The 144,179-nt window shown below is 39.3% G+C and overlaps 8 protein-coding genes and 1 long non-coding RNA gene across 14 annotated transcripts in view; 5 read left to right on the top strand and 4 right to left on the bottom strand.

Moving 5' to 3' along the window:
- LOC115169404 (NXPE family member 3-like) overlaps positions 1 to 7,610 on the top strand; it is a 33,228-nt gene extending 25,618 nt beyond the window's left edge. For both annotated transcript variants that reach the window (XM_029724991.1, XM_029724983.1), the window contains exons 4-6: positions 1,584 to 1,651; positions 6,407 to 6,613; positions 6,876 to 7,610. In XM_029724991.1, coding sequence (XP_029580851.1) covers positions 1,584 to 1,651; positions 6,407 to 6,613; positions 6,876 to 7,408 — 808 coding nt within the window. In that variant the 3' untranslated portion in view covers positions 7,409 to 7,610. The remainder of the gene's footprint in view (positions 1 to 1,583; positions 1,652 to 6,406; positions 6,614 to 6,875) is intronic.
- Positions 7,611 to 18,801: 11,191 nt separating this feature from the next.
- Positions 18,802 to 20,866, top strand: LOC115169437 (uncharacterized; the record flags this gene model as incomplete). Its single annotated transcript, XM_029725052.1, has 8 exons — positions 18,802 to 18,809; positions 18,889 to 19,031; positions 19,125 to 19,261; positions 19,347 to 19,440; positions 19,580 to 19,918; positions 20,015 to 20,198; positions 20,438 to 20,550; positions 20,768 to 20,866. Coding segments are annotated over exons 3-8 (870 nt in total), but the record flags the coding sequence as incomplete, so codon positions are not given.
- A 45,542-nt stretch (positions 20,867 to 66,408) lies between these two features.
- Positions 66,409 to 70,433, bottom strand: LOC115169431 (integrin alpha-6-like). 2 transcript variants are annotated; one of them, XM_029725028.1, is made up of 7 exons: positions 70,300 to 70,433; positions 69,869 to 70,197; positions 69,241 to 69,362; positions 69,020 to 69,099; positions 68,482 to 68,749; positions 67,945 to 68,064; positions 66,409 to 67,462 (listed from the first exon to the last, which is right to left on the bottom strand). In XM_029725028.1, exons 4-7 carry the CDS (start codon positions 69,062 to 69,064, stop codon positions 67,260 to 67,262), a joined length of 636 nt encoding a protein of 211 aa, XP_029580888.1. In that variant the 5' UTR covers positions 69,065 to 69,099; positions 69,241 to 69,362; positions 69,869 to 70,197; positions 70,300 to 70,433; the 3' UTR covers positions 66,409 to 67,259. The 2 variants fall into 2 exon arrangements, with proteins under 2 accessions (XP_029580888.1, XP_029580899.1); XM_029725039.1 differs by lacking the exons at positions 69,869 to 70,197; positions 70,300 to 70,433 and adding an exon at positions 69,512 to 69,833.
- A 9,592-nt stretch (positions 70,434 to 80,025) lies between these two features.
- Positions 80,026 to 82,623, bottom strand: LOC115169414 (uncharacterized). Its single transcript, XM_029725002.1, has 6 exons — positions 82,558 to 82,623; positions 82,012 to 82,374; positions 81,475 to 81,858; positions 80,944 to 81,060; positions 80,641 to 80,690; positions 80,026 to 80,324 (listed from the first exon to the last, which is right to left on the bottom strand). The coding sequence occupies exons 1-6, from the start codon at positions 82,598 to 82,600 to the stop codon at positions 80,193 to 80,195; spliced, it is 1,089 nt and encodes a 362-aa protein (XP_029580862.1). The 5' UTR covers positions 82,601 to 82,623; the 3' UTR covers positions 80,026 to 80,192.
- A 6,761-nt stretch (positions 82,624 to 89,384) lies between these two features.
- On the bottom strand, positions 89,385 to 93,761 carry LOC115169387 (uncharacterized). Of its 3 annotated transcripts, none has more exons than XM_029724959.1 (6): positions 93,537 to 93,761; positions 92,787 to 93,137; positions 90,566 to 90,922; positions 90,282 to 90,398; positions 90,118 to 90,173; positions 89,385 to 89,975 (listed from the first exon to the last, which is right to left on the bottom strand). In XM_029724959.1, exons 1-6 carry the CDS (start codon positions 93,577 to 93,579, stop codon positions 89,844 to 89,846), a joined length of 1,056 nt encoding a protein of 351 aa, XP_029580819.1. In that variant the 5' UTR covers positions 93,580 to 93,761; the 3' UTR covers positions 89,385 to 89,843. The 3 variants fall into 3 exon arrangements, with proteins under 3 accessions (XP_029580819.1, XP_029580832.1, XP_029580824.1); XM_029724972.1 differs by having other exon boundaries at positions 92,787 to 92,916; XM_029724964.1 differs by lacking the exon at positions 90,282 to 90,398.
- A 4,121-nt stretch (positions 93,762 to 97,882) lies between these two features.
- Positions 97,883 to 100,901, top strand: LOC115164113 (uncharacterized). The gene is made up of 5 exons (XM_029716290.1): positions 97,883 to 97,979; positions 98,388 to 98,670; positions 100,216 to 100,293; positions 100,432 to 100,480; positions 100,617 to 100,901. The coding sequence occupies exons 1-5, from the start codon at positions 97,883 to 97,885 to the stop codon at positions 100,746 to 100,748; spliced, it is 639 nt and encodes a 212-aa protein (XP_029572150.1). The 3' UTR covers positions 100,749 to 100,901.
- Positions 100,902 to 106,926: 6,025 nt separating this feature from the next.
- On the bottom strand, positions 106,927 to 111,334 carry LOC115169373 (uncharacterized). Of its 2 annotated transcripts, XM_029724938.1 has the most exons (6): positions 111,025 to 111,334; positions 110,291 to 110,641; positions 109,695 to 110,054; positions 109,340 to 109,450; positions 107,723 to 107,781; positions 106,927 to 107,473 (listed from the first exon to the last, which is right to left on the bottom strand). In XM_029724938.1, the coding sequence occupies exons 1-6, from the start codon at positions 111,065 to 111,067 to the stop codon at positions 107,396 to 107,398; spliced, it is 1,002 nt and encodes a 333-aa protein (XP_029580798.1). In that variant the 5' UTR covers positions 111,068 to 111,334; the 3' UTR covers positions 106,927 to 107,395. The 2 variants fall into 2 exon arrangements, with proteins under 2 accessions (XP_029580798.1, XP_029580806.1); XM_029724946.1 differs by lacking the exon at positions 107,723 to 107,781.
- Positions 111,335 to 122,470: 11,136 nt separating this feature from the next.
- LOC115169369 (uncharacterized) lies at positions 122,471 to 124,252 on the top strand. The gene is made up of 3 exons (XR_003870855.1): positions 122,471 to 122,746; positions 123,037 to 123,150; positions 123,626 to 124,252. It is a non-coding gene; the product is annotated as an uncharacterized LOC115169369 (long non-coding RNA).
- Positions 124,253 to 130,352: 6,100 nt separating this feature from the next.
- LOC115169340 (signal-regulatory protein beta-2-like) lies at positions 130,353 to 137,494 on the top strand. Its single transcript, XM_029724866.1, has 6 exons — positions 130,353 to 130,551; positions 130,815 to 131,159; positions 131,684 to 132,025; positions 136,847 to 136,963; positions 137,101 to 137,153; positions 137,288 to 137,494. Exons 1-6 carry the CDS (start codon positions 130,509 to 130,511, stop codon positions 137,417 to 137,419), a joined length of 1,032 nt encoding a protein of 343 aa, XP_029580726.1. The 5' UTR covers positions 130,353 to 130,508; the 3' UTR covers positions 137,420 to 137,494.
- The last annotated feature ends 6,685 nt before the right edge of the window (positions 137,495 to 144,179 follow it).

Raw genomic sequence — 144,179 nt, 5'->3', positions numbered from 1 at the left:
ATCTCTCTGGTCACCCCCAAAGCCAATTCCTCCTTTGGCCGTCTCTCCTTCCAGTTCTCTGCTGCCAATGACTGGAACGAACTACAAAAATCTCTGAAACTGGAAACACTTATCTCCCTCACTAGCTTTAAGCACCAGCTGTCAGAGCAGTTCACAGATCACTGCAACTGTACATAGCCCATCTATAATTTTGCCCAAACAACTACCACTTCCCCTACTGTATTTATTTATTTATTTTGCTCCTTTGCACACCATTATTTATTTTTCTACTTTGCACTTGTGATAAGAGAATTATCTAATAAAGGTAAATTAATCAATAAACCATTATGAATTATAAGTCATGTAGCATGGTTAATGAATAATCAATGTAATGATTGATTATTCCCAGAAAGTCTAGTAGAGGCTGGAGAGGGAGAGAAATGTGTGTGTGTATTTAGTGTGCCCAAGAGGGCAGGGACCAGATGGTAAATGGAGTAGAAACTTCAAGGGGTTCCTAACCTTGAGGGAAAGGAACAGTCTGAACTGGTTAGTGATAAACAGTGTGGGAAGTCAAAGGGGGATGCAGTTCACCAACAGTTTGTGTGTAAATGCATGTGCGTAGGTAAGCAAGAAACTATATAATGACTGTTTTGTTATCTTGACCTCAGAACGTTCTCTGAATAAAGCTACATGAACCTTTTGCAGAAAGCTGAGTCCTTGCCTAATTATTTAACCCATTGTCTTACAAACCTTGGGCATTAGTCAAGGCGTATTGATTATTGATTATTATCATCAAGATATAAAATTCTTTTAACAACTTTCTTCCACTACAAATCTACCAGTTCAGTGTTTAATTGCTATATTGTATTTACTTTGCCACCATGGCCTTTTTTGCCTTTACCTCCCTTATCTCACCTCATTTGCTCACATTCTATATAGACTTAAATTATTGACTGTATTATTGTATTATTGACTGTATGTTTGTTTTACTCCATGTGTAACTCTGTGTTGTTGTATGGGTTGAACTGCTTTGCTTTATCTTGGTCACAATTGTAAATGAGAACTTGTTCTCAACTTGGCTACCTGATTAAATAAATGTGAAATATATATATTTTTTTAATAAATCCTTTAGAGGTTAATGCTCATTTGTAATGTGTAATGTATTACAGTTTGATTTGCTTGGAAGGTTTCCCATTTGATGCTGAAAATGACTGTGTAGAATTCACTTTTAGTCATCTAAAGAATACAATTTATTATGTCATTAAATTGTACGTTCCATTATACAGTCAGATAAGCATGACATAAAATGGGAATGTGCAGGAAATACCTAAATATTTATAGTAACAACACAAAATGTAAATTATGGGGGAAATTTCCCTTATTGGAATTAGGTCAGACCAGCCCACATTCAACCGTTAGTGATTGAAACCATTATAATATATATATTTCTGGTGTGAAACATGAAAGTTTCTTGCAGCAAAGATGTTGAAACACACGGCACAGCAGCCAAGTAGTAAACAGTACTAAGAACAAAATCTCAAGAAATCACTTTTGGTTACAAGGTTTGAAATAATTGTGAACTAACAGTTCCTTCTTCTCTGTAGTTCCACAAACATTATTGTACCAGGTGACAATTCAGCTATCGATGTCCAGCAACAGGACACTGAAATCCGTAAGTTGTTCCAAACTACTTATCCTTTGCTTAACTTATGAACCAATAACCAAGTCGGACATAGGCCTAGTGTCACGTCCTGGCCAGTATAAGGGTTAATTGTTATTGTAGTTTGGTCAGGACGTGGCAGAGGGTATTTGTTTTATGTGGTTCAGGGTGGTGTTTTTGTAGTAAGGGCATTTGATTTAGTATTCCGGGGTTTTTTGGGCACTGTTTGAGATTCATGCATTCTATGTTTAGTCTAGGTAGTCTGTTTCTATGTTGAGTTAATTGGGGTGGACTTCCAATTGAAGGCAGCTGTGTGGTGTTGCCTTTGATTGGAAGTCCTATATTAGTTGGGTGTGTTTGTCTGTGTGTTTGTGGGAGATTGTTCTGTGTTTAGCCTTGTGCCTTGCCAGACTGTTTGTTGATCGTTCGTTCTCTTGTTTGTTATTTTTGTACCTTCATTCTGAGTTAATAAACGTCAAGATGAGCTTACACATACCTGCTGCGTTTTGGTCCTCCTTAACCAACGACAACCGTGACACCTAGCTAATTGATTGTAACTCACAAGACTTTTGCAGAGACATTCGTATGTGTTTCTCACAGCTTTGACTTTCAGATTTTTTTAAAATAAAAACATAACCACAATGATGGCACATAATGGTTGCTTCAAGGTGATGCAAGTCCTTTGCCAGTACAATTTATTTTGACGACATTACTTCAAGGTGAAAGCTTGTTTAACCTGTCTGGGCTAGGGGGCAGTATTTTCACGGCTGGATAAAAAACATACCTGATTTAAACTGGTTACTACTCTTTCCCAGAAATGAGAATATGCATATTAGTAGATTTGGATAGAAAACACTCTGAAGTTTCTAAAACTGTTTGAATGGTGTCTGTGAGTATAACAGAACTCATATGGCAGGCAAAAACCTGAGAAAATTACAAGCAGGAAGTGGCCTGTCTGCGATTTTGTAGTTCTCCCTTCTCTATCAAAACTACAGTGCCCGTGGGGTTATGTAGCACTTTCTAAGGCTTCCATTGGCTCTCTAACGCATTCAGAAAGCAGATTGACGCATCTCCTGTCTCCGGGCAGATAACAGGAGCACAGTTTGTCAGTGGACTGCCTGGTGGCTAAGACATGGGAAATGCGCTTTCACAAGACCTCGCCATTTTTTCTCTTCCATTTTGAATGGATACAGCATTGTCCGGATAGAATATTATCGCTATTTTACGAGAAAAATACCATAAAAATTGATTTTAAATAGCGTTTGACATGCTTCTAAGTACGGTAAAGGAACATTTTGAATTTTTTTGTCTCGAAATGCGCTCGCGCGTTACCCTTTGGATAGTGACCTGAACGCACAAACAAAACGGGGATATTTGCACATAGCTATGGATTATTTGGAACAAAACAACATTTGTTGTGGAAGTAGCAGTCCTGGGAGTGCATTATGACGAAGAACAGCAAAGGTAATACAATTTTTCTAATAGTAAATCTGAGTTTAGGTTGCCCCAAACTTGGCGGGTGTCAAATTAGCTAGCCGTGATGGCTGAGCTATGTACTCAGAATATTGCAAAATGTGCTTTCACCGAAAAGCTATTTTAAAATCTGACATAGCGATTGCATAAAGGAGTTCTGTATCTATAATTCTTAAAATAATTGTTATGTATTTTGTCAATGTTTATCATGAGTAATTTAGTAAATTCACCGGAAGTTTTGGGTGGGAATGCTAGTTCTGAACATCACATGCTAATGTAAAACGCTGTTTTTTGATATAAATATGAACTTGATTGAACAAAACATGCATGTATTGTATAACACAATGTCCTAGGAGTGTCATCTGATGGGTATTTGTGACATATATGCTTGCTTGAAAAATGGCTGTGTGGTTATTTGTGGCTATGTAATCTCCTAACATAATCTGATGTTTTGCTTTCGCTGTAAAGCCTTTTTGAAATCGGACAATGTGGTTAGATTAATGAGAGTCTTATCTTTCAAATGGTGTAAAATAGTCGTATGTTTGAAATATTTAAATTATTGCATTGTTGAGGTATTTGTATTTCGCGCCACGTGATTCCACTGGCTGTTGAATAGAGTGGGACGCATCTAGCCCATAGAGGTTAACAATCATTTGAATTATTTATGTTAATAGATGATACTAAAAACATTTAAATTAATCACATGATTAGTTGTGGGATTATCACATTGAATGTCAAAATGAGGATATATAAAAACATTTCAAATAAGTCACATGCTTTAGCCCAGTGCTTCTCAATTATTTTCTGTTACGCCCCCCCTAGGAAGAAGTAAACATTTCGCGCCCCCCCAACTCTCCGCCGCGACTGTAAATTGTATCATTTGTCTATAAAATTGTTATAAGTACACCTCTGCATAACATTGTATGCTTATTAACATTAAATAAAAATAAAAAAGAAAGAAATATAGATCAACTTACAACAAAGAATAACTTTATTAACATTGTTTTTTTTTGTTTGTAACAGAAAAGACTTCAAGTGCATCAATTTGCCTGAAATTTAAAACAAAATTAAACCCTTATTTAAACTGTAAACATTTTTTGACCATTTGATACTGAAAAATAAAATTAAATATAATCAATAAATAATAATAAATTCAAATTGATCAGCAACATTAACTCAGGAGCACAATATATGAAACATTTTGACCTATAAAACAAAAATGAATAAAACAATTTGTGCTGATTTTTTTTTTATCAAAATGAGGAAGTCAGGATTAATGGCTACAATGAGCACGTTTTGCAGAGCACAGCTTTTCCAAGCGGGGTTTGAAGCATCATACTGCAACTCTCAGCTCCTGCTCAATGTTTAGCTGGGACCTGTACTTGGTCTTCAGTGCAGCAACAGCAGAGAAGCCAGTCTCACAAAGATAAGATGTTGCAAAAGGAAGAAGAATGCCCATGGCCCTCTGCCCTAAGAGTGGATACTGCCTCTCTACACTCAGAATTCAGAATTCACTCAGTGTCTGTGATGTGAACCTCAGTCTCAATGTGGAGTCAGACGTCATATCAATGAACTGGTCCTCCTCTGCAGAGCTGAAACCAGTTGGAGCTGGTGCATTGAAAGGATCTCTCACCCAGTCATATTGGGAACTGTTTTCAGGGAAGTACTTTTTAAAGAATCCCATCAGTGATGAAATATGCTCCTTAATATATGGAATCACTGAGGTGGCATCATAGTCAGTAGTGTCAACAAATTCATGCAGGTTCTGGAATGAATCAGTATTTCCTTCATCAAGTCGCCTGCCCCACATTGCAAGCTTTCGAGTGAAAGAGCTGATCTTGTCTGTGACCTGAGGGAGGTGTTTATCTTTCCCTTGAAGCTGTAGATTTAGTTAATTTAGCTTTCCAAATATGTCACTCAGGTAGGCCAGTTTTGCCAGGAAGTTCTCATCACTAAATTTTTCTGTGATGTCATACTTGTGCTCCTGCTCCAATAACATTCTTATCTGCTCTCTGAGCTCAAAAACTCGGGACAAGACTTTTCCTCGTGACAGCCACCTTGCTTCACTGTGAAACAGCACAGCTTGATGTTCAGCTCCCATCTCCTCACAAATAGCAGAGAAGACTCTTGTTTTTAGTGGTCTGGTCTTTATAAAATTGACTACACCTACAATGTCAGTCATAACCTTACTTAATTCAGACAGTACTTCTGTGTATAACACAGTGTGTCCACTCAGCATTAGGTGAGGCCTTCTTGATGAGTGCCCAAAGTCCTTTTCTCATCCCTGCCATGGTCTGTGCACCATCACTGCAAACACCAATGCAGTTCTCCCACTTTAGCCAATTCTCAGTCAGGAAGCAGTCATGTCAAAACGTACATAAGCGATAAACAAACAGTCTTTGTTGCTGTCAGTTGCTTCATCGAACTGTAAGGCAAAACGTTTGTCTTTGAGTTTATCTACCAGCTGTTCTTTAATATCGTTAGCAATGTCATTTATACGTCTGGCGACAGTGTCATTGGACAGAGGGATAGTTTTTATTTTTGCAGCACTTGCGTCATCCAGCATGACAGAGACCATGTCTAATGCTGCAGGCAGTATCAGCTCCTCTGCTATGGAGTGGGGTTTTTTGCACTGAGCAATTTGGTACGCCACCTTATATGATGCTAACAGTGCTCGCTGGTTTACTGAAGTAGCATTCACAAAGCGGGACGATTGTTGACAATATTCGGCACGTTTTCGCTGAAAAAACTCAAGCGGCTTATCAGCGTGATTGGGGTGTAATGTCTTTAAGTGACGCCTTAATTTATTTGGCTTCACGCTGTCTGCTGCCAACATTTTTAGACACAGTAAACATACCGGTCTTTCCTCGTCTCCCACCGTAGTCACAGTGAAGCCAAGCGCTACATACGCTACGTCATATTTCCTCGTCTTAGCTTTCGGGAGACTTACGTTTGTCTCATTATCTCCGTCTCTCTCCGCCTTTCTTTTCATCCCTGTTAAATATTTTTCCATGGTGTCTCTTAAGGGTTTGTTATCTGCACTTCATATCTCCTGCTCTGTGCTGTGTGCTCTTGTTCGGTTAAAAAAAAAACTACTACGCGGCAAAAAAAAGCGTGTTCCCCGGGGTCACGCGCCCCCCCTGGCATCGCTCCGAGCCCCCCCAGGGGGGCGCGCCCCACTATTTGAGAAGGACTGCTTTAGCCTAACGCATATGATTAATTATTAACCCACTGTTATCTATTAACCCCATGTTGTTCTAACATAGGCCTGAAAGTATTTTTTTCTCTCTCTAGGATCACAAACAAAATGTCGTCCTGGTTTGCACACCTCAGTACCAGCTGGATTCTACCTCTTGGATCACTGGACGTCCCTGGTGTGTGACTCAAAATACTTTCCCTCAGCTAAACTGATATCTGGATGCCTGAAGGACAAACAGATCCTTATGATGGGTGACTCCACTCTCCGTCAGTGGTTCGACTACCTGGAGAAAACTGTTCCAAGTATGATATAGTTGGTAATCAGTTTATTATGTCAATATGTTTGTAGTCAAGTCCATGTGTTCAAATGGGTTTACATGGGTTAACAAAGCTTTGGCCAGGCAATTATGCAACTGGTATTGTTGAATGCAAAGACACCCATGTAAGTCATGGTATATGGCAAAAGTGTAATAATAACTTTTATAACTTATTTCTTTAATGCACATCCCAGTGCATTCTTTGTCTGAATTCATATATTTCCATTAAACGTATGATCCTTCTGCAGCATTGAAACGCCTGAACCTTCACACATCAAGCAAATCGGGCCCCTTTGAGGCAGTCGACACCCAGTCCAACACCCGCATCATCTGGCGGGCCCATGGGATACCTATACGGACAAGCAAGACCCCCTGGGCTGACCTCCACTACATCGCCAGTGAGGTGGAGGGTCTGGCAGGGGGTGCACACTCTGTAGTTGTCTTCACCATCTGGGCTCATTTCACCACGTACCCACTGGCTATGTACGCACACCGTCTGGTCATCATCCGTAGGGCTGTGGCGTCGCTCCTAAGACGATCTCCCACTACTCTGGTAGTGATCAAGTCAGCCAACACGGGCTACAAGGATGTGTACGGCAGTGACTGGCTCTCCTGGCAGCTCGACATGGCACTCAGGGAAATATTCAGGGACCTGCCTGTGGTCCTCATCGACGTTTGGCAGATGACCTCCTGCCACTATTCTCCGGACAACATTCACCCGTCCTCTGTGGTGATCCAAAATGAAGTGGATCTCTTCCTGTCCTTTGTTTGTCCTCAGTGAAAAATGTTGAAGTCATGCTTGTAATAACATTGTGCCTTACTGTGTGCAAAATGCTGTCTCCGAAAGGAATCTACAGTGTATGGGAAAAGGGATTTTAATGTTAGGAAGATAATTCCTTTAAAAACTGTTTGCCTTAATCAAAATGAATTTAAAGCTTTTCTAAGTGGCCTTATTTTAAAATAAAAACAACTTTAACTATGAACACTTTTCAAAACTATGGCAAACCACAGAGCTCAATGTTTCCTTTGCAACCAAAATCCCCTCAACCTTAATAATTTCTGTTTCTCACACATTTCTGAGAATAGCATAACTATTAATATCCACAGAGAATCGATTCAAGAGAAGCGCCAATACCCAGTGCTCCTGGTTTGATGTTAACCTGTCTGGGCTAGGGGGCAGTATTTTCAAATCCAAGCAGTAAGTGAAAAGTCTGAGAATTGTAGTTCTTCTTTTGATTCTCTATCGAAGCTCCAGTGTCTATGGAGTGACGTTGCACTTCCTAAGGCTTCCATTGGCTGTCAAAAGCCTTCAGAATGTGGTTTGAGCATTTTCCTGTCACTGGGCAGATAATAGGAGCTCAGTTACTGAGTGGTCTGCCTGGCAACAAAGGGATTGGATATGCGTGGTCACGCGAGCACGCCGTTCCTTCTTTTTCTTCTTGAATATGCTATTGTCCGGTTGGAATATTATTGCAATTTTACGTTAAAAATACCATAAAGATTGATTTTAAACAGCATTTGACATGCTTCTAAGTATGGTAATGGAACATTTTGACTTGTCGTCTCTCGTTTGGATAAGTGATCTGTACGCACGAACAAAACGGAGGTATTTATACATAAATATGGATTATTTCGAACAAAAACAACATTTCTTGTGGAGGTAGCAGTCCTGGGAGTGCATTCTGACGAAGATAAGCAAAGGTAAGAGAATATTTGTAATACTAATTCTGAGTTTAGGTTGCCCCAAACTTCGCGGGTGTCTGAATAGCTCACCGTGATGGCTGAGCTATGTACTCAGAATATTGAAAAATGTGCTTTCTCCGTAAAGCTATTTTAAAATCTGACACAGCGGTTGCATCCAGGGGTAGTCTATCTATAATTCTTTAAATAATTGTTGTATATTTTGTCAATGTTTATGATGAGTATTTTTGTAAATTGATGTGCACATTCACCGGCATTTTGGTGGGAATACATTTTCTGAACATCACGTGCCAATGTAAAATGCTGATTTTGGATATAAATATGAACTTTATCGAACAAAACATACATGTATTGTGTAACATAATGTCCTAGGAGTGTCATCTGATGAAGATCGTCAAAGGTTAGTGCTTCATTTAGCTGTGTTTTTGGTTTTATTGACACATGTCCTTGCTTGGAAAATGGCTGTGTGATTATTTATTTTTGTCTATGTACTCTCCTAACATAATCTAATGTTTTGCTTTCGCTGTAAAGCCTTTTTCAAATCGGACAATGTGGTTACATCAAGGAGAAGTGTATCTTTAAAATGGTGTAAAATAGTTGTATGTTTGAGAAAGTTCAATTATGGCATTTTGTTGTTTTTGAATTTGCCGCCCTGATATTTCACTGGCTGTGTCCCACCTTGCCCATAGAAGTTAAGCACTTCATGAGATTTTCATTTAAATAGAATTTCATAGATTATTATGGACACTTAATACAGATTATGTGAATTTGCTGTTAGATACATTATGTGCGATTGAGAAGGACACATGAGATTTGCGGTTAGAAACTCGTTGTAGGTTTTTTAATCCTACCCTGTGTTGTCACAGAGACTTTTATTCTTATATTTTTATTCACAGATTATAGAAAAGCAAGTGACACAATCTATTGTTAGATTGTTGTTTACTCAGTACTTTGTTGAAGCACCTTTGGCAGCGATTACAGCCTTGAGTGTTCTTGGGTATGACGCTACAAGCTTGGCACACCTGTATTTGGGGAGTTTCCCATTCTTCTCTGCAGTCCCTCAACTTAAGCATGACAATGGTTTGTCGAGATCGGTGTGGAATAACTTTTCTGGCCTGCACAGAGCCCTGACCTCAACCCCATTGAACACCTTTGGGATGAATTGGAATGCCGACTGAGAGCCAGGCGTAATCGCCCAACATCAGTGCCCGACCTCACGAATGCTCTTGTGGCTGAATGGAAGCAAGTCCCCGCAGCAATGTTCCAACATCTAGTGGAAAGCCTTCCCAGAAGAGTAGAGGCTGTTATACTAGCAAAGGGTGCTCCAACTCCATTTTAATGCCCAATATTTTGGAATGAGATGTTTGACGAGCAGGTGTCCACATACTTTTGGTCATGTAGTGTACATGGTATCCACAAAGCACAAATTATTTCTCTACTTTAAATGAGCTATGACTAGAAATAGGGTATCAGAAAGGTATGGAATCATAGCACAAACCATTAAAAAGTACAAGAGATCATAGATACAGGATATAAAGACAATTGGTCGGCCATCACACAGAAGTTTTAAATTGAATTTGAGTTTTAATAATAACGGTAGAAACCACTCACATAGAGATTAATGGTAAGTACACACAGATTGTGAGAAGAAGCATAATAACAACGATAGTTATTGGATAACCATGGATGGCAAATCCTCAAAGGAGGTGCAGGAATTAACGGGAGATGAGCGATACATGGAGTTAAATGTTATAAAATAAATATTTATTTCGGTCCAATGTGGAGAAGGAAGTATGAATTTGATGGAAGTTTGGACGTAGAAAATTTGGGACTAATGATAAGAAAGATACATAAGGTATGTGGGGACGAGACAGGGAAACAGCAGGTTGAGGGTTAGACATAGCCAGGGTATGGCTGAAGAAGAAGGCAAGAAGGCAAGTGTAGCGAAAGAGAGAGAGAGAAGGTTTGAAGAAGGATATCAGCAGGGGAAAAATAAATAAATAATTATGTGCGTGTGAGAAAGGGTTGTTGACCAGTTAATAAAAGTCATAAGTTCGGTAACTAGTATATGTGTGAGACCTAATAACTTATCAAAAGTCACAATAGTAATTATTCCTAAATTCTGAGAAGGAGAAAAAGAGAGAGGCAGAGTCAACGGGAGCAAGGTTAAGGAGAGTAATTGCAGGAGAAAGGCTTAGACATTTACATTAGGGTTATGTTCTGGAAATTGTATCGGTAGTACATGCCTAGTTTTACGACTACAGACATTTAGAAATAGCGTTGTTTGCGAGCAGTCTCCATCATTTCAATAGCGCGTTGGTGGTTCAGTGGTAGAATTCTCGACTGCCAGGCAGGAGGCTAGGGTTCGTTTCTCAGCCTGTGGATTGAAATTTGAGGTGCTGATTGTTATTCAACTGTTGGTATGTTTTGCCTGGAAAGATACGGTTGTTTAAGATATAAACTGAACGTTTTGATAGCTTGTTTAGTTTAAATTTAAGAGACAGTTACCTAAATCTAATCAATTATAATGAGCGGATAGGTGATTGCGATAGAATAGTACCGACTGAAATGTGTTTTTATTGGAAAGGAGTTGTATTAAGTATTTTGTGAAATGGGGCGATTTACATGGTACATTTAAAGTCGTAGACATTTCAAAAATGTGAAGCCGAAAGAGAGAAGAAAGTTGTAACATATGTTTTGATCTTATGATGGAGGTAAAGCAGAACATTGTTTGCGCGCTCGCTGGGCTATATATATATATATATATATATATATATATATATATATTGGCTGTAAAGCGGTTCAGGTTTGGATAGTTGAATCGTAAAAGCTCTGTGATAGTTTCTGGTTATTGATTCTTGGTTTGATTGGTTAGTAACACCAGTGAATTGAACAAGAAGTGAATGTATTCTAACATTATAATCTGTTTCCATTACTTGGAACAATGTTAAGTTGAGAAAAGTGGATAGAGAGTCAAAAGAAAGGGGGAAATTGGGTACCAGGACATGGTGATTTAGTAGTAGTGCCCTGGGCGATAGATGGACAATATGTCGAGAAAATCACACAGCTGCGTAATAATCTGAGGGACCACTATCAATGATATGCAGATTTCTCTAAGGTCCATGAGTGTAAACAAGAAGACAGTGAGACTATAAACCAATACCTAGAGAGATTAAAGGATGTGTTCAACGCAAATAGTGGGTTAATAGAACCCCAGTTAGTGGATGGATTTAATGCCCCGTATTATCAGCAGTTAAAAATTACTTTCCTCAGTGGAATGCGTCCCGAGATAAGTCATGCCATCAAACAGAACCTCGTAGGGTGGGGGCTAGCAGAGCTGAGAGAAGTGAAGAGATATGCAGTTCACTATGAGCACCATGGGAAAAGTGAGAAAGAAAAGAAGGAACGGAAGGGAGCGGATTATTTGATGGCCACTCTAGGATAGATTGCAGGGAAGGGTAGAGGTGACAGAAAAGAATGGAAAAGCAGGGTAGGAGAGAGAGAGGGATTCAAATGTGAGCCCCAAACTTGGTGGGTGTCAAATTAGCTAGCCTGTGATGGCCAAGCTATGCACTCAGAATATTGCAAACTGTGCTTTCGCCGAAAAGCTATTTTAAAATCTGACATAGCGTTTGCATAAAAGAGTTCTGTATCTATAATTCTTAAAATAATTGTTCGGTATTTTGTCAACATTTATCATGAGTAATTTAGTAAATTCACCGGAAGTTTGCGGTGGGTATGCATGTTCTGAACATCACATGCTAATGTAAAAAGCTGTTTTTTGATATAAATATGAACTTGATTGAACAAAACATGCATGTATTGTATAACATGATGTCCTAGGAGTGTCATCTAATGAAGATCATCAAAGGTTAGTGCTGCATTTAGCTGTGGTTTTGGTTTTTGTGACATATATGCTTGCTTTGAAAACGGCTGTGTGATTATTTTTGGCAGGGTACTCTCCTGACATAATCTAATGTTTTGCTTTCGCTGTAAAGCCTTTTTGAAATCGGACAATGTGGTTAGATTAACGAGAGTCTTGTCTTTAAAATGGTGTAAAATAGTCGTATGTTTGAGAAATTGAAGTTATAGCATTTTTTAGGTATTTGTATTTCGCGCCACGTGATTCCACTGGCTGTTGACTAGGGTGGGACGTTTAGAAGTTAACACACACACACCCAAATGAACTCGCATCAATAGAGAACTCCACCCCGCTTTAGGCGGCGGTATTTTTCCACTGTACACATACATTCATTATCAAACCTTGCAACCTGTCTTCTAATCTCCTGCCAGCTAAGCCGTTCTCAGGCCGTTGTTTCTCTCCCTAACTTTGGGAGGCCTCTTCTCCTGTTCCTTTCCCAAGGTCATCTTATCAACTCTGCCCTGCTCATTTTGAAGTAGTAACAGTGTCCTAGTCTTAAAAATCTACTCACAAACAGCATTGGATTATAGTCTTTAACCTCTCTAGGGTACGTGGGACGAAATCGTCACACACTATTCAACAGCCAGTGACAAATCAGAGCGACAAATTTAAAACCACAAAATGTCAAAATTCAAAGTTCTCAAACATATGACTGTTTTACACCATTTTAAAGACAAGACTCTCGTTAATCTAACCACACTGTCCGATTTCAAAAAGGCTTTACAACGAAGCAAAACATTAGATTATGTCAGCAGAGTACCCAGCCAGAAAAAATCAGATACCCATATTCAAAGCTAGCATATAACGTCACATAAACTCAAACCACAGTTAAATGCAGCACTGACCTTTGATGATCTTCATCAGATGACACTCCTAGGACATTATGTTATACAATACATGCATGTTTTGTTCAATCAAGTTCATATTTATATCAAAAACCAGCATGTGACGTTCAGAACTAGCATACCCACCGCAAACTTCCTGTGAATTTAATAAATTACTCACGATAAACGTTCACAAAAAACATAACAATTATTATAAGAATTATAGATACAGAACTCCTTTATGCAATCGCCATGTCCGATTTTAAAATAGCTTTTCGGCAAAAGCACATTTTGCAATATTCTGAGCAGATAGCTCGCCATCACAGGCTAGCTATTTTGACACCCACCAAGTTTGGCACTCACCAAACTCAGATTTACTATAAGAAAAATTGGATTACCTTTGCTGTTCTTCGTCAGAATGCACTCCCAGGACTTCTACTTCAATAACAAATGTTGGTTTGGTTCCAAATAATCCATAGTTATGTTCAAATATCCTCTGTTTTGTTCGTGCGTTCAAGACACTATCCGAAGGGTAACGAAGGGTGACGCGCCCGGCGCTTATCGTGACTAAATATTTCTAAATATTCCATTACCGTACTTCAAAGCATGTCAACCGCTGTTTAAAATCAATTTTTATGCGATTTTTCTCGTAAAAAAGCGATAATATTCCAACCGGGAAACACTGTTTTCGTTCAAAGACTCAAAATCTAAAATGGACTCTTCACATGCACGCGCGCCCCCGTCTCATTGTTCTCAGATCGACCACTTACCAAATGCGCTACTGTTTTTCAGCCATGGCCTGCAAAGTCATCATTCAACGTTCTGGCGCCCTCTGAGAGCCTATGGGAGCCGTAGGAAGTGTCACGTTACAGCAGAGATCCTCAGTTTTCAATAAAGAGAGTGTAGAAGGCCAAGAAATGGTCAGAGAGGGCACTTCCTGTATAGAATCTTCTCAGGTTTTGCCTGCCATATGAGTTCTGTTATACTCACAGACACCATTCAAACAGTTTTAGAAACTTTAGGGTGTTTTCTATCAAAATCATACAATTATATGCATATTCTAGTTTCTGGGCAGTAGTAATAACCAGATTAAATCGGGTACGTTTAAAAACCATTTTAAAAATGTGCTCCTGGTAACCCATTCCTATCACCAGGTGCACAGCTGTCCATTTGCAATGTCTTAAAATGGGCATTTACCATCACGAATTTGACATGTTCTAATATACTGCAGAAATGCCCAATTGACTGGCCCGTTGAACTCGGGATGGCCAGGCAGTGATAGTGGTTCCTCTCCATCGCTCGTTGGTGTTGATTTCAGCATGTCAATTTGGTGATGGTTCATCACTGTTTAAACGTATTGCAAATGGACAAAAGTCAGCCATCAAGTAGGCGTCCATCAGTCAATAAGATATCATTTTGACACCAAACCCACTTTGTCCAACACGTTTAGAAGCCAACTATTACATATTTCAGAGCAGGCCCAAAATTCACAGCGCCTTCTATTTAAACCATAATAAAAACATAAAACATGTAGTTACATTCAAGCTGTGGGTCCAGTTATGACATTATGTGTAGGCCTAACTGAGGCGACCCCGAATACCGAGTTTTGGCTCGGTAGGTCATTCGGAACCCGAGCTGTGACCTTAATTATTGCTAAAAATCCACTTTTCCAGGGCATTGCTACGTGGTCCCTGAATGAGCTATGATACAGAAACTTTAGGGTTCTTCTCTATGGGCCGAGGCAATTTCAATGCACCTAGTCTTGTGACTCTGGGACTTTCTAAATGTTGTCATTTTCGCGATGGTCAAAATGAATTGAAGTCATTGCAAATGTACGAGGCTGTTTCTCGGCCTGAGAACCTTCTAGAGCCACATAACTCACCGTGCACTATCACTCTAGAACATGTATATACAGTTTCAGAGCTCTAGGTCTGACGGTTCTTTGATAGTTCGAACATACAATATTATACACCATTTTAAAGATTCTCCTTAGTCCAACCACAGTGTCCGATTTCAAAAAGGCTTTATGGCGAAAGCATAACATTAGATTATGTTAGGACAGCGCCGAGACAAGAAAAACCAAACAGCCATTTTCCAAGCAAGGAGAGGCGTCACAAAAAACAGAAATACAGCTCAAATTAATTACTAACCTTTGATGATCTTCATCAGATGACACTCCCAGGACTCAATTTTATACAATACATGTATGTTTTGCTTGATAAAGTTCATATTTATATCCATAAACCCCATTTTACATTGGCACGTGATTTTCAGAAAATGTATTCCCTCCAAAACTACCGGTGAATGAGCACATCAATTTACAAAAATACTCATCATAAACGTTGATAAAATTTACAACAGTTATTGAAAGAAGTATAGATACACTTCTCCTTAATGCAACCGCTGTGTCAGATTTTAAAATAGCTTTACGGCGAAAGCACATTTTTCAATATTCTGAGTACAGAGCTCAGCCATCAAAACAAGCTATACAGTTACCCGCCAAGTTCTGGAGTCAACTAAACTCAGAATTAGTATTATAAATCTTCACTTACCTTTGCTGATCTTTGTCGGAATGCACTCCCAGGACTCCCACTTCCACAAGAAATGTGTGTTTTGTTCGATAAACTCCATATTTATGTCCAAATACCTCAGTTTTGTTCGCGCGTTCAGATCACTAATCCAAAGGCATAACGAAAAGTCAAATAGTTCCATTACCGCTCGTAGAAATATGTCAAACGATGTTTACAATCAAGCCTTAGGGTCTTTTTAACATAAATCTTCGATAATATTCCAAACGGACAATAGCGTATTCATTACAGAGGAAAAAGAAGGAGCGGCGCGCTTGCGTGCTTGCGCAGTAAACAACTCGTTGGTCCCAGGCTTGAGTCAGCTCCTATTCTCTGCCCAGCAAGAGTAGAAGCATAAAACAAGGTTCTAAAGACTGTTGACATCTAGTGGACGCCGTAGGAAGTGCAAAATGACCCCACAGACACTGTAGTTTGAATAGGGATTAGATTAGTCACTTCCTGGTTGGATTTTTTCTCAGGTTATTGCCTGCCATATGAGTTCTGTTATACTCACAGACATCATTCAAACAGTTTTAGAAATGTCAGAGTGTTTTCTATCCAAATCTACTAATACTATGCATATCCTACCGTGGCACTTTCAATACTGATTTGGCACTTTCAATACTTATGTATGGCATGTGGACATTTCTTATGCCATTTGGATATGGTTCACTGACTTTTGACTTCCTATGGTCATATAATGCAAATGGACAAAACATAGGCCTTATGGACAAACTCAATAAAATAAGACAAAATTATGTTCATATGGTTGTTATATATGTATTATTGACCCAAAATATTTTTTACATTTTTTTTTCTAAATTTGACCCTTGGGTCTTGACTTTATGTCCATTTGCAATATGAAAATGTACGGTGGAGCGTGTTCACCATCTTTGGGATATATGAGTTATGACACTTGGCATTTGCCATATGCCACTTGCAATAAGGTTTGAATGAACTGCTGTCCATTTGAGGGGTATTTGTGATCGTGTATGTATCGCCCAATGGCAATATGTTGCCATTCATTTTTGTCCATTTCATGGGGTCTTCCCTTACCTGTTTTAGGTCAGTTAAGATCACCACTTTATTTTAAGAATGTGAAATGTCAGAATAATAGTAGAGAGATTGATTTATTTTTCTTTTATTTCTTTCATCACATTCCCAGTGGGTCAGAAGTTAACATACACTCAATTAGTATTTGGTAGCATTGCCTTTAAATTGTTTAATTTGGGTCAAACATTTTGGGTAGCCTTCCACAAGCTTCTCACAATAATTTGGGTGAATTTTGGCCCATTCCGCCTGACAGAGCTGGTGAAACTGAGTCAGGTTTGTAGGCCTCCTTGCTCGCACACACTTTTTCAGTTCTGCCCACAAATGTTCTATAGGATTGAGGTCAGGGCTTTGTGATGGCCACTCCAATACCTTGACTTTGTTATCCTTAAGCCATTTTGCCACAACTTTAGAAGTATACTTCACAGCAAAAATTGGAGTGTTGAAATTTCAGGGTTAAACATTTCCGAGTTGATTTTCACTCCCAGAGTGTAATTTTAACACATTCTGATTTAAATGGTGTTCAGTGTTGGAGTTATTTGACAGAGTTGATCCGGTCAGTGTTAACCCAACTCCGCAGAGATGTAATTAAGCTCCGCCCATGCTTTTCACTTATTCGGTTGGAGACAGAGGAGACAAGTCTGCGCCATTTTCTCCCTCCCATGCAGTACTATACCGTAAGTGCAATTAACTCAAACTTACTGAAACAATTATAAATTGATGCTGAGAATTTCAGTATGAACAATGAAACATCTACAGAGAATATATGCCTCACAAAACCGTGTTTGTTGCCAGGTCTGAGCAGTAAACTTGTCCTGGTGATTAGCTAGCTAGAAGTGTATGGTAAGCTAGCTAACAGTTTGTTACTTAAACCGTCTCCAACTTTATCAATGATGATTTAATAAAGGAAAAACAAAGTGTTATGTTTTTTTACTGTATAAAATCTTGTTTGAGGCTGGAGCTAACGTCTTTTTTCCCCCCTTCACTTTGAACATCAAAGGGGCCGCAAACAACATGTCCCAACATGCAGACGGTGTTTCATGTGTTTCGTTGTCTGTGTGACCAGCGTACCACTGTATTTGGTGACCCATCAGATTCTATGACCAGCAGTGTTGGAAAAAATACTCAGATCATTTACTTAAGTAAAAGTATATAAGTATTATCAGTTAATTGTACTGAAATTACTAAGTTAAAGCTAAAGTACAAAATTAGCAGAAAATCGGGCTGTGACTGATATATTAAACATTTATTAAACATTTAAGTGCATCATTAAATACTGATGAGTCAATGCATAAGCAACATTTTAATATCTCAGTCACAGCGCAATTTTCTGAAAATTAGTACTTTTTCCAACAGTGCAGGTCACAGAATCTTATGGGTCACCAAAAATGGTGTAACACTGTCGACTTAGCTTTAATCTTAACCGTTCTTCCTTTAAATGTTTATTTACTTTGTCAAACTTCCTTGCATGTCTCAGTCAAAATGCTGGTCCAGGTGAAGTACAGCCAACAGCAGAAATATGTGAAGCTGGATGAGGATGAAAGACGGTTTGACTTTATGCAATTCCATGAAAACGGTTAGCATGGCTTAGGAAAAAGGTTTTAAACCACACCCATGTTCATTTAAAAGCTCATTGTGCAAGCTCCTTAATGTTGTCGATTCTGATTTCTTTACATGCCTTTATCAGACTCTTTTATACGGTAAATGGGGTTAAATTGCTAATCATTTTCAGTTCTGTAATGTGTGCTTCATAGAGTGTAAAGTATTAATATACACCAAAACAGTCAATAAAAAAAGCCAATCATCAATTTTTCAATTTGGACTTAAGAGGGAATGGGTTATGTGAGGGAAAATGCTCTAGGTCTATTTAAGGATTATACAGTGGTGGATGTATGTATCTAACGTGAACAGTTATTCGCTGTGAGGCAAGAAACAGTGCTGACTTCAAAGGCACATTCAGTTTGACCTTACTATCTTTTCCAGTCATCGAGAGATTTTGCCTGCCACCTGATGCAAAAGTTATATACAAGGATGCAACAGGGACAGAAGTTGATGCAGAAATATTCAGTAACCTCGTTGGACAAGGCAATGTGGTGCTGACAGTATTCTCAGATCAGGGTGAGATATCAAGGCAGGTATAATAAAGCACTTTACACCTTACATAATATAATTATTTGCATTTTTTCTATTCCTTTAGAATTCTCTGATTTCTCCTTGTCTTCTGCTTCTGAGACGTCTGACTCAAGCTTCAGCTCAAGTGCATCAACAATAATCCTAGATGATGTCCCTAGCAAGAGACAAAGAATTGAGGATACACGTGATGCTGTGTCTGCTGAACAGGTTTCTTAATCCTTTCACATTTTTTCACTCTGAGTCTCTAGAAAAGCTATTTATCACCATGTTTTGTATTCTAATGTTTTTGTTTTTTATTAGTTGATTGAAGCTGTGCTAAGAGGCAAGACTGGGGGTGAAGAAGTACTACAGGAGTACCAAACAACAGAAACCCTAACAGATGCTGCAAGAAGAAAAATGGTTAACATCCTGGTGACTCACATGATTGACAATCATGGGTATGTTTGTTTCACATTGTTTTTATTTGTGCCAAATAACTGCATGGCCATTGCATAAATGTACTAATTTAATATCTCCTCTCAGGCACCGCCCCACTAAAGCAATCAGAGAAGATTATGCACGTGGGATAGTGATGTTGTTCCCTTCCCTCAAGGATCCATACTCCAAGAAGGGCTATGTAATAGGCATTATTATTGTTAACTATTTCATGTCATGTTGTGACACAAAACTGTGTGGACGACATTGATATTTGAATTCCGTGAGATATCTCATGAGCCTGGTATGACAACGCATTTCTTTTCTTTTTTTCATTTCAGGAACACTTCTATGATGCTGCAAGCAGCACAGGATACATTTCTTGGCGTCTGAAAACAGTCCAGAGGAAGATTCGTCGAGGATCTGCACTGCCACCAAATAGCCCAATTGACTTTTCTCCAGGGGGCCCAAATTTCCAAAGGACTGTTAATGTTGAAAGGCAGCTTGATGGTGATGCTTGCCAAGAGGCCATGCCTTTGCTCAACCATACCACAGACAATTCCCTGATTTTCCAGAAGATGAGAGAGACCTTTCAGCACCGTCAGAAGCTCGTTAATGACCCAGGCAGAAGTGTTGATATCCTCTCCAGCTTCCCAAGATTCCTGGATACAAAAGGATTGGTAAATTTGGGATGAGATGTTTAGAATGGCTTGAATTTTGAAAGTATTTCCTGAAGTAGTAGTAGTAGTAGTAGTTTAATATCTTCTTTCTTAAAGGTGGACCAAGACTTCACTCTCCTATTTGATGGGGACACATCCTCCAGGCTTCTTCAGAAATGGGATTTGTTCTTCAAGCCAAATGTCATAAAAGAGGCTAAGCGGCTCACCTCAACACCAGAGTTGCATCGCTTGGTGCAGTCAGCAGAAAGTCCCCCAGGAAGTGATCTTGATGAGGCAACAAGTGAGTTGTTTTTATTTTTTTTATTTGAATAAATTTGCTATAATTGCAGTTAAACTATAACTGCAATAATATTTAATTTGTTTATTCTGTGTATCTCTGAACGTTGATCTGATTTTTGGGATAAATGTGACTAATAGATGGATGACGGTTTAAAATGTTGCCTCCCTGTTCTCATTCAAACTTTAAAAGTATTACATTTGAAGAGTTTTCAGTTCATTCTTGTGACTCTTTGTCCTCAGCCTACGACCAAGAAATGGCTTCCCTGTTGTTGCTGTTACATCTCATTCCACCACCTCCAGGGGGACTGAAGTCTCTATGTGATGCAGTTGAGAAACTTGTTGTCTTTCATAAGGTAATTATATTATTAAGGTGATTATAATAATTTGTCACGTCACCTTCTTAGCCACATATGTAAATGAGGGTTGTTAAAAAGTGGATGGAATTGTAATTAAGTCTTCATTTCCATCTTGCACTAGCCAATGAAAAGATGTTTGAATAATCACTTCTATAATGTAGTTTTCTCTGTGGCTGCAGATTATTCTTGTCTAATTTTCTGATCTCAACCCTAGTCATGCTGCAGTTTGGAGGAGCATCTCCGCAACCAGCACCCTGGACGTAAACTGGGGACCCCGATCAGATACGATGTCCTCGGGCACCCCGTAGTGCCGGAAGATGTGGGTGAATAGGGCCTCCGCAGTCTGTAGGGCCGTAGGAAGACCGGGCAACGGAAGCAGACGGCAGGACTTCGAGAACCGATCCACAACAACCAGGATCGTAGTAATTCCCTGAGATGGCGGGAGATCCGTAAGGAAATCCACCGAGAGGTGAGACCAAGGTCGCTGTGGAACAGGGAGGGGCTGTAATTTCCCTCGAGGCAGGTGCCTAGGAGCCTTGCACTGGGCGCACACCGAACAGGAAGAGACATAGTGTCTTACATCCTCTACCAAGGTGGGCCACCAGTACTTCCCCTGCAGGCCGTCGCACTGTCCGTTCCACCCCTGGGTGACCCGAGCAGGGTAGAGTGTGGGCCCATCAGATCAAGTGATCGCAAACACCCAGCTGAACGTACTTCAGACCCGCGGGACATTGAGGTGGAGTGGGTTCTGACCGACCCGCCCGCTCGATGTCCGCATCCACCTCCCACACCAGCGGTGCCACCAGACAGGAAGCAGGGAGTATGGGAGTGGGATCGATGGTCCGCTCCTCGGTGTCGTAGAGACGTGACAGTGCGTCGGCCTTCCGGTTCCGAGAACCCGGAATGTACGAAAGGGTGAACTGAAACCTCATAAAGAACATGGCCCACCTGGCTTGACGAGGATTAAGTCTCCTCGCTGCCCGGATGTACTCCAGGTTACGGTGGTCGGTCCAGATGAGAAAAGGGTGACGTGCCCCCTCAAGCCAATGTCTCCACACTGTCAAAGCCTTGACCACGGCTAACAACTCCCTGTCCCCCACATCATAGTTGCGCTCCGCCGGGCTCAGTTTCTTAGAAAATAATGCGCAGGGGCGGAGCTTCGGAGGAGCGCCCGAACGCTGCGAAAGAACAGCTCCCACCCCAGCCTCGGACGCGTCCACCTCCACTATGAATGGCAAAGAGGGATCCGGATGCGCCAGCACCGGAGCGTCGGTAAACAGAACCTTCAGACGACGGAAGGCTCTGTCCGCCTCTGCCGATCACCGCAATCGTACCGGACCCCCCTTCATCAGTGAGGTAATGGGAGCTGCCACCTGACCAAAACCCCGGATAAACCTCCGGTAATAATTGGCGAACCCCAAGAACCGCTGCACCTCCTTCACCGTGGTAGGGGTCGGCCAATTACGCACAGCCGTAACGCGGTCATCTTCCATCACCACCCCTGTGGTGGAAATGCAATATCCCAGAAAAGAGACGGCTTGTTTGGAGAACTCACATTTCTAAGCCTTGACGTATATGTTATGCTCCAGCAGTCGCCCAAGCACTTTATGCACCAGAGCCACATGCGCGGCGCGTGTGGCGGAGTAGATCAAAATGTCATCGATGTACACCACCACACCCTGTCCGAGTATGTCCCTGAGAACCTCGTCCACAAAGGATTGGAAGACGGCGGGAGCATTCTTTAACCCATATGGCATGACGAGGTACTCATAATGGCCAGATGTGGTACTAAATGCGGTTTTCCAGTCGTCTCCATCTCGGATACGCACCAGGTTATACGCGCTCCTGAGATCTAGTTTGGTGAAAAAGCGCGCCCCGTGAAATGACTCCACGGCCGTGGCAATGAGAGGTAGTGGGTAACTGAACTCCACTGTGATAGAATTTAGACCTCTATAGTCAATGCACGGGCGCAGGCCTCCCTCCTTCTTCTTCACAAAAAAGAAACTCGAGGAGACGGGTGATTTAGATGGCCGAATGTATCCCTGTCTCAAGGACTCAGTGACGTATGTCTCCATAGCCACTGTCTCCTCCTGCGACAGAGGATAAACGTGACTTTTAGGAAGGGCTGCGCCAGCCTGGAGGTTTATCACACAATCCCCCTGTCGATGGGGTGGTAATTGAGTCGCCTTCGTTTTACTGAAGGCGATAGCCAAATCGGCATATTCAGAGGGAATGTGTACAGTGGAGACTTGGTCTGGACTCTCCACCGTGGTTGCACCGATGGAAACTCCTATACAGCTACCTGAGCACTCCCTCAACCACCCCTTAAGAGCCCTCTGCCCCCATGAAATCTGAGGGTTGTGAGAGACTAGCCAGGGAAGTCCCAGCACCACCGGAAATGCCGGGGAATCAATTAGGAACAGGCTGATACGTTCCTCATGACACCACTGCGTCACCATGACCAGTGGCACTGTTACCTCCCTCACTTGGCCAGACCCTAGTGGTCGACTATCTAAAGCGTGCACGGGGAAGGGTTGGTCCAGTTTAACCAGGGGAATCCCTAACTTATCAGCAACCTTCCGGTCCATAAAACTCCCAGCTGCGCCTGAATTGACTAGTGCCTTATACTGGGAGTGAGGGGAAAACTCAGGGAAGAAAACAGAGACGTACATGTGGTCGACAGGGGGCTCTGGGTGTGGCTGGTGCTGATTCACCTGGGGGGTCGATGTGGTGCTCTGCCTGCCATCTGAATTCCCGGGAGAACCTCTCCAGCACCGGTCCGCAGTGTGTCCTCTACGGCCACAGTGGGTGCAGGAGAGGCCCCCCCTCCGGTCCTCCTAGCAGCAGTCCCTTCTAGCTCCATGGGCGTTGGAGCAGGAGGGATGGGAGGTGGAATGAATAGGCCCCGATCAGAACGTCCCCGGGCAGCCAGCAGGTTGTCCAGCCTGATGAACAAATCAATCAACTGGTCCAGGGTGGTGGTATGGTCCAGGCAAGCCAGCTCCCGGCAGACGTCCTCACGTAGACTACACCTGTAGTGGTCAATCAGGGCCCGCTCATTCCACCCCGATCCGGCGGCTAGAGTCCGGAACTCCAGGGCAAAGTCCTGAGCGCTCCTCGTCTCCTGCCTCAGATGAAATAATCGGTCGCCCGCTGCCTTGCCCTCCGGGGGATGATCGAATACCACCCGGAAGCGGCGAGCGAACTCTGGGTAGTTGTCCTTAGCTGAGTCTGGGCCCTCCCAGACGGCGTTGGCCCATTCCAGGGCTCTACCCGTGAGGCACGAGACGAGGACGCTCACCCTCTCTTCATCGGAGGGAGAGGGCCGAACGGTTGCCAGGTACAGGTCCAACTGGAGCAAAAACCCCTTGCACCCAGCGGCCGTCCCATCGAACTCCCTGGCAGCCATGATCCGGATCCCGCCTGTATTGTGTTCGGTGGGTGTCGGTAGGGGCGCAGGGTGATGACTTGGTCCTGGTGGGGGTGAAGGAGCGACTCGCTCCCAGCTCTCCAAACGGGCCAGCACCTGGTCCATGGCCGTGCCCAGTCGGTGGAGGAGGCTGGCATGTTGGGAGACTTGTTCCTCCATTGATGGTGTTTCTGTCCCTGCTGACTCCATAATGAGGTGCAGGATTATGTCACGGGCGGATAGAACAGTTTTAAGAGTGAGTCAAGCGCAGGAGACTGAGGTCCGTTGGAACAAACGTGATTTAATAAATCCAAGGGCAAAATCCATATACGGCTGGGAGCACAACAGTCAAAAAGATTAAAAGAAGCTCCGCTCAAAAAGGCAGACGGGGCGCAGCCCGGCAACCCTAATGCCTATACAATAAGTAGTAAACCAAACTACATAACACCACTTCCACCACACGTAACAAAGAACAATCCCGCACGAATCCTAACTAAACACAGACAGACTAAATACACCCCCACTAATGACAAACACGAAACAGGTGCAATCAAAAAACAGACATAACTAACAGACACTGAAACACAGATTGGTGGCAGCTAGTAGGCCGGCGACGACGACCGCCGAGCGCCGCCCGACCGAGGAGAGGCGCCACCTTCTGTGGACGTTGTGACAATAACATTGATGTGGGGAAAATGAAGGAGTCACCCAGAGTTAAAGACTTGACAGCGAGACTGCTTAACCAGCCAGTAGCACTCTCGCTCTGTGAGTAAGCAGCTATAACAATGTTGACCTGTTTCATGTGTCAGAAATATTATCCCAGCAGTCAATAGTTGATTTCACATTTAAGAGTTGAACATGGTTACTATCCTGGACCCAAGTTCAAATTGTTTTGTTCTCAGCAAGGCTGTAGGCATCAGTTCCTAACATATACAGGTTTTCGGAAGCACCTTAAGTGTTCATAGTAATGTTCAGCAAATTGCTCAAACTTCAACTGTTGCATGTTCATCTAGTGAGCCAGTTGCACCTTCATCTCAGGCACATGCTTTGGAGGACACATTTAATCCACAAAATCAATGTAGCTCTTCCAGTGTTTATTCTGAGAGCAATGATTCAGGACTTACTAAAGATCCAACTAAAGAAATGTGTGCATCCATCGTGGCCAAATTACAGGGGAGTGGGATTTCCAACAGTTTGGTATCCTCAATTGTAGGAGATTTGGAGAACTAACAAGTGAGATTCGCTCACAGGCAAAGCATACAGCTATTTCTGCTTTACCTATAACTGACCCCAACATATCTGTGATAAATGAATCTTTTGAAGATTATGAAAACCCGTTCACAAATCTAAATACAGAATGGAAACGAAATAAATACTACCACCAAAAATTGGGAGTTGTTGAGCCAGTAGAAATAACACTGGGAGTGAGATATGACAACAGGCAAAATCAGAAATCCGGTACTTATGATCAAGTACCTGTGAAGGATACTTTTATATATGTGCCGATTTTAGAAACATTGAAGTTCATGTGCAGAAATCCAGACATTTGGGTTTTGCTAAAGAAAGAGTGTAGATCAGAGCCTGACACTTATACTGACTTTTTTGATGGAAGTTATTTTAAAACCCACCCTTTGTTTACAGCTAATAGACATGCATTACAAATCCAACTATACTATGATGATTTTGAAACAGCCAATCCCCTTGGCTCCAAACGTGGAATTCACAAAATTGGCTCTCTTTATTTTGTTGTAAGAAACTTTCCCCCAAAATGTAATTCAGTTTTGATGAACATTCATTTGGTAACACTTTTTCACACACAAGATCTGCACAAGTATGGTTTTGATGTTATACTGGAACCGTTGATAAATGATTTGAAAAAACTAGAAAGCCAAGGGCTAAGTCTTCCATTTTCAGATGAGCAGGTATATGGTACAATCTGTCAGATCACTGGAGATAATCTAGGGATGCACACAATTCTTGGTTTTAATGAGTCATTCAGTAGCCGTCATTTCTGTCGCCTTTGTTTGATTGAGAAGAATGATTGTCAAACGGTATATAGTGAGGATGATCCTAAGGTGATCCTTCGTGGAAAAGATATGTTTGAAATGCATTGCCAGTCTCTCCAGGTAAACCAACAATTGAAGTAACTTTATGGTTTGAAAAAAAGATCTACACTTAATTCATTGAAGTATTTCCATGTTTGTAATAACTATTCATTTGATATCATGCATGATCTTCTTGAGGGTGTGGTTCAGTTTGAGATCAAATTGCTTTTTGGATATCTTACACAACACTTTATGTCAGAATAGGACTTGCTTTCCAGGATTTATGGTTTTGATTATGGATTTTTAGAACGAAAAAATCGTCCTACAAAGATTATTTTGGAGAGTGTTGGCAATGGCATTGGTTTGAATTCTATTCAGACATTGTGTCTTGTGAAAAACATCCCACTGTTGTTTGGTGACATTATTCCTGCAGGAAACAAAACTGGAATTTGTTACTGTTGTTACTTCAAATAATGAACATAGTTTTTTCACCTTCTCTCACTCTAGGTATGACAATATATTTAAAGCATTTGATTGTTGACCACCACAAACTATTTAAGCACTTGTATCCACATAGAAACTTGATACCTAAGCATCATTTTATGATCCATTACCCATCTTCTATAAGGAAAATTGGCCCCTTATTATATACGTAGTGTATGAGGTTTGAGGCCAAACACAAGCTGTTTAAAGATGTTTTAAAATTTTCAAAAACATAACCAAATCGCTTGCTAAAAAGCATCAGATGGCCATTGCTTATCACTGGGAAACCTTCACCCTCAAACAAAATGAGTATGGGCCAATTAAATATTTTCTCTTCAGAGATGAGAATGTTGTTAACAATGAAATGATTGAAACGATCTTGTCAAAAGATGTTTTCTCAACTAGTTGGGTTAAACTTGATGGTGTAGAGTATAAAGCTGGACTAGTTATTTGCAGTGCAATGGAAAAAGACATGGCAGTCTTTTGCCAAATAAGTGATGTACTTTTGGTTGAAGATCAGTTTTTTTTTTTTTACAAACAAGCTATTTACAGAGAATTTTGATGACCATCATCATGCATTCAGAGTATTACGAAGTGTGGAAAGATGTCTACTAAAAATGTCTGAGCTTAAATTTCATAAACCGTTTGATATTCAAAGCTTATACAATGTTTCAGATGAAAGTATGTACATTATACCTTCATTCACAATGTTTTAATTCAACTGACTGCAAGGGAGAAAAGGCACAAATAAATGTTTTTAACAATGATTGTTTATTGTGATTAATTCTTATTAATATAAGTATATATTAAATTAATTAATAAATAATATTGAATAAATTAACAATTCATTTTAACATTTTTTCAGTGTAGATAATTGACACTTTAGGGAGTGAAATTAACACTACACAAATAGTTTTAAAACATTTACTCGGAGCAGTGTTGGTTGTCTAATCCCTTAGTGTTACTTTAACTCTGTTTTGCGAGTTAAAAAAGGAACTCTGGCAGAGTGTTAAATGTTTAACTATTTTGAAAGTGTTAATTTAACTCTGGAGACTGTGGACCTATATAAACCCTCAAAAAGTGTTGAAATCAACTCTGTGGGAGTAAATTCAACACTGGACTTTTTGCTGTGTTGGAGTCATTGTCCATTTGGAAGACCCATTTGCGACCAAGCTTTAACTTCCTGACTGATGTCTTGAGATGTTGCTTCAATATATCCACATAACTTTCCTTCCTAATGATGCCATTTATTTTGTGAAGTGCACCAGTCCCTCCTGCAGCAAAGCACCCCCACAACATGATGATGCCACCCCGTGCTTCACAGTTGGGATGGTGTTCTTCGGCTTGCAAGCCTCCCCCTTTTTCCTCCAAACATAACGATGGTCATTATGGCCAAACAGTTCTATTTTTGTTTCATCAGACCAGAGGACATTTCTCCAAAAAGTATGATCTTTGTCCCCATGTGCAGTTGCAAACCGTAGTCTGGCTTTTTGTTGGTGGTTTTGGAGCAGTGGCTTCGTAAGTGTATGTAAACTTCCGACTTCAACTGTACATAGACTTGAAGTCCCTGGCCACTTTAATAATGGAACACTAGTCACTTTAATAATGTTTACATATTTTTGCTTTACTCATCTCATATGTAATTACTGTATTCTATTCTTCTGTATTTAGTCTATGCCACTCCGACATTGCTCATCCTAATATTATTTTACTTTTACGTTGTGTGTATTGTTGTGAATTGTTAGATATTGCTGCACTGTGGGAGCTACAAACACAAGAATTTAGCTACACCCACAATAACATCTGCTGAATGTGTGACAAATAACATTTGATTTGATTTGATGGACAAAGATTGTATGTTTATCTAGCCACGGCCACCATCTGCTATTTTTTTTTAAACACACCCACATATTCAATAAAGTTTCGAATGATCCAATTTGAAATGTGTTTTATAGCAGTTATATAACAAAGGGCATTCAGATGTTTAGTTAATATCTAATTGACAGATATTACACTTTGTCCTTCACGTAACACTGCGTGTCTTATCAACGTTTCTTGTGTTTTCACGGACGATAAGTAAAGTACATTCACACATTGGGTCATACAGCTGCACAGACAAAGACATGGTTCCACCAGTGGTAGTGTAAATCTATATATATATACACCCCAATTTGGATGATGTCCTCCTTCTCTCTAAACATTACATCTTTATTGCTAGGCAGGAAATTAAGTGATGCGGGCCATATACTGTTCCTCCTCAATGTGACCTGACCTGACCTCGACTCCCTTCCTCACTAAACCACATCTCTCCACCCTTATCAGTGCCTGTGATTGCTCTTCCATTACTCAATACATTCCTCCTACATATAACCATTAACTTCTGGTATAGAAACTTGACTATGGTACTCAATATTCCAATAGGATACCTGATAATTAACAATATTTCAAGTTTATAACTCATCACTGGGTATGTTAAATGCTTTATAAGGATTTATTCATGTTTTATCTACTTTGTCAATGTCATTGGATCTGTGGTGAGGGATTTAAAAAACATGTTTTTACTGTATGTTGAAAGTTTGTAAGAAAGGATCTATGGTTGGTTTGCCATCTGTGCTTACAGTAGATGCGCGGTCACACATTGTATGTTGTACCACCCTATTTTGCTGCATTTTTATGAGCTCCTGTTACATTTTTTGTGAAAAGTTTAGTGAGCAACAGTACTCACGTCTGGTACAGTGTAATTCATGTTTATATGTCATATAGTGTGGTCCAATAATAACATTATTGTAATTCTAGAACAGGAGATCAATTGTATGAAGTGGTAGTGTAACATGGTGAAAAGTGACAGGTTCTAGGTCTGGGTTGAGCAGGCAGCGTGAAGCAGACAACGGACAGTTTAACATTTTATTTCATAAGGCATAGTTCCCTTTAAGTCTGTCATCCGGTGTAACATACTATGAGCAGTTAACGACTTGAAGACTAAAAACACGCCCAACGGGCCAATGAACACAGAGCCTGCTCTCGGAAGTCCAGCATGAACGTGCAATATGACCTTCAAGCTGGGAAAATGCACATCCAGCTCTTGATTATGACTAGGTGACTCAGGTATGATCTCTGGACTCCAATCTTTTTCATATTCGGGGCTTCGATGTCATGCACCACTGAGAAGGACAAGCAGGGCCATTTTAAGCTGTCACTGTTGGCATTGTGCATTTACATTTGTCACTTGGTGGACCCTGTTATCCAGAGCAACTTAGTAGTAGAGTGCAGTGCTTCTACCAAAGGGTCTATGGTGTCCAAGGGTATCGAAAGTATGGTATCACCCATACAGTGCATTCGGAAAGTATTCAGACACCTTGACTTTTTCCACATTTTGTTACGTTACAGCCTTATTCTAAAATTGATTAAATTATATATTTGTCTCATCAATCTACACATAATACCCCATAATGACAAAGCGAGAAAAGGTTTATAGACAATTTTGCAAATGTATGATTAAATAAGTATTCAAACCCCTCAACTTGAAATTGAGCTCTGGTGCATGCTGTTTCTATTGTTCATTCTTGAGATGTTTCTAAAACTTGATTGGAGTCCACCTGTTGTAAGTTCAATTGATTGGACATGATTTGGAAAGGCACACACACTTGTCTATATAAGGTCCCACAGTTGACAGTGCTTGGCAGAACAAAAACCAAGCCACAAGAAGGAATTGTCTGTAGAGTTCCGAGACAGGATTGTGTCGAGACACAGATCTGGGGAAGGGCACCAATACATTTCTGCAGCATTGAAGGTCCCCAAGAACACCATGGTCTCCATCATTCTTAAATGGAAGTTTGGAATCACCAAGGTTCTTCCTAGAGCTGGCCACCTGGCCAAACTGAGCAATTGGGGAAGAAGGGCCTTGGTCAATACACATATAGAATCACATAGTAACAAAAAAAGTGTTAAACAAATCAAAATATATTTTATGTTTGAAATTCTTCAAATAGCCACCATTTTCCTTGATGACAGCTTTGCACACTCTTGGCATTCTCTCAACCAGTTTCATGAGGTAGTCACCGGGAATGCATTTCAATTAACTAGTGTGCCTTGTTAAACGTTAATTTGTGGAATTTCTTTCCTTCTTAATGTGTTTGAGCCAGTCAGTTGTGACAAGGGGTGGTATACAGAAGATAGCCCTATTTGGTAAAAGATCAAGTCCATATTACGGCAAGAACAGCTCAAATAAGCAAAGAGAAACAACAGTCCATCATTACTTTAAGACATGAAAGTCAATATGGAACAAAGTTTCTTCAAGTGCAGTCGCAAAAACCATCAAGTGCTGTGAGGAAACTGATTCTCATGAGGACTGCCACAGGAATGGAAGACCCAGAGTTACCTCTGCTGCAGAGGATAAGTTCATTGGAGTTACCAGCCTCAAAAATTGCAGCCCAAATATTGGTTTCACAGCGTTCAAGTAACAGACATCTCAACATCAACTGTTCATGGTCAAATTGCTGCAAAGTAACCACTACTAAAGGACACCAAAAAGAAGAAGAGACATGCGTGGGCCAATAAACACGAGCAATGGACATTAGACCAGTGGAAATTTGTCCTTTGGTCTGTAGTCCAAATTGGAGAATTTTGGTCCCAACTGCCATGTCTTTGTGAGAAGCGGTGTGGGTGAACAGATGATCTTCGCATGTGTATGTCCCACCGTAAAGCATGGAGGAGGAGGTGAGATGGTGTTTTGCTGGTGACACTGTCTGTGATTTATTTAGAATTCAAGGCACACTTAACCAGCATGGCTACCACAGCATTCTGCAGCGATACGTCATCCCCATCTGGTTTGTGCTTAGTGGGACTATCATTTGTTTTTCAACAGTACAATGACCCAACACAACTCCAGGCTGTGTAAGGGCAATTTTACAAAGAGTTAGAGTGACGGTGTGCTGCACCAGATGACCTGGCCTCCACAATCTCCCGACCTCAACCAAATTGAGATGGTTTGGGATGAGTTGGACCACAGATTGAAAGAAAAGCAGCCAACAAGTGCTCAGCATATGTGGGAACTCCTTCAAGAGTGTGGGAAAACCATTCCACATGAAGCTGGTTGAGAGAATGCCAAGAGTGTGCAAAGCTGTCATCAAGGGTGGCTACTTTGAAGAATCTCAAATCTATTTTGATTTGTTTGACACTTTTTTGGTTACTACATGATTCCATATGTGTTATTTCATAGCTTTGATGTCTTCACTATTATTCTACAATGTAGAAATAGTACAAATAAAGAAAACCCTTGAATGAGTAAGTGTGTCCAAACTTTTAACTGGTACTGTATATCACATGCTCAAATGTCCTCTTGTGGACGAAATACCACCACTGCTAAATTGCCTCCCGGCATATAATTTCATCATGGAGAAACATTGAATGTAGCAGTGTAAAGCTGGGGACCAGGTTGTCAAGTCAACAAGTAACTATTTCAATGATAAATAACTAACAATTCCATAAATCATTAATCTGACTGAACAAATGCAAATTAAAATGCCATTTTAAATTAGATTATACCTTAAGCTTTTAAATGATTTCAAGCATCTTACAGTACTTGTATTTATATATATTTTTATCTTTTATAAGATCAAGAATATAAAAAGAGCTTTAGAACGTACTGATAAAAAAAAATGGTGATCATTAAAACCATCACCAATATCTGTAGGTGCAGTCTTCCCATTCACAATCTGTTGGAAAATCAGAAGGTAAAAGAATATCCAAGTTCGAACAAACAAGAAAGACAGCGCACAAAATCTTGAATATGATGGACAGGAAAATGTCGAAATTAGAGCCATAAACAGTGCCTTTGGAAAGTATTCAGACCACTTGACTTCTTCCACATTTTGTTACGTTACAGCCTTTTTCTAAAATGGATTAAATAAATAAAAAATCCTCAGCAATCGACACACAATAGCCCATAATGACAAAGTGAAAACAGGTTTAGACATTTTTGCTAATTTATTTACATAGGCATTCAGACCCTTTGCTATGAGACTCGAAATTGAGCTCAGGTGCATCCTGTTTCCATTGATCATCCTTGCGATGTATCTACAACTTAATTGGAGTCCACCTGTGGTAAATTCAATTGATTGGATATGATATGGAAAGGACAGACACACACCTGTCTATATTAGGTCCCACAGTTGATAGTGCATACCAGAGTAAAAATCAAGCCATGAAGTCGAAGGAATAGTTTGTAGAGCTCCGAGACTGGATTGTGTCGAGGCAAAGATCTGGGGAAGGGTACCAACAAATTTCTGCAGCATTGAAGGTCCCCAAAAACACAGTGGCCTCCATCATTCTTAATTAAATGGAAAAAGTTTGGAACCACCAAGGCTCTTCCTAGAGCTGGCCGATCAGCCTAACTGAGCAATCGGGGGAGAAGGGTCTTGATCAGGGAGGTGACCAATAACCTTATGGTCACTCTGACAGAGCCCTAGAGTGCCTCTGTGGAGATGGGAGCACCTTCCAGAAGGACAACCATCTCTGCAGCACTCCACCAATCAGGCCATTATGGTAGAGGGGCCTAACGGAAGCCATTTCTCAGTAAAAGGCACATGACAGCCTGCTTAGAGTTTGCCAAAAGGCACCTAAAGACTCTCGCTTTTTTACGAGAATGGCATAAAAATTAATTTTAAACAGCGGTTGACATGCTTCGAAGTACGGTAATGGAATATTTAGACATTTTTTGTCACGAAATGCGTCGTGCTCGTAACCCTTCTTTACCATTCGGATAGTGTCTTGAACGCACGAACAAAACGCCGCTGTTTGGATATAACAATGGATTATTTGGGACCAAACCAACATTTGTTATTGAAGTAGAAGTCCTGGGAGTGCATTCTGACGAAGAACACCAAAGGTAATAACATTTTTCTTATAGTAAATATGGTTTTGGTGAGTGCTAAATTTGCTGGGTGTCTAAATAGCTAGCCGTGATGGCTGGGCTATCTACTGAGAATATTGAAAAATGTGCTTTCACCGAAAAGCTATTTTAAAATCGGACATATCGAGTGCATAGAGGAGTTCTGTATCTATAATTCTTAAAATAATTGTTATGTTTTTTGTGAACGTTTATCGTGAGTAATTTAGTAAATTCACCGGAAGTTTGCGGGGGGTATGCTAGTTCTGAACGTCACATGCTAATGTAAAAAAGCTGTTTTTTGATATAAATATGAACTTGATTGAACAAAACATGCATGCATTGTATAACATAATGTCCTAGGGTTGTCATCTGATGAAGATCATCAAAGGTTAGTGCTGCATTTAGCTGTGGTTTTGTTTTTTGTGACATTATATGCTAACTTGAAAAATGGGTGTCTGATTATTTCTGGCTGGGTACTCTGCTGACATAATCTAATGTTTTGCTTTCGCTGTAAAGCCTTTTTGAAATCGGACAGTGTGGTTAGATTAACGAGAGTCTTGTCTTTAAAATGGTGTAAAATAGTCATATGTTTGAAAAATTTAAGTTTTCGGATTTTAGAGGAGTTTGTATTTCGCGCCACGCCCATCATTGGATATTGGAGCAGGTGTTCCGCTAGCGGAACGTCTAGATGTAAGAGGTTAATCTGTAGTCTAGGACCCTTTAAATGTAGTGGGGGAGGGGTCTTATAACCCTTCCCCTTCTATTAATACAACATATGCATAATCAATTATTATAATACATCAAACATTTGGTGCAGCCCCTATCATGACCCCAATTTGACCCCATCAATAGAGGGCTAAAAAGATACCTGGTTTTCCTGTATTCACAGTAGTATTCACAGTAGTATTTCTAGTAGTTGTCTAATGTTGTATGTTTAATTTTTAAGAATCCCGTCTGATCATGATGAATAATGTCCAGTAGGACCTTTTTAATTCTATGAGCAATAAATGTTGCCAATATTTTTGCGTTGAAACAATGAAGGGTGAAAGGCCTCCAATTTCTTAGAGATACTGAGTTTTTGTACTGTCCCAGTGACTCCTGCTTCAGTAGGAGAAAGATCAGTCCCTCTTTTTGTGTCCGATAGTTGGCGCCATTTAGACGGAACAAAAATATAAACGCAACATGCAACAATTTCAAGGATGGTACAATTCATATAAGAAAATCAGTCAATTTAAATAAATTCATTAGGCCCTAATCTATGGATTTCACATGACTGGGAATATAGATATGCATCCGTTGGTCACAGATAATAAAAAACAAAGGTAGGGGCGTGGATCCGAAAACCAGTCAGTGTGACCACCATTTGCCTCATGCAGTGCGACACATCTCCTTTACATAGAGTTGATCAGGCTGTTGATTGTGGCCTGTGGAATATTGTCCCACTCCTATTCAATGTTGGTGCGAAGTTTATTTATATTGATGGGAGCTGGAAAACGCTGTCGTACACGACAACCCAGAGCATCCCAAACATGCTCAATGGGTTGGAGGCTCCTTATGGTAGAGAAATCAACAAAAAATTCTCTGGCAACAGTTCAGCTGGACATTCCTGCAATCAGCATGCCAATTGCACGCTCCCTCAAAACTTGACATCTGTGGCATTGTGTTGTGTGACAACACTGCCCATTTTAGAGTGGCCTTATATTGTCCCCAATACAAGGTGCACCTGTATAATGATCATGCCGTTTAATCAGCTTCTTGATATGCCACACCTGTCAGGTGGATGGATTATCTTGTCAAAGGAGAAATGGTAACTTACAGGGATGCAAACAACATTTGAGACAATGTATAATTTCTGGGATTTTTTATTTCAGCTCATGAAACATGGGAAATACATGTTGCGTTTATGTTTTTGTTCAGTATATATACACACAAGTAATTAAAACATCATAGTAGTGGATCCTTCAGTAGTTCATTAAAAGTGATGTAGAGTATCTCTATTGGAACGAGGCCAGAGGTTTTCTCTGTCTGAAATTAATCAATTGCTAACTGTAGTTCGTCCTGCGTAATTAGGCCATCACAATATTTTTTGTTTCGCAGATTTTTTAGAAGGAAATCACAAAAGCTATTGTCAAGTGAGTTTGGAAGATCTTGACGAGAGAACATTTGTTAAAAATATTTTATTTCTTCATTCAAAATCTCTTTTGGTGAGATAAGGATTTCTCCATCTTAAATATTTTCTTTTTTTTCTTTTTTATTGCGTTTCTAATGTTGAAAAGTTTAAGAAAGAATTGGTGAATTTTTGGCCATTCTCCATCCAATTTGCTTTACTCATCTCATATGTAATTACTGTATTCTATTCTTCTGTATTTAGTCTATGCCACTCCGACATTGCTCATCCTAATATTATTTTACTTTTACGTTGTGTGTATTGTTGTGAATTGTTAGATATTGCTGTACTGTGGGAGCTACAAACACAAGAATTTAGCTACACCCACAATAACATCTGCTGAATGTGTAACAAATAACATTTGATTTGATTTGATGGACAAAGATTGTATGTTTATCTAGCCACGGCCACCATCTGCTATTTTTTTTTAAACACACCCACATATTCAATAAAGTTTCGAATGATCCAATTTGAAATGTGTTTTATAGCAGTTATATAACAAAGGGCATTCAGATGTTTAGTTAATATCTAATTGACAGATATTACACTTTGTCCTTCACGTAACACTGCGTGTCTTATCAACGTTTCTTGTGTTTTCACGGACAATAAGTAAAGTACATTCACACATTGGGTCATACAGCTGCACAGACAAAGACATGGTTCCACCAGTGGTAGTGTAAATCTATATATATATACACCCCAATTTGGATGATGTCCTCCTTCTCTCTAAACATTACATCTTTATTGCTAGGCAGGAAATTAAGTGATGCGGGCCATATACTGTTCCTCCTCAATGTGACCTGACCTGACCTCGACTCCCTTCCTCACTAAACCACATCTCTCCACCCTTATCAGTGCCTGTGATTGCTCTTCCATTACTCAATACATTCCTCCTACATATAACCATTAACTTCTGGTATAGAAACTTGACTATGGTACTCAATATTCCAATAGGATACCTGATAATTAACAATATTTCAAGTTTATAACTCATCACTGGGTATGTTAAATGTTTTATAAGGATTTATTCATGTTTTATCTACTTTGTCAATGTCATTGGATCTGTGGTGAGGGATTTAAAAAACATGTTTTTACTGTATGTTGAAAGTTTGTAAGAAAGGATCTATGGTTGGTTTGCCATCTGTGCTTACAGTAGATGCGCGGTCACACATTGTATGTTGTACCACCCTATTTTGCTGCATTTTTATGAGCTCCTGTTACATTTTTTGTGAAAAGTTTAGTGAGCAACAGTACTCACGTCTGGTACAGTGTAATTCATGTTTATATGTCATATAGTGTGGTCCAATAATAACATTATTGTAATTCTAGAACAGGAGATCAATTGTATGAAGTGGTAGTGTAACATGGTGAAAAGTGACAGGTTCTAGGTCTGGGTTGAGCAGGCAGCGTGAAGCAGACAACGGACAGTTTAACATTTTATTTCATAAGGCATAGTTCCCTTTAAGTCTGTCATCCGGTGTAACATACTATGAGCAGTTAACGACTTGAAGACTAAAAACACGCCCAACGGGCCAATGAACACAGAGCCTGCTCTCGGAAGTCCAGCATGAACGTGCAATATGACCTTCAAGCTGGGAAAATGCACATCCAGCTCTTGATTATGACTATGTGACTCAGGTATGATCTCTGGACTCCAATCTTTTTCATATTCGGGGCTTCGATGTCATGCACCACTGAGAAGGACAAGCAGGGCCATTTTAAGCTGTCACTGTTGGCATTGTGCATTTACATTTGTCACTTGGTGGACCCTGTTATCCAGAGCAACTTAGTAGTAGAGTGCAGTGCTTCTACCAAAGGGTCTATGGTGTCCAAGGTTATCGAAAGTATGGTATCACCCATACAGTGCATTCGGAAAGTATTCAGACACCTTGACTTTTTCCACATTTTGTTACGTTACAGCCTTATTCTAAAATTGATTAAATTATATATTTGTCTCATCAATCTACACATAATACCCCATAATGACAAAGCGAGAAAAGGTTTATAGACAATTTTGCAAATGTATGATTAAATAAGTATTCAAACCCCTCAACTTGAAATTGAGCTCTGGTGCATGCTGTTTCTATTGTTCATTCTTGAGATGTTTCTAAAACTTGATTGGAGTCCACCTGTTGTAAGTTCAATTGATTGGACATGATTTGGAAAGGCACACACACTTGTCTATATAAGGTCCCACAGTTGACAGTGCTTGGCAGAACAAAAACCAAGCCACAAGAAGGAATTGTCTGTAGAGTTCCGAGACAGGATTGTGTCGAGACACAGATCTGGGGAAGGGCACCAATACATTTCTGCAGCATTGAAGGTCCCCAAGAACACCATGGTCTCCATCATTCTTAAATGGAAGTTTGGAATCACCAAGGTTCTTCCTAGAGCTGGCCACCTGGCCAAACTGAGCAATTGGGGAAGAAGGGCCTTGGTCAATACACATATAGAATCACATAGTAACAAAAAAAGTGTTAAACAAATCAAAATATATTTTATGTTTGAAATTCTTCAAATAGCCACCATTTTCCTTGATGACAGCTTTGCACACTCTTGGCATTCTCTCAACCAGTTTCATGAGGTAGTCACCGGGAATGCATTTCAATTAACTAGTGTGCCTTGTTAAACGTTAATTTGTGGAATTTCTTTCCTTCTTAATGTGTTTGAGCCAGTCAGTTGTGACAAGGGGTGGTATACAGAAGATAGCCCTATTTGGTAAAAGATCAAGTCCATATTACGGCAAGAACAGCTCAAATAAGCAAAGAGAAACAACAGTCCATCATTACTTTAAGACATGAAAGTCAATATGGAACAAAGTTTCTTCAAGTGCAGTCGCAAAAACCATCAAGTGCTGTGAGGAAACTGATTCTCATGAGGACTGCCACAGGAATGGAAGACCCAGAGTTACCTCTGCTGCAGAGGATAAGTTCATTGGAGTTACCAGCCTCAAAAATTGCAGCCCAAATATTGGTTTCACAGAGTTCAAGTAACAGACATCTCAACATCAACTGTTCATGGTCAAATTGCTGCAAAGTAACCACTACTAAAGGACACCAAAAAGAAGAAGAGACATGCGTGGGCCAATAAACACGAGCAATGGACATTAGACCAGTGGAAATTTGTCCTTTGGTCTGTAGTCCAAATTGGAGAATTTTGGTCCCAACTGCCATGTCTTTGTGAGAAGCGGTGTGGGTGAACAGATGATCTTCGCATGTGTATGTCCCACCGTAAAGCATGGAGGAGGAGGTGAGATGGTGTTTTGCTGGTGACACTGTCTGTGATTTATTTAGAATTCAAGGCACACTTAACCAGCATGGCTACCACAGCATTCTGCAGCGATACGTCATCCCCATCTGGTTTGTGCTTAGTGGGACTATCATTTGTTTTTCAACAGTACAATGACCCAACACAACTCCAGGCTGTGTAAGGGCAATTTTACAAAGAGTTAGAGTGACGGTGTGCTGCACCAGATGACCTGGCCTCCACAATCTCCCGACCTCAACCAAATTGAGATGGTTTGGGATGAGTTGGACCACAGATTGAAGGAAAAGCAGCCAACAAGTGCTCAGCATATGTGGGAACTCCTTCAAGAGTGTGGGAAAACCATTCCACATGAAGCTGGTTGAGAGAATGCCAAGAGTGTGCAAAGCTGTCATCAAGGGTGGCTACTTTGAAGAATCTCAAATCTATTTTGATTTGTTTGACACTTTTTTGGTTACTACATGATTCCATATGTGTTATTTCATAGCTTTGATGTCTTCACTATTATTCTACAATGTAGAAATAGTACAAATAAAGAAAACCCTTGAATGAGTAAGTGTGTCCAAACTTTTAACTGGTACTGTATATCACATGCTCAAATATCCTCTTGTGGACGAAATACCACCACTGCTAAATTGCCTCCCGGCATATAATTTCATCATGGAGAAACATTGAATGTAGCAGTGTAAAGCTGGGGACCAGGTTGTCAAGTCAACAAGTAACTATTTCAATGATAAATAACTAACAATTCCATAAATCATTAATCTGACTGAACAAATGCAAATTAAAATGCCATTTTAAATTAGATTATACCTTAAGCTTTTAAATGATTTCAAGCATCTTACAGTACTTGTATTTATATATATTTTTATCTTTTATAAGATCAAGAATATAAAAAGAGCTTTAGAACGTACTGATAAAAAAAAAATGGTGATCATTAAAACCATCACCAATATCTGTAGGTGCAGTCTTCCCATTCACAATCTGTTGGAAAATCAGAAGGTAAAAGAATATCCAAGTTCGAACAAACAAGAAAGACAGCGCACAAAATCTTGAATATGATGGACAGGAAAATGTCGAAATTAGAGCCATAAACAGTGCCTTTGGAAAGTATTCAGACCACTTGACTTCTTCCACATTTTGTTACGTTACAGCCTTTTTCTAAAATGGATTAAATAAATAAAAAATCCTCAGCAATCGACACACAATAGCCCATAATGACAAAGTGAAAACAGGTTTAGACATTTTTGCTAATTTATTTACATAGGCATTCAGACCCTTTGCTATGAGACTCGAAATTGAGCTCAGGTGCATCCTGTTTCCATTGATCATCCTTGCGATGTATCTACAACTTAATTGGAGTCCACCTGTGGTAAATTCAATTGATTGGATATGATATGGAAAGGACAGACACACACCTGTCTATATTAGGTCCCACAGTTGATAGTGCATACCAGAGTAAAAATCAAGCCATGAAGTCGAAGGAATAGTTTGTAGAGCTCCGAGACTGGATTGTGTCGAGGCAAAGATCTGGGGAAGGGTACCAACAAATTTCTGCAGCATTGAAGGTCCCCAAAAACACAGTGGCCTCCATCATTCTTAATTAAATGGAAAAAGTTTGGAACCACCAAGGCTCTTCCTAGAGCTGGCCGATCAGCCTAACTGAGCAATCGGGGGAGAAGGGTCTTGATCAGGGAGGTGACCAATAACCTTATGGTCACTCTGACAGAGCCCTAGAGTGCCTCTGTGGAGATGGGAGCACCTTCCAGAAGGACAACCATCTCTGCAGCACTCCACCAATCAGGCCATTATGGTAGAGGGGCCTAACGGAAGCCATTTCTCAGTAAAAGGCACATGACAGCCTGCTTAGAGTTTGCCAAAAGGCACCTAAAGACTCTCGCTTTTTTACGAGAATGGCATAAAAATTAATTTTAAACAGCGGTTGACATGCTTCGAAGTACGGTAATGGAATATTTAGACATTTTTTGTCACGAAATGCGTCGTGCTCGTAACCCTTCTTTACCATTCGGATAGTGTCTTGAACGCACGAACAAAACGCCGCTGTTTGGATATAACAATGGATTATTTGGGACCAAACCAACATTTGTTATTGAAGTAGAAGTCCTGGGAGTGCATTCTGACGAAGAACACCAAAGGTAATAACATTTTTCTTATAGTAAATATGGTTTTGGTGAGTGCTAAATTTGCTGGGTGTCTAAATAGCTAGCCGTGATGGCTGGGCTATCTACTGAGAATATTGAAAAATGTGCTTTCACCGAAAAGCTATTTTAAAATCGGACATATCGAGTGCATAGAGGAGTTCTGTATCTATAATTCTTAAAATAATTGTTATGTTTTTTGTGAACGTTTATCGTGAGTAATTTAGTAAATTCACCGGAAGTTTGCGGGGGGTATGCTAGTTCTGAACGTCACATGCTAATGTAAAAAAGCTGTTTTTTGATATAAATATGAACTTGATTGAACAAAACATGCATGCATTGTATAACATAATGTCCTAGGGTTGTCATCTGATGAAGATCATCAAAGGTTAGTGCTGCATTTAGCTGTGGTTTTGTTTTTTGTGACATTATATGCTAACTTGAAAAATGGGTGTCTGATTATTTCTGGCTGGGTACTCTGCTGACATAATCTAATGTTTTGCTTTCGCTGTAAAGCCTTTTTGAAATCGGACAGTGTGGTTAGATTAACGAGAGTCTTGTCTTTAAAATGGTGTAAAATAGTCATATGTTTGAAAAATTTAAGTTTTCGGATTTTAGAGGAGTTTGTATTTCGCGCCACGCCCATCATTGGATATTGGAGCAGGTGTTCCGCTAGCGGAACGTCTAGATGTAGTCTAGGACCCTTTAAATGTAGTGGGGGAGGGGTCTTATAACCCTTCCCCTTCTATTAATACAACATATGCATAATCAATTATTATAATACATCAAACATTTGGTGCAGCCCCTATCATGACCCCAATTTGACCCCATCAATAGAGGGCTAAAAAGATACCTGGTTTTCCTGTATTCACAGTAGTATTCACAGTAGTATTTCTAGTAGTTGTCTAATGTTGTATGTTTAATTTTTAAGAATCCCGTCTGATCATGATGAATAATGTCCGGTAGGACCTTTTTAATTCTATGAGCAATAAATGTTGCCAATATTTTTGCGTTGAAACAATGAAGGGTGAAAGGCCTCCAATTTCTTAGAGATACTGAGTTTTTGTACTGTCCCAGTGACTCCTGCTTCAGTAGGAGAAAGATCAGTCCCTCTTTTTGTGTCCGATAGTTGGCGCCATTTAGACGGAACAAAAATATAAACGCAACATGCAACAATTTCAAGGATGGTACAATTCATATAAGAAAATCAGTCAATTTAAATAAATTCATTAGGCCCTAATCTATGGATTTCACATGACTGGGAATATAGATATGCATCCGTTGGTCACAGATAATAAAAAACAAAGGTAGGGGCGTGGATCCGAAAACCAGTCAGTGTGACCACCATTTGCCTCATGCAGTGCGACACATCTCCTTTACATAGAGTTGATCAGGCTGTTGATTGTGGCCTGTGGAATATTGTCCCACTCCTATTCAATGTTGGTGCGAAGTTTATTTATATTGATGGGAGCTGGAAAACGCTGTCGTACACGACAACCCAGAGCATCCCAAACATGCTCAATGGGTTGGAGGCTCCTTATGGTAGAGAAATCAACAAAAAATTCTCTGGCAACAGTTCAGCTGGACATTCCTGCAATCAGCATGCCAATTGCACGCTCCCTCAAAACTTGACATCTGTGGCATTGTGTTGTGTGACAACACTGCCCATTTTAGAGTGGCCTTATATTGTCCCCAATACAAGGTGCACCTGTATAATGATCATGCCGTTTAATCAGCTTCTTGATATGCCACACCTGTCAGGTGGATGGATTATCTTGTCAAAGGAGAAATGGTAACTTACAGGGATGCAAACAACATTTGAGACAATGTATAATTTCTGGGATTTTTTATTTCAGCTCATGAAACATGGGAAATACATGTTGCGTTTATGTTTTTGTTCAGTATATATACACACAAGTAATTAAAACATCATAGTAGTGGATCCTTCAGTAGTTCATTAAAAGTGATGTAGAGTATCTCTATTGGAACGAGGCCAGAGGTTTTCTCTGTCTGAAATTAATCAATTGCTAACTGTAGTTCGTCCTGCGTAATTAGGCCATCACAATATTTTTTGTTTCGCAGATTTTTTAGAAGGAAATCACAAAAGCTATTGTCAAGTGAGTTTGGAAGATCTTGACGAGAGAACATTTGTTAAAAATATTTTATTTCTTCATTCAAAATCTCTTTTGGTGAGATAAGGATTTCTCCATCTTAAATATTTTCTTTTTTTTCTTTTTTATTGCGTTTCTAATGTTGAAAAGTTTAAGAAAGAATTGGTGAATTTTTGGCCATTCTCCATCCAATTTGCTTTACTCATCTCATATGTAATTACTGTATTCTATTCTTCTGTATTTAGTCTATGCCACTCCGACATTGCTCATCCTAATATTATTTTACTTTTACGTTGTGTGTATTGTTGTGAATTGTTAGATATTGCTGCACTGTGGGAGCTACAAACACAAGAATTTAGCTACACCCACAATAACATCTGCTGAATGTGTAACAAATAACATTTGATTTGATTTGATGGACAAAGATTGTATGTTTATCTAGCCACGGCCACCATCTGCTATTTTTTTTTAAACACACCCACATATTCAATAAAGTTTCGAATGATCCAATTTGAAATGTGTTTTATAGCAGTTATATAACAAAGGGCATTCAGATGTTTAGTTAATATCTAATTGACAGATATTACACTTTGTCCTTCACGTAACACTGCGTGTCTTATCAACGTTTCTTGTGTTTTCACGGACGATAAGTAAAGTACATTCACACATTGGGTCATACAGCTGCACAGACAAAGACATGGTTCCACCAGTGGTAGTGTAAATCTATATATATATACACCCCAATTTGGATGATGTCCTCCTTCTCTCTAAACATTACATCTTTATTGCTAGGCAGGAAATTAAGTGATGCGGGCCATATACTGTTCCTCCTCAATGTGACCTGACCTGACCTCGACTCCCTTCCTCACTAAACCACATCTCTCCACCCTTATCAGTGCCTGTGATTGCTCTTCCATTACTCAATACATTCCTCCTACATATAACCATTAACTTCTGGTATAGAAACTTGACTATGGTACTCAATATTCCAATAGGATACCTGATAATTAACAATATTTCAAGTTTATAACTCATCACTGGGTATGTTAAATGTTTTATAAGGATTTATTCATGTTTTATCTACTTTGTCAATGTCATTGGATCTGTGGTGAGGGATTTAAAAAACATGTTTTTACTGTATGTTGAAAGTTTGTAAGAAAGGATCTATGGTTGGTTTGCCATCTGTGCTTACAGTAGATGTGCGGTCACACATTGTATGTTGTACCACCCTATTTTGCTGCATTTTTATGAGCTCCTGTTACATTTTTTGTGAAAAGTTTAGTGAGCAACAGTACTCACGTCTGGTACAGTGTAATTCATGTTTATATGTCATATAGTGTGGTCCAATAATAACATTATTGTAATTCTAGAACAGGAGATCAATTGTATGAAGTGGTAGTGTAACATGGTGAAAAGTGACAGGTTCTAGGTCTGGGTTGAGCAGGCAGCGTGAAGCAGACAACGGACAGTTTAACATTTTATTTCATAAGGCATAGTTCCCTTTAAGTCTGTCATCCGGTGTAACATACTATGAGCAGTTAACGACTTGAAGACTAAAAACACGCCCAACGGGCCAATGAACACAGAGCCTGCTCTCGGAAGTCCAGCATGAACGTGCAATATGACCTTCAAGCTGGGAAAATGCACATCCAGCTCTTGATTATGACTAGGTGACTCAGGTATGATCTCTGGACTCCAATCTTTTTCATATTCGGGGCTTCGATGTCATGCACCACTGAGAAGGACAAGCAGGGCCATTTTAAGCTGTCACTGTTGGCATTGTGCATTTACATTTGTCACTTGGTGGACCCTGTTATCCAGAGCAACTTAGTAGTAGAGTGCAGTGCTTCTACCAAAGGGTCTATGGTGTCCAAGGTTATCGAAAGTATGGTATCACCCATACAGTGCATTCGGAAAGTATTCAGACACCTTGACTTTTTCCACATTTTGTTACGTTACAGCCTTATTCTAAAATTGATTAAATTATATATTTGTCTCATCAATCTACACATAATACCCCATAATGACAAAGCGAGAAAAGGTTTATAGACAATTTTGCAAATGTATGATTAAATAAGTATTCAAACCCCTCAACTTGAAATTGAGCTCTGGTGCATGCTGTTTCTATTGTTCATTCTTGAGATGTTTCTAAAACTTGATTGGAGTCCACCTGTTGTAAGTTCAATTGATTGGACATGATTTGGAAAGGCACACACACTTGTCTATATAAGGTCCCACAGTTGACAGTGCTTGGCAGAACAAAAACCAAGCCACAAGAAGGAATTGTCTGTAGAGTTCCGAGACAGGATTGTGTCGAGACACAGATCTGGGGAAGGGCACCAATACATTTCTGCAGCATTGAAGGTCCCCAAGAACACCATGGTCTCCATCATTCTTAAATGGAAGTTTGGAATCACCAAGGTTCTTCCTAGAGCTGGCCACCTGGCCAAACTGAGCAATTGGGGAAGAAGGGCCTTGGTCAATACACATATAGAATCACATAGTAACAAAAAAAGTGTTAAACAAATCAAAATATATTTTATGTTTGAAATTCTTCAAATAGCCACCATTTTCCTTGATGACAGCTTTGCACACTCTTGGCATTCTCTCAACCAGTTTCATGAGGTAGTCACCGGGAATGCATTTCAATTAACTAGTGTGCCTTGTTAAACGTTAATTTGTGGAATTTCTTTCCTTCTTAATGTGTTTGAGCCAGTCAGTTGTGACAAGGGGTGGTATACAGAAGATAGCCCTATTTGGTAAAAGATCAAGTCCATATTACGGCAAGAACAGCTCAAATAAGCAAAGAGAAACAACAGTCCATCATTACTTTAAGACATGAAAGTCAATATGGAACAAAGTTTCTTCAAGTGCAGTCGCAAAAACCATCAAGTGCTGTGAGGAAACTGATTCTCATGAGGACTGCCACAGGAATGGAAGACCCAGAGTTACCTCTGCTGCAGAGGATAAGTTCATTGGAGTTACCAGCCTCAAAAATTGCAGCCCAAATATTGGTTTCACAGCGTTCAAGTAACAGACATCTCAACATCAACTGTTCATGGTCAAATTGCTGCAAAGTAACCAATACTAAAGGACACCAAAAAGAAGAAGAGACATGCGTGGGCCAATAAACACGAGCAATGGACATTAGACCAGTGGAAATTTGTCCTTTGGTCTGTAGTCCAAATTGGAGAATTTTGGTCCCAACTGCCATGTCTTTGTGAGAAGCGGTGTGGGTGAACAGATGATCTTCGCATGTGTATGTCCCACCGTAAAGCATGGAGGAGGAGGTGAGATGTTGTTTTGCTGGTGACACTGTCTGTGATTTATTTAGAATTCAAGGCACACTTAACCAGCATGGCTACCACAGCATTCTGCAGCGATACGTCATCCCCATCTGGTTTGTGCTTAGTGGGACTATCATTTGTTTTTCAACAGTACAATGACCCAACACAACTCCAGGCTGTGTAAGGGCAATTTTACAAAGAGTTAGAGTGACGGTGTGCTGCACCAGATGACCTGGCCTCCACAATCTCCCGACCTCAACCAAATTGAGATGGTTTGGGATGAGTTGGACCACAGATTGAAGGAAAAGCAGCCAACAAGTGCTCAGCATATGTGGGAACTCCTTCAAGAGTGTGGGAAAACCATTCCACATGAAGCTGGTTGAGAGAATGCCAAGAGTGTGCAAAGCTGTCATCAAGGGTGGCTACTTTGAAGAATCTCAAATCTATTTTGATTTGTTTGACACTTTTTTGGTTACTACATGATTCCATATGTGTTATTTCATAGCTTTGATGTCTTCACTATTATTCTACAATGTAGAAATAGTACAAATAAAGAAAACCCTTGAATGAGTAAGTGTGTCCAAACTTTTAACTGGTACTGTATATCACATGCTCAAATGTCCTCTTGTGGACGAAATACCACCACTGCTAAATTGCCTCCCGGCATATAATTTCATCATGGAGAAACATTGAATGTAGCAGTGTAAAGCTGGGGACCAGGTTGTCAAGTCAACAAGTAACTATTTCAATGATAAATAACTAACAATTCCATAAATCATTAATCTGACTGAACAAATGCAAATTAAAATGCCATTTTAAATTAGATTATACCTTAAGCTTTTAAATGATTTCAAGCATCTTACAGTACTTGTATTTATATATATTTTTATCTTTTATAAGATCAAGAATATAAAAAGAGCTTTAGAACGTACTGATAAAAAAAAATGGTGATCATTAAAACCATCACCAATATCTGTAGGTGCAGTCTTCCCATTCACAATCTGTTGGAAAATCAGAAGGTAAAAGAATATCCAAGTTCGAACAAACAAGAAAGACAGCGCACAAAATCTTGAATATGATGGACAGGAAAATGTCGAAATTAGAGCCATAAACAGTGCCTTTGGAAAGTATTCAGACCACTTGACTTCTTCCACATTTTGTTACGTTACAGCCTTTTTCTAAAATGGATTAAATAAATAAAAAATCCTCAGCAATCGACACACAATAGCCCATAATGACAAAGTGAAAACAGGTTTAGACATTTTTGCTAATTTATTTACATAGGCATTCAGACCCTTTGCTATGAGACTCGAAATTGAGCTCAGGTGCATCCTGTTTCCATTGATCATCCTTGCGATGTATCTACAACTTAATTGGAGTCCACCTGTGGTAAATTCAATTGATTGGATATGATATGGAAAGGACAGACACACACCTGTCTATATTAGGTCCCACAGTTGATAGTGCATACCAGAGTAAAAATCAAGCCATGAAGTCGAAGGAATAGTTTGTAGAGCTCCGAGACTGGATTGTGTCGAGGCAAAGATCTGGGGAAGGGTACCAACAAATTTCTGCAGCATTGAAGGTCCCCAAAAACACAGTGGCCTCCATCATTCTTAATTAAATGGAAAAAGTTTGGAACCACCAAGGCTCTTCCTAGAGCTGGCCGATCAGCCTAACTGAGCAATCGGGGGAGAAGGGTCTTGATCAGGGAGGTGACCAATAACCTTATGGTCACTCTGACAGAGCCCTAGAGTGCCTCTGTGGAGATGGGAGCACCTTCCAGAAGGACAACCATCTCTGCAGCACTCCACCAATCAGGCCATTATGGTAGAGGGGCCTAACGGAAGCCATTTCTCAGTAAAAGGCACATGACAGCCTGCTTAGAGTTTGCCAAAAGGCACCTAAAGACTCTCGCTTTTTTACGAGAATGGCATAAAAATTAATTTTAAACAGCGGTTGACATGCTTCGAAGTACGGTAATGGAATATTTAGACATTTTTTGTCACGAAATGCGTCGTGCTCGTAACCCTTCTTTACCATTCGGATAGTGTCTTGAACGCACGAACAAAACGCCGCTGTTTGGATATAACAATGGATTATTTGGGACCAAACCAACATTTGTTATTGAAGTAGAAGTCCTGGGAGTGCATTCTGACGAAGAACACCAAAGGTAATAACATTTTTCTTATAGTAAATATGGTTTTGGTGAGTGCTAAATTTGCTGGGTGTCTAAATAGCTAGCCGTGATGGCTGGGCTATCTACTGAGAATATTGAAAAATGTGCTTTCACCGAAAAGCTATTTTAAAATCGGACATATCGAGTGCATAGAGGAGTTCTGTATCTATAATTCTTAAAATAATTGTTATGTTTTTTGTGAACGTTTATCGTGAGTAATTTAGTAAATTCACCGGAAGTTTGCGGGGGGTATGCTAGTTCTGAACGTCACATGCTAATGTAAAAAAGCTGTTTTTTGATATAAATATGAACTTGATTGAACAAAACATGCATGCATTGTATAACATAATGTCCTAGGGTTGTCATCTGATGAAGATCATCAAAGGTTAGTGCTGCATTTAGCTGTGGTTTTGTTTTTTGTGACATTATATGCTAACTTGAAAAATGGGTGTCTGATTATTTCTGGCTGGGTACTCTGCTGACATAATCTAATGTTTTGCTTTCGCTGTAAAGCCTTTTTGAAATCGGACAGTGTGGTTAGATTAACGAGAGTCTTGTCTTTAAAATGGTGTAAAATAGTCATATGTTTGAAAAATTTAAGTTTTCGGATTTTAGAGGAGTTTGTATTTCGCGCCACGCCCATCATTGGATATTGGAGCAGGTGTTCCGCTAGCGGAACGTCTAGATGTAGTCTAGGACCCTTTAAATGTAGTGGGGGAGGGGTCTTATAACCCTTCCCCTTCTATTAATACAACATATGCATAATCAATTATTATAATACATCAAACATTTGGTGCAGCCCCTATCATGACCCCAATTTGACCCCATCAATAGAGGGCTAAAAAGATACCTGGTTTTCCTGTATTCACAGTAGTATTCACAGTAGTATTTCTAGTAGTTGTCTAATGTTGTATGTTTAATTTTTAAGAATCCCGTCTGATCATGATGAATAATGTCCGGTAGGACCTTTTTAATTCTATGAGCAATAAATGTTGCCAATATTTTTGCGTTGAAACAATGAAGGGTGAAAGGCCTCCAATTTCTTAGAGATACTGAGTTTTTGTACTGTCCCAGTGACTCCTGCTTCAGTAGGAGAAAGATCAGTCCCTCTTTTTGTGTCCGATAGTTGGCGCCATTTAGACGGAACAAAAATATAAACGCAACATGCAACAATTTCAAGGATGGTACAATTCATATAAGAAAATCAGTCAATTTAAATAAATTCATTAGGCCCTAATCTATGGATTTCACATGACTGGGAATATAGATATGCATCCGTTGGTCACAGATAATAAAAAACAAAGGTAGGGGCGTGGATCCGAAAACCAGTCAGTGTGACCACCATTTGCCTCATGCAGTGCGACACATCTCCTTTACATAGAGTTGATCAGGCTGTTGATTGTGGCCTGTGGAATATTGTCCCACTCCTATTCAATGTTGGTGCGAAGTTTATTTATATTGATGGGAGCTGGAAAACGCTGTCGTACACGACAACCCAGAGCATCCCAAACATGCTCAATGGGTTGGAGGCTCCTTATGGTAGAGAAATCAACAAAAAATTCTCTGGCAACAGTTCAGCTGGACATTCCTGCAATCAGCATGCCAATTGCACGCTCCCTCAAAACTTGACATCTGTGGCATTGTGTTGTGTGACAACACTGCCCATTTTAGAGTGGCCTTATATTGTCCCCAATACAAGGTGCACCTGTATAATGATCATGCCGTTTAATCAGCTTCTTGATATGCCACACCTGTCAGGTGGATGGATTATCTTGTCAAAGGAGAAATGGTAACTTACAGGGATGCAAACAACATTTGAGACAATGTATAATTTCTGGGATTTTTTATTTCAGCTCATGAAACATGGGAAATACATGTTGCGTTTATGTTTTTGTTCAGTATATATACACACAAGTAATTAAAACATCATAGTAGTGGATCCTTCAGTAGTTCATTAAAAGTGATGTAGAGTATCTCTATTGGAACGAGGCCAGAGGTTTTCTCTGTCTGAAATTAATCAATTGCTAACTGTAGTTCGTCCTGCGTAATTAGGCCATCACAATATTTTTTGTTTCGCAGATTTTTTAGAAGGAAATCACAAAAGCTATTGTCAAGTGAGTTTGGAAGATCTTGACGAGAGAACATTTGTTAAAAATATTTTATTTCTTCATTCAAAATCTCTTTTGGTGAGATAAGGATTTCTCCATCTTAAATATTTTCTTTTTTTTCTTTTTTATTGCGTTTCTAATGTTGAAAAGTTTAAGAAAGAATTGGTGAATTTTTGGCCATTCTCCATCCAATTTGCTTTACTCATCTCATATGTAATTACTGTATTCTATTCTTCTGTATTTAGTCTATGCCACTCCGACATTGCTCATCCTAATATTATTTTACTTTTACGTTGTGTGTATTGTTGTGAATTGTTAGATATTGCTGCACTGTGGGAGCTACAAACACAAGAATTTAGCTACACCCACAATAACATCTGCTGAATGTGTAACAAATAACATTTGATTTGATTTGATGGACAAAGATTGTATGTTTATCTAGCCACGGCCACCATCTGCTATTTTTTTTTAAACACACCCACATATTCAATAAAGTTTCGAATGATCCAATTTGAAATGTGTTTTATAGCAGTTATATAACAAAGGGCATTCAGATGTTTAGTTAATATCTAATTGACAGATATTACACTTTGTCCTTCACGTAACACTGCGTGTCTTATCAACGTTTCTTGTGTTTTCACGGACGATAAGTAAAGTACATTCACACATTGGGTCATACAGCTGCACAGACAAAGACATGGTTCCACCAGTGGTAGTGTAAATCTATATATATATACACCCCAATTTGGATGATGTCCTCCTTCTCTCTAAACATTACATCTTTATTGCTAGGCAGGAAATTAAGTGATGCGGGCCATATACTGTTCCTCCTCAATGTGACCTGACCTGACCTCGACTCCCTTCCTCACTAAACCACATCTCTCCACCCTTATCAGTGCCTGTGATTGCTCTTCCATTACTCAATACATTCCTCCTACATATAACCATTAACTTCTGGTATAGAAACTTGACTATGGTACTCAATATTCCAATAGGATACCTGATAATTAACAATATTTCAAGTTTATAACTCATCACTGGGTATGTTAAATGTTTTATAAGGATTTATTCATGTTTTATCTACTTTGTCAATGTCATTGGATCTGTGGTGAGGGATTTAAAAAACATGTTTTTACTGTATGTTGAAAGTTTGTAAGAAAGGATCTATGGTTGGTTTGCCATCTGTGCTTACAGTAGATGTGCGGTCACACATTGTATGTTGTACCACCCTATTTTGCTGCATTTTTATGAGCTCCTGTTACATTTTTTGTGAAAAGTTTAGTGAGCAACAGTACTCACGTCTGGTACAGTGTAATTCATGTTTATATGTCATATAGTGTGGTCCAATAATAACATTATTGTAATTCTAGAACAGGAGATCAATTGTATGAAGTGGTAGTGTAACATGGTGAAAAGTGACAGGTTCTAGGTCTGGGTTGAGCAGGCAGCGTGAAGCAGACAACGGACAGTTTAACATTTTATTTCATAAGGCATAGTTCCCTTTAAGTCTGTCATCCGGTGTAACATACTATGAGCAGTTAACGACTTGAAGACTAAAAACACGCCCAACGGGCCAATGAACACAGAGCCTGCTCTCGGAAGTCCAGCATGAACGTGCAATATGACCTTCAAGCTGGGAAAATGCACATCCAGCTCTTGATTATGACTAGGTGACTCAGGTATGATCTCTGGACTCCAATCTTTTTCATATTCGGGGCTTCGATGTCATGCACCACTGAGAAGGACAAGCAGGGCCATTTTAAGCTGTCACTGTTGGCATTGTGCATTTACATTTGTCACTTGGTGGACCCTGTTATCCAGAGCAACTTAGTAGTAGAGTGCAGTGCTTCTACCAAAGGGTCTATGGTGTCCAAGGTTATCGAAAGTATGGTATCACCCATACAGTGCATTCGGAAAGTATTCAGACACCTTGACTTTTTCCACATTTTGTTACGTTACAGCCTTATTCTAAAATTGATTAAATTATATATTTGTCTCATCAATCTACACATAATACCCCATAATGACAAAGCGAGAAAAGGTTTATAGACAATTTTGCAAATGTATGATTAAATAAGTATTCAAACCCCTCAACTTGAAATTGAGCTCTGGTGCATGCTGTTTCTATTGTTCATTCTTGAGATGTTTCTAAAACTTGATTGGAGTCCACCTGTTGTAAGTTCAATTGATTGGACATGATTTGGAAAGGCACACACACTTGTCTATATAAGGTCCCACAGTTGACAGTGCTTGGCAGAACAAAAACCAAGCCACAAGAAGGAATTGTCTGTAGAGTTCCGAGACAGGATTGTGTCGAGACACAGATCTGGGGAAGGGCACCAATACATTTCTGCAGCATTGAAGGTCCCCAAGAACACCATGGTCTCCATCATTCTTAAATGGAAGTTTGGAATCACCAAGGTTCTTCCTAGAGCTGGCCACCTGGCCAAACTGAGCAATTGGGGAAGAAGGGCCTTGGTCAATACACATATAGAATCACATAGTAACAAAAAAAGTGTTAAACAAATCAAAATATATTTTATGTTTGAAATTCTTCAAATAGCCACCATTTTCCTTGATGACAGCTTTGCACACTCTTGGCATTCTCTCAACCAGTTTCATGAGGTAGTCACCGGGAATGCATTTCAATTAACTAGTGTGCCTTGTTAAACGTTAATTTGTGGAATTTCTTTCCTTCTTAATGTGTTTGAGCCAGTCAGTTGTGACAAGGGGTGGTATACAGAAGATAGCCCTATTTGGTAAAAGATCAAGTCCATATTACGGCAAGAACAGCTCAAATAAGCAAAGAGAAACAACAGTCCATCATTACTTTAAGACATGAAAGTCAATATGGAACAAAGTTTCTTCAAGTGCAGTCGCAAAAACCATCAAGTGCTGTGAGGAAACTGATTCTCATGAGGACTGCCACAGGAATGGAAGACCCAGAGTTACCTCTGCTGCAGAGGATAAGTTCATTGGAGTTACCAGCCTCAAAAATTGCAGCCCAAATATTGGTTTCACAGCGTTCAAGTAACAGACATCTCAACATCAACTGTTCATGGTCAAATTGCTGCAAAGTAACCAATACTAAAGGACACCAAAAAGAAGAAGAGACATGCGTGGGCCAATAAACACGAGCAATGGACATTAGACCAGTGGAAATTTGTCCTTTGGTCTGTAGTCCAAATTGGAGAATTTTGGTCCCAACTGCCATGTCTTTGTGAGAAGCGGTGTGGGTGAACAGATGATCTTCGCATGTGTATGTCCCACCGTAAAGCATGGAGGAGGAGGTGAGATGTTGTTTTGCTGGTGACACTGTCTGTGATTTATTTAGAATTCAAGGCACACTTAACCAGCATGGCTACCACAGCATTCTGCAGCGATACGTCATCCCCATCTGGTTTGTGCTTAGTGGGACTATCATTTGTTTTTCAACAGTACAATGACCCAACACAACTCCAGGCTGTGTAAGGGCAATTTTACAAAGAGTTAGAGTGACGGTGTGCTGCACCAGATGACCTGGCCTCCACAATCTCCCGACCTCAACCAAATTGAGATGGTTTGGGATGAGTTGGACCACAGATTGAAGGAAAAGCAGCCAACAAGTGCTCAGCATATGTGGGAACTCCTTCAAGAGTGTGGGAAAACCATTCCACATGAAGCTGGTTGAGAGAATGCCAAGAGTGTGCAAAGCTGTCATCAAGGGTGGCTACTTTGAAGAATCTCAAATCTATTTTGATTTGTTTGACACTTTTTTGGTTACTACATGATTCCATATGTGTTATTTCATAGCTTTGATGTCTTCACTATTATTCTACAATGTAGAAATAGTACAAATAAAGAAAACCCTTGAATGAGTAAGTGTGTCCAAACTTTTAACTGGTACTGTATATCACATGCTCAAATATCCTCTTGTGGACGAAATACCACCACTGCTAAATTGCCTCCCGGCATATAATTTCATCATGGAGAAACATTGAATGTAGCAGTGTAAAGCTGGGGACCAGGTTGTCAAGTCAACAAGTAACTATTTCAATGATAAATAACTAACAATTCCATAAATCATTAATCTGACTGAACAAATGCAAATTAAAATGCCATTTTAAATTAGATTATACCTTAAGCTTTTAAATGATTTCAAGCATCTTACAGTACTTGTATTTATATATATTTTTATCTTTTATAAGATCAAGAATATAAAAAGAGCTTTAGAACGTACTGATAAAAAAAAAATGGTGATCATTAAAACCATCACCAATATCTGTAGGTGCAGTCTTCCCATTCACAATCTGTTGGAAAATCAGAAGGTAAAAGAATATCCAAGTTCGAACAAACAAGAAAGACAGCGCACAAAATCTTGAATATGATGGACAGGAAAATGTCGAAATTAGAGCCATAAACAGTGCCTTTGGAAAGTATTCAGACCACTTGACTTCTTCCACATTTTGTTACGTTACAGCCTTTTTCTAAAATGGATTAAATAAATAAAAAATCCTCAGCAATCGACACACAATAGCCCATAATGACAAAGTGAAAACAGGTTTAGACATTTTTGCTAATTTATTTACATAGGCATTCAGACCCTTTGCTATGAGACTCGAAATTGAGCTCAGGTGCATCCTGTTTCCATTGATCATCCTTGCGATGTATCTACAACTTAATTGGAGTCCACCTGTGGTAAATTCAATTGATTGGATATGATATGGAAAGGACAGACACACACCTGTCTATATTAGGTCCCACAGTTGATAGTGCATACCAGAGTAAAAATCAAGCCATGAAGTCGAAGGAATAGTTTGTAGAGCTCCGAGACTGGATTGTGTCGAGGCAAAGATCTGGGGAAGGGTACCAACAAATTTCTGCAGCATTGAAGGTCCCCAAAAACACAGTGGCCTCCATCATTCTTAATTAAATGGAAAAAGTTTGGAACCACCAAGGCTCTTCCTAGAGCTGGCCGATCAGCCTAACTGAGCAATCGGGGGAGAAGGGTCTTGATCAGGGAGGTGACCAATAACCTTATGGTCACTCTGACAGAGCCCTAGAGTGCCTCTGTGGAGATGGGAGCACCTTCCAGAAGGACAACCATCTCTGCAGCACTCCACCAATCAGGCCATTATGGTAGAGGGGCCTAACGGAAGCCATTTCTCAGTAAAAGGCACATGACAGCCTGCTTAGAGTTTGCCAAAAGGCACCTAAAGACTCTCGCTTTTTTACGAGAATGGCATAAAAATTAATTTTAAACAGCGGTTGACATGCTTCGAAGTACGGTAATGGAATATTTAGACATTTTTTGTCACGAAATGCGTCGTGCTCGTAACCCTTCTTTACCATTCGGATAGTGTCTTGAACGCACGAACAAAACGCCGCTGTTTGGATATAACAATGGATTATTTGGGACCAAACCAACATTTGTTATTGAAGTAGAAGTCCTGGGAGTGCATTCTGACGAAGAACACCAAAGGTAATAACATTTTTCTTATAGTAAATATGGTTTTGGTGAGTGCTAAATTTGCTGGGTGTCTAAATAGCTAGCCGTGATGGCTGGGCTATCTACTGAGAATATTGAAAAATGTGCTTTCACCGAAAAGCTATTTTAAAATCGGACATATCGAGTGCATAGAGGAGTTCTGTATCTATAATTCTTAAAATAATTGTTATGTTTTTTGTGAACGTTTATCGTGAGTAATTTAGTAAATTCACCGGAAGTTTGCGGGGGGTATGCTAGTTCTGAACGTCACATGCTAATGTAAAAAAGCTGTTTTTTGATATAAATATGAACTTGATTGAACAAAACATGCATGCATTGTATAACATAATGTCCTAGGGTTGTCATCTGATGAAGATCATCAAAGGTTAGTGCTGCATTTAGCTGTGGTTTTGTTTTTTGTGACATTATATGCTAACTTGAAAAATGGGTGTCTGATTATTTCTGGCTGGGTACTCTGCTGACATAATCTAATGTTTTGCTTTCGCTGTAAAGCCTTTTTGAAATCGGACAGTGTGGTTAGATTAACGAGAGTCTTGTCTTTAAAATGGTGTAAAATAGTCATATGTTTGAAAAATTTAAGTTTTCGGATTTTAGAGGAGTTTGTATTTCGCGCCACGCCCATCATTGGATATTGGAGCAGGTGTTCCGCTAGCGGAACGTCTAGATGTAAGAGGTTTTAATCTGTAGTCTAGGACCCTTTAAATGTAGTGGGGGAGGGGTCTTATAACCCTTCCCCTTCTATTAATACAACATATGCATAATCAATTATTATAATACATCAAACATTTGGTGCAGCCCCTATCATGACCCCAATTTGACCCCATCAATAGAGGGCTAAAAAGATACCTGGTTTTCCTGTATTCACAGTAGTATTCACAGTAGTATTTCTAGTAGTTGTCTAATGTTGTATGTTTAATTTTTAAGAATCCCGTCTGATCATGATGAATAATGTCCGGTAGGACCTTTTTAATTCTATGAGCAATAAATGTTGCCAATATTTTTGCGTTGAAACAATGAAGGGTGAAAGGCCTCCAATTTCTTAGAGATACTGAGTTTTTGTACTGTCCCAGTGACTCCTGCTTCAGTAGGAGAAAGATCAGTCCCTCTTTTTGTGTCCGATAGTTGGCGCCATTTAGACGGAACAAAATATAAACGCAACATGCAACAATTTCAAGGATGGTACAATTCATATAAGAAAATCAGTCAATTTAAATAAATTCATTAGGCCCTAATCTATGGATTTCACATGACTGGGAATATAGATATGCATCCGTTGGTCACAGATAATAAAAAACAAAGGTAGGGGTGTGGATCCGAAAACCAGTCAGTGTGACCACCATTTGCCTCATGCAGTGCGACACATCTCCTTTACATAGAGTTGATCAGGCTGTTGATTGTGGCCTGTGGAATATTGTCCCACTCCTATTCAATGTTGGTGCGAAGTTTATTTATATTGATGGGAGCTGGAAAACGCTGTCGTACACGACAACCCAGAGCATCCCAAACATGCTCAATGGGTTGGAGGCTCCTTATGGTAGAGAAATCAACAAAAAATTCTCTGGCAACAGTTCAGCTGGACATTCCTGCAATCAGCATGCCAATTGCACGCTCCCTCAAAACTTGACATCTGTGGCATTGTGTTGTGTGACAACACTGCCCATTTTAGAGTGGCCTTATATTGTCCCCAATACAAGGTGCACCTGTATAATGATCATGCCGTTTAATCAGCTTCTTGATATGCCACACCTGTCAGGTGGATGGATTATCTTGTCAAAGGAGAAATGGTAACTTACAGGGATGCAAACAACATTTGAGACAATGTATAATTTCTGGGATTTTTTATTTCAGCTCATGAAACATGGGAAATACATGTTGCGTTTATGTTTTTGTTCAGTATATATACACACAAGTAATTAAAACATCAAAGTAGTGGATCCTTCAGTAGTTCATTAAAAGTGATGTAGAGTATCTCTATTGGAACGAGGCCAGAGGTTTTCTCTGTCTGAAATTAATCAATTGCTAACTGTAGTTCGTCCTGCGTAATTAGGCCATCACAATATTTTTTGTTTCGCAGATTTTTTAGAAGGAAATCACAAAAGCTATTGTCAAGTGAGTTTGGAAGATCTTGACGAGAGAACATTTGTTAAAAATATTTTATTTCTTCATTCAAAATCTCTTTTGGTGAGATAAGGATTTCTCCATCTTAAATATTTTCTTTTTTTTCTTTTTTATTGCGTTTCTAATGTTGAAAAGTTTAAGAAAGAATTGGTGAATTTTTGGCCATTCTCCATCCAATTTGATCTGTTTTTTAGATCAATTAATACCGCTCTTTTCGCGTCTAGATTATTCACTGTTTCAGTAGTACATTCATCAACATCATTGATGTGTAATGTTCAAAAAATTTCTGTTTGTTGTAAGTAATTTCTCTGTTGATCTAAACCATTTTTGGGGAGGGGATGAAAACAGAATTGAGTGGCCTCTAAGGCACATTGAAAGACATCCCATATAATATGTGGATCCTCTGAACCTGTATTGTGCAGTACAAATCTGTTATGGATTTCTTAGTTTTTGTTAAGAAAGTACTGTCAGTCAATAAATCCTGATGAAAATGTCCAATATCCCCTTCCTTGTGGAAAGCCTGTCATAGTTATCTGGAGGGATAAAAGTTGAGACATTCAATCCTAAAATCAATACTTTTTTCACTTTGGCACCATAGAAAAGGATACCCGAAAATAATAAATCCGGCTAGCTTGATTAAGCTTCCTCCAAGTATATCTCACAAGATCCAGTTTTTTTAAGCCTCCAAATATCAGTCAATTCCAAGGTGTCCATAATATTTGTTATTTCTTTGAGCACCAGGGGTGATATGTAGTAGTATGATTGCCTTTACGGCCTATTGCTGTGCATAAAACTGTGTTGTAGTCCCCTACCATTATAATATAATTATTTGTATCTTGGAGACTAATTAGATTATTATAAGTATTTGGTCACACTTTATTTGTATAGTCAGGATAGTTCATCTTTAGACGCATCTGTCATTTTATCAAGAAACTATCTGTTGATAAGCAACTTCTTGCTAGGGTTGCGGTTAGTTAGGGTTAGGGTAAGGGTGAGTAGATAGTTGAAATGTTACTGATAGTCTGTAGAAAGAAGTTTGGATCATCATTATTGGGTCCATATAGATTTCTGAGCCACATCGGCGTATCATCAAGTAATAAATATTAGGGCAATCCATCTTCCTTGAGGATCTATTTTAATGGATTGCACCTTAAGATCTAGACTGTTTTTCAGTAGGATCATAACACCTTTTGACAGAAATAGATTTTATGATCCCACAATTTTTCCTATGCCCCTTCGTCAGAAGATATCGAATGAGTTTCCTGTAAACAATAAATATGGTAATCGTTCTCCTTTAGCCATGTACAAACTGCTATTATTTTCCTATTGTCAGCCAAACCATTGGAATTATAGCTATCTATATTCAAATCACCAATTACCACGACGGGTTATATTTTGAGATACGTACCACTATCCTTATTATTTTTAAATACTTATCCATACCTACCAGGACCACCAGAATCAATGCCTGTCTGTTATCTATGTAGCTGTACCATGACAGAAGCCTGTCTGTAATCTAGGTTGCTGTACTGTACCATAATAGATGCCTGTCTTATCCACGTAGCTGTACCTTGATAGATGCCCTGCTAAACATACTGTAGCTCCAACTGACAAAGTAGACCTCCAGTTGTCATCCAATTTCACTCCCATAAAAAACGCCCCCCCACCCATCCCAGGTAGGGCTGTCATCCCTGTGACTGGTAGACCACACCCATACACATGGTTCCTTGAAAAGAGAACAAATTGCCACTTGCAGTACAACACCAGATTAGCAGCAGCAAGCATTTCTGACCATTTTGCTAAGGTTGTACTAAAAAAATGTTGTACTTCTATTTCTTTTTAAAAAAAATCTTAATTCCTTTCACATTAGATGAATAGTATGTGTAATACTTTAGGCACTTCTTTCAAAAGGAGAGCTACCTTTGACAAAGAAACTGCATCCTGGAGGAACGCCTCTATTTCCTCGTCTCAGCGTCAGCCTCGAAGGCATAGTTGACAGCTATAGGAAGAGAATGTATCACATAAGTTCCTGAAGCACAGTGTACATAAAGGGTCAAGAGTACAGTGTCCATATTAGGACAGCCTCATTCTCAGCAGTACCAGGGCATGGTCATTTAGGGGGCTGAAGGTAATGAACTTACTCAGTCTGGGGTTGTGGGATGGCAGCTGTGCTGTGTAAGTAATGCATGCCAGTGCCTTGAAAGTACTATGCAAATGTAGACACAATTATGTTGGGTTTCATTACGGCAGTGCATTGATATTTGTTTATATGTTGTTTCTTGAAAGTCTTACCATTTGTGTTTGTCACAGTGCTCTGTCGCCATGTTGATTGTACTTGGGGTGATTTGTAAGTCCTCTCTGATATTGACTACTGGCCTTGCCCTGTAAGCAAATCCAAGTAAATCAAAATGACCAGTGGACATGATGACATGAAAGGTCTAAGGCAATGTATATAAATCCTGATCCTTGGAAACCCACATGGTTACAGCCCAGTACTAATATAGGTGATACTACTGAAACTGCTGTAATCATGGGGTTGATTTTGAGTAGTAGAATATATTTGAATCAGGTGTGTTGAAACTAAAGGATATCCTATAAATCCTGTTTGTTCTCTCAGGACTAAGTTTGAGGAACACTGATATGATGTAATCAAGGCAAAGTTACCTGTAGACAAATATGGAATTTGAGAGTGATCCAACAGCCAAGTCAGGCTAATGATTGTCATCCATATCTATTTTGCCAGTCAGAGAAAATCCAAATCATCTTATATTATACGATTCTGCTGTTTTAATCTATAATGACAAGAGATACTGTTTGTGACAAAATGTAGTTTGTGTTCAACATTCTTCAAACTTTATTGAGAGATTGGGGTGGTCATCACTCAGATGCAGGTGTTCCAGTTTAATGTGAAGGCTCCCACCTGTGCTGTCTTTTTGTGGATTCCACTTGAGGAGCCATAGTAAAGGTACACTCGACCTACACCATCATAGGGAGCCCCAACAGGAATATCTGTCAAGTAAAAAATAAAGTTAACCTGTCTGGGATAGGGGGCAGTATTTTCACGGCCGGATAAAAACGTACCCGATTTAAACTGGTTACTACTCTTGCCCAGAAACGAGAATATGCATATTATTAGTAGATTTGGATAGAAAACACACTGACGTTTCTAAAACTGTTTGATTGGTGTCTGTGAGTATAACAGAACTCATATGGCAGGCAAAAACCTGAGAAAATTCCAAGCAGGAAGTGGCCTGTCTGCGAATTTGTAGTTCTCCTTTTGCTTCTCTATCAAAACTACAGTGCCTGTGGGGTTATGTAGCTTCCATTGGCTCTCTAAAACGTTCAGAAAGCGGATTGAGGCATCTCCTGTCTCTGGGCAGAGTACAGGAGCACAGTTTGTCAGTGGACTGCCTGGTGACTAAGAGATTGGAAATGCGAGTTCACGAGACCTCGCCATTTTAACATTTGCCCTTTGAATAAATACACTATTGTCCAGTTGGAATATTATCGCTATTTTACGAGAAAAATACCATAAAAATTGATTTTAAGGGTTTTAGTGACTTCATTAGCTGAGGTTGCTGATGGGTATATGGTTGAATCATCAGCATACATGGACACACAGGCTTTGTTTAATGCCAGTGGCAGGTCATTGGTAAAAATAAAAAATAGTAGAGGGCCTAGTTTCCCTGCAGTACACCACACTTTACATGTTTGACGTTAGAGAAGCTTCCATTAAAAAAAACTATGAATCAATGATATGGCAAAGGTTGAAAAGCCATAAAACAAACTTTTTCTGGTCAATAATTGTCACAACTCCCGCCGAAGTCGGTCCCTCTCCTTGTTCGGGCGGCGTTCGGCGGGCGGCGTTCGGCGGTCGACGTCACCGGTCTTCTAGCCATCGCCGCACCACCTTTCATTTTCCATTTGTTTTGTCTTGTTTTCCCACACACCTGGTTTACATCCCCTCATTACTCTACGTGTATATTATCCTCCGTTCCCCCCATGTCTGTGTGTGGTAGTGTTCGTTTGTTACGTGTGTGACGCTACAGGCGGGTTTTGCACCGGGTATTGTTGTAACCCGTGGTTTTGTTATTTGTACGTATTTGTGTAATTTGTGCGCTATCGCTTTTTTTCTTGGGCCTGAGTGTTGTGACGCAGTTGCGTCCGGCTGTTTTCCTCTGCCTGAATAAAGTGTGCTTGTTCACTCATCTCTGCTCTCCTGCACCTGACTTCCTTCAACCAGTTGCACACACTTTGACAATAATATCAAAGGCAGCACTGAAATCTAACAATACAGCTCCCACAACCTTCTTATTATCCATTTCTTTCAACCAATCATTAGTTATTTGTCAGTGCAGTACATGTTGAATGCCTTTCTCCATAAGCATTCTGGCAGGCCAAAACCTTAGAAGATTCCATACAGGAAGTGAGCAGGACCAGCGGTGTCGTTTGACTTAAACGAGGATCGGATGTCATCAACCTTCTTTTCAAAATGGTTGACGAAGTCATCCACAGAGAGGGGGAGGGGGGAGTCAGGAGGGAGGAGAAGGTGGCAAAGAGCTTCCCAGGGTTAGAGGCAAATGCTTGGAATTTAGAGTGGTAGAAAGTGGCTTTAGCAGCAGAAACAGAGGAAGAAAATGTAGCGAGGAGGGAGTGAAAAGATGCCAGGTCCGCAGGGAGGCTAGTTTTCCTCCATTTCCGCTCGGCTGCCCGGAGCCCTGTTCTGTGAGCTCGCAATGAGTCGTCAAGCCACGGAGCAGGAGGGGAGGACCGAGCCGGCCGGGAGGATAGGGGACATAGAGAGTCAAAGGATGCAGAAAGGGAGGAGAGGAGGGTTGAGGAGGCAGAATCAGGAGATTGGTTGGAGAAGGATTGAGCAGAGGGAAGAGATGATAGGATGGAAGAGGAGAGAGTAGCAGGAGAGAGAGTGAAGGTTGCGACGGCGCAATACCATCTGAGTAGGGGCAGAGTGAGTAGTGTTGGAGGAGAGCGAGAGGGAAAAGGATACAAGGTAGTGGTCAAAGACTTGGAGGGGAGTTGCAGTGAGATTAGTAGAAGAACAGCATCTAGTAAAGATGAGGTCAAGCATATTGCCTGCCTTGTGAGTAGGGGGGGACGGTGAGAGGGTGAGGTCAAAAGAGGAGAGGAGTGGAAAGAAGGAGGCAGAGAGAAATGAGTCAAAGGTAGACGTAGGGAGGTTAAAGTCACCCAGAACTGTGAGGGGTGAGCCATCCTCAGGAAAGGAACTTATCAAGGCGTCAAGCTCATTGATGAACTCTCCAAGGGAACCTGGAGGGCGGTAAATTATAAGGATATTAACCTGTTGGAGCTAGGGGGCAGTATTTTCACGGCCGGATAAAAAACGGACCCGATTTAAACTGGTTACTACTCTTGAAAATGTCTGATTATTTCTGGCTGGGTACTCTCCTGACATGATCTAATGTTTTGCTTTCGCTGTAAAGCCTTTTTGAAATCGGACAATGTGGTTAGATAAATGAGAGTCTTATCTTTCAAATGGTGTAAAATAGTCATATGTTTGAGAAATTTAAATTATAGCTAGCGGAACGTCTGTCCATATTAATAATGTTTACATATCTTGCATTACTCATCTCAAATGTATATACTGTATTCTATACTATCCATTGCATCTTAGCCTATGCCACTCTGACATTTGTCATCCATATATTTATATATTCTTATTCCATTCCTTACTTAGATTTGTGTGTATTAGGTATTTGTTGTGGAATTGTTAGACATTATTTGTTAGATATTGCTGCACTTTCGGAACTACAAGCACAAGCGTTTCGCTACACTCACAATAACATCTGCTAACTATGTGTATGTGACCAATAAAATTTGATTTGATTTGACAATTACAAATAGTTTGTAGACTTGAAACTGACTGCAAGAAGCCCAAACAGATACCGTATATTGTTTGACTAAAACATAATAATTTGAAATCTTTCTTACATTTGTCTCTCAATTATGCGAGTGAATACTTGGGAAATTAAAATCACTTGGAACTGATTTCCTGGTGTTTTTACAGTCTTATGTCCCCCCGCCAATTTATATATATATATATATATATAAATAAGAATATAAATATATACTTATATAAATATATATATAAGTATATATTTATATTCTTATATATATATATATATAAATAAGAAAATAAATATATACTTATATATATATATATATATAAATATTTAAAAAAAAAAAAAATATATATATATATATATATATATATATATATATATATATATATATATATTTATATATATAAATTTATATATATAAATGTATATATATAAATGTATATATATATAAATATATATTTATATATTTATATATATATTTATATATATATTTATATATATATATAAATATATATATAAATATATATATTTAAAAAAATAAAAATAAATATATTTATATATATATATAAATATATATATAAATATATATTTATATAAATATATATATATATATATATATATATTTATATATACATAAATATATATTTATATATATAAATATTTAAATATATAAATATATTTAAATATATATATAAATATATATATATATTTATATAAGTATATATTTATATTCTTATTTATATATATATTTATATATATATATATACATGCATATTTAAAAAAAAAAACAGAACTTGGGGGGCTGAGGGCCGCCAGTTGGGGTATCCTGCTGTAAAGGCTTCGTTCTTTTCGCGCTGTCATTTAGGTTAGTATTGTGGAGTAACTACAATGTTGTTGATTCCTCATCAGTTGTCTCCAATCACAGCCATTAAACTCTGTAACTGTTTTAAAGTCACCATTGTCCTTATGGTGAAGTCCCTGAGCGGTTTCATTCTTCTCCGGCAACTTAGTTAGGAGGGACGCCTGTGTCTTTGTAGTGACTGGTTGTATTGATACACCATCCAAAGTGTAATAAATAACTTCACCATGCTCAAACGGCTATTCAATGTCTGTTTTTTACCAATAGGTGCCCTTCTTTGTGAGCCATTGGAAAACCTCCTTGTCTTTGTGGTTGGATCTTTGTTTGAAATTCACTGCTCGACTGAGGGACCTTAGAGATAATTGTATGTGTGGGGTTATCTAGTTGTCATTCAAGAATTATGTTAAACCCTATTATGTGACTTGTTAAGCAAATGTATAACAAAGTGGTTGAATACTTATTGACTCAAGACATTTCAACTTTTCATTTAAAAAAATATAATTCCACTTTGACATTATGGGTTATTGTGTGTAGGCCAGTGAAAAAAATAAAAAATAAAAAATAATGAATCAAATCAAATTGTATTGGTCACATAAACATGGTTAGCAGATGTTATTGCGAGTGTAGCGAAATACTTGTGCTTCTAGTTCTGACAGTGCAGCAATATCTAACAAGTAATATAACAATTCCACAACTACATAATACACACAATCTAAGTAAAGGAATGGAATGAGCAATGACCGAGCGGCATTGGCAAGATGCAATAGATGGTATAAAATAAAGTATATACATAATAGATGAGTAACGCAAGATATGTAAACAATATTAAAGTGACTAGTGATCCATTTATTAAATTGGCCAATGATTTCAAGTCTGTATGTAGGCAGTAGCCTCACTGTGTTAGTGATTGCTGTTTAACAGTCTGTTGGCCTTGAGATAGTAGCTATTTTTCAGTCTCTTTAACAGAAAACTGGGATAGGGAGAGATTGAATACGTTCGTAAACACACCAGCCAGCTGATCTGCGCAGCTTTGAGGACGCGGTTAGGGATGCAGTCTGGGCCGACAGCCTTGCGAGGGTTAACACGTTTAAATGTCTTACTCAAGTCAGCCATGGAGAAGAAGTCCTTGGTAGTAGGTCATGTCGGTGGCACTTTATTATCTTCAAAGCGGGCAAAGATGGTGTTTAGTTTGTCCGGAAGAATTTTAAATTCAGGCCTTTGTACACAACACAATGCGGAAAAGTGAAAGATTTTGAATACTTTCTGAAGGCACTGTAAGTATCTTACTGTGATTGTTTTCAATTAAAATGGGTTAAAAGAAACAAAAATAGCTTCTTAGCAAAGAGCAATTTCTCAAGCAAGAATTTTGCTCAGTCTGTTTGTGAGTGGTCTGAGTGGGGAGGGAAATCTGTAAACTAGCTTTTATTGGCAGAATGGTTTATCAACCAATTTACCCCCTGGCGATTTCATGTGAGGCCAAAACTCCATCCCAAGAAAACAGCCTGAAATTCCAGGTTGTCTTTTCAAACAGCTCTTACACTAAAAGGACATTATCATAATTTTCACAATATTATTCCAACCTCATAGTGTGGAAAATATTGTATATAAAACACAGAAAAATTTAATTTTTGACTGAACTGGGCCTTTAACAAGACCTACTGTATACAAAGCGTGCATCACAATAATATCGCTTCTCTTCTGAAATGTGCACTTGATCACTTGCTCCCACAAATCTTAAAGACATGCTCCGGAACTTTGGCGACTAAACCTCCTGCTTTGGGCTGGATGTGTCCATGTGTAGTTCATACATGCATAATGTATGAGCAGAATTACTGTCACCTCAATTAACCACGAACTCCCTAGTTTGAAAGAAACTGTTTTTCTGGAAGCTGTGCTGCACCATTTTCCCAACATTTTCCCCCACATGGGCCAGCCCCCTAGCAATTCTAGCCATTGAGCTTCAGCCCCTCACCATTTCAGTGACAGCTAGCAAGATGCACAAACAGCAGAGCGAGAGAGAGAGCAATGATGTGGTGCACATCATTGCTGATATGTGACTTAGGCACACTTTCAGAACAATGTACCGGAAAATGTACCGGAGAATCTCTTTAAAGCATTGAATTGGTGGAGGCACGGCTAGTGAGATTTTCCACCATATTTCGTATACCAGTAATTTCCTTTCAAATCATTGAAAGGAAGTGAACAATGCACATTTCGGGAGGAAGGGGAGATAATTGTGACAAAGCTACTGGCTGAAATCATAACCAAAGCCATATGTCATAGCCAAAGGAGGAGGCCAGGCCTGGGCCTTTAAGAATGTTTTCCACAGATAGACTTCTTTCAGCCAATGGGTCTTTCTTCAGAAAGGCCACCTCCCCACTGAAACCGCCTCGTGGTTCCCCAGACACTATAGTCAGCTGGCCCTTCTTGGTGAGGGCCATTCCAGAGACGATTGAGAACCCTGGAAAAAAGACAGCAATTACTCAATGTTAGCAACCGCAGTGCTACCACGATGAACAGGGGGCCGTTTTTCTCAGTTGTTAGAGCATGGTGCTTGTAACACCAGGGTTGTGGGTTTGATTCCCACGGGGAACCAGTATGAAAATGGATGCACTCATCCGAGTCAATTAAGTCGCTCTGGATAAGAGCGTCTGCTAAATTACTAAAATGTAAATTATGTACAAGGGTCCAAGTCTATGGGAAAGGGAGATGTAATTCCCAAAATGTATAAATAAATAGTATGAATAAATACGAAACATGCCATTCTTCACATTTTTAAGAGAATAAAGCATCATTACTGCATTACTTACACCAACAGTATAATAAACTGAACAAGAGTATTGATGAAATTTACCACAAAACCAAGCACTTCTGTGTTTTCCTTTCAGTGTGACTGAATGGATTGAATAGAGGATGAAGAAAGCTCTATCCATCTAAACTGACCTAGATAACTGTTGTTAAGGAGAGGGATGAGGTCACGGTCAAGTCTGTCCACATCCCCAGTTTCACCGAGCTCTTCATTTGACACTTCAAGGTTGTCTAGGGACTCCATTCTCACAATTCCTGTGACAGGCAGATGGACAAGAGAATTATGTGAATAATTGACCCTTGGGAATAAATGAAGTTGTTTTGAATTAATTTTAATTAAATGCTGTGGACACCAGTGTCCTTAAACAGGCATAAATCCGAGGTAAAAATTCAAAGAAAGAATCTATAATAGAGATTGTCAAAATGTTTCAACCTGTCGGGGCTTTTCAAGACAAAACTAGGTCTGATTTGTTGCATTGACATCGACAGCTCACTCCAATATCAGTGCAGTGTGTACTGACTGCAAGTGTGTTTGAATGTCCCAAACATACAGTATATGAATACCATGTCTCATACATATCAGATACATATCACAATTCAGTGCATCAAATTTTTCCATTATTAACATGATGAAACCCATTCTAAACGTATTTCCCAATTCAAAACATGTACCTTTCCACTGGTAAGCTCCGGGGCCCCTAAACAGCAGAGATGTGTTGTCCTTGGCGAAGGCGGCAGAATGACCTTGTGGACAGTATCCGAACCAATCAGGATTCTTAGGCTTATCCTTGATGTGTTTTCTGTCATCACAGATCACCCTCCTCCAGATTCTATGGGCATCACTCTTGTGGAGATCCTCCCCCAGGATATAGCACTGACCGAATACGAGGTTAGGGGTGTCAGGATTGGTGCTCCACTCCTGGTATCGATGTGCGCATGTCTGTGGTGGGGAGAATGACAGAAATTCTCTCAGACGTAAGGAATTCTAAGTCATAAACAAAGGGGTTTGATTTAAAATGAAAATGTGCTCTTTTGCTAACTTCACTGAAACCCTGAAATGTTGTCCTATCCGAGTCAATTAAATTCCTTGAATTAAAAACAAAACAAAAAAACATATAAGTTTATTACAAAACAAAACAAAAAACAATATAAGTTTATTATTGTCAACAAATGGCAATTCAAAGATTAAAGTACACAGTATATACCATACCATAACGCTTTGACCAGGGCCTTGGCTTGTCACTCGTACACCCATCCATTGGTCTTTGACATCATTGCTTTTAAGAAACTCTGGGGAACATTCGTTTTCGAACACAAAAGTTAGCGTTCACGCACATTAATGTTAAACACACATTAACAAAATCACACATATTTTCTTAACAGCAATCAAACACACAAAAACCTATCACACGTGAGTGGAAATAAACAAACCATCGTTGTCAAGCTTGACACGCTCACAGCTCTTAGAATCAGTGTTGAGCTCACACTGGTAGATACCTCCCGTAACTTCAGCTTTGATAAATGACTTGGCACGTGGTGCTCCAACCAGCAATCTAGGAAAAATAAATCAGAATGTTGTACATTGATGTAAAATTCACTTGCAGCTCTACAATAAAATATTCAAACTAAAAACAACTTTGTCACTGCTGGTCTGAGTTGTATCAATCAATCAATCAATATTATTTTATAAAACCCTTTTAACATCAGCAGTTGTCATGAAGTGCTTTACAGTTTTCCGGCCTAGACCCTTTAAAGAGCAAGCAAAGCAGACGTGAAAACAGAGAGTCCAGGAAAAACTCCCTAGAAGGAACTGAGTATGAAACCTAGAAAGGAACCATGCTCAGAGAGGTGGCCCATTCTCTTCTGGCTGTACCGGCTAGAGATTAAGAGTAGCCATTAAGCCCAGATTGTTTCTCAGTTCATATTGTGTACTTATATCAGACAGATGGGTAATCAGACAGGATAGAGGACACACAAATAAGTTAATATATGACCAGCAAGGTCAGATAATAGTATGTATGGGACACTGTTAATCATTTCTTACAAGAGGTCAACTCACAGTTTCTTATTGACAGGATTCAGTTGTTAGTGCAGTGCCAGGGAGAATCCAAACAGGCTTCCGGGATCACCATTTTTCCTCAGAACATGCTTTGTGTCCGTGTCCAGATTGAAAGCTGAGATGTGAAATGGTAGGCAGGCCAAAAGAAACCACAGGTCCAGTAGGAGGCCCCACCATTGAATTGTCATGTTGGTGTTGTTGGTACAACTCTCTGGTCTAGCTAACCCAATAGCTTCTTCTGTGGTGTCCTCGTGTTGTGAAGCAGAATGGGAGGGCAACACTACAGAAATGGGATGTGACTCGGCACTGGCTGCAGTATACAATGTTTGCTGCAGGAGTTGACAGACAGGGTGTGGTTCAAGGGGAATTTATCTAAAAAAAACTCAAGCATTTCACATGTTTATGGTTTGATTGCTTTTGTTAATATTTACCTTGTTCCATTCTAAGGACATGAGGAACTTCACACCCTTGGATCAAAAGTCTGGTGGGTGTGTTCACAGCGGCAAACCAGTGATACTGTACTGTACAGTGTTGATCACTTGATAATACTAAAGGGAAAGGTGTGCAAGTCCATGAGAAATGGCTAAAAGGACAGTGTACAATATGTAGCCGCTCACTGTCATGATCACTGTCATGATAACAGCTCTTACTTGTCTAAAGTAGTGAAACTTGATCTTGACTGTAGATGTGTTTTTGTAGTTATTCAATGAGTAAGGAACAATACAAAGCACATGTTACAATGTAAGACATAACAGAGGGGTGTAACGTGAACATGGTCACATTTCTGTCAATGACATTACAATTGATACAGCATCAGGAAGGAACATTTTACATGATGATGCTCTGGTAGTCTTTCACCAGATGTCGCTGTTTCACTAGTTTAGGACATAACTATCTTACCAGTCTCAAAGTCAAAACGTAGCTCAATGTGGTGAATCTTACTATTCTCTCAGGTGTAATCTATTCATACTGCTAAAACGCTGTAGTCTATTGGTCATGGTTTATGCAACCAATTAAATTGATCTTGTTAGCCTTCACTGTTGTATCTCATTAAACAATTAAATCATCAAATATGCCTTTACTAACATGAGCTAATGTTTCATTCTGTTTTATCAAATCAAATCAAATTGTATTTCTTTGTCACATACACATGGTTAGCAGATGTTAATGCGAGTGTAGCGAAATGCTTGTGCTTCTAGTTCCGACAATACAGTAATATCCAACGAGTAATCAAACCTAACAATTTCACAACAAATACCTTATACACGCAAGTGTAAAGGAATCAGCTGGAAAAGTAGTGAGAGGCTTGACCCCTCAAAATTCAAATAAATTGAAACTTGAAAAGAAAGGTACAAGTGAATCCAGCCAACCATATTCTTCATGCATACTGGACTTTGTGCATGCGATTCAACTTGCTGTGTTGACCTAAACTGTACTCAGTATTGTCAAAACTAACAGTAGAGTGGACTAGTGGGGAGAATCAAACTCCCTCTTCAGCCAATACCTTGTAGTCAAATATATCCTATTGTTTGAGAATACCTGCAAGCGTGGAGTTATAGCGAAGTGATTCTTCATAATGGGTAGAAGTAGCTACATCAGTGGATATGGCGAACATGGTTAGGGGTCACATTCAGGGGAATAAGACCAAGAGGTTATCTGTGTTTGGCTTGAATAAGGAGGGAGGGCTTCCAGAACGAGAGGGCTGTAACATTTTCCACTGCGGTCTTTTAGCCATCCGCAATGAAACCAACAAACACAAAACATGTCCAGAGACAAACAATGATGCCTGGAAACTTGAAAATCAGTGTGGTTTTGGTGTTAGAGGTGTGAATTCTACAGAGGCTACTCTTGCTGTAACAGACCTGCTCTCACACCAAGTGCACTGTGGGTGGAAAATATCATAGAGACATTCTCACATGAGTTTGAGTCCAGCTAACAAACAACAATTATGTGCCATTGTATATAATTTGCTGGATTTCTATTTTGTTGAGAGCTCCACATGATGTTGACTGTACTTGTGTGTTTGCATTTGGCAAAACACAACTGCATATCATTCACATTCTACAAAGTAGCAGCAAGACTTTTGAAACCTATTGGGGGGTTTATTGGGGCTCAACAAAGACATTCAGGTTCACCCACTGGGTTAGTTCAACGAGTAGTTTGGATTTACATTTGGTTGAGCTGTCAACTAACTGTGAATTCAACGTGAAATCAACAACAAATGTCACCATGTCATTGGATTTAGGTTAAAAGTTGGTTGAAAAAAATATGAAATGCCCCCCCATATTAGCATAAACTATGAGTGTCTTTAACAATGTTTGCAATAATGACTTGATTTCAGAAAATGACATTCTTTCACAGCATATTCTATGTTAGTTCATCATCATTTTGATCATCATCATCATCATCAGTATCATCATGATCCTCATCCTCATAATCATCAATATCACCATGATCATCTAAAAAGCCTCTGCTCTCTGTGCTTCAATCTTTTCAACATGAAGATGAACCACAAGCCAGAAATAATTGAAAACATCAAAAATCCCATATGTTATAACACTATCCAACAATAATTGAATAGGGTGCAATTTTTGGACGCACAAAGGACTGGCACTTTGGAAAGAGTTTTGTTGTACAGGGAGCCTGTCTCTACATCCGGTAAGTCATAGAAACAGCTCTGTCTGAAAATAGGTCACAATAAGGTGGTGAGTCTCAGAGAGTTACTGATTAACCCAATCACACTCCCCCAGCACACATGTCACCCTGGCCAAGCAGCTGAAACTAAGTGGGGCTTTTCAGTGTTCAGTGTTTCTGTAACAGCCTCCCTGTGTAAATGGTCCATACTTAGGCCAAGCACACTGCAGACATCAGTTGAAAGCACATCTTGAGTGTAAGACATGTCATGCCAATGTCATATACATCAATGAACAGGTCTGTATAGGTACCTCATGACCAGTTTTTCATATGTTTGCATTAAACACTGCATTAACAACATGTTTTACATGTACTCCTAGAGGACTTTGACTAACTCTGTAAAAGTATGCCTTCAAGAAAAAACAGACTTACATTAGATCAAGACTTGTTGAGGGTAAAAGTTAGATATGTACTAAGTGAGAACAAGGTTCACTCCAAGATTTATTCTATGTCTGTGTAGCTGGCCCTACAACTCCCAAGTTAACAGGTTTGCTAAAATTAGCTTGTTTGTCATAGTCTCTCACAACCGTAACATAGCTGTGCATCTTGTGGCTACCCACACAGGCAGCGAAGACAGGTCTGTAGTGAGTAAACAGCTCGGAGGTCTGTCCAAAGTGCAGAGATGGCCCGCCACAATCCACGCCTACGAGCTAAACCACTGTGAACCGGCTCACCACTTGTCAAGCGTGGGCGTGCAAAACATGCCAGCAACACTGCTGCAAAACAAAAGAGCAAAAGTATATTGTAATGGCCAGCAAGGTTTGACTCATTTTGACTGGTCCTTATGACTGTTGATGAACACATGCATGCAGGTATACACACATTCATACAAATGCACACATTATTTTATTTAGATAAATAACAAAGGAAATGTTACAAAGCCCTACAGATCATTACAGATGCTTGCTCATACAGTCCACATGAGTCAAGTTCGTGTTCTCTTCTGTACAGGGTTGGGGAGTAACTGATTATATGTCAAAACGGGTAAATGTAATCGGTTATGTTACAACCAAAAATATTGTAATCAGATTACAGATACTTTTAAAAACAAAATGATTACTTCTTGGATTACTTTTAAATTCATAAATGTTCAGATGTTTGCAAAAAATTAATAACACCTATCTGTTTTCTCAATGACATTCAATTCAGCATTGAAAAAAGTTAACATTTGTTCCAACTGAGCGAGTCTGACCACAAGTCAGAGACCAGTATGATGACACACTAAGTGCGTTTGATGGATACGTTTTGTCTTCTTCTCAAAGCCTCCTAAAGGGGAAAGTAATCCAGAAGTGATGGAAAGTAATCCAATTAAATTATTGAGATTAGAAATGTCATTAATAAAATATTTAAGTAATTGTCTTCCTCAAATGAAGGTGATGATGATGCAATCTTTGCATGAGGGAAGGAATCTGATTTCATTGGTCCTCAACTCGCAGCACAGTCACTTCATACAGGGTAAGTGGAGTTCACCGTGAGTTAGCCTGACCCCGAGCAAGTTAGTTCTGAAGGATTTGTTGCATTAGAAATTTACCTGGTTAAAAGGTGAACAATTTCATTTGACTGGCTATCCTGAGATGAACTCAGAGTTGACCAAAGTTACCTCGCTAACTCGTCAAACCTGCTTTGTAGGATACCCCTCAGTAGTGGTGTGACCCCTTTGTTACTGTTCAAACTGCATAATTACACTTTAAACAAAATGTACAACCTTGGAACATGCTTGACATGCACACACGCTTACACACAAACACACAGGTCTACACACCAACAGCAAACATACAGGGACACGCACATGCATGATCAGTCTCACTCATACCAATGTGTACCTACTTACACAAAAATACCAGCACATGGGTACACACACAGAGAGACACTTATTTCCATCCTGCATACTCCATCACTTACTCCCATTCTGTCACACCCTGAACGGTTTCACCAGTCTTTGTGATTGTCTCCACCTCCCTCCAGGTGTCGCCCATCTTCCCCATTATCCCCTGTGTATTTATACCTGTGTTTTCGGTTTGTCTGTTGCCAGTTAGTTTTGTTTCGTCAAGCCTACCAGCGTTTTTCCCTCTTTTCCTATCTCTCGATTTGTTCCTTTTTTCTAGTTTTCCCGGTGTTGACCTTTTCTGCCTGCCCTGACCCTGAGCCTGCCTGCCATCCTATACCTTTGCCCCAGCTATCTGTATTACTGACCCCTGCCTGTCTTTGACCTGTCTTTTGCCTGCCCCTGTTGGATTAATAAACTGTTGTTACTTCGACGTTGTCTGCATCTGGGTCTTACCTGAAACGTGTCACATACACAGTCTAACAAACAGCCTGACACATGACAGTGACATGATAGGGCTCCTGGGTGGCGCAGCAGTCTAAGGCACTGCTTCTCAGTGCAAGAGGCATTACTGTAGTCCCTGGTTCGAATCCAGGCTGCATGACTTCTCGTCGTGCTTGGGAGTCCCATAGGGCGATGCACAATTGGACCAGTGTCGTCCAGGTTTGGCTGGGGTAGACTGTCATTGTGTATAAGAATTTCTACCAGGCAAGTTCTAAACTTGCCTGGTAAAATAAAAATTGGACTGTGCACAATTTGTCCAGTGTCGATAGGGTTTGGCCAGGGTAGACCGTCACTGTAAATAAGAATTTGTTCTTATTATATAAGGCTAACGATAGTCACACAGGGCTAACGCTAGTCACAAAGGGTTAACTCTAGTCATAAAGGTCTTAACTAGCTAGTCAAATAGTCCTATATGTCTTCTATAGTAGACTATAACTATAGTCATATAAGGTTAACCATAGTCATATAAGGCTAACTATAGTCATACAGGGCTAACTATAGTCACATAGGGCTAACTCTAGTCATATAGGGCTACTCTAGTCATATAAGGCTAACTCTAGTTATACAGGGCTAACTATAGTCAAATAAGGCTTACTCTAGTCATATAGGGCTACCTATAGTCATATAGGACTAACTATAGTCATATAGGACTAACTATAGTCATGTAAGGGCTACCGAATGGCGCAGCGGTCTAAGGCACCGCACCTCAGTGCTTGAGGCGTCACTACAGACACCCTGGTTTGCTTCCAGGCCGTATCACAGCCGGCCGTGATTTGGAGTCCCGTAGGGCGGTGCATAATTGGCCCAGCGTTGTCGGGGTTAGGGTTTGTCCGGGGTAGACCGTCTTTGTAAAAAATAATTTGTTCTTAACTGACTTTCCTAGTTAAACAAAGGTTCAATCAAAAAATGATTAAAAAATGATTATTAGGTCTGCTGTTCTCTAGTGGCGAGGTTAAACAGGCCTGGGTAACAGATCTGATGGACTCTAGTGAGGAGGTCAAACAGGCCTGGGTAATAGATCTGATGGACTCTAGTGGGGAGGTCAAACAGGCCTGGGTAATAGATCTGATGGTCTCTAGTGGGGAGGTCAAACAGGCCTGGGTAATAGATCTGATGGACTCTAGTGGGGAGGTCAAACAGGCCTGGGTAATAGATCTGATGGTCTCTAGTGGGGAGGTCAAACAGGCCTGGGTAATAGATCTGATGGTCTCTAGTGGGGAGGTTAAACAGGCCTGGGTAACAGATCTGATGGACTCTAGTGGGGAGGTCAAACAGGCCTGGGTAATAGATCTGATGGTCTCTAGTGGGGAGGTCAAACAGGCCTGGGTAATAGATCTGATGGTCTCTAGTGGGGAGGTCAAACAGGCCTGGGTAATAGATCTGATGGTCTCTAGTGGGGAGGTCAAACAGGCCTGGGTAATAGATCTGATGGTCTCTAGTGGGGAGGTCAAACAGGCCTGGGTAATAGATCTGATGGTCTCTAGTGGGGAGGTCAAACAGGCCTGGGTAATAGATCTGATGGTCTCTAGTGGGGAGGTCAAACAGGCCTGGGTAATATATCTGCTGTTCTTTAACATTATATCAAATAGAAGTGTTTTTTTATGCAAAGTTGACTTATTTATATCAGGGTTATGTAGTCCAATGTGGCTCAGTTGGTAGAGCATGGTGTTTGCAACGCCAGGGTTGTGGGTTCGATTCCCATGGGGGACCAGTATGGAAACAATGTATGTATTCACTACTGTAAGTCGCTCTGGATAAGAGTGTCTGCTAAAATGACAAAAAAAGTAAAATGTACTTAATAAACAACCTAAATAACTTTAATGAAAGGAGTTCTGTAAATGTTTCAATAACTAGATAGAACTTTTCAAATTTGCAGGCTCAGAGTGGAGGGCATGTCTTGTTAATGCACGTGTCTGCCTGTTCTTTCAAGTGCAACCTCAACTGCAGGTCAGTCATCCTGTGTGGGTCTCGCTCTCTCGCTCGGTCGAAAACCGAGTGGAAAATTACAGGGTGATTATCATCACACACATAACTGGTCACTAACAGCAGCCCCTTACCTCTACAAATGAACCTTGTGCAAAGCTGTCATCAAGGCAAAGGGTGGCTACTTTGAAGAATCTCAAATATAAAATATATTTTGATTTATTTAACACTTTTTTGGTAACTATGTGATTCCATATGTGTTATTTCATAGTTTTGATGTCTTCACTATTATTCTACAATAAAGAAAATCCTTGGAATGAGTAGGTGTATCCAAATCTTTGACTGGTACTGTATATACAGGACATACGGTAACACTTAGTTAATATATATACAGGACATATAGTACCACCTAGTTAATGTATATACAGGACATATGGTACCACCTAGTTAATGTATATACAGGACATATAGTACCACTTAGTTAATGTATATACAGGACATATTTTACCACCTAGTTAATGTATATACAGGACATATGGTACCACCTAGTTAATGTATATACAGGACATATGGTACCACCTAGTTAATGTATATACAGGACATATGGTACCACCTAGTTAATGTATATACAGGACATATGGTACCACATAGTTAATGTATATACAGGACATATGGTACCACCTAGTTAATGTATATACAGGACATATGGTACCACCTAGTTAATGTATATACAGGACATATGGTACCACCTAGTTAATGTATATACAGGACATATGGTACCACCTAGTTAATGTATATACAGGACATATGGTACCACCTAGTTAATGTATATACAGGACTTATGGTACCACCTAGTTAATGTATATACAGGACATATGGTACCACCTAGTTAATGTATATACAGGACATATGGTACCACCTAGTTAATGTATATACAGGACATATGGTACCACCTAGTTAATGTATATACAGGACATATGGTACCACCTAGTTAATGTATGTACAGGACATATGGTACCACCTAGTTATATACAGAGCATATGGTACCACGTAGTTATATACAGGGCATACCACCACAGGAGGTTGGTGGCAACTTCATTGTGGAGGACGGGCTTGTGGTAATGGCTGGAGTAGAATGGGTGGAATGGTATCAAATACATCAAACACATGGTTCCAGGTTTCCATGTGTTTGATGCCATTCCACTTACTCCGTTCCAGCCATTACTATTAGCCATCCTCCCCTCAGTAGCCTCCTGTGGAAACACTGCATGTGATGTTGTCTTTGTGGCCTCAGATACAAACTCTTTAATTAAACAACGTATTCACATTTGAATCAATATTGTAGGCTACCTGTGTGCATTACCAGATAAGTACTATGCATATCTGAAGTACAGCAGAAGAGTTTAACGATAGCTAGTAACAAACACCCACTCCATCATGTTGAGACTAATAGTACTTGTTCTATTGAATACAACAAACCATTTTATGTTTCACCTGTTCCATTTTTTAATGCCCATGCAAATAAAGTATTCATATTCAGATAAAACCTGGGAATAATCTCTCTGTATTGCAGATGACTGACTAGTCTATTTTTTGCTACACTAGTTTGGAACATAAGTGATACCTCCCACTAATGGGCGGAGATAAAGGCTATGACATTAATAACACATTGCTATCTTCATTTAGGGGTGGGTCAGGACTCTCTCACTCTGTTTGTAACTGACTATCTGTATGGATTCTTTATTGTATACTGTAACCCTTTCCCATTCCCCTACACTGAGGGGAGGTGATTGAGTTGAAGCTAGTTCGGGGTTGAGATTCTGTGAAATAAAGGCAGGGTTTTAGTGTTTTGACCTAGTATGTTATTTATTTTTAAATTCACAAAAAATAAATCATTATTATATGTTTTGATAAATATATCAATATATTCCCTTCTTTGGACCTCTTTTATACATATTGGTTTAATACCAGATGTGTTTTATATTGGGTTAATATACCAGTTGTGTTTCACATTGGGTTAATACCAGTTGTGTTTCATGGTGGGTTAATACCAGTTGTGTTTCATGGTGGGTTAATACCAGTTGTGTTTCATGGTGGGTTAATACCAGTTATGTTTCATGGTGGGTTAATACCAGTTGTGTTTCATGGTGGGTTAATACCAGTTGTGTTTCATGGTGGGTTAATACCAGTTTTTTTTAATGGTGGGTTAATACCAGTTGTGTTTCATGGTGGGTTAATATCAGTTGTGTTTCATGGTGGGTTAAAACCAGTTGTGTTTCATGGTGGGTTAATACCAGTTGTGTTTCATGGTGGGTTAATATCAGTTGTGTTTCATGGTGGGTTAATACCAGTTGTGTTTCATGGTGGGTTAATACCTGTTGTGTTTCATGGTGGGTTAATACCAGTTGTGTTTCATGCTGGGTTAATACCAGTTGTGTTTCATGGTGGGTTAATACCAGTTGTGTTTCATGGTGGGTTAATATCAGTTGTGTTTCATGGTGGGTTAATACCAGTTGTGTTTCATGGTGGGTTAATACCAGTTGTGTTTCATGGTGGGTTAATACCAGTTGTGTTTCATGGTGGGTTAATACCAGTTGTGTTTCACGTTACCAGTTGTGTTTCATGGTGGGTTAATACCAGTTGTGTTTCATGGTGGGTTAATACCAGTTGTGTTTCATGGTGGGTTAATACCAGTTTTGTTTCATATTGGGTTAACACCAGTTGTGTTTCATTGTGGAACAAAGGGCATCAGTCTAATCTATGTATCTGGGAAGGCTCTTTTGATGTTGTCAACAGGATGCATCAATAACGGAAGGGCTGTGCTATTACACTGGTTGCTTCTCCTCCACATCTGTTTCACTCAAACAGCCACCCACACAGCTCTACAGCACCGCCCCTTAGCTTTACAACCATTTACTTTATAATGATGTAATGATGTAATAATGATGATGATGATGATGGTGTTGACGATGATGATGACGATGATGATGACGAGGATGATGATGATGATTCATCTCGTGATTCAAAATAAATCATCATCAAACTTTTAGATGTTTACTGAAACTGCTCTATTTTGTTAACTGCTGACATGCACAATTGTTTGGGACTGTATCCAGCGAACTAACAAAACATTTAAAACATTTTGGGGGGAGAAACATATCCCTTTAAGAAAAACAATAGCTTTTCTTCCATTGAGTGAATTAATGTTCAGTTTGATCATGATTTTTATACATTTTTTATTAAATTTGTCATAGTCTCACATTTTCAAAATCTCTGTTTAGAAGGGCACTGACTTACAAATGTAAGTATTATGAATGTTACATTTTAGAATGATGATGCTAAGTTCACTGGCTAAGTTCCTCTGCACATAAACGAAGTTCACTCCCAGTCTGAATACCTGACTTCAGAGTACACACTGTCCTGTGGTGTCTCTCTCTTCTTTCTTCCTCTTTTAGTTTTCCTCTCCGAAAAATTCAATGCAGCATAATTCAACGTATCTCCATCTTGATCCTAAGGAGGAACATATTTTAGAAACACAGGAACACCATGATTATTACACATAAATACTTCTCAGTTACAAGTTTTTCATATTACATTTTCAAACCATTAAAGGTTATGCTCACAGAAATACTAAAAGTTTCTATGAGACAGTAGGCCACATATTGGCTGGAAAATACTTAATAATAATTACTGGCTCATTATTAATGGTGGGTTATGGTTATTAATCACAGAGTTGTTTTCAAGGGTTATCATGAGCTATGTGGTAGAGTCATTGATGAATTTCTCCCTCAAATTGGAATTGATCCATTTCACAATGTAAATATACCTGTTCTCCCCTTAATCCATCATGTCTTCCTCCCCGACAGGCATCTACTGCTTCAATAGAAAACAAACAATAAATCAAACAAGGCGTTGCTGTCTGATGAAAACCTCTTATCTCCAAAACAGAAACTTGTCAGGAAATGGGAAAAATGGAAGTGTAAAAAAATGTACATTGGCAAAAATGGAGTAACAAGGTTTTCATCAGACAGGGACGAAAGACAACATACAACTCCATAGCAATTCAAAACTACTGTAACTCCAGGGTATTAAAAGTTATCTTGCATATTTTCGTAATTGTATTGCTTACCTTTGCAATTGTCGCAGACTTGCTCTTTACTTCTGGTGCAGGCAAGGAAGATGATCCCAATACCACACAACACCAACGCCACTGCCAAACCAACAACAACCGCTACCATAGCCTTTTCTGAAACAAAGATAAATATGAATGTCATGAAGTATCTATCATCATTTTTATCCAAGAAAAATGTATTGGCTTAGGTTAATGTATTGGCACTATAAATGAATGATTAGGCCTACAGACGTAAGGCCTACAGATGTAAGATCTTAATTTGATCACTCTTATGTTAATAACAATTTTACTGCACAGCAGGAAATGCGAACTTGTAGTGCTTTGAGTTTTCTGAAGGATTCTAAAGTTTGTAATTTCCACTTTGAAATTTCAGACTTAATTTGCCCTAACAAAAAATGTATCAACCCCTACAAAAACGTCCATTAATTATATCCAAAGTTCATGTTGCTGCAGGATTATTTTCCTGTTTTAGAAAACTGGCTCAAATTAAGATCCTACATCTGTACACTTTAATTCAACTGATTCTACCTGACTCATTGCATTTCGTGTCAGTGGCCATGTCCAATTGTATTCCATTGCCCAACAGGATCTCACCACATGTGGCCACAGCACAGTAGTAAGTCCCAGCATCAGAGGGGCCGAGGTTGTTCTTAGAGAGGCTGTAGACACAGCTCTGTGTAGGAGAGGGTGTCTCAGGGCTCTTCTCACACTCATCACTCCTGTTCCCAGGGGTGTAAATGACTCCTGGATGGGATTCTCCTGATCCGGCTCTGAACCAGTACACACTGTGTTCTCCTGTACAGGTCTCAGAGAGAACTGTACACTGCAGAGTCACAGAGTCTCCTGGGTGGAATGGGTCAGACATTGGCTGCTGTACCACAGTCTTGTAATCAGACCTCTGGTGATTCTTACCTAAATGGTACATTTATAGTTTCATATAAATCAGTCTGAAACAAAACTTTCCAAAATGCACATGAATGTTAAAACCACACAGACACATAGAAAACATATGAAGACGTAAGAACCCTGAACAAAAAATAAAGGGCATTAACATCTTGACATTACCTTTTAATACTAAAAAAGTCCCATTGATCAAGTTCACTTCATAGTCTGTCCTACTTGCACAATAGTAAATAGCTTCATCCGTTGGTTCCATCTTTGGGATTGTAAGACGATATATCCCATCAGCTTCAGCCCTCTCCACATTGAGATGTGAATTGTTAAATTCCTTGTACAGTTCAGGCCTGGGCTGAAATTTCTGCATCCTTGCAACAACTTGAGGGATTTCCCCCGTTATTTGCTTAAACCAGAACATGTTTCCCTCATTGTATACTTGATTTGAGAAAACACAGTAGAGAGTCACCGGGTCACCAATTTGAACACCCTGAACTTGAATATGCCGCTGAACATTGTTGCATTTTGTCACATCTAAAATTGCAAAACAGATAGAAAAGTTTCGGTTAATCAGAAGAACTAGAACTGAATGACTGACGAAAGCTCAACAGTATTAGAAACCCCATAAAGACAATTATCCCCTCCAATTCTTACGTTGTGAACTGAACAGAATCACATTATGGCTAGACTAGTCAAGGTAGGAATTACAAAACTTACATATTGTACTAAATAATACCACAACAACCCAGATTCTGATCATCTTGGTGTGTAGCTCCAACTTCAGGTTAGTCCTCTGACCGGATAAACACTTGAAATAAGTATGTACCAATATGCAGGTCTGAAGTCAAAGACCAACCTGATAGGCTGGTGTAAAAAACACAACACTTCCTGTTACATTTCCGAACTAGCAACAGTGTTTTTGGTTACCCAAACCCTTGCAGTTTTTCATTTAGGCCACTATTCTGTTATTTGCTAAAGTTGTGTCACTTTTCGATGTTTCTATTATATAGACACCTGCAACTCTTTCCTGAAGTGCTTTACAAGAGGGTAATGTCAAGTAGGCTTCATTGCTATTTGTACAGCTTTCAGATAATATTATGCCAAAGGTAGTCACTGCCAGTAGTTGTGAAGGGGAATAGCCAACAAAAAGTTCTCAAAGTTCTGAGCTCATTGTACCTTTATTGTACAGGTAATATAATAATCATAATGGCAGAACATCAACTCTAATCATATATTTTGTTAGAAAGTACACCTAGTTAAAGGTAATTGTCTACCAACGATACCTATGTATTAACCTGGTGGTTACATAGACAGGTAGAGTGTAAGTACAGCAATGGTACACATGTTACAGAGATCCTACCCTACAAACAGGATAGCATAGGACAGTGTTATTCTACTTCAGGCCTTTAGGGTCAAGGAATAGCTGATTTAGCTGCTTTCGGACCAGGTCAAGGAAAGATCAAGGCCACAATTCAATTATCATATAAAAGGGCTTCACTCAAAATATTTATCAATAACTTCCAATGGTACAGTATATACTGAGGATATAGTGGCCCAACAACATAACAAACCAAGACCTGTGAATGAAGAAGAAAGAGGTCATCATCAATCTGAGGAGAAGAAAATGGAGATCACTCAGGATCACTCAGGAAAGACATAATACACATAACAAGACAGGCGCTGGGCTACAAACCACAAGGAAAAATAAACAGACCAAAAACCAACTAGAGATGCTCCACTCTACAGGAACTGAATAAAACAGGGGTCACCTGACAAGAGGCAAACGCCCTCGCAGAGAAAAGAGGGAGGTGGAGAGCCATAGTGGACGCCCTAGCTTAGGACCCTGGGACTGAACACCTCCCTTTGCAACTTGATCCTGGACTTCCTGATGGGCCAACCCCAGTTGGTGAGGGTATGTATCATGTCCTCTGCCACACTGACCCTCAACATGGGGGCCCCACAGGGGTGTGTGCATAGTCCCCTCCTGCACTCCCTGTTCACCAAATACTGCATGACCACTCACAACTCCAACACCATCATCAAGTTTGCTGATCACAGATGACGATGAGGCAGCCTATAAGGAGGAGGTCAGAGACTGCCAGGACAACAACTTATCCCTCAATGTCAGCAAGACAAAGGAGCTGATCGTGGACTACAGGAAACGGAGGGCCCAGCATTCACACATCCACTTTGACAGGGCTGTAGTGGAGCAGGTCGAGAGGTTCAAGTTCCTCGGTGTCTACATCACTAAGGAATTAACATGGTCCACACACACCAACGTCATCTGAGCGCAACGTATGTTTGTTGTTGAAAGCTGTTGAAACGCTGAAAGCTGGACGAGAGACCTTGGTTTATTGTTTTTGTAAAGCTGTGTGTTTTTATATACTTTTTCTACTCTTTGCAAGTAGCAAACCTACACAAGCTACTGGGGAATCCACGCCTGCTAACTTTCTATTTTTCTTCCACCCCAGTAGCCGGACACCACTCTGGTCTGGTGGAAGTGTCGCTGCCGTGTCGGCTCTCCATTGCCGACTGGCCAGTGCTCAGCAGGGTTCCATCCTTGAAGGGGTCTCCCCCTTCCCTGGAGTTCAGAGCTGTTCTCGACGCAACCAACCAGCCATGGAGATACGTCACTCGCCGTGGAAGTCGAAGAAAGTGTTCTCTGGCAACGGGAGTTTCCTTGGAGATGTTGAGGCTGGACCTGACACAGACCAGAAACGGCTTTGCTACCCTGGATCCAGAGGTTCTGGCGCCTTCTTCCTTGGGGGCTTCTGATTCAAGATCAGATCCGGAGGTACCTGTGTCTTCGTCCTCTGTTCTGTCTCCCTCTCCGGTGGCTTGTACCTCAGGTTCAGATCAATCAATAAATCTGATTTATTTATAAAGCCCTTCTTACATCAGGTGATGTCACAAAGTGCTGTACAGAAACCCAGCCTAAAACCCCAAACAGCAAGCAATGCAGGTGTAGAAGCACGGTGGCTAGGAAAAACTCCCTAGAAAGGCCAGAACCTAGGAAGAAACCTAGAGAGGAACCAGGCTATGAGGGGTGGCCAGTCCTCTTCTGGCTGTGCCGGGTGGAGATTATAACAGAACATGGCCAAGATGTTCAAATGTTCATAAATGACCAGCAGGGTCAAATAATAATAGTCACAGTGGTTGTCAAGGGTGCAACAGGTCAGCACCTCAGGAGTAAATGTCAGTTGGCTTTTCATAGCCAATCTTTCAGAGTATCTCTACAGCTCCTGCTATCTCTAGAGAGTTGAAAACAGCAGGTCTGGGACAGGTAGCACATCCGGTGAACAGGTCAGGGTTCCGTAGCCACAGGCAGAACAGTTGAAACTGGAGCAGCAGCACGGCCATGTGGACTGGGGACAGCAAGGAGTCATCAGGCCAGGTAGTCCTGAGGCATGGTCCTAGGGCTCAGGTCCTCCTCCGAGAGAGAAAGAAAGATCCTCGGAGCGCCCACCTTCATCAGACCACGAGGCTGCCTGAGATACCGACCCATTCAACATCACCAGCTGTCATCATAGGCAACTCTATGGTGAGAAACATCTCTGTTCCCAAGGCAAAAACCCTGTGCTACCCAGGAGTACGAGTACAGGACGTCACAAGGCTGCTTCCAACTGTGCTACGACAATTGACGGGAGCTGACACTGTCGTAGTCCATGTGGGGTCATACAACATCAGGAAGGCTAGCTCAGAACATCTGAAAAAGGATTTTAAAGAATTTATTTTAGCATTAAAAGACAATCATTTCAGGTTCCATCATTGGGCCATGGGTGTGAAAGATTCAGCAGGCTACTGGCATTACACATCTGGCTACAAGATTGCTGTATCTCTGCTGGAGTCACTTTCATAGATAACTTTGACACCTTCTGGAAACAGAAGATACTCTACAGGAATGACGGAGTCCATCCAAGTCATCATGGCTCCTGGACTCTATCCACGCATTTCAGGGCCGCGTTGAAACAATGACTTATCAATGACCCACGACCAGCTCAGTTAATCCCTACCTTTGTGACAATGAGTCATCATAATGTTGCATCAAATGTATATTGTCCTTAGGTGAGTTGGCAGACACAATGTAAGAAACTTAATTTATGTTCCCCAAATTGCCTGCAACCTGGTTCAGGTTGTCAGTTAACCTACCAGGGTATTTACAAAGAGCACAGGAATGAAATCATCAACATGTATTGATCACATCTTTACCTATGCTGCAGAAATTAGCTTTAAAGCAGTATCCAAATCCATAGGATGTAGTGATCACAATATAATTACCATATCTAGAAAAACCAAAGTTCCCAAAGCTGGGCCTAATATAGTGTATAAGAGGTCATACAATACGTTTTATTGTGAATATTTTGATTCATATGTTGATGATGTAAAGAATATTTGCTGGTCTGTGGTGTGTAATGAGGAGCAACCAGACGCAGCACTTTACACATTTATGAAATTGCTTATTCCAGTTACTAATAAGCACAAACCCATTAACCTGTCTGGGATAGGGGGCAGTATTTTCACGGCCGGATAAAAAACGTATCTGATTTAATCTGGTTACTACTCCTGCCCAGAAACTAGAATATGCATATAATTAGTAGATTTGGATAGGAAACACTCTAAAGTTTCTAAAACTGTTTGAATGGTGTCTGTGAGTATAACAGAACTCATATGGCAGGCCAAAACCTGAGAAGATTCTATACAGGAAGTGCCCTGTCTGACAATTTGTTCTCCTTTTAGGGCATCTCTATCAAAAATACAGCATCTCTGCTGTAACATGACATTTTCTAAGGCTTCCATTGGCTCTCAGAAGGAGCCAGAAAGTGGAATGAGAGCTCTCCAGTCTCTGGGCGAAAAACAGCAGGACTTTTTGTGAGTGGTCCTGCTGAGAACAATGACACTGGAGATGCGCATGCACGAGACAACTCCATGTTTTTCTTTCAGTGTTTGAATGAATACAACGTCGCCCGGTTGGAATATTATCGCTATTTTACGAGAAAAATAGCATAAAAATTGATTTTAAACAGCGTTTGACATGCTTCGAAGTACGGTAATGGAATATTTTGATTTTTTTTGTCATGAAATGCACCCGCTCGTCACCCTTCGGATAGTGACCTCAACGCACGAACAAAACAGAGCTATTGCAATATAACTATGGATTATGTCGAACCAAAACAACATTTGTTGTTGAAGTAGAAGGCCTGGGAGTGCATTCTGACGAAGAACAGCAAAGGTAATCCAATTTTTCTTATAGTAAAGTTGGTGGGTGTCAAATTAGCTAGCCATGATGGCCGGGCCATGTACTTAGAATATTGCAAAATGTGCTTTCACCGAAAAGCTATTTTAAAATCTGACACCGCGATTACATAAAGGAGTTCTGTATCTATAATTCTTAAAATAATTGTTATGTTTTTTGTCAACGTTTAGCGTGAGTAATTTAGTAAATTCACAGGAAGTTTGCGGTGGGTATGCTAGTTCTGAACATCACATGCTAATGTAAAAATCAGTTTTTTGATATAAATATGAACTTGATTGAACAAAACATGCATGTATTGTATAACATAATGTCATAGGAGTGTCATCTGATGAAGATCATCAAAGGTTAGTGCTGCATTTAGCTGTGGTTTTGGTTTTTGGGACATATATGCTTGCTTTGAAAATGGCTGTGTGATTATTTTTGGGAGGGTACTCTCCTGACATAATCTAATGTTTTGCTTTCGCTGTAAAACCTATTTGAAATCCGACAATGTGGTTAGATAAAGGAGTGTCTTGTCTTTAAAATGGTGTAAAATAGTCATATATTTGAGAAATTTAAGTTATAGCATTTATGAGGTATTTGTATTTTGCGCCACGCTATAACATTGGATATTGGTGAGGCGTTCCGCTAGCGGAACGTCTGTCCCTAATTAACAAGAAGTTAAGCTTTATTTTGATGTATTACACTTGTGATTTTATGAGAAAAAATATATTTATAATTCTGTAGTTTGAATTTCGCGCTCTGCAATTTCAACGGATGTTGGCCAGGTGGGACGCTACCGTCCCACCTGCCCATAAGAAATTAACAAACCTCCAAATGAGCTTCAATGCTATACAACACTCCTTCCATGGCCTCCAACTGCTCTTAAATGCTAGTAAAACCAAATGCATGCTTTTCAACCGTTCGCTGCCCGCCCGCCCGCCCGACTAGCATCACTAATCTGGATGGTTCTGACTTAGAATATGTGGACAACTGCAAATACCTACAGTAGGTGTCTGGCTAGACTGTAAACTCTCCTTACAGACTTATATTAAACATCTCAAATCCAAAATTAAATCTAGAATTGGCTTCCTATTTCGCAACAAAGCCTCCTTCACTCTCATCTCATCTCACCTCATCCCCATATTGTTTTTATTTACTTTTCTGCCATTTTGCACACCAGTGTTTCTACTTGCACATCATCACCTGCACATCTATCACTCCAGTGTTAATTTGCTAAATGTTAATTAATTCGCTTCTATGGCCTATTTATTTTTCTATTTTTTTCTATTGTGTTATTGACTGTACGCTTGTTTATTCCATGTGTAACTCTGTGTTGTTGTATGTGTCGCACTGCTTTGCTATATCTTGACCAGGTCGCAGTTGTAAATGAGAACTTTTTCTCAACTGGCCTACCTGGTTAAATAAAGGTGATTTTTTTTTAAAGGTGCTACAGAAAGTAGTGCGTAATGACTAGTATATCACTGGGGCTGAGCTCCCTGCCATTCAGGACCTCTATACCAGGCGGTGTCAGAGGAAGGCCCTAAAAATGGTCAAAGACTCCAGCCACCGAGTCATAGACTGTTCTCTCTGCTACCGCATGGCAAGCAGTACCGATGCAGCAAGTCTGGACCCAACAGGACCCTGAACAGCTTCTACCTTCAAGCCGTAAGAGTGCTAAATAGTTCACCAAATAGCTACCCAGACAATCTCTATTGATCCTGTTTGCGCTAACTCTTTTGACTCACATATGCTGCTGCTACTGTTAATTATCTAGCTTGTTGCCTAGTCACTTTACCCCTACCTAAATGTACATATCTACCTCAATTACCTCGTACCCCCGCACAATGACTCGGTACTGGTACTGGTACCCTGTGTATATAGCCAAGTTAATCTTACTAGTTGTGTATTTATTCCTCGTGTTATTATCTTTCTATTATTTTAAGTCAGCATTTCACTGTTAGTCTACACCTGTTGTTTACAAAGCATGTGAAAAATATAATTTGATCATGCAACAGTGTGAACAAATTAAGATCCTACATCTTTATGCTTGCCAGGCAACCAGGGCAATGCAGTAAAGCTCAGTTTAGCAGTGTGAACAGGGTATAAATGAAACTCCAGTGTGGTGATCTTACATTAATTGTAAGAGGGGGTGTTGTCAAGTCCTTGAATGGAGACGGTATGTGGACATACAGTATGTACATGGTTGGAAAGGATGCCCAGATCACCACCAGGAAGCAGTATGGGCTTTGGTGGTTTTTCATGATTTAATTTTGACATTGTTAATGCAACTTTGAGAGACTGCACTGGGTTCACATGGAAACAATATTTTATTGGTGAAATGTGTTTTAATATGCAATGGTACATTTTGTAATGTAATAAAGCAAATATACGGTACATCAACAGATTCATAAATTCAAATTTCAACTCAAGAAATGCTGTGGTATGCAATGATACTACACAAAGTATACTAGATAAAAATAGACATAAATATCACAAGCTTAATTTAATTTAACATTACAGCAACAATTGGGATCAATTCTTGAATTACGTGAAAACATGAACAATAAAATACAGGATAGAGAATTTGTCCTTGGTTCTGCTACTCACATTAGTCTAGAAATGAGATTAGGTTCTGGGTTTCAGAGATGAGAAAAACCCTGATGCCCTATGATACAAAAGAGTGTTGCTTTTTGTCTTGACAATTAAAGTATATAATAGCAATTAAAAAATCGATTTTTGACGAAAATGTATTCCTCTGTACTGTAGTTCACTCCCAGTCTGAACACCTGACATCAGAGTACACACTGTCCTGTGGTGTCTCGCTCTTCTTTCTTCCTCTTTTAGTTTTGCTCTCAGAGAAATTCAATGCAGCATAATTCAGGGTATCTGCATCTTGATCCTGTGAATAGTCATATTTTCATCAAACTATTATACAATGTTAATCCCTAACAGGATACGTAGTTTTAAAATAATAAGGTGAGAAAAGTAATGCCATGTTACATTTCTGGACAATATTGATTAGACAACTTTGCGGTGTTTACCTTGCTGCTTGATTCTCTACTTGAGTTGTCATGTCCGATATGCTGAAAAGCACCCGCTGTTCCCATTAATAAAAACAAAGCATCAAAATTACTAGACTTTCAAAGGGAAATTTGCCAAACAGTTTTAGATAATCCTTAACAATTTGCAACGTTAAACAGTTCACCTTTACAATGTTCACAAACTGGTCTAGTATGTCTGGTGCAGATGAGGATAAGGATCGCTATCAGACAGAATGCCGAGGTCACTCCTAAAGCAATGATTACAGGATCTGTTGCTTTTTCTAGAAATGTACAACAAAATCATAGTTTTTACTTATGTAAAATAAAGTTATACAGATGTTTTTTTAGGTGTACAATCTCAAGAACTGATGCCACTCAACCTTTAATCATAGCTTCAGTTGTTAAGAATGTTATAGATTTTCGATATATATATATATATACTACCTACCAATATGCAGGTTTGTTCCATTGCCAAACAAGATCTCCCCACATGTGGCCACAGCACAGTAGTAAGTCCCAGCGTCAGAGCGGCTGAGGTTGTTCTTGGAGAGGCTGTAGACACAGCTCTGTGTAGGAGAGGGAGTCTCAGGGTTCTTCTTACACTCATCACTCTTGTTCCCAGAGGTGTAAATGACTCCTGGATGGGATTCTCCTGATCTGGCTCTGAACCAGTACACACTGTGTTCTCCTGTACAGGTCTCAGAGAGTACTGTACACTGTAGAGTCACAGAGTCTCCTGGATGGACTGGGTCAGACACTGGCCTCTGCACCACAGTATGGTAGTGTGACCTTTGGTGATTCTTACCTAAATGGGATACATGTTTTGATTCTTTAATGTATCACATGGTTCACAAAGATTCGAAGAGTTCAGTTTTGTCAGCTAATTGTATACATTAATGAGGGTTTTTCTTTTGTAATAACACATACAGTGCCTTGCGAAAGTATTCGGCCCCCTTGAACTTTTCGACCTTTTGCCACATTTCAGGCTTCAAACATAAAGATATAAAACTGTAATTTTTTGTGAAGAATCAACAACAAGTGGGACACAATTAAGAAGTGGAACGAAATTTATTGGATATTTCAAACTTTTTTAACAAATAAAAAACTGAAAGATTGGCCGTGCAAAATTATTCAGCCCCTTTACTTTCAGTGCAACAAACTCTCTCCAGAAGTTCAGTGAGGATCTCTGAATGATCCAATGTTGACCTAAATGACTAATGATGATAAATAGAATCCACCTGTGTGTAATCAAGTCTCCGTATAAATGCACCTGCTCTGTGATAGTCTCAGAGGTCCGTTTAAAGCGCAGAGAGCATCATGAAGAACAAGGAACACACCAGGCAGGTCCGAGATACTGTTGTGGAGAAGTTTAAAGCCGGATTTGGATACAAAAAGATTTCCCAAGCTTTAAACATCCCAAGGAGCACTGTGCAAGCGATAATATTGAAATGGAAGGAGTATCAGACCACTGCAAATCTACGAAGACCCGGCCGTCCCTCTAAACTTTCAGCTCATACAAGGAGAAGACTGATCAGAGATGCAGCCAAGAGGCCCATGATCACTCTGGATGAACTGCAGAGATCTACAGCTGAGGTGGGAGACTCTGTCCATAGGACAACAATCAGTCGTATACTGCACAAATCTGGCCTTTACGGAAGAGTGGCAAGAAGAAAGACATTTCTTAAAGATATCCATAAAAAGTGTCGTTTAAAGTTTGCCACTAGCCACCTGGGAGACACACCAAACATGTGGAAGAAGGTGCTCTGGTCAGATGAAACCAAAATCGAACGTTTTGGCAACAATGCAAAACGTTATGTTTGGCGTAAAAGCAACACAGCTCATCACCCTGAACACACTATCCCCACTGTCAAACATGGTGGTGGCAGCATCATGGTTTGGGCCTGATTTTATTCAGCAGGGGCAGGGAAGATGGTTAAAATTGATGGGAAGATGGATGGAGCCAAATACAGGACCATTCTGGAAGAAAACCTGATGGAGTCTGCAAAAGACCTGAGACTGGGACGGAGATTTGTCTTCCAACAAGACAATGATCCAAAACATAAAGCAAAATCTACAATGGAATGGTTCACAAATAAACATATCCAGGTGTTAGAATGGCCAAGTCAAAGTCCAGACCTGAATCCAATCGAGAATCTGTGGAAAGAACTGAAAACTGCTGTTCAAACGCTCTCCATCCAACCTCACTGAGCTCGAGCTGTTTTGCAAGGAGTAATGGGCAAAAATTTCAGTCTCTCGATGTGCAAAACTGATCGAGACATACCCCAAGCGACTTACAGCTGTAATCGCAGCAAAAGGTGGTGCTACAAAGTATTAACTTAAGGGGGCTGAATAATTTTGCACGCCCAATTTTTCTGTTTTTTATTTGTTAAAAAAGTTTGAAATATCCAATAAATTTCGTTCCACTTCATGATTGTGTCCCACTTGTTGTTGATTCTTCACCAAAAATTACAGTTTTATATCTTTATGTTTGAAGCCTGAAATGTGGCAAACAGTCAAAGTTCAAGGCGGCCGAATACTTTCGCAAGGCACTGTATTTGTATGCTACTACTGGGATTCAAACAATCAACACAACACAGTGGGTACAAAGGGAGCTGTGTGAATAACATGTAAATGTACTAATGTTAATAGTATTTAGGTACTATGATTACCTTTCAATAGTAAATGAGTCCCATTGATAAAGTTGACTTCATAGGCTGTTCTCACTGCACAATAGTACACGGCTTCATCTGTTGGGTCCGTGTTTGTAATAGCAAGTCGATACATCCCATCAGCATCAGCCTTCTCCACATTGAAACGTGAATGGTTAAAGTCCTTGTGCCATACAGGCATATCATATTTTGTCATTGTTACAATACTTTGAGGCTTTTGCCCCACCATTTGTTTGTACCAGAACATATTGATATCTTCCTTTGAAAAAACACAGTAGAGAGTCACTGGGTCCCCAGGATGAACCTCCCGAACTTGAGTTTGATACTGAACATCATTGCATTGTGTCACATCTGTAAACACACATTTTATAACCATGCCAATTAAAATACAACTATTGCCTATGATATAAAGTGATAATGCAATGCATTTACAAGAAACACTCAACTTAAATGGGAAAATATTTTTCTGTTCATATTTTTTTCTGCAACACCTTCAATTGTGTTTGAGGTGAAACATGTCCACAGTTTTTATCCATATGCACCATGTTTCCTTTAACATTTCAAATTAGTTTTATGAGCTACATATTAGAAATACATGATAAGCCACTGCTTTCCCAGAGACAGATTAAGCCATCTCCATTTAGAATGCTTTTCAGAATCTCCATTAAGAATAGTTTTAGTCCAGAACTAGGGTCTTGGAATTAAGCCATTCATTATTGAAAAATAGGTTAAGTTTGGAATTTCACTTACACATCAAACTGAGAAGTACCACAATCACTCCAATTTTGATCATCTTGGTGAGTAGCTCTTACACGCCTGGTGCAGTTGTCCTCTGCCCATGAAATGCAAAAAAGGCAAGTCTATACTCACAGACCTATCTGCTAGGCTGGAGAAAACTAAATCATGCTACACTTCCTGTTAGATTTTCCCACATACAACCTGGTTGGTTATCTAAGGGACAGATCTACATTTATTGGGGGGAGGGGCTGGTCCAACTCAAAGTGTCATAAAAAAACACCCCCTCACCAAAGTAAAATATTTTCAAATTACATTTTACATTTACATTTAAGTCATTTAGCAGATGCTCTTATCCAGAGCGACCCACCCCTTCTCTGTAAAATAGATTGAACACTCTCCCCCCTTATAGAATTTACTCAAAATAATGTCTACAACCACAAATAACAATAACTGTGTTTATAAATGTGGATATTGACTTTGCCACTTTAGCTTGCTTTTGTGGCACAGTCGATGCCACACAGGGCTACGGGCCTGAAGGTTGATGGTTCACTGACCACCACAGATGTGGTCACTCTTCCTGCCTGTTTCATTGCACTACGATCAGAGCCAGCTGCAAACAATGATCAGCTAGGGGGAATCCGATTTTCAACATTTTGATGCCATATTTCTAATTATATAAAATATATGCAATGAATATTCCACCGACAAGTTTATGTGCCAATGCACCACACAACCAATAAACAAAGCTTACCGACTTCGGGCACTTTAATATCATGGTTTTCAGTTTCAACACCACGATAACTAGACTATGGCAATCTCAACAAACAGAAAATACATCCCTCCGTACCTTGTAGACTTACCAAGTATCGAAGGCTTTGCTTGACAATCTCCGAATGTCATTACATTTTTTGGTGTTTTGTTTCAGATGTCTCTTTCCATTCATCAATTGGCTGTTGCACAGTTTGGATTTATTGATTGATTTACCTTATTTGTCAGTAAAAACATTTTTTTTGTGTGTATTGCACAATAAAGTCAGGGACCTATTTCCATTGTGGTCCCTATTTTGTACGTAAATACATCTACAATTACATAGAAGACACATTACAGAGATAGAGACAAGTAATGCTCAACCCCCTGATGAGAGGGGAGTTCAGGTACAATTCTTACAAGTTTGTTTAGCTGGAAGCATAATCCTTAGATGTTTGTGGCTGCTGGTGAACCTTGATATGCAGGCATAATCAAAGTGACACTGGACTAGCGAGTCTTTAGGGTGTCTTTAGCTAGGTTTCCATCCTATTAGTGACAGATTTTCATGTGAATATTCTAAAATCTTCATAAAAACAATATGCCATATGAAAACTTTTATGGACATCCATATGCATTCAGATCCAACCTGGCGCAGCCAGCGTCATCAATAAATTAGGGATGTTGGTCAAATGTGTCACATTTACGTGTCCTTAAAAACAGCCTATTACAAATTACAAAAACACTATTCCTTGTGTCCACCTCATTGTTCAGTTGTCAGAGATTTGAGCACTTAATGTATCAGGGCATTGCATTCAAAGTCTTAGGTGTCCACCATGATATTCATATTTTTATGTATATACAGTCCAAGTTGGAAGTTTACACACACTTAGGTTGGAGTCATTAAAACTCGTTTTTCCACCACTCCATACATTTCTTGTTAACAAACTATAGTTTTGGCAAGTTGATTAGATGTTACGTGAATTAAGTTATCAATGTTCTTAAACCGAACTTCAATTAAACTACTCAGTCTGCCCCCCCCCAGAGTGTGTAAGATTCTGGTTGAATGAAGCAGACGGATAGCCAGCCTACAAGGGTCAAAACCTTTATTTATGAGAGCTCTGAAAATCCTTACAATGTACGAAGCCTTTTATATTCACACACACACACACACACACACACACACACACACACACACACACACACACACACACACACACACACACACACACACACACACACACACACACACACACACACACACACACACACCAGTAGAGAACTCCACCCAGCTTTAGGCGGCTGTATTTTTCCACAGTACCCAGATCACCTGTCTCCTTATCTTTTGCCAACCTCACTGTTCCCAGGCCGTTGTTTCTCTCCCTAACTTAAGGAGGCCTCTTCTCCTGTTCCTTTCCCAAGGTCATCTTATCTCCTCTGCCCTGCTAATTTTTTTAAGTGGTTATAGTGTCTTACTCCCACACAGTATTGGAATATAGTTTTTAACCCATTATTATAGCCTTATTTCGAATACATTTCAACAGGTTATAAGGTTTCTGAGTGAAATCATTTCGTCATACATTTAATCATATAATTTCCATTACATTAGGACATCTACATTGTGCATGACACAAGTAATTTTTCCAACAATTGTTTACAGACAGATTATTTCACTTGGGTCAGAAGTTTACATACACTAAGTTGACTGTGCCTTTAAACAGTACACCTCCAATTGACTCAAATGATGTCAATTAGCCTAATAGAAGCTTCAAAAGCCATGACATCATTTTCAGGAATTTTCCAAGCTGTTTAAAGGCACAGTCAACTTCGTGTATGTTAACTTTTGACCCACTGGAATTGCGAAACAGTGAATTAAAATCTGTGAAATAATCTGTCTGTAAAAAAATTGTTGGAAAAATTACTTGTGTCATGCACAAAGTAGATGTCCTAACCGACTTGCCAAAACTATAGTTTGTTAACAAGAAATTTGTGGATAAAGTTCGTAATTACACAATCTCATGTGTTCAACATCTTAAGACCTGCATCCCTATACGGAGAGCTTTAACGTTTCTAAAATGACATATTTGGGTGTTTTTGGAGCCTTTGTTCATGTTTTTTCAGGGCCTCCGTACTACACGATAATGAGTAAGTGATTTGCTATTTGGGGAAAGTTTAAAAAAAAATTGAAATGACAAAAAGGTGTCTGGACCCTATACCATGCAATTTACATCCAAAATAGATATTTGGTTGTAAAAAATAAACATCAAAACAAATCAAATTGTATAGGTCACATACACATATTTAACAGATGTTGTTGTGGGTGTAGCGCAATGCTTGTAAATGCTTGTATCCTTTAAGACGTTGGGTTCCTGAGCGGTCCACTGGTTACTGCCTGTTAAGCCTGACACTTGAGAGCTTTCAGGTAATCAACCCAGTCTACCTTAAATGATCCCAGACCACTTCAATACAGGACCTCACAGTGCTGTAGTCAAAACACCTACAAGGGAAACAAGTGCATTTTCAGTCAGATGTTTTCATGACAAAAACAATTCAATGAAACAGGACAAGTAAAAAGGCTAGAAATATATAGCAAATGTACTGTGCAGACAGACAGAAAAAATAGGATATTCATTAATATAGTTAGTTTGACAAATCTATTTAAGTGTCAAACCACAATGATACAATTATACAAAATACAGAAATTTTTAAAACCACATTGAGACCACATTTCAGACACTAAAAACAATCACGGTCAAAAATGGTACAGGCCTCATCTATAATAGATTATATAATCTATACACATATATCCATACAACAACAAAAAGTAATGTGGATAAAAGGACAATTAGGCACATAAAAATAAACTATATATGAGACACCATAGTATATAGTAACATGAAAGCTAAGGTGGTGACCTTATGACATAACAGGCATGTCAGGTTTACAGAAGAAATGGGTCACGGGTTGGAACATTTTACAGGAAGTATTGAACACTATGTCCCAGCCAATGAGGTATGTTTTCAAGCTTGAATATTTGATCTTTGGTTGTCATTTAAGCACAGACCAAATAAACACCACCTCCCCAGAGGTTACATACCATGATGGTCAGATTAGGGGTTGCTGTGATTTTTCTCAGTGCAGCGTGTAAGTACAGTTTCATCACTGGTAGAATATTAAAACATGTTTTGTTGTGGTCCTGTGAAATTCAATATAGTTCAAGCTTCTTGAAGGATAGGATAAATAGACATTTAGAACATTCAACTGGAATGATTTTCACAGACTACTGTTTTCTCTTGTTTAACACTTGTCCTTGTCTGTGTGATAAATACAGTATGCTTGTGTTTCTGTTTCCATTTGATTTAGATGTAGACCATGTTAACCTGCTAAGTCCAGTGATCACTGTTCAACTTGGTGATCCTGTAACCCTGCTATGTGTTTTCCCAGAAGAAGAATTCAGTGATGAGCAAATGTACTGGTACAAGCAAACTGTGGGAGGTATTCCACAACTTGTCTCAACGATGCATAAATATTTAACAGAGCCTGTGTTTCACTCTGGATTTAATAATTCACACTTCAATGTAAAATTGGATCAGATTATGTTTTGCCTTACTATCATGAACATGATCCCAGAAGATGAAGCCATGTACTATTGTGCAATTGGAAGAGACATGACTGTGGAATTTAGAGGTGGCACATTTCTGTCTTTAAAAGGTAAAATCATTTTAATTTATATTTATAAGTTATGTTAACTGGACAATAATTTGTTCAGTAATTAAACAAAATATTTGCTCGGTACATTTGTAAATTCTCAGCCTACAGAAAGATAAAATATGTAAATCTTATATTATTTGAAAGTCTGATAATTACTCATTATGTTCTGATTAATTTAGGAAACGGTCAGAAGTCTGACTACAAGACAGTGGACCAGCAGCCAGAGTCCGACCCAGTCCATCCAGGAGACTCTTATTTCAATGTTTATCACAACAGTTTTGTTTGTTAAGTTATCCATTGTTATAGATGCTGAGGGTGCTACATACATATGATTATAGAGAGCCAAACTGCAATAATTTTGTATTCACGTGACACTGGCATTTCTTTCATAAAAACAACATCAATTAGGTGTCAGTCAGTGTACAGTACTTTCTGAGACCTGTACAGGAGAACACAGTGTGTACTGGTTCAGAGCCGGATCAGGAGAATCCCATCCAGGAGTCATTTACACCCATGGGAACATGAGTGATGAGTGTGAGAAGAGCCCTGAGACTCCCTCTCCTACACAGAGCTGTGTCTACAGCCTCTCCAAGAACAACCTCAGTCTCTCTGATGCTGGGACTTACTACTGTGCTGTGGCCACATGTGGGGAGATCCTGTTTGGCAACGGAACAAACCTAAAAATTGGTAGGTAATGAATATTATGAGTTGTAGTGTAGAAAGTAGTACTATTTAAGTGGTGCATATAGCACAGGGGTTGAAGTACGTTTTGCTATGACAATATTCTCATCATTGACCAGAAATTTATGTTCAACTATAAATTCAAAAAATGCCTTAAACAAAATACAAGCTATTGATAGTTAAACTTAACTTTAAACATTCTGTTTTATAAAAGATATTTAATCAAATATCTCCTTCAATATGTGTCTTCAGTCAATCAATGAATTTAATATGATAATAATAATAATTTATTTTGCTTGTAATCAAACAAACATTCAACACAACAAATTCAAATTGAGATAATGGGGATGGAGATTGAATGTCTATAGTCAGCTGGAACGGGAGTTGAGTCAGTTTGGGTTGGAAAGGCAGTATAGTTTGAACAGAGGGGGCATCGATGGTACAGAAAGAGAGAGACAAAGACAGTCTGACAAACAGGCCAGTAGCTCGTCATCGGAGCACCACACCTGCTTCTCCTGCAGTCAGTTCCTCCATAGAAGCCGCTCCTTTCTGTAGCTACTGGTCCTAGATCACCAGAAATGTAGCAACCACCTGGGTGATGCCACGTCTTCTGAAAAGCGCTGGAAATGCATTCACACATCAACAGTGGTTAGGAACAGTCCCTGATCCTCTTCTGCCATCTCCAGACATGGATTTCAGTCCTTGTTATCTTTTGGTAGGCCGTCATTGTAAATAAGAATTTGTTCTTAACTGACTTGCTAAATAAAGGTAAAAAAAAGTATAAAAAAATAACAGAAAAAAAATACAACAAGAAAACTCAAATGAAAATATGTACAATATTTACAGAGCTGTATGCCTAGGCGACCTCATGACGCCATAGTCGATATGGAGGAGACAAATTTTGAGGGTGCTATATATATCGCACTTACTATTTTATTTTAATATAAGGGTGGAATATGTCTCTTACTCTTTATGTTAATATAAGGGTGGTATATATCTCTTTTACTATTTTATTTTTTATATAAGGTTGGTATATATCTCTCTTACTATTTTATATTAATATAAGGGTGGTATATATCTCTCTTACTATTTTATATTAATATAAGGGTGGTATATATCTCTCTTACTATTTTATTTTAATATAAAGGGTGGTATATATCTCTTACTATTTTATTTTAATATAAAGGGTGGTATATATCTCTCTTACTATTTTATTTTAATATAAGGGTGGTATATATCTCTCTTACTGTTTTATTTTAATATAAAGGGTGGTATATATCTCACTATTTTATTTTAATATAAGGGTGGTATAAATATTTACTGTTACTATTTCATTTTAATATAAGGGTGGTATAAATCTCTCTTACTGTTTTATTTTAATATAAAGGGTGGTATATATCTCACTATTTTATTTTAATATAAGGGTGGTATAAATATTTACTGTTACTATTTCATTTTAATATAAGGGTGGTATAAATCTCTCTTAATGTTTTTTTTAATGCAAGGTTGGTATATATTGATTCTGTTAAATACATTTTTTCTTCCTTTCAGAAAGATCGCTGGATCATGTAGTCATTGGACTGGGAGTGACATCAGTTTTCTGTGTGATTGTGATCATTATCCTCGCTCTCTGGTATTACAAACTGTAGATGAACACCTAAAACGTTTAAAGATTAATACCCTATACTTGTCGCCAACTATTGTGCCTCTGTCTTCTACCAATCTTGACTTTTGTCATGTTGATGCTGTTTTTATTCATGTTAACAGTGAGTGTTGCTCAGCATATTGGACATGACAACTCAACCACCGAACGTGATCAGGTAAATAAATGCAATTGTTATAATTTTGGCCTGTTTGTATAAGATGTTTAATATGTTACTAGATACTCCAGTTACCTGACAATTATTATTATTATGACGACATTCATTTATAAAAAAACATTATGATGATTCACAGGATAAAGATGGAGTTACGTTGAATTATGCTGCATTGCATTTCTCTGAGAGGAAAACTAAAAGAGGAAGAAAGAAGAGAGAGACACCACAGGAGAGTGTGTACTCTGATGTCAGGCACTCAGACTGGGAATGAACGTTGGTTATGTGCAGAGGAATGGATGTAGTTTGGTCAAGAAACTCTTGTTAATATAGATGTATATAATGTATTCAGACAGTCATGACATTTGATACACTATAATGTATCATAGAATAAGCTTGTTCTTCTAGGAGTGTTATCTGTCAGAGCACCACTGTTGTGGAACGGCTTGTCCTGTGAGGTAGAGGGCCACAAACCATTGAGGTCTTTAAATCATCCTTTAAATCATCCTTTAAATCAACCTTTTTAGCTTGGCCTTTAATCTTAATCTGTGATTGTATTGTTATTTTAGACTTCTTTAGTGATTCTATGTTCTTCTCTTGTATCATATATATTGTAGCTTAGCCTTTTGTTTAGACATACTGTTTAACTGTGAGCCAACTCAGTGGCCTTATGCTTATTGTCCACCGTGAGATTAGAAGGTTGAGGGTATGATCCCGGTCGAGTCATATCAATTACTCTAAAAATGGGAACAAATGCCTCTCTGCTTGGCACTCAACCCAATCCATCTCCTTTATGCTAAGTGTCCTGTCCAGGACGTGTACTTGTACATCAAGCTGCCTTCCGCTATTGAATATTGAACCTATGAGCCGTTCTGGATCGGACAAGGATTTCTTACTTAGCTATTTTTCTACAGCAAAGTTTGTTGCAATTGAACTGTATTTCAAATACAATTAGAGTTGATCAGCCCCCATTTGAAGTCATTTTTCTCTATTTGAAATAATGTATAATTGTGTTATGGTTCTATTTTTATTGTTTTAATCATTTTTCCTAAATGTATACTTGTTGTGGTATTTACTGTAACCCATGAAACAAACAATAAGATAGCATACTTTCTTAAACATTGTATATAATGAAGGTTAATTACATTCTACTGTATTTCTTGAGTTACAACAGCATGTTTATGTCACGTTTTTATGAAGAGATTCGGGAGACAGGCGCAGGAATGCATAATATTTTTTTTAAATCAAATCAAATCAAATGTATTTATATAGCCCTTCGCACATCAGCTGATATCTCAAAGTGCTGTACAGAAAACCAGCCTAAAACCCCAAACACCAAGCAATGCATGTGAAAGAAGCACGGTGGCTAGGAAAACTCCCTAAGAAAAACTCCCTAGAAAGGCCAAAAACCTAGGAAGAAACCTAGAGAGGAACCAGGCTATGAGGGGTGGCCAGTCCTCTTCTGGCTGTCCACATAGAACCGGTACTCACAAGAAACAACGGACATTTGAACAGTAATCGACCGCCCAATGGAAAACAAAGGACACACTTATGCAAGTACTAATCAGTGGGAATAGGGGACAGGTGTGCGTAATGAAAGTTCCGGAGGGATCCGTGACAGTTTATAGCTATAATGTACCAGAATTTACCTGTAGGTCTACATCGAATCATCAAACCACTTTATCATTAAACATCGTCTGATCACATTATCACATTATTTAAAATGGAGCTTTTAATAATGGTACAAAGGTTGATTTACACAACTGTTATCAAAGTTCTACTCTTTGAAATGGACTACTAATTAAACATACCTCACATGCATTCACACTTGATTTCTGAAATAATCAAAGAAACAAGAAAGCACAAGCTACACACGGTATACAGGATTGGTTAGTAACTCTGGGAATTACACCCCTTTAAACTGTAGAAAACAAACTGTAATCTATGTCTGTAAAAAAAGGTTGCTTGTTTCTGTCAGGTTGCAACTTCCAATGGTGGAACGACGGGATACAACCCCAATTCTTTCATTTCTTTCTCCTAGTTCCAGTTGTCTTGGTGGTAAAGGTCACTCCAGTGTATTGTAGCCAGTCACCACTGAATCCCTGAGCAGAAACATGGAGAATTGTTTTTTTTCCTAAAATAAGTGAATAATGTCCAAAAGGCTTGATGTTGATCATTAAGTAAGATAGTTGTCACATACTTTTTTGTAAGCTAGTATTTGTAACTGTTGGCCCAACTGGTCAGCACTGAGAATTGCATCACGGACTTGTAGAGATGTGCCATCTGTTTCCACAGCAGAATTAATTGAAATTATTAGAAAGTCATTAAAATAAACCTTCATAAAATTCACAACGTAGTGTGATTTATCCAGACACAGCTGGATTAGTAAAAGTGCACATGAGAGAGAAAAGTACCAAGAATGGTGCCTGCATAACAGTATGGTACCTGCATAACAGAATGGTGCCTGCATAACAGAATGGTGGCTGCATAACAGTATGGTGGCTGCATAACAGTATGGTGCCTGCATAACAGTATGGTGCCTGCATAACGTATGGTGGCTGCATAACAGAATGATGCCTGCATAACAGTATGGTGGCTGTATAACAGTATGGTGCCTGCATAACGTATGGTGGCTGCATAACAGAATGATGCCTGCATAACAGTATGGTGGCTGTATAACAGAATGGTGGCTGTATAACAGTATGGTCCCTGCATAACAGCATGTTGGTAATGTGTGAGCAAGTTGACACTGTGATACAATGTCAGAGATATATAAAGATAAACAGGAAATTAGAGCACTTGACTTGTAACCAGCTCACACTCTTTGAATAGCTGCTCTGAGCTTATTGTCTCTAGACTGGTTGCTGAGGACACTAATAAATCACACAAACATTTATTAGATTACAGGATCATTTTCAAACAAGTAAGTATTTTTTTTTACTAAATTGTGTACATAGGAACTACATTATTTAAAAAACGAAATGGTCCAACTGCGAATAGCCTCCCATCATGATGATTTGGATGTAGTCAAAAAATGTCAAATTGTAGCACCACTATTTAAATTACAGCACCAGTTTAATACTCATTGTTTTGTTTCCTTTTGACTTGAGTGGATGAAGAACAGTAAAACAGCATTCAACATCAATGCTCCACACAGACCAATACCAAGTGGAACCAGCGCATTACAGTCCATCCCAACTACAAACACATGGGGAACATAATAACAATACAATGAAAACAGCTTTTTATGATCTAATAACAACATAATAATAATGAACAACAGGAACTTCTTTGTCCAACCTTTTTAAAGGCTTCATTGTAAGCTCCATATAAATGCGCAAATATCATAGTAGGCATTTTAATTGATTGTTGACCTCTATTTGTGATTATGCTGCAATGTATATCAGTTCTAAGGTTACTAGGCTTCTTCCCATCTGACAATTTACATTAATAGCGGTCATAAAAGTAACCTTGACATCCAGTTTTGTTCCGTAGCCGAACAGGATCTCCCCACATGTGGCCACAGCACAGTAGTAAGTCCCAGCGTCAGAGAGACTGAGGTTGTTCTTGGAGAGGCTGTAGACACAGCTCTGTGTAGGAGAGGGAGTCTCAGGGGTCTTCTCACACTCATCACTCCTGTTCCCAGGGGTGTAAATGACTCCTGGAATGGATTCTCCTGATCCGGTTCTGAATCAGTACACACTGTGTTCTCCTGTACAGGTCTCAGAGAGTACTGTACACTGCAGAGTCACAGAGTGTCCTGGATGGAATGGGTCAGAAACTGACCTCTGTACCACGGTCTTGTAATCAGACCTCTGGTGATTCTTACCTAAATGGTATGTTTATGGTTTTATATAAATCAATCTGAAACAAAACTTTCATAAATGCACATGAATGTCAAAACCACACAGACACAGAAAACATATGAAGACGTAAGAACCCTGAACAAAAAATAAAGGGCATTAACATCTTGACATTACCTTTTAATACTAAAAAGTCCCATTGATCAAGTTCACTTCATAGTCTGTTCTACTTGCACAATAGTAAATAGCTTCATCTGTTGGTTCCATCTTTGGGATTGTAAGACGATATATCCCGTCAGCTTCAGCCCTCTCCACATTGAGATGTGAATTGTTAAATTCCTTGTACAGTTCAGGCCTGGACTGAATTTTCTGAGTCACTGGGTCACAATAGAGTCACAATAGAGAGTTACTGGGTCACCACTTTGAACCCCCTGAAGTTGAACTTGCCGGTGAACATTGTTGTATTGTGTCACATCTAACAATGCTAAACAGACTCTAACACCATCATCAAGTTTGTTGATGACATGGTGGTGGAAGGTCTGATCACCAATGACGATGAGGCAGCCTATAAGGAGGAGGTCAGAGACCTTGCAGTGTGGTGCCAGGACATCAACCTTTCCCTCAACATCATTAAGACAAAGGAGCTGATGGTGCACTACAGGAAACGGAGGACCGAGCACGCCCCCATCCACATCAACAGGGCTGTTGTGGAGCGGGTAGAGAGCTTCAAGTTCTGCTGTGTCCACATCACTAAGGAATTAACATGGTCCACACACAATAAACATAGTTGGGAAGAAGGCACGACAACGCCTCTCCCTCCCAGGAGGCTGAAAAGATTTGGCAAGGGGCCTCAGATCCTCAAAAAGTCATACAGCTGCACCATTGAGCGCATCATGACTGGCTGCTTCACCCCTTTGTATGGCAACTCCTTGGCATCCGAGCGCAATGCGCTACAGAAGGTAATGCGTACGGCCCAGTATTTCACTGGGACCTAGCTCCCTGCCATCCAGGACCTCTATACCAGGCGGTGTCAGAGGAAGGCGCTGAAAATGGTCAGACTCCTGCAACCCAAGTTATAGACTGTTCTCTCTGCTACCACATGGCAAGCAGTATCGATGCACCAAGTCTGGAACCAACAGGACCCTGAACAGCTTCTACCTTTAAGCCGTAATTCTGCTAAATACACTGCTCAAAAAAATAAAGGGAACACTTAAACAACACAATGTAACTCCAAGTCAATCACACTTCTGTGAAATCAAACTGTCCACTTAGGAAGCAACACTGATTGACAATAAATGTCACATGCTGTTGTGCAAATGGAATAGACAACAGGTGGAAATTATAGGCAATTAGCAAGACACCCCCAATAAAGGAGTGGTTCTGCAGGTGGTGACCACAGACCACTTCTCAGTTCCTATGCTTCCTGGCTGATGTTTTGGTCACTTTTGAATGCTTGCGGTGCTTTCACTCTAGTGGTAGCATGAGACGGAGTCTACAACCCACACAAGTGGCTCAGGTAGTGCAGCTCATCCAGGATGGCACATCAATGCGAGCTGTGGCAAGAAGGTTTGCTGTGTCTGTCAGCGTAGTGTCCAGAGCATGGAGGCGCTACCAGGAGACAGGCCAGTACATCAGGAGACGTGGAGGAGGCCGTAGGAGGGCAACAACCCAGCAGCAGGACTGCTACCTCCGCCTTTGTGCAAGGAGGAGCTGGAGAAGCGCTGCCAGAGCCCTGCAAAATGACCTCCAGCAGGCCACAAATGTGCATGTGTCTGCTCAAACGGTCAGAAATAGACTCCATGAGGGTGGTATGAGGGCCCGACGTCCACAGGTGGGGGTTGTGCTTACAGCTCAACACTGTGCAGGACGTTTGGCATTTGCCAGAGAACATCAAGATTGGCAAATTCGCCACTGGCGCCCTGTGCTCTTCACAGATGAAAGCAGGTTCACACTGAGCACGTGACAGACGTGACAGAGTCTGGAGACGCCGTGGAGAACGTTCTGCTGCCTGCAACATCCTCCAGCATGACCGGTTTGGCGGTGGGTCAGTCATGGTGTGGGGTGGCATTTCTTTGGGGGGCTTAATCTGTGATTGTATTGTTATTTTAGACTTCTTTAGTGATTCTATGTTCTTCTCTTGTATCATATCTCTTGTATCTTAGCCTTTTGTTTAGACATACTGTTTTACTGTGAGCCAACTCAGTGGCCTTGTGTTTATTGTCCACCGTGAGATTAGAAGGTTGAGGGTTCGATTCCCGGTCCAGTCACTCCAATTACTCTAAAAATAGGAACGAATGCCTCTCTACTTGGCACTCAGTATAAAGGAGATGGTTTGGGTTAAGTGTCCTATCCAGGAGGTGTACTTGTACATCAAGCTGCCTTCCACTATTAAATATTTAACCTATGAGCCGTTCTGGCTCGGACAAGGATTACTTACTTAGCTATTTTTCTACAGTACATTTTGTTGCAATTTAAAGGTATTTCAATTTTTTGTTGTTGTTGATCATCCCCCATTTGAAGTCATTTTTCTCTATTTGCAATAATGCATAATTGTATTATGGTTCTATTTTTATTGTTTTAATATATTTTCCTAAATGTATGATTGCTGTGGTATTTACTGTAACCCATGAAACAAACAATAAGATAGCATGACTTCTTAAACATTGTATTTAATGTAGGTTAATTACGTTCTACAGTATTTCTTGAGTTCCAACAGCATGATTATAGCTATAATGTACCAGCATGTACCAGTACGGCTGTGTAGAATCATCAAACCACTTTATCATTAAACATTGTTTGATTCATCACATTATATAAAATTGAGCTTTAAATAAAATTACAAAGTTGATTTACACAACTGTCATCAAAGTTCAACTCTTTGAAATGGATTACTAATTAAACTTACAGCACATGTATTCACACTTGATTTCTGAAATAATCAAAGAAACAAGATATCACAAGCTACACACGGTATACAGGATTGGTTAGTAACTCTGGGAATTACACCCCTTTAAACTGTAGAAAACAAACTGTAATCTATGTCTGTAGAAAAAGGTTGCTTGTTTCTGTCAGGTTGCAACTTAAAATGGTTGACCGATTGGATGCTTCCCCTGTTCTTTCATTTCTTTCTCCTGGTTCCAGTTGTCTTGGTGGTAAAGGTCACTCCAGTGTATTGTAGCCAGTCACCAATGAATCCCTGAGAAGAAACATGGAGAAAAAAACAGCAATTCCTAAGATGAGTGAATCACTTCCACAAGGCTTTGTTACAGAATAGTAGAGTGGCAGTGCAGGCATCTCAAATTGCAGGTCTCAGTAAAAAAATATAGCATTGATGTTAATCATTAAGTAAGATAGTAGTCACATAATAAAAATAACAAATATTAACCCCATCCACCACCTGCCCCCCTCGGAGGAGGACATACTTTTTGAAAGCTAGGATTTGTACCTGTTGGCCCAACTGGTCAGCACTGAGAATGGCGTCACAGATTTGTAGAGATGTGTCATCTGTTTCCATAGCAGAATTCATTGAAATGATGAGAAACTCATTAGAAAAAAATCTACCTTCATAAAATAAATTACAACAACATAATGTGATTTATCCAGAGACAACTGGATTAGTAAAAGTGCACATGAGAGAGAAAAGTACCAAGAATGGTGCCTGCATAACAGTATGGTACCTGCATAACAGTATGGTACCTGCATAACAGTATGGTGCCTGCATAACAGTATGGTACTTGCACAGCAGTATGGTACCTGCATAACAGTATGGTGCCTGCATAACAGTATGGTGGCTGCATAACAGAATGATGCCTGCATAATTGTATGGTGCCAGCATAATAGTATGGTGGCTGCATAACAGAATGATGCCTGCATAACAGTATGGTGGCTGTATAACAGAATGGTGGCTGTATAACAGTATGGTCCCTGCATAACAGCATGTTGGGAGTGTGTGGACAAGTTGACGCTGTGACACAATGTCAGAGATATATAAAGATAAACAGGAAATTAGAGCACTTGACTTGTAACCAGCTCACACTCTTTGAATAGCTGCTCTGAGCTTATTGTCTCTAGACTGGTTGCTGAGGACACTAATAAATCACACAAACATTTATTATACTACAGGAAAATATTCAAACAAGTAAGTGTTTTTTTTCTAACCAAATTGTGTACATAGGAACTACATTATTTTAAAAACGAAATGGTCCAACTTTGAATAGCCTCCCAACATGATGATTTGGATAATTATAACTAAATGAATTAATTGTTTAAAATTCAATGTTCATGTACCATATTTTCCGGACTATTGAGCGCACCTGAAAATAAGCCGCACCCACTGAATAAAAAAAAAATATTATTTTGAACATAAATAAGCCGCACATGTCTATAAGCCGCAGGTGCCTACCGGTACATTAAAACAAATTAACTTTACACAGGCTTTAACGAAACACGGCTTGTAACAAAAATAAATAGGCTTTAACGAAACACGGCTTGTAACAAAAATAAATAGGCTTTAACGAAACACGGCTTGTAACAATTTTTTTTTAAATTAGCAGTAAACAGTAGCCTACCAAGAAAGTCATTGCTCCAGACCAAGCTCCCGTGCAGCAGCTCTATTTCCTTTTCCAACAGCCAGATCAATCGCCTTCAACTTGAAAGCTGCATCATATGCATTTCTCCGTGTCTTTGCCATGATGAGGGTGACAAAATGACTACCGTAATCAGAATGATGGGAAGTTTGAGCGCGCTCGATTTAATCTAAACAGTAAACAAAAAAGTTGTTTGACCTTAACCCGTTTGGCAATTTCATTGGTCTAATGAAAGCTTCATGCCGCCAAAAAACTGAGCACGTCACAGAATGTGTTTTTAAAAATAAATAAATTTGAAAGCGGGAAAAATCCATATATTAGCCGCGTCATTGTTTAAGTCACGAGGTTCAAAGCGTGGGAAAAAAGTAGTGGCTTATAGTCCAGAAATTACGGTAGTCAAGAAAATGTCAAATTATAGCACCAGTTATTTAATTATGGCAAAAGTTATTAAATTACAGCACCAGTTTAATACTCACCATTTGTTTTCTTTCGACTTGAGTGGATAAAGAACAGTAAAACAGCATTCAACATCAATGCTCCACACAGACCAATACCAAGTGGAACCAGGGCATTACAGTCCATCCCAACTACAAACACATGGTGAACATAATAACAATAAAATAAAAACAGCTTTTTATGATCTAAGGACAAAATAATAATAATGACCAACAGGAACTTCTTTGTCCAACATTCTAAAAAGGCTGCATTGTAAGTTCCATATATCTTAGTAGGCATTTTAATTGATTGTTGACCTCTGTTTGTTATTATGATGTAATGTTAATCAGGTTATGAGGCTTCTTCCCTTCTGATCATTTACATACATAAAAGTACCTTTGACATCCAGTTTTGTTCCGTTGCCAAACAGGATCTCCCCACATGTGGCCACAGCACAGTAGTAAGTCCCAGCATCAGAGGGGCTGAGGTTGTTCTTAGAGAGGCTGTAAACACAGCTCTGTGTAGGAGAGGGAGTCTCACGGCTCTTCTTACACTCATCACTCCTGTTCCCAGGGGTGTAAATGACTCCTGGATGGGATTCTCCTGATCTGGCTCTGAACCAGTACACACTGTGTTCTCCTGTACAGGTCTCAGAGAGTACTGTACACTGCAGAGTCACAGAGTCTCCTGGATGGACTGGGTCAGACACTGGCCTCTGCACCAGAGTATGGTAGTGTGACCTCTGGTGATTCTTACCTAAATGATATATATGTTTTGATTCTCTAATTTATCACATGCTTCACAAAGATTTGAAGAGTTCAGTGTGGTCAGCTAATTGTAAACATTAATGAGGGTTTTTCTTTTGTAATAATACATATGTGCATGCTACTATTGTCATTTAAACAATTCACACAACACTGTGGGTACAAAGGGAGCTGTGTGAATAACATGTAAATGTACTAATGTTAATAGTATTTAGGCGCTATGATTACCTTTCAATAGTAAATGAGTCCCATTGATAAAGTTGACTTCATAGGCTGTTCTCACTGCACAATAGTACACGGCTTCATCTGTTGGGTCCGTGTTTGTAATAGCAAGTCGATACATCCCATCAGCATCCGCCTTCTCCACATTGAAACGTGAATGGTTAAAGTCCTTGTGCCATACAGGCATATCATATTTTGTCATTGTTACAATACTTTGAGGCTTTTGTCCCACCATTTGTTTGTACCAGAACATATTGATATCTTCCTTTGAAAAAACACAGTAGAGAGTCACTGGGTCCCCAGGATGAACCTCCCGAACTTGAGTTTGATACTGAACATCATTGCATTGTGTCACATCTGTAAAAACACATTTTATAACCATGCCAATTAAAATACAACTATTGCCTATGATATAAAGTGATAATGCAATGCATTTACAAGAAACACTCAACTTAAATGGGAAAATGTGTATTTATTTTCTAACACCTTAAATTGTGTTTGAGGTGAAACGTGTGAAACAATGTATTTAATGTTCACAGTCTTTATCCATATGCACCATGTTTCCTTTAACACTTGAAATTAGTATCATGAACTGCATATTAGAAATACATGATAAACGGCTGCTTTCCCAGACACAGATTAGGCCATCTCCATTAAGAATACTTTTTAGTCCAGAACTAGGGTCTAGTAAATAAGCCATTAATTATTGAAAAATAGGTTAAGTTTGGAATTTCACTTACACATCAAACTGAGAAGCACCACAATCACTCCAATGTTGATCATCTTGGTGAGTAGCTCTTACACGCCTGGTGCAGTTGTCCTCTGCCCATGAAATGCAAAATTGGCAAGTCTATACTCACAGACCTATCTGATAGGCGGGAGAAAAGCAAATCATGCTACACTTCCTGTAAAATGTTCCCACCAGCAAGCTGGTTGGTTACCTAAGGGACAGATCTAAATGTATTGGGGGGAGGGACTGGTCCAACTCCAAGTGTCATAAAAAAACACCCCCTCCCCAAAGTTAAAAATATTTTCACATGACCCTCCCCTTCAACTATAAAAAAATTAATCACACTCCCTCTTCATAGAATGAACTAAAAATAATGTTTACAACCACAAATAACACATGCAATACATTTCCCACCAACAGGTTTCTGTGCCAATGCACCACACAACCAATAAACAAAACATACTGACTTCAGGCACTTCTATATGATGGTTTGCAGTTTCAACACCACAATAACTAGACAAATAGAAAATACATCCCTTCCTACCTTATAGGCTTACCCAGTATTGAAGGGTTGTCTTGACAATCTCCGAGTGTCATTAAACTTTTTGATGTTTTGTTACTGTCACGTCCTGATTAGTAATAGGGGTTATTTGTTATTGTAGTTTGGTCAGGACGTGGCAGAGGGTATTTGTTTTATGTGGTTCGGGGTGGTGGTTTGTTTAGTAGGGTATTAGATTTATGTATTCCGGGGGGTTTTGGGCACTGTTCTATGTTAGTGTATTTCTATGTTCTGTCTAGTCTTTTGTATTTCTATGTTTTTTTAATTGGGGTTGGACTCTCAATTGGAGGCAGGTGTTTTCTAGTTGCCTCTGATTGAGAGTCCTATATATAGGTATGTGTTTGTTGAGTACTTTGTGGGAGATTGTTCTGTGTATAGCCTTGTGCCTTACCAGCATGTGTGTAGTAGTTGTGTTTTCTTTGTGTACGTGTTTATTTTGGTTCTCCTTCTTGTCCGAATATAATAAAGAAGATGAGTGCACATTTCCCCGCTGCGTTTTGGTCTATATCCGACGACAGCCGTTACAGTAACAGTCTCTTGCCATTCATCAATTGGCCGCTGCACACTTTGTATTGATTAATTTACTTAATTTGTCAGTAAAAAAAAACATACATACATAAAGATTTTTTTAAGGAAACGGGATTGCACAATACATTTGGGAATTTATTTCCATTGTGGTACCCATTTTGTACATAAATAAATGTGTCTAGTTTCTGGAAACTAGGGGTATGTTGCGCATCACTACTTAGCAGGAGAGCAATTTGAATGTACTTTTTTTTAAATTAAAATGTGTTTCTTGGCAGAAATGCCTTCTGGAGCATGTGAAACTTGTATGTCATCTGAAAATATGAATTAAAATGATTAAATTACGAGTCTAGTTGGTTTAGCTACAGAAAAAGACCAGAACGTTCCCCCTAGCCATGATTGGCTGAGATAATGAGTGGGCTGAACATAACGAGAGATGAGTTTGGATTGGTCTGCCATGTAGCATGCTTCTGTCTATAACATGAGCTGGTCAGTATGTGTAGGTAATCCTTTCTAACGGCTTTTCTGGAGAAAATTCTGGCTTTTGATTGCAAATATGCAGACGGAGTCAAAAAGAGAACGCACAGAAGGCTGTTGTTTATTAAAATACCTGTCTCCGGATTACATCTTCAAATTAAGCGTAACCATGGCATCCATGACAGAGAGGGAGAAGTGTCCATCCATGTAAACAGGTAAGAGAGAGTAGCTACCTACATTTTCAGATATTACACGTTTCTAATTTTGTCAGAAAGCCGTTTTCATTTTAAGCTAAAGTATACTGTTAGCTAGCTCCGAAAGTGAAAAGCTCTGAATTTACACATGGACAATTTGACAACGCTCTGATTTCATGAACGCCCAGAGTGCACTCAGAGCACACTCTGGCACTCCTGATTAAATTTACGAACACATCTGTAGTATAAACAAGCCTTTAGTCTTGAAAGCTTTGGTTCTTTCGTACATGGCGTCAGATGTGATTCCTTAAAGAGATGGGTGGGGCTAAGGCTTAAGAGGGTGTGAACGATGCTGAATGGGTGTAGACATTAGCTCCAAAAACATTCATGGGCCATTTTCTCAGAAGTGAGGTTACATGTTCATCAACTTTTAAAGCAGAATTACTTTCCCATTGTTACTAATCTGTAGTGTATGATATACAATTTTCTAGTTCTGAGTCTCTACTTTTATCCAATGTAAAAAACACAATTTCAAATGTGGACCAAATCGAGCCACAAATATACAATTACATAGATACAGACGCATTACAGAGATAGAGACAAAGAAAATGCTCAACCTCCATATGAGTATGAGGGGGGAGTTTAAGTACAATTCTTACAAGTTTAATACCTAGCTTGTAGCTTATTCTTTAGATGTTTGTGGCTGTTGGTTAACCATGATGTGCAGGCTTAATCAAAGTGAAACAGGACCAGCGCACCTGCCTGAGTCTTTAGGGTGTCTATAGCTAGGTTTCCATCCAGTTGGCGATAGAGTTTCATGTGAATATTCTAAAATCTTCATTTAAATAATATGCCATTTCAGAGTTTGCTTGATAAATTGTATGGACATCCATATGCATTCAGATCCACCTAACGGTTCTGCTGTCAGAGATTTGAGCAATATATATATATATATATAAGGAAGATAAGCTTTGGCCTAACCCCAGAGATATAGAGATATGCTGGTGGCATGCTACGAGACAGGCATGCATTTCTTTATGTCAAATTGCTACTGTATCTGCTATACAGATATAGACATACAGAGGGAAGGTAATTTGTAAATTTCCGATCAGAATATTTTGTATAGAGAGAAGAATTATATTGTTAGATTATAGGAGTAATGCTGGTAGGCAGTTTTCCTCACCTTAAGTTCAACTGTCGGAGACAGTTGGGGCGTCGGGGCACACTGCCTTCATATCATAGGGCTGCAGTAGCTAAAGCTTAATAATAGCCACACCATACCAAACCGTCACAAACGTTTCTAAACATTATTAGGGTGATATCAAAAGTAAGTCAAGCCATTGTTTATAAGGAAAATACGAGCAGAAGAGCAAATGTAAACCAGAGAAAAAACACACTACACTCCCCAGTGCTCCTCCAAAAACACACAACCCTCCCCAGTGCTCCTCCAAAAAACACACAACCCTCCCCAAAGCAAAAAAAAAAAAAAGTTTGATAACCCTCCCTTATTTTGAAAACCTCTACCCCCCAGTAAATTTCGATCTGGTGCTAAACACACAGTGTTTCCTTTAGGTCAATATTTTTGTTAGCAACTGTACATGTCAATGTATCAATTATGTAGGTTACATGACCAAAATGTGTATTGAGGTACTTGACAACATGGCAATGGCCAATAGACAACAAAGGTAGATCAACCAGCTCGATTTGGTCATATGTAGCAACATTTGAAATGTTGTTTTTTTACATTGGATAAAAGTAGACTCACAGAGCTAGAAAAATGGTATATCATACATTACAGTTGAGGAACAACGAGAAATTAATTCTGCTTTGAAAGTTGATTAACTTGTAACCCCACCTTTGGGAAAAAAGTTAATTGTTTAGCTGAACCTAAAAGTGCCTCCAAGACAACTGGAAACTTGGAGAAATACTAAGCCAATTGTGCACCGCCCTATGGGACTCCCAATCATGGCTGGTTGTGATACAGCCTGGATCGAACCAGGGCCTGTAGTGACACCTCTTGCACTGAGATGCAGTACCTTAGACCGCTGCGCCACTCGGGAGCCCTTCACTTTAGGCTAGAACTAGCAATGCAAATGGCTTTCTGAGATACGAATAATAGTACTACACAGCTAACAATACGCATAAACTTGCAATGAAAGCGACTTCCTGACTAAATTAGAAATTATAATATCTGAATATGTAACTAGCTAGACTCTTACCTGTATACATGGATGAATGCTTCTCCCTCTCTGTCACGGATGCCATGGTTGCCCTTAGTTTGAAGATGTAATCCGGAGACAGGTGTTTTATACAACAGCCTTCTGTGTTCTCTTTTAGACTCCCTCTGCATATTTACAATCAAATGGCAGCTATCATACTTTGCTTACACCCGGAATTCCACTGATTTCAAAAGTCAGTCAACTTCTTCTATCACAAAAACACTGTTGATCACTGTTTCTTCCCCATAACTGTCATCAGAAGACTCAACAATTTCTGGTTCAATTAAAATGTTTTTACCTAAATCAGGGATTTCCTCATCGTCTGATTCATTTTCAGATTCAGATAGAGTTAGCATGGCACAATCGTTCTCCAGAATGTCGATAGCAGTAGCAACACTTTTGGAGTTCATCATGATATCTTTCAAAAAAGCCATAGTAGAAAGGATTATCTATCATATACTGAGCAGCTCATGTTATAGACATAAGCATGCAACATGGCAGACCAATCCAAACTCGTCTCTTGTCCAACCTATCCATTATCTCAGCCAATCATGGCTAGCGGGAACATTCTGGTCTTTTTCCGTGGCTAAACCGACGTAATATAACAATTTTTTTTGTATTTACAGGTGGCATACAAGTTAGTTATTAAGGCACATGAACGTTCACTTATTCCAAAAGGCATTTCTGGAAAAAAACGCATGACATTCAAATACCTCTCCTGTGAAGTAGTGATGTGGGACAAACGCCTAGTTCCCTGAATCGAGTCCCATTTGGTAGCTATTTCTGCATTGCATTTTCTGAGTAAGTCACAGAATAATTTTGATTGGTACATTTCTAGCTAGCTGATTAGATAGGTGATTACATTTAGATAACGTATGCTAATGCTAGATACCTAGCAAGACAAAATAGGCTATATCTTGCTGCTTTCATGTGAAAAAATACCTAGCTAATCATCATAAATTATAGAAAAGCTACTGGTAACACCCAATCAGCCGGGGTGCTGTACATGAACAAAATGGAAAGCCAATTTTGCTACTCAACTTACTTACTTAATCCTCTTCGTGCTTTGAGGCAGATAAGATATCCACAAGAGAGCACCACTGCATCCAGTTTGCGACCTTCTTGGATAGGGTTCGCCAGGTGAGACCACACTTTGCTACTGAATGCTACATGTCATTCATTACATGTCATCTTAGAAAAACAAATGAAGTGCCTTCCAAAGAGACCTTTAAAGTAGAATCCAGGTGTATCGGAGGCGATTTGGAATCTTGTTCTCTGATGAGGTAACCCTGCCTGAGACTTGTCAGCCCAATTGTTCCCCTTGGCCCAAGAGAGTCTGATTGTTAATGGAGAGGTTTTCTTTTTTTAAACCAAATCTAAATGTTTTATATAAATGGCATGTTACAGAAAGGTCCAGACACCTTTTTGGGATTTCACATGTTTTTGAGAAACTTACCCCAAACAGCAAAACACTTCCTCATCCTTGTGTAGTGTGGAGGCCCTGAAAAAACATAAACGAAGGCACAAAAAACACTTGAATATGTAATTTTAGAAATGGCAAAGCCGTGAGTATAGTGATACAGGTCTTTAGATGTTGTACACATGAAATTGTGTCATTCAAAACTTTATCCTCAACGTTATATTCCATTCTGATGCGATATCTCTCCGTCTGTTCTACATGTAACTGCCAAAAAAAGGAAACACTTGAGGAAATTAAGGATACAAAGCATATTGAAAGCATGGGGTGCTTCCACACAGGAGGTTCCAGACACTTGTAGAATTTTTGCCATGGCGCATTTAAGCTGTTCTGGTGGCTTGTGGTGGACCAACACCCTATTAAAACTTCTTACGGATCAAATCCCGTTAACGGGATTGATTTGACAACATCTGGTGAAACTGCAGAGCGCGAAATTCAAAAGAAATTATACAAAATATTTAACTTTCACAAGTGCAATACACCACATTAAAGCCTGACTTCTTGTTAATCTAGCCACCGTGTCAGATTTCAAAAAGGCTTTATGGCGAAAGCAAACCATGCTATTATCTGAGGCTAGCAAACAAACACATGACAATCATAATTCAACCCCCCAGGCGCGACACAAAACTCAGAAATAACGATATAATTCATGCCTTACTTTTGACGATCTTCTTCTGTTGGCACTCCAATATGTCCCATAAACATCATAAATGGTCCTTTTGTTCGATACATTCCGTCGTTATATCTCCAAAATGTCCATTTATTTGGCGCGTTTTATTCTGAAAAACACCAGTTCCAACTTGCACAACATGACTACAAAGTATCTAAAAAGTTACCTGTAATCTTGATCCAAACATTTCAAACAACTTTCCTAATACAACTTTAGGTATTTTTTAACGTAAATAATCGATAAAATTTAAGACGGGATAAACTGTGTTCAATACAGGACAAAAACAAAGTGGAGCGAGCTTTCAGGTCGTGCGCCCCAACCACAACACTACACTAGACTCGACCCTCGTTCTGACAAGCAATACTTCTTCATTACTCAAAAGAAAAACATCAACCAATTTCTAAAGACTGATGATATCCAGTGGAAGCGATAGGAACTGCAAGCAAGTGCCTTTGAAATCTAGATCAGCATAGAAATCCCATTGAAAACACTATCACCTCAAAACAATTATTTCCTGGATGGTTTGTCCTCAGGGTTTTGCCTGCCAAATAAGTTCTGTTATACTCACAGACATAATTCTAACAGTTTTAGAAACTATCTAAATCTACCAAGTATATGCATATCCTAGCTTCTGGGCCTGAGTAGCAGGCAGTTTACTTTGGGCACACTTTCATCCGGACGTGAAAATACCGCCCCCTAGCCCAAAGAGGTTTAAGACACTTTATGTAGGTGTTTCCTTTATTTTGGCAAACACTGGAACAGCTGGATAGGGTCAATGTCTCGAGTCATACAAAAGGGAATATAACATTGTGGATAAAGTTCGGAATGACACAATCTCATGTGTACAACATCTAAAGTCCTGCATCCCTATACTAAGAGCTTTGATGTTTCTAAAAGACATATTTGGGTGTTTTTAATTTCAAACTTGTATGTCATCTGTAAATACGAATAAAATTGTTAAATTACGATCCTAGTTGTTTTAGCCACAGAGAGACAGCAACCTTCCCTCTAGCCATGATTGGCTGAAACAATGAGTGGGCTGGACATGCCGAGATATGAGTTTGGATTGTGTGGTTGCTAATTTCTGTATTACCAAATGAGGAGAGACAAACTTCACACACCAGTCAGAGTTATACTTAAACTACATCTTTAATTAACCTCTCTGGGCTAGCGTCCCACCTACTCAACAGCCAGTTGAATCCCGAGGTGCGTTATTCAAATACCTTAGAAATGCTATTACTTCAATTTCTCAAACATATGACTATTTTACAGCATTTTAAAGACAAGACTCTCGTTAACCTCTCTAGGGTCGGCGGGACGAAATCGTCCCACCTACGTAACAGCCAGTGAAATCCTGTGGCGCGTTATTCAAATACTTTTCTAATAGTAAATCGGAGTTTGGTGAAGGCTAAACTTGCTGGGTGTCTAAATAGCTAGCCCTGTGATGCCGGGCTATCTACTTAGAATATTGCAAAATGTGCTTTCACCGAAAAGCTATTTTAAAATCGGACATATCGAGTGCATAGAGGAGTTCTATACCTATAATTCTTAAAATAATTGTTATGCTTTTTGTGAACGTTTATCGTCAGTAATTTAGTACATTTTTAGTAAAGTCACCGGAAGTTTGCGGGGGGTATGCTAGTTCTGAAAAATCTGTTTTTTTATATAAATATGAACTTGATTGAACAAAACATGCATGTATTGTATAACATAATGTCTTAGGAGTGTCATCTGATGAAGATCATCAAAGGTTAGTGCTGCATTTAGCTGTGGTTTGGGTTTATGTGACATTATATGCTAGCTTGAAAAATGGGTGTCTGATTATTTCTGGCTGGGTACTCTGCTGACATAATCTAATGTTTTGCTTTCGTTGTAAAGCCTTTTTGAAATCGGACAGTGTGGTTAGATTAACGAGAGTCTTGTCTTTAAAATGGTGTAAAATAGTCATATGTTTGAGAAATTGAAGTAATAGCATTTCTAAGGTATTTGAATAACGCGCCACGGGATTCCACTGGCTGTTGAGTAGGTGGGACGATTTCGTCCCACATACCCTAGAGAGGTTAAATCTGGCAATGCGGTTGCATTCACGAGATGTTAATCTATAATTCTTTGAATGACAATATTAGATTTGACCAATGTTTTCGAATAGTAATTTAGTAAATTGTAGCGCTGATCAACGGATGCATTTGAGGGAAAATATTTTCTGAACATCACGCGCCGATGTAAAATGCTGTTTTTATATATAAATATGAACTTTATCGAACAAAATAATGCATGTATTGTGTAACATGATGTCCTAGGAGTGTCATCTGATGAAGATTGTCAAAGGTTAGTGCATCATTTTAGCTGGTTTTCTGCTTTTGGTGACGCCTGTCTTTGCATTGAAAATAGCTGTCTGTAATGTTTTGTCAATGTACTGTCGTAACATAATCAAATTTTATGCTTTTGCCGTAAAGCCTCTTTGAAATCGGACAATGTGGTTAGATTAAGGAGGTGTTTATCTTTCAAAGGGTGTAAAATAGTTGATTGTTTGAGAAATTGAAATTATTAGATTTTTGCTATCTTGTCAAGCAGTCCCGTTACCGGGATGAGAATGGGAAGGGGTCCCATAGAGGCTAAAGGGGTTGCGGTCTGCCGTGAAGCTTTTATCCATGTATACAGGTAAGAATCTAGTTACAAACTCAGATATTATACGTTTCTAATTTTGTCAGTTGTTTTCATTGCAAGCTAAAGCATACTGTTAGCTAGCCAGCTGGAGTTCGATGGCTGGCTTGCTAACTAACATTAAACCTAACGTTATTTGTTTAACTTTAGCTTGCTATTACAATCGGTTTGTATTGCTAGTAATGTTACTCTATGGATTGGGATTATAGTTTTTTTTTTAGCAAGCTAATGTTAATGTGACATGTCTAAACAAAAGATCCCAAGTTAAAGCTTGCTGTTAGCTAGCTAACATTAGCTGATGTTAGGTGGCTGGCTTGCTAGTTAACGTTAACTTATGTGTATGAGGTGTGTGTAACGTTAGTGATGTTCTCTCAGAATGCCATTTTGCGCTGTTAGTTATAGCCTAATGTTAGCTAGCTAATATTGAACCTATTGGTAAACTTTAGCTAGCTATGACAATTGGTTTGTATTGCTAGTTAAATTTGCTCTAGCTAGCCAGCTGACGTTAGATGGCTGGCTAGCTACAGTAGCTAACATTACATGTATGAACTGTGTGTAGTGATATCTCAGAATGCCATTTCACATCTATTGTATAATAATTCTTAAATATTTGTATCTGGAATTTGAACTACATGCATCATTTCATCAACTATGGAGTTGGGAAAACATGTGGACATGAATTGTGATAACTGCAGTGGCCAAAACAAGAACAAGTTTGTGCTCTGATATTGTGCCTGTTGAACAATGCACAAGCTCCACCACAATCTGTACTTTCACTTCCTGATTACAGGCCACACCAAGTTTTACCCCGACTGGTTCTTCGGCCTCATCAAACAGCACTTCAGAAAGACCAGAGTGAACACTTTGTCTGAGATTGTTGGTGTTGTGAAGGACAACACTCTGACAGGGCTCAACATCCCACAGCTGATTGGACTGGAGGATGGTACGGTGCTGGTGGAAAGCTATGGCTGGCAACAACACCTCACTCCGTACTTCAGGCCACTGCCACAGATCAAGCAGTACCAGCACTTCAGGTAACAAAAATATTTTCATTGTGTGAGGTTATTCTTATCTAAGCTTGGGAGGTGAAATGATGTTGTGCAGGGGTGTAATGTCTTCTGATTTTGGTTGTTATTCCCTGTATAACAGCTTTGATGCTGCGCAACGCTGACATCCTTCCTCCCATACATGGTCTGCCTGTAAAAGCACCACCTGGACTGGACACAGCAAGACAAACTAACTTTTTGACAAGATAAAGGAGTTTTAAGACGAATAGGCTATGGACATCACATGCCCTGCACCAAAGTCAAGGGCAGGACAGAAACAGGCTCTCAGAATATAGATTCCCTTCATGCGTGGTTTGGACGGACCAGTCATCAGCACTATCTGCAGTGCCTCTACTCACATGACTCTCTCCTAACACACACACTATACGTTGCTGCTACAATTGTTTGGTTTATCCCGCTGCTCAGCCACTTTATCCCTGATTGTATGCATATAACAACCTCGTCTATCACTGATATCGTTATTGATGTTGTTCTTGTACATAATTTATAGTTTATTTGTATCTATTTCTGATATTGTGATAGCTGTACATTACTTCTCTATTTCTATTTTTGGCAACTTTTACTTCACTACATTAGTAAAGAAAATAATGTACTTTTTACTCCATACATTTTCCTTGACACACAAAGTACTCGTTACATTTTGACAGGAAAATTGTCCAATTCACACACTTATCAAGAGAACATCCCTGGTCATCCCTACTGCCTCTGATCTGGCAGACTCACTAAACAGAGATGCTTTGTTTGTAAATTATGTCTGAGTGTTGGTGTGTGCCCCTGGCTCGCCGTCAATAAAAATAATACAATTGTCCTGTCTGGTTTGCTTAATATAAGACATTTTAAGTGGTTTATATTTTCACTTTTGATGCTTGAGTACATTGTGCCCCTGGCTTTCCCTCAATAAAAAAGATTAAAATACAATTGTGCTGTCTGGTTTAATATAAGGAATTTGAAATGATTTATACTTTTACTTAAGTATGACAATTTAGTACTTTTTCCACCACTGGATGAGGCTGGGGCTTAAAACATTTACTTTACATGACCCATCAATTTAGACAAGTGTGTCTGGGTAAGCGTCATCTAATATTTATTTAAAAAAAATTGATGGACACTTTCGGTTTACCTGGAATTTATCATTATTGTAGGCTACTGCCACTTTTAGTCTTAATCTTGACTACACTACTCACTGTTTAGCACATGACCTCATGTGAATCCTCAAAGAGATGGGTGGGGCTGGCTTAAGAGGGTGTGAACAATGCTGAATGAAAGAGAGCTCTCTTGGTACCAAAACATTCAAAGGACCTTTTCTCGAAAGTGAGTTTACAAGTGTATCAACTTTAAAAGTAGGAAAACTTTCCCTTTGTTCCTCAAAAATGCAGTGTACTGTATGATATACCATTTTGTAGCTCTGTCTCTACTTTTATCCAATGTAAAAAAAAACATTTCAAATTTTGCAAAATAACACTGAATCCATGTGATGAGTCACATTTACATCGAACATAGCGGTTTGATTGTAAAAAAGAAAACGTATCAAATCAAATGTTATGCGTCTCATACACATATGTGGATAAAAGGACAACATTAGACACTTAAAAATAACTATATATATATGAGACACCATAGTATACAGTAACATGAAAGCTAAGGTGGTGACCTTATGACATAACAGGCTTGTCAGGTTTACCAAAGAAATGGGTCACAGGTTGGAACATTTTACAGGAAGTATTGAACACTATGTTCCAGCCAATGAGGCATGCTTTCAAGTTTGAAAACTTGATTTTCGGTTCTCGTTTAAGCACAGACCAAACAAACACCACCTCCCTAGAGGCTACGTACCATGATGGTCAGATTAGGGGTTGCTGTGATTATTTTCAGTGCAGTGTGTAAGTACAATTTCATCACTGGTAGTATATTAAAAATATTGTTGTGGTGCCGTGCAATTCAAAATAGTTCAAGGTTCTTGAATGATAGGATAAATTGACATTTAGAATGTTCAACCAACACACATACTGTTTTCCCAGTAGAAGAATTCAACTATGAGGAAATGCACTGGTACAAGCAAACTGTGGGACGTATTCCACAACTTGTCGCATCAATGCAGAAATACTTTACAGAGCCTGTGTTTCACTCTGGATATAACAATTCACACTTCAATGTAAAATTGCCTCAACAGATGTTTCTCCTTACTCTCATGAAGAAGTTCCCAGAAGATGAAGCCCTGTATTACTGTGCAATTGGAAGAGAGCTGACTTTGGAAATTCAGAGATGGCACATCTGTCTTTAAAAGGTTAATTAATTGTACTTTGTATTTATAAGTTATGTTTGTCACGTCTGCTTCTGTTCTCCCTCTCTGGCGCTCGAGGGCACCAGGCTGCCTTTCATTACACTCAACTGTCACCCTCATTACGCGCATCAGCGCTCACTGGACTCCTTCACTTTTGATTGCCATCCCTATATCTGACTGTTTCCTCTGTTTCATCCCCGTGTCAGCATTATAGTCGTTTACGCTTCCCCTGTCCAGAAGCTGTCCGTGTTCTGTTTCATGTCAGTGTTTTATTAAATGTTCACTCCCTGTACCTGCTTCTCGTCTCCAGCGTCTGTCCATACAATGTTAATTGGAGAAGAATTTGTTCGGTAATTAAACTAAACATTTGCTCGGTACATTAGTAATTTATCAGATATCAGAAAGTTTGCAGTAAAATATGTTTGTCTTATATTATTTGAGAGTCTAATAATTACTCAATATGTTCTGATTAATTTAGGAAACGGTCAGAGGTCTGACTACAAGACAGTGGAGCAACAGCCAGAGTCGGACCCAGTCCATCCAGGAGACTCAGTGACTCTGCAGTGTACAGTACTCTCTGAGACCTGTACAGGAGAACACAGTGTGTACTGGTTCCAAGCCATCAAAGGAGAATCTCATCCAGGAGTCATTTACACCCCTGGGAACAGGAGTGTGAGAAGAGCCCTGAGACTGCCTCTCCTACACAGAGCTGTGTCTACAGCCTCTCCAAGAACAACCTCAGCCTCTGATGCTGTGACTTACACAGCAAAAAGTCCAGTGTTGAATTAACTCCCACAGAGTTGATTTCAACACTTTTTGAGGGTTTATATAGGTCCACACTCTCCAGAGTTAAATTAACACTTTCAAAATAGTTAAACATTTAACACTCTGCCAGAGTTCCTTCTTTAACTCGCAAAACAGAGTTAAAGTAACACTAAGGGATTAGACAACTAACACTGCTCCGAGTTAATTTTTATTAACTATTTGGGTAGTGTTAATTTTTATTAACTATTTGGGTAGTGTTAATTTCACTCCCTAAAGTGTCAATTATCTACACTGAAAAAATGTTAAAATGAATTGTTAATTTATTCAATATTATTTAATTAAATATATTATTATAATAATAATAAGAAGAAGAAGAAGAATGAATCACAATAAACAATCATTGTCAAAAACATTTATTTGTGCCTTTTCTCCTAGTGCAGTCAGTTGAATTAAAACATTGTAAATGAAGGTATAATGTACATACTTTCATCTGAAACATTGTATGAGCTTTGAATATCAAACGGTTTATGAAATTTAAGCTCAGACATTTTTAGTAGACATCTTTCCACACTTCGTAATACTCTGAATGCATGATGATGGTCATCAAAATTCTCTGTAAATAGCTTGTTTGTCAACAACAAAAAAGTGATCTTCAACCAAAAGTACATCACTTATTTGACAAAAGACTGGCATGTCTTCTTCCATTGCACTGCAAATAACTAGTCCAGCTTTATATTCTACACCATCAACTTTAACCCAACTAGTTGAGAAAACATCTTTTGACAAGATCGTTTCAAGCATTTCATTGTTGACGACATTCTCATCTCTGAAGAGAAAAGATTTAATTGGCCCATACTCATTTTGTTTGAGGGGGAAGGTTTCTCAGTGATAAGCAATGGCCATCTGATGCTTTTTAGCAAGCGATTTGGTTATGTTTTTGACATTTTTAAAACAATCTTTAAACAGCTCGTGTTTGGCCTCAAACCTCATCCACCACGTATGTAATAAGGGGCCAATTTTCCTTACAGAAGATGGGTAATGGATCATAAAATGATGCTTAGGTATCAAGTTTCTATGTGGATACAAGTGCTTAAATAGTTTGTGGTGGTCAACAATCAAATGCTTTAAATATATTGTCATACCTAGAGTGAGGGAAGGTGAAAAAAACTATGTTCATTATTTGAAGTAACAACAGTAACAAATTCCAGTTTTTGTTTCCTGCAGGAATAATGTCAAACAGTGGGATGTTTTTCACAAGACACCATGTCTGAATAGAATTCAAACCAATGCCATTGCCAACACTCTCCAAAATAATCTTTGTAGGACGATTTTTTAGTTCTAAAAATCCATAATCAAAACAATAAATCCTGGAAAGCAAGTCCTGTTCTGACAAAGTGTTGCGTGAGATATCCAAAAAGCAATTTGATCTCATACTGAACCACACCCTCAAGAAGATCATGCATGATATCAAATGAATAGTTATTACGAACATGGAAATACTTCAATTAATTAAACGGTTTGCCTTGCATGGGATGAGACGCTTATCCATTGTGATGTAGAAGCTCTCAATCTTGCTCTTCTGACGCCCAACAGCGAGGAGGTACGGCTGCCGACCCTGCTGGTTGCGGAGATGCTCCTCCAAACTGCATGGTGATAAATAGCTTTTCTAGAGACTCAGAGTGAAAAAATGTGAAAGCATTAAGAAACCTGTTCAGCAGACACAGCATCATGTGTATCCTCAATTCTTTGTCTCTTGCTAGGGACATCATCTAGGATTATAGTTGATGCACTTGAGCTGAAGCTTGAGTCAGACGTCTCAGAAGCAGAAGACAAGGAGAAATCAGAGAATTCTAAAGGATTAGAAAAAATGCAAATAATTATGTAAGGTGTAAAGTGCTTTATTATACCTGCCTTGATATCTCACCCTGATCTGAGAATAGTGTCAGCACCACATTGCCTTGTCCAACGAGGTCGCTGAATATTTCTGCATCAACTTCTGTCCCTGTTGCATCCTTGTATATAACTTTTGCATCAGGTGGCAGGCAAAATCTCTCGATGACTGGAAAAGATAGTAAGGTCAAACTGAATGTGCCTTTGAAGTCAGCACTGTTTCTTGCCTCACAGCGAATAACTGTTCACGTTAGATACATACATCCACCACTGTATAACCCTTAAATAGACCTAGAGCATTTTCCCTCACATAACCCATTCTCTCTTAAGTCCAAATTGATGATTGGCTTTTTTTATTGACTGTTTTGGTGTATATTAATACTTTACACTCTATGAAGCACACATTACAGAACTGAAAGTGATTAGCAATTTAACCCCATTTACCGTATAAAAGAGTCTGATAAAGGCATGTAAAGAAAATCAGAATCGACAACATTAAGGAGCTTGCACAACGAGCTTTTAAAGCCATGCTAACCGTTTTCATGGAATTGCATAAAGTCAAACCGTCCTTCATCCTCATCCAGCTTCACATGTTTCTGCTGTTGGCTGTACTTCACCTGGACCAGCATTTTGACTGAGACATGCAAGGAAGTTTGACAAAGTAAATAAACATTTAAAGGAAGAACGATAAAGATTAAAGCTAAGTCGACAGTGTTACACCATTTTTGGTGACCCATCAGATTCTGTGACCTGCACTGTTGGAAAAAGTACACATTTTCAGAAAATCGCGCTGTGACTGAGATATTAAAATGCTGCTTATGCATTGACTCATCAGTATTTAATGAAGCACTTAAATGTTTAATAAATGTTTAATATCAGTCACAGCCCGATTTTCTGCAAATGTTGTACTTTAGCTTTAACTTAGTAATTTCAGTACAATTAACTGGTAATACTTATATACTTTTACTTAAGTAAATGATCTGAGTACTTTTTCCAACACTGCAGGTCATAGAATCTGATGGGTCACCAAATACAGTGTACGCTGGTCACACAGACAACACGTGAAACACCGTCTGCATGTTGGGACGTGTTGTTTGCGGCCCCTTTGATGTTCAAAGTGAAGGGGGGAAAAAGACGTTAGCTCCAGCCTCAAACAAGATTTTATACAGTGAAAAAACATAACGCTTTGTTTTTCCTTTCAATAAATCATCATTGATAAAGTTGGAGACGGTTTAAGTAACAAACTGTTAGCTAGCTTACCATACACTTCTAGCTAGCTAATCACCAGGACAAATTTGCTGCTCAGACCTGGCAACAAACACGGTTTTGTTAGGCATATATTCTCTGTAGATGTTTCATTGTTCATACTCAAATTATCAGCATCAATTTATAATTGTTTCAGTAAGTTTGAGTTAATTGCACTTACCGTGTAGTACTGCATGGGAGGGAGAAAATGGCGCCGACTTGTCTCCTCTGTCTCCAACCGAATAAGTGAAATGCATGGGCGGAGCTTAATTACATCTCTGCGGAGTTGGGTTAACACTGACCGGATCAACTCTGCCAAATAACTCCAACACTGAACACCATTTAAATCAGAATGTGTTAAAATTACACTCTGGGAGTGAAAATCAACTCGGAAATGTTTAACCCTGAAATTTCAACACTCCAATTTTTGCTGTGTACTACTGTGCTTGTGGGGAGATCCTGTTTGGCAATGGAACCAAACTTAACATCATTAAAGGCACAACTTATTGTTAAATTGATAAATTACCTTACACTTGAAAATCTTTATGTAAACATTCAAGCATATTTTACAGATACCATTATTTAGTTTAAATGAGTCGAAGCCAAATAAATTGTTTTATTAAATTTGCATGCTTAACATAAAACAAGATTAATGTATTTTTTGTACCAGGAAGCACAGTGGATCCCATTGTCCTCAGCTTGGGAGCAGCAGTGGCTGTGTGTGTGAGTGTCATTTTTATTCTTGTTTGTACCAAAAACAAGAGGCAAATGTGATCGTTGTAAAGGTAAGACATTTTAGACATACTGTACATATCTATTGTTTTGTGTCAAATGTGTTAACTATGATCATTTGTAAGTAAAATATAACATCATGGGCTGACACCTCTGAATGTTATACTGTGTCTCTCAGCATATTCACCATGATGATAACCTCTCATCAGAGCAGTCAAGTGGTCAGTTATGTAACATCTATATTATCCAATGTGTGAAAACAAGAGGTACATTGCCTGTTATACAGGAGTGTATATATTAGTGTATATGTGTATATTTGTGAATAAATCACTAAGTACAGCAGTAACCCATGAGATGTTGCGGCAGTGTTGTGTATCATAAAGAAAACCTGTATATTCTTAATTATAACCTGCAGCTTTAATTTGGCCAGCTCTCAGTTGATCAAAAAAGTGGTTGATAGTTTTATTTCAATGTATGTACTCTTAAAGCCCCACATTTTAGATGTGGTGCTTTAAGATGTCAAATTACCCTCATATTCACTAGCTTATTTATTGTCCAGAAACCTGTAGTGTAACTTAAAATATTATATTGAACAATGTCAACATGCTGAAAACATCAGTTTAGGTATTGGTCATTAAAAAGTAAATGCTTTAGAAATGATTTTGCTTTATTAAAACATTGGTTTTCCATAGCCATAGCCTGTCATTAACTAGTAAGATAAAATATAACACTAAGACTAGGATTCACTCAGATCCACGTTAGATCCGTGTTATAGCACGCTTGAAATTTCAAAGGTCATTTCTGAGCTGACATCTGCAGTGTTCACCGTGAAAGCGATATCCTGAAATGTCGGGGAAAATAACTCTAAAAGCTTCATTGTTGGCAGTCCAGCTCCCTATGTAGGTAATTGAATCCTAGACTCAGAATGCACATTTCCTTTGAACATACTTTTCATGTTATTATTTAGACTTTTCTGTTATTGTGCACAATGGAGTTTTTATTTACTGTACTCTCTTAATTAGGTGCCAAACACAGATCTGTTAAATTACGCTGCATTGCATTTCTCTGAGAAGAAAACTAAAAGAGGAAGAAATAAGAGAGAGACACCACAGGAGAGTGTGTACTCTGATATCAGGTACTCAGACTGGGAGTGAACTTTGTTTCAGATACAGTATGGACAAAATTATCTCAGTCAAGCATCTCTAGTTAGACAAAATGTAAGCGTTTTGGTTAAATAATCTCAGGACATTGCTTTCGGATTAACTTTTACAATATTACAATACAATATCCTAATGCAATACCATAGACAATACCATAGACAATGGAATGACATCCATGTTTCTGCTCAGTACTTTGTTGAAGGACCTTTGGCAGTGATTACAGCCTCGAGTCTTCTTGGGTATGACACCTGTATTTGGCGACGTTCTCCCATTCTTCTCTGCAAGCTCTGTCAGGTAGAATGGGGATCGTCACTACACAGATATTTTCAGGTCTCTCCAGAGATGTTCATTCGGATTCATGTCCAGGCTTTGGCAAGGAGACTCAGAGGCTTGTCCCGAAGCCACTCCTGCATTGTCTTGGCTGTGTGCATATGGTCGTTGTCCGGTTGGAATGTGAACCTTCGCCCCAGTCTGAGGTCCTGAGCGATCTGGAGCAGGTTTTCATCAAGGATCTCACAGTACTTTGCTCCGTTCATCTTTCCCTCGATCCTGACTATTTTCCCAGTCCCTGTCACTGAAAAACATTCCCACAGCATGATTCTCCCACCACCATGCTTCACCGTAGGGATGGTGCCAGGTTTCCTCCAGATGTGACGTTTGACATTCAGGCCAAATAGTTCAATCTTGGATTCATCAGACCAGAGAATCTGGTTTCTCATGGTCTGAGACTCCATTAGGTGCCTTTTGAGGCAAGTATAACAATTTAATACTTTTTCCACCACTGTGAATATGTATATTTGGTCAAATATTTGGTAGTTTTCAATGTATCATAAATGTATTATTGTTATTTATTTTTTGTTCTTCCATATGGTGTCTCACACATTTGTCAGTAAACTGTAAACAATCTGCACTTTTATTTGACCATATAATGTTGCAAAATATTCAAATGCATATTAAAACCTTTTCTTTTTTGGGTCAACCTTACACAGTATGCTTCACACTCAGCATTAAAGGGGAAGCTCAGCATTTTACAACTTCATGTAAGATGGTTCCTCACCGTGAAAGTAGTCAAGACAAAATGTAATCCAATGGTCGGTTTTCTCTGAACAGGAACTACAGACTTCAGCTAACTTTAGCCACAGCTTATCACTCCCATTGATAGTTAGCTATCGGTGACTAAATTTAGCGTGAATTTGTAGTGGCTGTTTTCCAGACACAGAATAAGCCTAGTCCTGGGCTATATAGCTCTTTGAATGGAAAATCTCTATTGAGAATGTTTTTATTTGTGGTCTAGACTTAATATGTGTCTGGGATATATGGCACCACTAAGCAATATTTTGCTGTAAAGTAGGCCAAAAAATGTGTGCACAACATAAATCTTTACATTGCATACAGTACATGGCTGAAAACGGGTGAAAATGTTGCACAGGAAGTGATGCATGTATTCCCCCTAACCAATCAAGTCTTTCTGAGATTTTAAACAGCCCACAATTATTTTCATTTTGTCAGTCAGTCATTCATAGTAACAAAGAAAAACAGTTGTTAAAGCTACAGTCAGTCCATATTAAGATGATCAGAATCTGCCTTCTTTGGGGACTTCTCTCTCAAGTGTGTAAGTGCATGTCCTAATCTCACGTAATATTTAAAGGAACAGTAAAATTGAAAATCGAAATGAATAGCACTATCTTATTGGAAAGTCATATCTAAAGGTAATGAAATATATTCAGTTTGGACAGCAATGTGACCGATATATCTTCAGGCAATTTGAATTGCAGTAGTTTGATGACTTAATCTAGAATATACACTGTTATTCAAAGGTTTAACATGTCCATTTCCATTTGAAATTGACATCTGATTACGTTCACATTTTGGCAGGCCTGATTCAGACTGAAGATGCTCCTCAACCAATACCAGTGACTACTCGTCTATTTGGAGACACTGTATCTTTGCCGTGTCCTAAAGCGGAATCTGAACAATTCCTGTACTGGTACAGACAAACTGTTGGCCAACTGCCCCATATTGTTGCATCTGTATCCTATGCATCAGAACCTGTACTTAAAGGAGAGTTTAAGAACCCACGTTTCCATGTGGAGGAATCTCAATATGTGTATAATCTCATTATCAGAAATATCAGCACATTAGATGAGGCAACATACTTTTGTGGAATGGGGACAATGTACGGTATGAACTATGGAAATGCAACATTTTTGGCTGTGAAGGGTAATTTGATTTAAATTACATATTTCAATATTCACCAAGTGTTTTTGTGTATTATTATACATACAGTAGATGTACACTGCTATATACTGTAGATGTTCAGAAAAATTATAGACAATCTTGCTGCAGTATGCTTAGAAAGTGGATATACATGGATGCGTGTCATAATAGTAAAATGTAAAGACACTTGTCATTTTTGGAGACAGGTTTTTGAAATGACAACTTTACGGTATAGCTAGCAAAAGAGTGTAGAAACGGTAGCTAACTAACTTTTACTGTAAACAACTCTCAAGCTGGCTAGCTAAGCATCTTGGCTGACTGTGGGGTGAATAAATTTGAATAATTACTGACAACTAAATAAAAGGTTTACAGTTAATTAGCAACCGCACCACTCTTTTCTAGCAAGCAAAGCATTGTTTCCAAAACTGCCATGTGCCTAAAAGAATGTTTACTATTTAAAATTCTATGACGTCTCCACTTTACAAGCTTATGAATAATTATTTTCTTAATACAATTACACAATATAGGACACAATCACCCTACATTGGTGCAGCAACCAGTTTCTGATCCAGTCCATCCAGGAGACTCTGTGATTCTACAGTGTACAGTACTCTCTGAGACCTGTACAGGAGAACACAGTGTGTACTGGTTCAGAGCTGGATCAGGAGAATCCCATCCAGGAGTCATTTACACCCCTGGGAACATGAGTGATGAGTGTAAGAAGAGCCCTGAGACTCCATCTCCTACACAGAGCTGTGTCTACAGCCTCTCTAAGAACAACCTCAGTCTCGCTGATGCTGGGACTTACTACTGTGCTGTGGCCACCTGTGGGGAGATCCTGTTTGGCAACGGAACAAACCTAAATATTGGTAGGTAATGAATATTATGTGTTGTAGTGTAGAAATTATAGAAGGTTTAGTAATATTTAAGTGGTGCATGTACATTGAGTGTACAAAACATTAAGAACATCTTCCTAATATTGAATTGCATCCCCTTTTGCCCTCAGAACAGCCTCAATTCATTGGGGCATGAACTATACAAGGTGTCGAAAGTGTTCCACAGGGATGCTGGCCCATGTTGACTCCAATGCTTCCCACAGTTGTGTCGAGTTGTCTGGATGTACTTTGGGTGGTGGACCATTCTTGATACACATGAGAAACTGTTGAGCATGAAAAACCCAGAAGCCTTGCAGTTATTGACACACAGAACCAGTGTGCCTGGCACCTACTACCATAACCCGTTCAAAGGCAATTCAATATTTTGTCTTGTTCATTCACCCTCTGAATGTCACACTTACACAATCCATGTCTCAATTGTCTCAAGGCTTTAAAATCCTTCTGTAACCTGTCTCCTCCCCTTCACTTGGATTTAACAAGTGACATCAACGGGATCCTAGCGTTCACCTGGATTCACCTGGTCAGTCTGTCATGGACAATGGTTTGTACAGTCAGTGTACAGCACGTTGGTTGAGATCTATGTGTCTTTTGCTATAACAATATTCACATCATTGACCAGAAATGAATGTTCAGCTGTAAATTCTTAGATGTTGTAAACAAAATACAACCTGCTGATAGTTATGAATAACTTATTTAAAGAAACACAAACGTAGTTTTTCTATTAAATCTCTCCTTCAAAATGTGGCTTTAATCAATCCATGACTTTTATATGATAATGATAACAATTTATTTAATGTGTATATCACTTTTCATTACAAAAATAATATCAACGCTTTAAAAATCAAAACAAAATGACAAACACAATAAATATAAATTGAGATGATGGAGATGGAGATTGAATGTCCCTCGTCAAATCAGAATGATGGATATGGAGATTGAATGTCCTTAGGTAGATTAGGATGATGGAGTTGGAGATTGAATGTCCTTAGTCATACTAGGGAAAGGGAGTTGAGGAAGTTTGGGCTGAAAAGGCAGGATAGAGACAAAACAGAGAGCCCCTCATCATAGCACTACACCTGCTTTTCCTGCATTCAATTCCTTCATAGAAGCCGCTCCTTTCTGTAGCTACTGGTCGCACATTACCAAAAATGTAGCAACCACCTGGTTGATGCCACGGCTACTGAAAGGGCATGAAAAGTCACCAGAAATCAACAGTTGCTAGGAACAGTCCCTGATCCTCCTCTGCCATTTCCAGACGCTCTTCTTATTTTAATATTTTATTTTAATATTTTTTGTTTAACCTTTATTTAACTAGGCAAGTCAGTTAAGAACAAATTACTTACAATGACGGCCTACCAAAAGGCAAAAGGCCTCCTGCGGGGATGGGGGCTGGGATAAAAAAAAAATATATATAATGTATATATATATATCTAAATATAGGACAAAACACACATTAGGATTTAGAGAGACAACACAACACTACATAAAGAAAGATCTAAGACAAAAACATAGTGAGGCAGCAACACATGACAGCACAGCATGGTAGCAACACAACATGACAACAACATGGTAGCAGCACAACACGGTAGCAGCACAAAACATTATTGGGCACAGACAACAGCACAAAGGCCAAGAAGGCAGAGACAACAATACATCACGCAAAGCAGCCACAACTGTCAGTAAGAGTGTCCATGATTGAGTCTTTGAATGAAGAGAAGAGATTGAGATTAAACTGTCCAGTTTGAGTGTTTGTTGCAGCTCATTCCAGTTGCTAGCTGCAGCGAACTCAAAAGACGAGCAACCCAGGGATGTGAGTGACCAGTTTACAGAGGAGAATAAAGTGCAGTGATGTGTCCTATAAGGAGCAATGGTGGCAAATCTGATTGCCCTAGCTGCTTGAGAGCACCCTTACCTGCCGATCTAATCTAGCATGGGTAGGATCTAGCATCTGTAATCTAGCATGGGTAGGATGGTCATCGGAATCAGGCTTAGTTTGGCAGCTGGGGTGAAAGAGGAGCGATTACAATAAATCTAGAATTGGATTCCTCTAACTTTAGCCTGCAGCTTTGATATGAGGAGAAGGACAGTGTACCATCTAGCCATACTCCCAAGTACTTGTATGAGGTGACTATCTCAAGCTCTAAACCCTCAGAGGTAGTAATCACACCTGTGGGGAGAGGGGCATTCTTTTTACCTAACCACATTACCTTTGTTTTGGAGGTGTTCAGAACAAGGTTAAGGGTAGAGAAAGCTTGTTGGACACTAAGAAAGCTTTTTTGTAGAGCATTTAACCTGTTGGGGCTAGGGGGCAGTATTTTCACGGCCGGATAAAAAACGTACCCGATTTAAACTGGTTACTACTCTTGCCCAGAAACGAGAATATGCATACAATTAGATGATTTGGATAGAAAACACTCTAAAGTTTCTAAAACTGTTTGAATGGTGTCTGTGAGTATAACAGAACTCATATGGCATGCAAAAACCTGAGAAGACTCCATGCAGGAAGTGGCCTGTCTGACAAGTTGTAGTCCTTCTGTTGCATCTCTATCGAAATTACAGCATCTGTGCTGTTACGTGACACTTTCTAAGGCTTCCATTGGCTCTCTAAAGCGTTCAGAAAGCGGAATGATGCGTCTCCTGTCTCTGGGCAAAGTACAGCAGCAGAGTTTGTAAGTGGCCTGCCTGGGGACAGTGAGTCTGGAGATGCGCGTCCACGAGACTTCGCCATTTTTTTCTTTCACTCTTTGAATGAATACAACGTTGTCCGATTGGAATATTATCGCTATTTAACGAGAAAAATAGCATAGAAATTGATTTTAAACAGCGTTTGACATGCTTCGAAGTACAGTAATGGAATATTTTGAATTTTTTTGTCACGAAATGCGTGTTACCCTTCGGATAGTGACCTGAACGCACGAACAAAATGGAGGTATTTGGATATAACTATGGATTATTTGGAACCAAAACAACATTTTTTGTAGAAGTAGAAGTCCTGGGAGTGCATTCTGACGAAGAACAGCAAAGGTAATCAAATTTCTCTAATAGTAATTCTTAGTTTAGGTTGCCCCAATCTTGGTGGGTGTCAAATTAGCTAGCCTGTGATGGCTGAGCTATGTACTCAGAATATTGCAAAATGTGCTTTCGCCGAAAAGCTATTTTAAAATCTGACATAGCGTTTGCATAAAGGAGTTCTGTATCTACAATTCTTAAAATAATTTTTGTATTTTGTCAATGTTTATCATGAGTAATTAGTAAATTCAATTTTTATGCGATTTTCTCGTAAAATAGCGAAAATATTCCGACCGGGATACGTCGTTTTCGTTCAAAGACTGAAAATGTAAAATGGTCTCTTCACGTGCACGCGCGCACCCGTTTCATTTTTCTCAGATCGACCACTATCCAAATGCGCTACTGTTTTTCAGCCAGGGACTGCAGAGTCATCATTCCCCGTTCTGGCGCCTTCTGAGAGCCTATGGGAGCCTTAGAAAATTTCACGTTACAGCAGAGATCCTCTATTTTCCATAAAGAGGCTATAGAAGGCCAAGAAATGGTCAGACAGGGCACTTCCTGTATGCAATCTTCTCAGGTTTTGGCCTGCCATATGAGTTCTGTTATACTCACAGACACCATTCAAACAGTTTTAGAAACTTTAGCGTGTTTCCTATGCAAATCAAACAGTTATATGCATATTCTAGTTTCTGGGCAGGAGTAATAACCAGATTAAATCAGGTACGTTTTTTATCCGGCCGTGAAAATACTGCCCCCTATCCTAAACAGGTTAATTACGTGGTGATTAAAGTAACTAACTTTGGCCTTCCGGATAGCCTGACTGCACTTATTTCTCATTTGCCTGAACGAGAGCCAGTCAGCCTGAGTATGCGTGTGTCGAGCCTTTCGCCAAATGCAATTCTTGAGGTGGAGTAACTCGGCAAGATCACGGTCGAACCAGGGACTGAAAATTACATCAAAGTTGGATCAGCCTGTAGTGTGGTTTTCCACTTTAATTTTGAGTGTGACTCCAAATCCAGACCTCCATGGGTTGATAAATTGGATTTCCATTGATTATTTTTGTGTGATTTTGTTGTCAGCACATTCAACTATGTAAAGAAAAAAGTATTTAATAAGATTATTTCTTTCATTCAGATCTAGGATGTGTTGTTTAAGTGTTCCCTTTATTTTTTTGAGCAGTATATATATATGTATATCTTTCTTACTATTTTATTGTAATATACATGGTGGTATATAGCTCTCTTACTATTTTATTTTAATATAAGGGAGGTATATATATCTCTCTTAATATTTTATTTTAATATAAGGATAGTACACATTTCTTCATATTTTATTTTAATATACAGGTGGTATATATCTATTTTACAATTTTATTTTAATATAAGGGTGGTATTTATCTCTTTTACTATTTGATTTGAATACAATGGTGGTATATATCGCTCTTATTATTTTATTTTAATATAAAGGTGTTATGTATCTTTTACATTTTTTTACTTTAATATAAGGGTGGTATATATCTCTCTTACTATTTCATTTTAATATAAGGATGGTATATCTCTCTTACTATTTCATTTTAATATAAGGATGGTATATCTCTCTTACTATTTTATTTTAATATAAGGGTGGTATATATCTCTCTTACTATTTTATTTTAATATAAGGGTGGTATATATCTCTCTTACTATTTCATTTTAATATAAGGGTGGTATATCTCTCTTACTATTTTATTTTAATATGTATAACATGTATATCGACTCTCATTATTACATTTTTTCTTCCTTTCAGAAAGATCGCTGGAACATGTAGTCATTGGACTGGGAGTGACATCAGTTTTCTGTGTGATTGTAATCATTATACTGGTCTTCAGCAGAAATACAAAGCCAATTTCTGAACATTATAAAGGTGAGCTCTCTGGTATTACAAACTGTAGTTGAACACCTAATACATTTTACGATTAATGCACAATACTTGTCAGCAAGTATAATACCTCTGTCTATAACTTTTGTCATGTTGATGCTTGTTTTTATTCATGTTAACAGTGAGTGTTGCTCAGCATATTGGACATGACAACTCAACCATCAAATGTGATCAGGTAAATAAATACAGTTGTTATAATATTGGCCTGTTGGTAGGTGATTTCCAAAATGATACTAGATACTCTAATTATCTGACTATTATTATGACTACATTTGTATCAAAAACCAACAACACGATGATGATTAGCAGGAACAAGACCCAGATACCCTGAATTATGCTGCATTGCATTTCTCTGAGAGGAAAACTAAAAGAGGAAGAAAGAAGAGAGAGTCACCACAGGAGAGTGTGTACTCTGATGTCAGGTACTCAGATTGGGACTGAACATTGTTTGTGTGCAGAGGAATGGATGTAGTTTGGTAAATAAACTTTTCTTAATATATAATGTGTTTAAACAGTCATGACATTTTAGCCTTACTGATACAGTGACATTTTCTATCAAGTCAGACAGTGCCAAAATGTTCCCTATACCCATCATGAGGTTGCCACAACCTAGCCTATGAATGAAAGTTTACAACGTAGGTGCACACAGGTCGAGAGAAAGATTTGAGGTGACAGACAGTGACACATGAAATAACGCCTTGTACACTTTTACATACATCTAGCTGATCTAGGGTGTTATCATTAGTCCAACAGTTGCAAACAAGAGTTACTATTGGACGAATACAGGTATGTATAGCCCCATTTCATTACGTTTGCTTCCGTTTAAGAAAAGTTTTTTACCGAATCGGCGGAATGAATATACCCCTGATCACACGCAAAGAGCTCACTTTCATAGCCACATACAAACAGCTCGTTGTATTCCTTTTCGCATCTATGCGCTCTCCTCCTCTCACCTTTTCCCTTCGCTTATGAACTTCATAGCACAACACATCAGCTGTCTGTGACCAGGGGAAAAAACCTTTCCAAGCCAAACATTCATATCATAACCGCTACACACAGCCTACATCGTTGTCACCATATTAGCCAAAGTAACGTCATAGTCAACATAGCTAATAGAATTAACGCGTTAATTAACCCGCTTACAATCATGCAGTACAAGTCAGTAAGCAGTTTAGTACCTACACCAGATGGCCCTGTTTGCAATAAATTAGTAAAACCAAAAGCTTACCTTGACTTGAAAGAGTTACAGTTTTGGGTAGTTATTGCCAGCTAGCTAACATAGCATCCCTTTGTTTGAGCCGGGTGTTGGCTAAACTAGCTAACTGCATATGCTAGCTAAGTATTTTTTTTAAAGGAATTAGTTTGTTCAAAACTGTTCAACTATTGTCTTTCTCTTTGAGTCAACTACTCACCACATTTTATGCACTGCAGTGGTAGCTAGATGTAGCTTATGCTTTCAGCACTAAATTAATTCTCTGATCCGTTGATTGGGTGGACAACATTTCAGTTAATGCTATAAGTGCTCTGATGAGTTTGAGGATGTCCTCCAGAAGTTGTAATAATTACTGTGTACGTCTATGAAGGCAGTGAGAAACATGAGGAGAATGGAAGCTAGCTGTCCTCCAGCTACACCATGGTGCCTACCCTAGAGAGTGCCGATGAGGCTACTGTAGACCTTCATTGCAAAACAGTGCGTTTTAATCAATTATTTGGTGACTTGAATATATTTTGTATAGTTTTATCTAAAAAGGATATATTTTTAAATGTTTCACAATTTTTATTTTTATGAAATTCACTAAGGAGGATGGTCCTCCCCTTCCTCCTCTGAGGAGACTCCACTGATGTAAGAAGCTCATTCTTCTAGGAGCGTTCTCTGTCAGAGCGGCACTGTTATGGAATGGCTTGCCCTGTCAGGTAGAGGGCCAGAAACCATTGAGGTCTTTAAATCACTCCTGGCCTTTAATCTGCAATTGTACTGTTATTTTAGACTTCCTTAGTGATTCTATGTTTTCCTCTTCTATTGTATCTCTTGTATCTCAGCACATTGTTTAGACATACTGTTTAACTGTGAGCCAACTCAGTGGCCTTGTGCTTAGTGTCCACCGTGAGATTAGAAGGTTGAGGGTTTGATCCCCGGTCAAGTCACTCCAATTACTCCAAAAATGGGACCGGATGCCTCTCTGCTTGGCACTCAGCATAAAGGAGATGGATTGAGATAAGTGTCCTATCCAGGAGGTGTACTTGTACATCAAGCTGCCTTCCGCTATAGAGTCAGTGTCACAGGGGTCGTTAAATGGAGACCAAGACGCAGCATGTATAGTGCTCATTCTGTTTCTTTAATGAATACACTTAAACAACAAAATAACAAAACGACCAACAACAGTCCCGTCAGGTCCACTAGACTAAACGAAAACAACTACCCACAAACCCCATTAGTTAGATCAGGGCTCCCCCTGACCTTGCCAAACTCCCCGTATGCCTCTTCGCCTCCTCTATTGGAGGATACAGTGCCTCATAATACCGTCGCTCCCTAATGGCTTCTTCCAATTCCTCCTTCGGGCGACGATACTCCCCAGCCTGGCTCCAGGGTCCCTTCCCATCCAGGATTCTTCCCACATCCACGACTCCAGGTACCTCCTCTCACGCTGCTTGGTCCTTTTACGGTGGGTAGTTCTGTCACAGGGGTCGTTGAATGGAGACCAAGACGCAGCGTGTACAGTGCTCATTCTGTTTCTTTTAGGAATACACATAAACAACAAAATAACAAAACGACCAACAACAGTCCCGTCAGGTCCACTAGACTAAACGAAAACAACTACCCACAAACCCAAAAAGGAAAACAGGCTGCCTAAGTATGGCTTCCAATCAGAGACAACGAAAGACACCTGCCTCTGATTGGAAACCATACCCGACCAAAACATGAAAACCAACACATAGAAATAGAAAACTAGAACAATCCCACCCAGAAACAGAAAACCCCAAAACACACAAAACAACCCCCTGTCACGCCCTGACCACTCTACTATGGCAAATTACCTCTTTCACTGGTCAGGACGTGACAGTCAGGACATAGTCTCCTGCCCCTATGAGCCGTTCTGGCTCAGACAAGGATTACTTACTTACCTATTGTTCTACTGTAAAGTGTGTTGCAATAATATACTTCAAAGAACATTTGACTTGATCAGCCCTCATTTGAAGTAATTTTTCTCTGTTTGCAATAATGTATATTGTATTATGTATTATTGTTCTATTTTTATTGTTTTAATCATTTTTGCTAAATGTATTATTGTTGTGGTATTTACTGTAACCCATGAAACACAACAATAAGATAGAATAACTTCTTAAACATTGTATATAATGTAGGTTCATTACGTTATACAGTATTCCTGGTGTCCAACAGCATACTGTATTTATAACTATAATGTACCAGCATTTACCTGTAGGGCTATGTCGAATCATCAAACCACTTCATCATTAAACGTTTTCTGATTCATCACATTATTGAAAATGGAGCTTTTAATAATGGTACAAAGGGTGATTTACACAACTGTCATCAAAGTTCAACTCTTTGAAATGGACTACTAATTAAACATACTGCACATGTATTCACACTTGATTTCTGAAATAATCAATGAAACAAAAAAACACAAGCCAGAAACTGTACTGTACTGTATATGTAGGATTGGTTAATAACTCTGGGAATTTAGATTTCTATAATAAATTATTTAGTTTCAGTCAGGTTGCAACTTCCAATGGTTGAACGACTGGATGCTGGTAAAGGTCACTGCAAGGTATTGTACCCAATCACCACTGAATCCCTGAGAAGAAACAAGGAAACAAGACCTAATATTCCTAATAAATGTGAATTCTTTTTTCAGGGATTTGTTTAGAATAGTACAGTGGCATAGTAGGAAACTCAAATGTCTGGTCTCAGTATAAAATGAAATTAAATAATTAATGTTAAAACCTCTTCGGGATAGGGGTCAGTATTTTCACGGCCGGATGAAAAACGTACCCAAATTAAGCTGCCGGCTTCTCGGGCCCAGAATGGAGGATATGCATATTATTAGTAGATTTGGATAGAACACATTCTGAAGTTTCTAAAACTGTTTGAATTATGTCTGTGAGTATAACAGAACGCATATGGCAGGCAAAACCTGAGAAAAATCCAACCAGGAAGTGGGAAATCTGAGGTTGTAGTTTTTTCAAGTGATTGCCTTTACAGTATACAGTGACTTTGGGTTCATTTTGCACTTCCTAAGGCTTCCACTAGATGTCAACAATCTTTAGAACCTTGTTTGAGGATTCTATGGTGAATTTGATGGGAATAACAGCCCAAGGAAGTAGGTGTCCCATTATAAGGCATGGGCTCAGTCACGCGCAAGGACTTGTGAGCGAGCTGAGTTCATATTCACTCCTAAAGAGAACGGATAGGTCCGGTTGGAATTTTATTGAAGATATATGTTAAAAACAACCTAAAGATTGATTCTATACATCGTTTGACATGTTTCTACAAACTGAAGTATAACTTTTTAGACTTTTCGTCTGGACTAAGTAAGCACTCGCGTTGTGGATATGGATAGTGAACCTAAAGCGCAAACAAAATTTATGTATTTGGACATAAATATGAACTTTATCGAACATTTATTGTGGAGCTGGGGAATGCCTTCTGATGAAGATAGTCAAAAGTAAGTGAATGTTTCTAATGTAATTTCTTAGTTTTATTGACTCCAAGATGGCGGGTTTCTGTTTGCTAGTTGTTGGTGTCTTCTGGGCTGTACTCAGATTATTGCAAATTGTGCTTTCGCCGTGAACCTTTTTTGAAATCTGACAAAGCGGTAGCATTTAGGAGAAGTGTATCTATAATTCTGTGCATAACACTTGAATATTGATCAAAGTTTATGATGAGTATTTCTGTAATATGTGTGCTCATTGTGCTCATTCACCGGAAGGTTCGGAGGGAAAACATTTCTGAACATTACGCGCCAATGTAAAAATGGGGTTTTTGGATATAAATATGAACTTTATCGAGCAAAACATACATGTATTGTGTAACATGAAGTCCTATGAGTTCCATCTGATGAAGATCATCAAAGGTTGGTGAATATTTTAGCTGTACTTTTGGTTTTTGTGATGTATCTAGTTGCTTGGAAAATGGCTGTGTGGTTTTTCTTGTGAAGTTTATGTCCTAACATAATCTAATTTTTCGCTTTTGCCGTAAAGCCTTTTTGAAATCGGACAATGTGGTTGGATTAACGAGAGTCTTATCTTTAAAATGATGTAAAATATTTGATTGTTTGAGAAAATGGAATCATGACATTTTAGCTGTTTTGAATTTGGCGCTCTGATTTTCCACTGGCTGTTGTCAAAATCAATCCCATTAACGGGATTAGAGCACGAAGGTGTCAGTAAGACAGTAATCACTTAATGTATATGCTTGTGTAGCCTAGTATATGTACCTGTTGACTCAGCTGGTGAGCAATGAGTGAGCCATCACAGATTTGCAGAAAGATGGAACCTGTTTCAACAACAGAATGAATACCAATTACATTTTATTTAAATATATTCTTACACTAGTAAATATATTATTTATTATATTATTATTTATTTAAAATCAATAACCTCTCCACGTGATGTTTGGGTAAAATAGAAAAAAAACGAATGAACTGTTTCAAATGGATTGTTTCATGTAGTGAACACTTTTAACCTCTACGGGATAGGGGGCAGCATTGAGAATTTTGGAAAAAATATGAGCCCATTTTTAACTGCCTCCTACACCAACTCAGAAGCTAGAATATGCATATTATTGTTCAGGTTTGGATAGAAAACACCCTAAAGTTTCTAAAACTGTTTGAATGGTGTCTGTGAGTATAACAGAACTCCTATGGCAGGCAAAAACCTGAGAAGGTTTCATGCAGGAAGTATCCTGTCTGACAAGGTGTTGTTGTTCTTGCTTCTGTTTATTGAAGAGTCAGGATCTTAGCTGTAACGTGACAATTCCTAGGTCTCCAATAGGCTCTCAGAACCCGGGAAAAACCTGAATGATGACGAGGCAGCCTCAGGCTGAAACACATTATCTCCTTTTCCAAGTGTCCCATCAGGTGACAATAGAATTAGGCGCGGGCGCGATTCGCCCCCGTGGAGTATTTTCATTCGGCTGTTTAGCTAATTGCAGATTCCCGGTCGGAATATTATCGCTTTTCTACGAGATAAATTGCATAAAAATTGATTTTAAACAGCGGTTGACATGCTTCGAAGTACGGTAATGGAATATTTAGACATTTTTTGTCACATTCTGCGCCATGCGCACGACCGTGATTTAGCATTCCTATCCCAGGTATTCCTTAAAGCGGTGGGGTTTCAGGTGTCTACGGAAGGTGGTGATTGACTCCGCTGTCCTGGCGTTGTGAGGGAGCTTGTTCCACCATTGGGGTGCCAGAGCAGCGAACAGTTTTGACTGGGCTGAGCGGGAACTGTGCTTCCGCAGAGGTAGGGGGGCCAGCAGGCCAGAGGTGGATGAACGCAGTGCCCTTGTTTGGGTGTAGGGCCTGATCAGAGCCTGAAGGTACGGAGGTGCCGTTCCCCTCACAGCTCCGAAGGCAAGCACCATGGTCTTGTAGCAGATGCGAGCTTCAACTGGAAGCCAGTGGAGTGTGCGGAGGAGCGGGGTGATGTGAGAGAACTTGGAAAGGTTGAACACCAGACGGGCTGCGGCGTTCTGGATGAGTTGTAGGGGTTTAATGGCACAGGCAGGGAGCCCCGCCAACAGGCAGTTGCAGTAATCCAGACGGGAGATGACAAGTGCCTGGATTAGGACCTGCGCTGCTTCCTGTGTAAGGCAGGGTTGTACTCTGCGAATGTTGTATAGCATGAACCTACAGGATCGGGTCAGGGTGTTGTCCAGGGTCACACCGAGGCTCTTAGCACTCTGGGAGGAGGACACAATGGAGTTGTCCACCGTGATGGCGAGATCATGGAAAGGGCAGTCCTTCCCCGGGAGGAAGTGCAGCTCCGTCTTGCCTAGGTTCAGCTTGAGGTGGTGATCTGTCATCCACACTGATATGTCTGCCAGACATGCAGAGATGCGATTCGCCACCTGGTTATCAGAAGGGGGAAAGGAGAAGATGAATTGTGTGTCGTCTGCGTAGCAATGATAGGAGAGACCATGTGAGGATGTGAGAGAGAGGGGATTAAGAAGTCA

This window comes from Salmo trutta, chromosome 3 (genome assembly GCF_901001165.1).
Source record: "Salmo trutta chromosome 3, fSalTru1.1, whole genome shotgun sequence".
Taxonomy (NCBI): Eukaryota; Metazoa; Chordata; class Actinopteri; order Salmoniformes; family Salmonidae; genus Salmo; species Salmo trutta.
The sequence above is the reverse complement of the archived record's forward strand: the minus strand, read 5'-3'. Positions and strand labels throughout refer to the sequence as shown.

What these genes read in the sequence shown, in the direction of transcription:
- LOC115169431 (XM_029725028.1), bottom strand. Translation starts at nt 69,064, where the DNA reads ATGGGTGTACGAGTGACAAGCCAAGGCCCTGGTCAAAGCGTTATG. An exon ending in CGGAGCTTACCAGTGGAAAG is followed by an intron (nt 68,065 to 68,481) that starts GTACATGTTTTG and finishes TGCCTGTCACAG; the next exon opens with GAATTGTGAGAATGGAGTCC. An exon ending in CCTTAACAACAGTTATCTAG is followed by an intron (nt 67,463 to 67,944) that starts GTCAGTTTAGAT and finishes TCTTTTTTCCAG; the next exon opens with GGTTCTCAATCGTCTCTGGA.
- LOC115169414 (XM_029725002.1), bottom strand. Translation starts at nt 82,600, where the DNA reads ATGATCAGAATCTGGGTTGTTGTGGTATTATTTAGTACAATAT. An exon ending in GGTATTATTTAGTACAATAT is followed by an intron (nt 82,375 to 82,557) that starts GTAAGTTTTGTA and finishes TTGCAATTTTAG; the next exon opens with ATGTGACAAAATGCAACAAT. An exon ending in ATGGATTAAGGGGAGAACAG is followed by an intron (nt 80,325 to 80,640) that starts GTATATTTACAT and finishes GTTCCTCCTTAG; the next exon opens with GATCAAGATGGAGATACGTT.
- LOC115169387 (XM_029724959.1), bottom strand. Translation starts at nt 93,579, where the DNA reads ATGATCAAAATTGGAGTGATTGTGGTACTTCTCAGTTTGATGT. An exon ending in TGGAACAAACCTGCATATTG is followed by an intron (nt 90,399 to 90,565) that starts GTAGGTAGTATA and finishes GTACATTTCTAG; the next exon opens with AAAAAGCAACAGATCCTGTA. An exon ending in GTAGAGAATCAAGCAGCAAG is followed by an intron (nt 89,976 to 90,117) that starts GTAAACACCGCA and finishes GACTATTCACAG; the next exon opens with GATCAAGATGCAGATACCCT.
- LOC115164113 (XM_029716290.1), top strand. Translation starts at nt 97,883, where the DNA reads ATGAACATGATCCCAGAAGATGAAGCCATGTACTATTGTGCAATTGGA. An exon ending in CACATTTCTGTCTTTAAAAG is followed by an intron (nt 97,980 to 98,387) that starts GTAAAATCATTT and finishes AACATCAATTAG; the next exon opens with GTGTCAGTCAGTGTACAGTA. An exon ending in ATCATTATCCTCGCTCTCTG is followed by an intron (nt 100,294 to 100,431) that starts GTATTACAAACT and finishes GTTAACAGTGAG; the next exon opens with TGTTGCTCAGCATATTGGAC.
- LOC115169373 (XM_029724938.1), bottom strand. Translation starts at nt 111,067, where the DNA reads ATGATCAACATTGGAGTGATTGTGGTGCTTCTCAGTTTGATGT. An exon ending in AACAAAACTGGATGTCAAAG is followed by an intron (nt 109,451 to 109,694) that starts GTACTTTTATGT and finishes ATGTGTTTGTAG; the next exon opens with TTGGGATGGACTGTAATGCC. An exon ending in CTGACCAGTTGGGCCAACAG is followed by an intron (nt 107,474 to 107,722) that starts GTACAAATCCTA and finishes GTTTCTTCTCAG; the next exon opens with GGATTCATTGGTGACTGGCT.
- LOC115169340 (XM_029724866.1), top strand. Translation starts at nt 130,509, where the DNA reads ATGATCAGAATCTGCCTTCTTTGGGGACTTCTCTCTCAAGTGT. An exon ending in GGGACTTCTCTCTCAAGTGT is followed by an intron (nt 130,552 to 130,814) that starts GTAAGTGCATGT and finishes ACATTTTGGCAG; the next exon opens with GCCTGATTCAGACTGAAGAT. An exon ending in AACATTTTTGGCTGTGAAGG is followed by an intron (nt 131,160 to 131,683) that starts GTAATTTGATTT and finishes TACACAATATAG; the next exon opens with GACACAATCACCCTACATTG.